The sequence below is a fragment of the Lutjanus erythropterus genome, chromosome 10 (genome assembly GCF_056507025.1).
Source record: "Lutjanus erythropterus isolate fLutEry1 chromosome 10, fLutEry1.hap2, whole genome shotgun sequence".
Classification (NCBI taxonomy): Eukaryota; Metazoa; Chordata; class Actinopteri; order Lutjaniformes; family Lutjanidae; genus Lutjanus; species Lutjanus erythropterus.
Genome location: NC_139326.1, coordinates 1750776 through 1885948, shown reverse-complemented (window position 1 = coordinate 1885948; position 135173 = coordinate 1750776). Strand labels below are relative to the sequence as shown.

At 40.0% G+C, this 135173-nt stretch overlaps 5 protein-coding genes across 12 annotated transcripts; 2 read left to right on the top strand and 3 right to left on the bottom strand.

Annotated features, from left to right (window-relative positions):
* Nucleotides 1–14607: 14607 nt before the first annotated feature.
* Nucleotides 14608–18471, bottom strand: neflb (neurofilament light chain b). The gene is made up of 4 exons (XM_084729410.1): nt 17192–18471; nt 16886–17014; nt 16099–16531; nt 14608–15223 (listed from the first exon to the last, which is right to left on the bottom strand). Exons 1-4 carry the CDS (start codon nt 18317–18319, stop codon nt 15024–15026), a joined length of 1890 nt encoding a protein of 629 aa, XP_084585536.1. The 5' UTR covers nt 18320–18471; the 3' UTR covers nt 14608–15023.
* A 5773-nt stretch (nt 18472–24244) lies between these two features.
* Nucleotides 24245–86342, top strand: LOC146319783 (calcineurin-binding protein cabin-1-like). 7 transcript variants are annotated; one of them, XM_084727829.1, is made up of 38 exons: nt 24245–24304; nt 24552–24644; nt 24738–24851; nt 25721–25855; nt 25979–26159; nt 26249–26378; nt 26469–26618; nt 27966–28273; nt 28384–28561; nt 28661–28794; nt 28887–29104; nt 30070–30142; nt 30480–30667; nt 30757–30894; nt 31856–32044; nt 32144–32386; nt 33814–33967; nt 34065–34180; nt 34378–34539; nt 35975–36181; nt 36338–36483; nt 37849–38110; nt 38338–38508; nt 40469–40558; nt 40672–40832; nt 41489–41700; nt 46515–46568; nt 46686–46751; nt 47485–47664; nt 48684–49081; nt 53535–53648; nt 68010–68173; nt 68267–68363; nt 68476–69159; nt 73849–73923; nt 82203–82464; nt 84444–84487; nt 85957–86090. In XM_084727829.1, the coding sequence occupies exons 1-37, from the start codon at nt 24272–24274 to the stop codon at nt 84455–84457; spliced, it is 6294 nt and encodes a 2097-aa protein (XP_084583955.1). In that variant the 5' UTR covers nt 24245–24271; the 3' UTR covers nt 84458–84487; nt 85957–86090. The 7 variants fall into 7 exon arrangements, with proteins under 7 accessions (XP_084583955.1, XP_084583953.1, XP_084583951.1 ...); XM_084727827.1 differs by lacking the exon at nt 84444–84487 and having other exon boundaries at nt 41489–41586; nt 85957–86342; XM_084727825.1 differs by lacking the exon at nt 84444–84487 and having other exon boundaries at nt 85957–86342.
* LOC146319782 (calcineurin-binding protein cabin-1-like) lies at nt 86204–88290 on the top strand. The gene is made up of 2 exons (XM_084727832.1): nt 86204–86430; nt 87406–88290. The coding sequence occupies exons 1-2, from the start codon at nt 86305–86307 to the stop codon at nt 87550–87552; spliced, it is 273 nt and encodes a 90-aa protein (XP_084583958.1). The 5' UTR covers nt 86204–86304; the 3' UTR covers nt 87553–88290.
* Nucleotides 88291–95442: 7152 nt separating this feature from the next.
* Nucleotides 95443–99523, bottom strand: tbx16 (T-box transcription factor 16). The gene is made up of 9 exons (XM_084727823.1): nt 99322–99523; nt 99055–99214; nt 98739–98841; nt 97956–98120; nt 97399–97545; nt 97229–97299; nt 97011–97099; nt 96709–96919; nt 95443–96284 (listed from the first exon to the last, which is right to left on the bottom strand). The coding sequence occupies exons 1-9, from the start codon at nt 99335–99337 to the stop codon at nt 95846–95848; spliced, it is 1401 nt and encodes a 466-aa protein (XP_084583949.1). The 5' UTR covers nt 99338–99523; the 3' UTR covers nt 95443–95845.
* A 9874-nt stretch (nt 99524–109397) lies between these two features.
* On the bottom strand, nt 109398–121050 carry klhl22 (kelch-like family member 22). Of its 2 annotated transcripts, none has more exons than XM_084727821.1 (8): nt 120749–121050; nt 120282–120562; nt 116567–116732; nt 116144–116467; nt 114357–114766; nt 111905–112097; nt 111548–111781; nt 109398–109857 (listed from the first exon to the last, which is right to left on the bottom strand). In XM_084727821.1, exons 2-8 carry the CDS (start codon nt 120530–120532, stop codon nt 109516–109518), a joined length of 1920 nt encoding a protein of 639 aa, XP_084583947.1. In that variant the 5' UTR covers nt 120533–120562; nt 120749–121050; the 3' UTR covers nt 109398–109515. The 2 variants fall into 2 exon arrangements, with proteins under 2 accessions (XP_084583947.1, XP_084583948.1); XM_084727822.1 differs by having other exon boundaries at nt 116156–116467.
* Nucleotides 121051–135173: the final 14123 nt, after the last annotated feature.

Genomic DNA, 135173 nt, shown 5'->3' with positions numbered 1-135173 from the left:
AGTTACTTTGGAGTTTTGGAGTAATAAAATAAAATATAAACAGGGTTACTTAAAACATGTTGTCAGTAACTTAATCCAAGTATCACAATATTAAAGTGCTGTAACTTGATCACTTATGATTATTTTTGGCCTGTCTGGTTAAACTTATCATCTGGTCTGTGTAGCTGAAGTTAGCGTTTGTTTTTTTACCTGCAACTGCTTCTTTAAATTCAACTTTGAGACGAGATCATTCTGACATTTCCACCCACTGAAAGCATTTTTTAAAGGGATGATCAGCTGGTTTCACTGAGACTCCTGACGTGTTGTAATGTGTCCATTTTAGAATTACAGTCCTGTAATCTGATTACATCTTTTATTTTATGATATTAATAATTTATAGACATAGATAGATGGATCGATAGATTTGGTAGAGAAATGTATCACTAATCATAATCCACTTTATGCTGAATATAAATCTGAAAAGGGCCAATCTGTATAATGTGTACAAGGAAATTTCATATTGTTGATTTTGGAGCCTCCTGTGGATGAAAGCAGTAGTGTTTCCAACATAATAAACACAATGTAAAATATAAATATAACAAAATACAATGTCAAAAATAAGATTATTCAATTAAAGTCTCCTCCTTTTGAACTGACTAACATACAGCTCACTGTAACTCTGATTTCAAGGAGAATCTGACCCTGTGGCAGACATTAAGAATAAATAGCCAATCTTCTCGCTGATGGTCTCATTTGTTTTTGTAGGTCATATAGAGGCAACAGTCTTAAATTGAGACCGTTTGATAACCAGTTTAAACTCCTTGTTGGTGTGTTTAAGTAAAAGATCAGAGTACTTCTTCCACCCCTGGGCTGCTGGACTGGATATTCATTAATGATATCTGCAAAGTCAAAGCTCTAATACAAGATATGTATGATTATATACTGACTATGATAAACTACTTTTGGTAATCATGTGTATGGAGCAACTGAATTATGACTAGTTGTAATTACAGTTTCAGACATCAACAATTTTTTTGATTTGTCATAATTCAAGTTTAAGATGTCTTAAATTCTCCTCAATTCAAGATTGTTCTTTTTAAATGAACCTAATCTTAAACTAACTTTTAAATTCGTTGCAAATATCTTGAACTGGAATTGACCCTTTCCACGATCTCAAATAGTGAGGTGTTACCAATGATACTATTTAAGGTCCCATTCCATTTAGTGTAGCAGAGTACAGAGCCCCAGAGTGGCCATAAAAGGAACAAACTATGGCTGCACAGTTTGGTTAAAAAAATGGAGGGGGGTTCAATTGTGCAGCCCAAACAGCCTAAAACAAACTATCTATCAAGGCTATATTTTAGTACACTGAGCACTTGAAATGCTATTGTGTGCACACCAGGTGCAATTTGTTTGCTTGTTTGCACGAGCACAAGATTTTCATCACATTTTTGGTTCGTTTGTGTGCAAGAGGTGTGTCTGTACAGAGAGCCAGCGAAACAGAAGCATGAGAACAGTGCACCTATCTGATAAGTTAAGTTGATTAATGTCAGGCAAGACAACATTGGTTATTATCCAGTTAGTTTAATACATTAATTAAATAATTAATTAGTCATTAATCATCAAAATATTAATCATTCTGGAGAGAGATAACATTAGCTAGCTTTTCTAGATACATGATTTATTAAATTGTAGATATCTATCTCATCAGAGAGATCTCAAACTGAAGATGTTTTAAACTTTTATTCTGCCTGCTCAGAATATAATTCCAGATATGCTGACCTGAGTTCTGACTGTGAGATGACATCAGTATCTGTATTGTTTATTCCAGCATCCAGATAGTCAAACTGAGCTAATAAATGTTAAAATGGCTCAAAGGAAACCTGTATGAAAAGTTAATTTGCCCTAGATATCAGTCAGTCAATCAATAACTGCAACACTTCCTCATAAATCTTCAAATGAAGTCAAATTGAATTGAGGGAGGTTGTAATGAGACTGAACTATCCAGCGTTTTGCTTCAAGGACTCCTGATGGCGTTGGCACTTCAGTTTTGGAGCTGCTGGCTGCACTGTGACAATCTAGAGGAGAATAATTAATCGACAGCAGATTTATAAATCACCTGTGTGTCATAAATAAATTATCACCAGGTTATTGTTTTTAATTTAACATGAGATTGGACTGCAAACTCTGTGCTGCTTCTCACTGTGACTGATTTAAAGGGAAAATTCACCACTTTTCACGAGGATGTCCAGTCAGTGTTGATGGTGAACGTAGTCAGCTGAAGCAATAGATTCCTCAGTGCTGATATAATAACTGAGAAAGATGAGTTCTGCTGCTGTAGAATCTGGGGTTCTTCCTGCATCCAGTGATGTCATTGGTGTTAACTACAGGTTATTCCAGCCAAGATTTCTAGTCCCCACCTCCGGGTAGCCAGAAGGTGTGCTCGATGAGTATTTTTGTCACCTGACACTATTTTTATGTTCCATTTACCTCAGAAACTGGAGCTGGTAATAAAGTCACACCACAGCTGACTGTTTCCAGTACAACAAGTTGAAAAACCAAGATGGACGCCTCCTGGAAAAACCTTTTTGTTCTTGCTCTTTGGCCCTTAGGCCTGAAAGCGTCTGACATGCATGTTTTGTTGTACACATCTGGTTTTAAAGGGCCAAACGTGCACCAAAAGCATTATGAGGTGCATCAAACTGCCTTGACGCCACTACTCTGCCCATGTTTCCATTTTGGAGCCTCAGATGAGGACCAAACCTTTTTTTTCTGCAACCACAGTTCCTGTTTAGAGAGAGCTAAAGGGAATTTTTTTAAAAAGGTGCTGAAAAGGCTTCAGAACTTCCTAGAGAAGAAGTGTGATGCAGAGATATGGACATGATATAAAAATAAAGTTTTGATCATGATCCTGATGTTACTGTACTGTTCTGTGGTTTATCAGGGAAGTATGAAACGCACTGCTGACTGGAGTCTCTGTTAACAGTGAAAAAGAGAGAGATCTGTGTTATAAACACTCTGTCACACAGTACTGTCTCTTTTCATCTGCTTGGTGTATGTTGGTACTGGCATTTACTGTCTGTTGTAGTGCAAAACATTCTCAGTAACTAAGTTATCTTGGCTGACTTAATACAAAAACCACAAATATCACACACCTCTCAGTCATTATTTAGACTGACCTGAAAAAACAGAAGGACTAAAGAGACACATAAGGGATAATATACAGTGAGTACATCATTATTGCAAAATAAAACGTGACAGGGTGATGCAGGAGGTGTATTTCACAATAATGATCTGCTCACTGTACATTATCCTGCTTATTACATGGTTACTTACAATAATTTGGAGCACGGAGTCCTGAGCAGCGACCACGGGTTTGATTCCAGCTTACACCCCTGTGCTGCGTGTCTTCCCCTCATTCTCTCTCCAATTTCCTGTCTGTTGTCAGCTGTCCTATCACATAAAAGCCCAAAAAATAATCTTAAAAAAACAAAAAAAACAAGGCTGTGTTCTAAATAGCAACCTTTTCTCAAAATACAGCTGGTTCTGTGGTGTTCATGAGGCACGTCAGTTATTGCTTTCAGTGTGTTCAGACCTTTACACAGTATTTTGCACATGCAAACACAGATCACAGGTCCATATGATAAAAGTTGTATACGACTGATTTAATAAGACCCAGAAGGTTGGGGACATTATTACAGCTTTCACATACTGCTGCTGTTTGGAGCAGCCATCTTGGATTGACCTCAGGGGACATTACAGTTGAAATTTCTAACTAGAGACTCGGAAATTCCAATTTAAATTGAATGTTCCATATATTTTAGCCAACATTTAATGGCTATAGGCCAGGGTGGTGATGCACAGCAACATGGGCGTGGATGTCAGAAGGTCGTGCACAATGCATCCTGGTACAAAGGCACTGCTGGCAGGAGAACTCAGCTTTCCTGGTCAGTATTGCAGGACTGAGGAATTTATTGCTTCAAGTGACTACATTTACCTTCAACACTGACTGGACATCCACATGAAAAGTGCAGGATTTTCCCTTTAAAGGAGTTTTTCTGAGTGAGCGCGACTGGACTGGACCTACTAAAACATAATCATATTTATAGTCTCACATGAGGCAATATTTGAATTAACTGTGCAAATTATTTCATACAAGCAACACAAATGAATCATTTAGAAAATCAGATGGAAATATGACCAAAACAATCTGTTGAGCTTCAATGAGGCCGTTCATTTAAATGTCATTTCAACATGCTCAGTATATCACAGATGACGCTCTCCACCCTCCTTCCCTCCTTCCCTGCCCTGTAAAGTCATTTACAGCTGCTGGCTGAGATCTGGTAGCCCACTTAGCCTTTTGTTTGCCCATCGTGTGTGTGTATGTGTGTGTGTGTTTTTTTTGTTTTTTTCTCTCTCTCTGCTGCCACCGGTCAGCCAAATGGTGCTGTCAATAATGTTCAGCCATCCGATGCTTTTGTTGTTCCCTTTGACAGTGTGCTGTCCATTTTTTCTCCCAACTATTGTGATGTTGCTGCTTTAAAACACAGCTTGTGGTGAATTAACACCAACACAACACACCCTGACTGAAAGCTATTGTTGAATCTTATTATTTTTGAAAGGGACAAACTATTGAACATATGGCAACTGTGAAAATAGCATTATAAGTGGCTCTTTACTGGCCAGAACTATAATCAAGAAAACAGAAATTTAAAATAATCATAGATATTAACCTCAAGTAAAACATTTTGGAATCGCTCGCTTTTTGACCAAACAATACTAAAGCAAAGTGACACAGACGCATACATAAAACACAAAACCCAGTTCCAAAAAAAGTTGGGACAGAGGCAAGTCCAGTCCAGACCTGTCTCCCATTCAAAATGTGTGGTGCATTATGAAGCACAAAATACAACAACAGAGACTGTGGACTGTTGAGCAGCTGAAGTCGTATATCAAGCAAGAATGAGAAAGAATTTCACTTTAAAACTTCATTAGTGTCCTCAGTTCACAAACACTGACTGAGAGTTAAAAGAAAAGCTGATGTATCACAGTGGGAAACATCATCCTGACACAACTTTTCTGAAACATGTTGCAGGCATCAAATTCAGACCGACTGTATAAAACAATAAAGTTTATCAGTTTGAACATCTTGCAATAACATCTAAAAGTATGTAGATGAAATGAAATGAAATGAAATTTTACTGTATGTTGAACAAATCTCACACAGCTTCAAGGATTCAAACACATTGACTGAGCTCATCCTGAAAATCAGGTACTCGAGATTTATTTTGCAGCTATATGTTGAATTTTCAAGGTTATGCCTTGAGCCGCTACACATGATTATTGTGACCTATTTCTGAGCTGAGCTGCTGTAGGTGCTGCTGAGTATTTGAATTTACTGTAAATGCAGGCTTTAAATCTGCTCCTTGAGCCCCTTTTCACCTCTGATTCTCCTGATTCCTTCAGCTAAATCTGTCACACTTCATATCAGATGTCTGAGGCTGCCACTGGGCTATCACCAAAAGTTAAAAACAATCAAATCTGCAAAAAGGAATACAATATTGCCATCACCTGCCTGCATTGTGCTATTACATACAGCAGACTGTCTCTGGTAAAACCTCCAGATTGTGTGACTGTACTGTACTCCAATTAGTATTTTATACATCTGCTTCTAACTTAAATTCAGAATGTGCTGTGCTGGTCTGTGTGTGTGTGTGTGGGGGGGGGACAGCTTGACAAGCAGAGTTGAACCCCAGAGTTCACCTGGAGTTGAACGCTCCATAAGCAGACAGGCTGAGAGTCTGCTCAGGAGATTCGTCCCTCACCTCATCTTCTCATTAAGATCAGAACGTGTTATGTCTCAGGTGGCTCTCTATTAAAGAGACAGTTCACCTTAAAATCAAAAATGCATATTCATATATATATATATATATATATATATATATATATATATATATATATATATATATATATATATATATTTCTCTTTCACGTAGTACAATTTGTCTATCTAGATAATTTTGGTGGAGTTGCAGAGTTTTGGAAATATCAGCCTTCTCTCAGCACTCAAAGAGTCAAAAATTACATTTGAAAAACTCCACAGACATGTCTCTTTCCAAAAATCACAACCCAGTTACTAAAGATAACCCACAGACCTTGTTGCAAACAGTTTCCTGTGGGAACTACTTTCCAGAGGTGTGGGCTCGAGTCACGTGACTTTGACTTGAGTCAGACTCCAGTTTTCCAGATTTGATGACTTTGGACTCAAGATGACAAAAGCAAAATTGCGACTTGGACTTTAATACCAATGACTCGTGACCCCACTTGGACTTCTGTCTTAAAAAAAGTTGATACCTTACACCAAGCCCAAACATTTAAAGAGTGTGAGTCCGCCAGTCAGAATTTCCCTTCATTTCCTGAATGAACTAACAGAAACACTGTTCAGTCTCAGCAAGTCGACACCTGATTCACCAAAAGAAGAACTGAAGTTATGTTACTGAGCTCCAGTTGGAAATTCATCGTATTTCACCCGCCTGCAGCCTGTGCAATATTAATCATAATGTTCATTTGTATGACTTGGCCTACTTGACCTGTTGATTAACTGCAGTGCATCACTACAATTAATTCATGTTACACCCCAAACACACCTATGATTAGTTAAGAGACTAAATACAACCCCTCTGTGCCTTGCAGCTTACTTTGTGCCCTGACAGCTAAGTATCATTGTAATTGATGAGGCTGGAAACTCATATATGACTTGTTATGGTTTATGACTTGTTATGGTTTAGGACCCAGAACCCAACGTTTAGGACTTGGGACTTGAGTGCGAAGACTTGAACCATACCATGATTTCAAAAACAATGATTTGGTCCCACCTTTGTTATTTTGTAACCATATATAGCTAGCTCAGTGGTGCTAACATTACAGCTCAGCTGAAGAGGACGCCATTAATGCTGGTAGGTTACGTACTCTGACTTGGGCTCCAACTTTCAACAGGAAATAATGGTGCCCTGCCTTTCAAAGTTTCTCATATTACAATTTAACAGTTACTGAAATATGTTTTTAAAAAAATTTGGTTGCAATCTTTCTCATATTAAAGGTAAACAGTCGCTAAGTTATGTTGCTAAATACACTTTGGTGGCCCCTGTGTGTTGTACTAGACAGACTCACTGAGAATGACCTGTCAATCACACGGTAGCCCCGCCCTAAAGCATACTCTGCTTTATCATCATAAACATTAACATCATTCTGGAGGAGACTTGAACCTTGCTACTAAGAACATAAATTTATATGAAAACTGTTCACTGACCTCATAAATAAAGTGAGAAGCAGGCTCATTTTCTGCTAGTCTTACATACAGTTTAACTAATTTTTGAAACCAGTGGAGTTGCCCCCTGCTGGCCATTAGAAAGAATGCAGGTTCAAAGCACTTCCAGACATCTCTACGGCTGATGTCCCCCAAATCTCTGCAACTCACATGTAGATGGATGAATAGCACTACAGGTATTTTTTTTTTTTTATTTTGGTTTAACTGTCCCCTTAAAACTCCCCATCTAGTTGCAGCATTTCAGTGATAATGATAGAAAACGTGTAGGTGTTAAATGGAACCAGGTGTACACATGGACAAAACAGCAGAACAAAAAGACTGAGTTCTCTCATTTACTGCATGAAAGTGAAGATGTGTTGTGGTGAGTGGGCTGCAGTTATTTTAGTTAAAGAAGACATGAGGCTGCTGTTGTTGTCTTGAAACAAGGGTATGCTGTCTGTTTACTTTGCCTTGGGGCCTCTCAGCGTGTTGCCAAATAGGAACACTGTGAATGAACATTTAGCATGACTGACAGTTGAAAGAATAATACATATGCTCCCTCTCTACCATCCACCTCCCTACACTCTGGAGTGTTTGATGAGTGTTTGTGTGCATGCATGCATGCATGAGTGCACGTGTCTGTGTGTGTGTTTTATTGTTATGGAGTGCACAGAGATGAAGCCCATTGAGCATCCATATGTATGAAATGCACCTTTTAAATAAAGCCTGACCTGACTTGACTCCACTGTTATTTGGCACCTGACATTACTAAACGCAGTGAACTATGATTTCTATGATGTGAGGAGCTAGAATGCTTCAGAGACTTCAGAGTGGTCGGGCTCTAAACGCCGCTTGTAGCCCCCACTGAGGTGTTCAATTCCTGAGACAAAAGCAGACAAAAGGCCTAATGGATTTATGGGTCCGCTGCCAGGACTGCATGACGCCAGAGGCAAATTGGGCCTCAGCAGCATCCACCTGGCTGTCTGGCAGCAAAATCAGGTAATAGCCCGGTCCTGCAATGCTGTAGCAGATAGGTCAATGCACTATCTGAGCACGAGGGCTCAATGACTTGGGGCAGAATTTGATTTGCAGTTGACTTTTGGTGCATCAAAACCTTTCTACTTTTACAGAATCTTTTATCAAAGATGTCTTTCTTTGCTGCATGACATCAAATCCTGCATGTGTGTCATCTTGGTCACTTTGTAATGATGCTCAGAGTCAATATTTTTATATATTAATATTGACATGAATTCCTGTGCATTTACTCTGATTGTGATATATCTTTTGATGTTAGCCTTTTCCATTCATTCCCTCCCTAACATACACCAATTTTGCCAGTTTTAAGGCAGGACGATCTTTAGGGAGAAATAGCAGGTCAGTAGTATCTACCACAAAGAAGTGGTATACATTATCTGAAAGCTGAGAACATGAAGAATAATTTGCTGTTCTGCAACGTGCATCAGATTTTTCTTGTCATAAATCTGTAATAAACGTGTTTTCTTCAGGCACCTAGTCAAACTTTAAAAGTTAAGAGCACTCTTACAAAAAAGTACACTTAAGCAAAAAATAGAAAATACCTTTGACTGAAGTTAATTCATATGTACACAACCAGTGAACGGCACATAAAAAATTGTTTTCTTTATAAATCAGAATTTTCAAATAAATAGGTGTGTGACTGTATTGGACACCATATAAGATGTAATATAAGAACAAAACAATGACAGATTTCAAAACAAATACAACAAACTGTATGAACACAGTCTTTAGGGGAGGTTGATTGTAGAATTTGTGTCATGGAAGAGCCTCTTAAAGAAGCCAATATTTGTTGTTTTGTTTGTTTGTTTTCTTTTGTTTTTTAAGTAGGTTACTCAAAAAAGTAACTACAACTACAAGACAAGTATATGCATAAGTATCCAGCACTATTTATGGACGCTAGTGTGCGAAAAAAAAAAAAAGCATGTTTTTTTCCCAAAACTGATTGGGATTAGCATAAAGTGGGCATGTCTGTACCCACTGAACCCATTTTCTTCTTGAGGTCAGAGGTCAAGGGACCCCTTTGAAAACAGCCATGCCAGTTCTTCCCTCACTTGAAAACTGATCTGTAAACAGCCCTCTGAAATGTATGTAGTACAATCGGCTGCAGACGTGGGCGTCCTGCAGAGCTGAAGAGGTCAGGGAGCTTCAGGCTGACTAGATAAACTGTGTTATTTTGCACAGAACGTCTGCATAAAGACAGTCATGACAGCAGGGAACATGTGTAGTGGGAATGTATGTGATCACAGAATCAGTCTTGGGTTAACACAGTTTATCCACAAGTCTAATGTCTCATTTTCAGGTTGTGATGCATGAGAAACAATGTGCCCTGAGGCTCTCACATTTGTCTCCATCTGACTCACTGAAGCATCCTTTGTACCCCACTGAAGAGGGTACACAAGGCCATCTGAACACTGAAGCTATGTGTGTGTACAGCAGGAGAGGCCAGGATCTATTTTTAGAGTCAGAGTGCCACATCTTTAAATGAAATAGGCCCTGTCTGCTGTCTTCTTCCAGGCCCATGTTTGAAGGCTCATTCTGCACAAGTTTTTTAATTAGGTGGTTCTCTGAGATCAGCAGAGGGAGCCACAACTCTTATCTTAGACCTCCTTTTCTTTGTGGAGACAAAGCGTGGCTGTGTGACAGACTGCAGCATGACCACCTTCACTGTCTGGACCACGGCCCGACCTGTCTGACAGGAGAGTGTATGGCGTACCCAGCTACAATTTAAATAACATAATCAAGATGACAAGTGCTTCAGGCTCTGAGTGCAAGGTGAAAATATCTTTCCAAAGATGTGGAAAATATTAATGGATTTTGATTTTAGTTCCTCTTGTATTCATTAAAACATTGAATGAAATATGTTTTTTTCTCTGCTGGAGCATTTTAGCTCAGCATCAGTTTGGTTGTGAACTGTCAAGGTTATCATGTGGGCTTGAATACAAAACCAGATAACAAGCGGTGTTTCTGATTCTCTGGTTTGCAGATTAGATTTCTGTATCATGTCTCCTCCTGAAATCTAACATGCATTTGTTGTAATGAAAGTTAAGACACAATGTGAGACAACGTGCTAATGTGGTAAATTCTAGGAAGAAATTAATCAGAATCAGCTTTATTGGCCAAGTATGAGTACATATTTTTCCATTGCTGTGTTTACACGTGGCTGTAGGCTGTTTTGTATTGTCATTACAACCATATCCAGTGAGTAGACAGTGAAATGAAACAGTCACAGCACCAACTTAGGCTACATAAACCTACACAGGACTACATTACACATGTGCAACCATTTAAAGTCTGGGTCACACATTGGGCCTATGTAGATAATAAACTGCTGCACACACATTGCAAAATTGTGCAAAATTATAATAGATGGATGAATATAAATGACTGCAGATGTGAATATAAGCTGCTGTGATGTAAAGGAACAGACTTAAGAACAAGGACAACAAAGCTGAACAAATAAAGGAAATATAGAATTATAAAATTATATGAGAAGAACCAGTGACCACCGACATTGAATGGATACACGTTGAGTGGATGATTATGTACAGTATGCTCGTGTCTATATACAGTAAATATAGTGTCAGTCCCTCCAGGATTTCGTGAGCCTTCTTTGGGATTGTTGCAGCCTAAAATGCCTGATTTCATGGCAGCTTTTCTAAAAACTTACCATGCATGTTGCAATGCTTTTAGGCATTTTAGGCATTTTTTGCAATGAAATTGTGGAACCAAGAGAAAATTGCCAAAGAAAGGTGCAATTTTATTTGTTTAATTTATCAAAAAATCAGAGTCAACTTGTTCCAGGGAGAACATAACCACACTCTGCTCTGAGTGCTCTACCAAAAAGGCTGAAGTTTACAAAAATTATTAAAAAAAAAAAAAAAAAAAAAAAAAAAAAAATCAGCTTATTTGTAAATGAAAAGGTGAACCTTAGGGGTATTCTTTCTGGAGCTCAAACTCAAAAACAGAACAAAATTATAAAATAAAAATGCACAATAACAACAACAAATGTGTTCTTTTCAGCACCTATGACAAATTGGAGGGAGCAGTTTTAGTTTCTGTTTTGTAGCAGCAGATGTCGGGGTTTTGAAGTTGATGCAGGCAGCGACCGGGAACCAGTGGAACGATCTGAACAGCGGGGTGACATGTGCTGTTTTTGGCTGGTTGAAAACCAGACATGCTGACACATTATTGTCATGTTGAGGTGTGCTGATGAAGCTGAGTGATTTAATCTTGTGAAGCTATGAAGTCTAATGAGACTACCTACTATGTGTCATTGACTTTTGAGCTGATTTAATCCTCCTGAATGCAGGAGTCAAACAGAGAAAACAGCCAGGTCTATTTTGGTGTAACTGTACCGCACTGCTACTTGTTTCTCTTACCTTTACGTAGGAAACTATCTGCTTTACGTGTCTCTTGCTGCTCCTCCACTTCTTTGTTTTTCATCAGAGGGTCGTGTGTCTGTGAGGTCTCAGAGGGCTGCAGTGACGGGCCTCCTCTCTCTGACACAACATGCCCGCAAGAGTCACAGGGACGAGAAAGATTTATACAGCGGTCTGTTCACAGCCCAAATGTGACAGATGAAACTCAATATCTGAGAGATGAAATGTGATAAAAATAATACAGTTTTGCTTTGATTTGGTACCTTTACAGGGGATCTGTGTCCCACAATGCACCAGGGCACACACACACACACACACACACACACACACACACACACACACACGGCCTGTATGAGACACGTGTGATACATATGAGCACCTGGGGGAGTAGCTATACATCCTGCTGGTGGTTTACAGCACTATTGTGAAGAGGCTCTATCACTTCATTTTTATTTATCACTGCACAAACTGGATGGTTGGTTCTACTGGGAACCTTTTTATATTTCAAGGGTTTGATCTAGAACGCCCGAGGGAGTTGTGCTGAGAACCTTTTATATGACTTTACAAAGAACCCTTGACCAAAGAGTTCTTCAAGCATTTCCACTATCCTTGAAGAACTCTTTCTACCAAAAGAGGTCTTGGGATGAAGATGGTTCTGAACTGAACTCGTAGCCTTACAAAAAAACCTTTGACGAGCTCTTTCTTCAAAAAAGCGTTCTTTAAAAGTAAATTATTCCTGGTAGAACCTCGGCCCTTCAGGAAGAACCATTTTGAAACCCTTATTTCTTAGAGTGTAGGTATGCTGATTATTGTGTACACAAATTTCACATGATCTGCCAATAAAGCCTCATTAGATTTCTGGCTGAGCCGAAGTCTAGTGTTTAAGAAACGTTTTTGCCTTTATCTTCAGTCAGCAGGTCGTCTCTGTCCTGATGTGTCTACAGTCTGTGTGTGATCAGCGAGCTGACACCGGTGTTTTTCCTGCTGCCTCGCCCTCATCCACATCACTGTCCATAAATCAGGCTGCACTGAAACCTTTATGACTCAGCTAGTCTGCTGCACCAAAGAATCTGGCCAAGTGTCAACTCACGCAGGACAGCAGCAGACTGAGGAAGAGGGAGAGCAATTTCATTATTTCACTGGGGAGAGAGAGATTATGGAGGAATCAGGGAGAGAAAGAAAGACGGAGCAGAAATATCTCAGTCCAATAAACCTTGACAGAGGACAGAGTGGTTTTTTAATCCAACAGAGAGGTTGAAAGGCCAGGAGCTTCCTTGAGGCATCTGCAGAGATGCAATCCCTATCACACAAATGAACCAAAACACACACACACACACACACACATGCAGAGTCTGTCTTCTCCTCTCACACACACATTTACACCAACACACACAGGAGTGGACGTGGCCTGAGAGCTTCTGTTTGAAGTATCTGAAGCCCACTTTGAAATATTGCATCATCTTATAATTGCACATAACTACAGTTTTTGTACATGTGGTTCATGTTCAAGTCGATCTTGAATGTGTCAGTCAGAGAGACGCACCGGTCTGTGTGCACTCTGCTTCTCCTCTCCTCTATCTTTCTCCATCCTCCTTGTCCTCACTTCACCCCGCCCTGAGCTACACTCCACCCTCCTCCGCCTCCTGCTGCCACAGTACGAGCAGCGCCGGTCCAAAGGAGCACTCAGTTTAATCATCAGAAATTCTACTTTGCAATGAATTTGGCTTCACTCACAGACACCTTTCATCATTCAGAGAGACAGCAATACTATTAATGTCTTCTTATTGATTAAAAAAAACACTAATGATATACCACTGGAAGAATTTTAAATGGGAAATTCAGATTTTTTTTTTTATTTTTTTTTTTAAGTGAGGTTGTATGAGGGACCAGTGATAACCTGGTCAGTGTGTCAGTCAACATGAACAGTTTGGAGAAGCAGCAGGAGTACCGCTGTAGGAAGCTGAGCAATGCAGACAGAGTGGACGGGGTCAGCAACAAAAAGTCATTGAGACATTGAATCAATAACATGCAGGACTTCCCTCAAAAAGAGAGAGAGAGTTTAAAGGTATATTACAAAGCATTTTCCTAAGACACATTTAAGTTGAAAGGTTTTCCTGTAAAACTGAGTTTAAAGGTAAATAAGTAAAGAGAAAGTTTAAAGGTGTACTACACAGGATGTTCCTAAAAAGGCAAAGCTGTTAAAGGTACACTACAAGAGTTGAAAGGTACACTACTCTGGATTTTTCTAAAGAATTGAGTTTAAAGGTATACTATGCAGGATTTTCCTAAAGAAACAAACAAACATAAAAAAAAACAGGTTTAAAGACTACCTATGCATAATTATCCCTAAAACAAAGACTTTAAAGCTCCAGTCCACAGGATTCTCCTAAACAATGTATAGACTGATATAAATATAAATTATGACTCCCTGGTGTGTGGTGGTGTCTGTATCTGCAGAGATGGTGAGTTTGCACCATTCAAAGTTACGTAGTCATAAAACTTTGTGATATACTGTGATTTTTTTTTTTTTTTTTTGACAGAACCTAAAGCAGCTCCAGCTTGCTGACTGTGTTACTTTGCTGCAGCCCTCCCTTCCAGGTACCTGTGGACTGATTTATCAATATGAAAAGAACTGAGGGCTCTTTGGCTGTCATCTGTACTTTTTCCATTAACCCCCATTAACATTCTGATGAGAAAAAGAACATTTTGTTTTAAACATAGGATGAAAATGGAGCCTGGGGCTAATTAGCAAGTACAGCTATCTATCCTTGCTCATCACAGTGAGTCACAGAGCTCGGACGTGGAGGATAATTTTCTGCTTATTGTGTTTATTTATGCCAAATGTTATTTGGTTTGAAAATTCATTGCAGTTGTTCCAAGTAGGAATGAAACGCCTGGGGCCAGCTCTGGGTTGACAAGGCTTCAAGGCTTTTATTTGAGGTTAACGCAGCACATCATGGACTTAAAGCACTCAGTGAAGTAAGGCATTTCAGACTGGGTATTGCACATACAGGCAGTTGTTCAGGCATGTTTCGGTGAGAGTAAAGCACACAGGTGTTTGCAAACACATCTCCACAAAGCATAATTTCTAGTTCAGACATTTGTCACATCCTGTCTTCAACATTAGCTTTTGTATTGTTTTAATATCTTTGCTGGTCGAGTTCACCTACATGCTGTGAGTCACTCAAGTTGATCATACAGAGGAATTTGTTCACTGACATGTTGTCTTCTGATTTCAAGAGATTTTCACTTGGTTTGAATGAGCACCAGAGAAGACGTCCCTCAGCTACAATGCTAGCAGGTATTTTTCAAAGCATTCAGATTTAAGCTTTTTTGTCGGTTGTTTTTCCATCTTTCTCCTCAGCCTCCTCCTCCTCTTGTTTGTCAGTTTCTTCCTCCTCTTTCTCGCCCTCTTCATCACCACCCTCATCCTCTTTCTGCTCAGTGTCATCTTCTTCCTCTGCTGGGCTCTCCTCCTTTCCTCCTTCCTCCTCGTCTTCTTTTTCTCCACCCTCTGCTTCACCTTCTTTGTTTCCAAAAGAAAAGAGGAGAGAGAAGAATTAATAAGCACAGCACACATATCAATTAAGGAGGTACTGCACACGTGAATGTGTTTTTCGAACATTTTTTAACTGAATTATATGACTTACTGGGATGAAACACATTAATTTTGGTGTTCACATCAGCCCCTCTCAGTATTTCATGGTTTGACGTGGCTCGAAATGCCACCAACTGTTTTTAAATCTTTTTTCCACTTAAATTTGAACTGCCAACATGGACTGTTCAAAAAGGACAACACCAGTATCATCACATATAAAAAGAAAAAACAAAACAAATGGCAAATATAATATTTATATAGTAAAGGGCAACATAAGTGAAAATGTTCTTAATTATTAAATTATTACTTCCACAGCATGTCTCTCTTTAACTTTTGTAAGAAATGTTTCACTTGGTAAAATCTGTGGATTTCCGTAAATTAAACTTCTTTTACCTTATTTATTTTTGTGGTAAAGATTAGGGTTTGGCTTACTAACAAAATTACTATGATAAAATGTTGTTTAAGGATCAAAAACCAAATCATCCTGAAACAAAGCCCTAATTCTGCAGTTTGCACCGTTATTAAAGGAGAAATAAAGTTTATTTAAAGGAAACTGAACTGGGTCAGAGGCAACCTTGGAGGTTGGGACTTATCTGTGTCATTATATTTGTATAAAAAGAGAAAGTCAACGCTCTCTTATCAGAGGTGGGCAGCCCACCTCATTAAACAACTCCTGCAGACATCTCCATATAACCGACTCCACCCCCTTCCTCAGCTCCACTTTTCAGCATATTTCAAAATTACGCAGTGGGTGGAGTTCAGCTCAGACCTGATGGTGCAGCTACACTAAATAAAATTACCTTCTCCTTCTGCTTCTCCCTCCTTTTCCTCTTCTTCTTTTTCCTCCTCCTTTTCCTCTGCCTCCGCCTCCTCCTCTGCCTCCTCTTCCTCCTTCACTTCCTCTCCCTCCTCCTCCTCCTTCTCTTCTCCCTGCTCCTCCTCTGCCTCCTCTTCCTCCTTCTCTTCCTCTTCCACCTTCTTTTCCTCCTCCTCCTCCTGCTCCTCCTCTTGAGGAGGGCTGGCCCCTGCCTGCTCTGCTTGGCTTGCAGATATTGTCTCCTCTGTGGCAAGCGTTGAAGTGTACAGGCGGGAGCTCAGCAGGTACGGAGCTGCAGACTGAAGGGAGAATTGAGTTCTCCCAAAGGATGGAGCAGCGTACATGGCCTGGGAGTAAACGCTGACAGACGTCGGCCCGGCCGCCACATTCAGACGGGTCTCTTCTCCTTCAAGGAGCTTCCTAACAGAATAAAACACATCACAATTAAATGAGAAGATGCTAAATCATTGGTGTTGGTGGCATTCATTTAAAGGCATATTATGCAGGATTTGGACTCAGTAATAAATACATCTTAACACAGCTGTGTGTTTTCTAACATAGATCTTAAAGAATTCAACATATCAGGATGAATTCTAGAATAACTTGATCACTTATGTGCTACTAAGGGTGTGTGGCGGTGTTCCTTAACTATTTATTATTTGTCTGTGTTTGAGACGCTTTGCAGATCACCTGTCCTGCAGTATTCTACCTTTAAATCCCACAATTACAACACAACATATACAACACTGGAAATACTGTGTGAATGAGACTCGCCTGTAGGCTGCGATTTCAATATCCAAGGCCATCTTCACATTCAAGAGATCCTGGTAATCTTTCAAGTAGCGAGCCATATCGTTCTTGTTTGCCCTCAACTCGTCCTCCAGTTGAGCGATTGTATCCTGCAAAGAAAAGATAAAGTAACATGTTAGTAGCACAAAATTGCATCTCAGCTATCCTTTGGGATATCATTGCAAGCTCAGTAACTGGAAACAGACCATCATACTCATCTCAATAATCAAAAAATGTGAAAATGCACAAATTATTGTACAGTGAGATATTTGCAGGCCTGTCCTGACCTGCAGTGCAGAGATCTCAGCGCTTTGTTTCTCCTCGACCTCCTGCAGTTGGTTCTCCAGAGCTTGATTCATCTCCCTGCAGGCATCGATCTCCAGCATCTTGGACTTGAGGAGTCGGCGGTATTCTCCAGCCTCATCTTTGGTGTTCCGTGCGGTCTCTGTGTTGCGGGCAGCTCCTACTGTCATCACATTCATCTTGGTACAGAACCATTCTTCAGCTGATTTGAGGTTTTGTTGTGCCAGCTTCTCGTATTGGACTCGGATGTCGCGCAGAGCGGCGGAGAGGTCAGGCTTGGCAACCTCCATCTCCACAGACACCTCGGTGCTGTACTGTATCTGGGCCTGCAGCTCTGCAATCTCGCTCTCACAGAGACGCTTCAGGAAGGCCAGCTCATCCAGCAGGGTCCCAACTCTCTTCTCCAGCTCAGCCCGGGCCAGAGCACCATCATCCGCTTCCTTCCTGGCATCCATCATCCGGCCCTCTGCCTCTGCTCGTCCCAGCACTTCATCCTCATAACGCTTCTGCATGTTCCTCAACACATCTTCCAGCTCATCCCGGTGGTCCTGGGCTGCCTCCTTCTCATGGCGGGCCTCATCCACAGCTGCATGCAGCTGACGGATCTCATGCTCGTACAGGGCCCGGAGGTTGGATGGCTCCGTCTGCCTCTGCCTCAGCAGGAGGAGCTCCGTCTCCAGCAGCTTGTTCTGCTGCTCCAGCTCATGGACTCTCTCGATGAAGCTGGCGAAGCGGTCGTTCAGATCCTGCAGCTCGGCCTTCTCCTGCGTCCTGATGGTTTTGAACTCAGCGCTGACCTGGGCGGCCTGGTCAAGGCGGAGCTCAGCGGCGGCCGGAGCAGAAAACACGGAGGAGTAGCTGGAGACAGCTCGGGCGTGCGTTGGATAACTTCTGCGTGAGGATACATAGGAAGTTATAGGGGCAGAGTGGCTGAAGTGGGCAGACCTGGATCCTATTCCTGCACCTGCTCCATATCCTGCATTACGCACAACCACTCTCCTCTTGTAGGTAGAAGGGAAGTAAGGGTCAAAGCCGGTGGAAGTCATGACTGCAGAGACAGGCTGCTCCACGTCAGTGAATGTAGCTGAGCCGACTGCACTGTGAATCTGCATTACCCCGGCTTTTATAGAGCCAGTAATGACTATGACGTCAGCTGTTTTTTGCAGGCATGCTGACAGAAGGAATTGATAATGGTGCCAGCCAGCCAGCTTCAGCCAAGGGAGAGACGGGATGGGGTGAGGAAGGGTGTGGAAGAGGAGGAGGAGGAGGAGGCGGGGACGAGCAACAAGGGACTGCAACAGACGGGGTCACTGAGGACAAAAACAGTATATTGTTACTCCTACAAACTGCAGAAGGTGTTACAATATGCTGCCATAAATCCTGACAGAGACATAATGTATCTGTCATGTAACTGTACAGACAACCTACTGTCTGATGGAGGAGAAGGAGAATAAAGCAACTTTTTAAAGGATGACTCTGCTTTATACTGTTTTCTATCATCTGTCTGCTGCGTTACACTCCTAGAAATAAAGGTGCAAACTAGAACCACAAGGGGTTCTTCAGCCTGTTCTCATAGGAGAACTTTATTAAAGGGTTCTACGTAGAAAAGGTTTCCCACAAAACCCCTTGAGAGGTTTTACATGGAACCTTCCTATGGTTTCACCCAGAACCCTTTCTGGGGGTTCTGTGAAGAGCCTTTGTACCTCCTGGGTGCTAACAAGAACCAGTCAGGGGGTTCTACCATGAACCTTTTACATTCCAAAGGATTTATCTAGAATGCAGACAAGGGGTTCCACCAAGAACCCACTTATGTTCAAAAGGATTTATATTATACTCACCCCAGTGGTTATACTGAGAACCATTTTTATATTATGTAAGGTTTTTTTTGTTTTATTTGTGAATGAAGACATGCACTGGGCGTATTCCACAGAGAAGCAGATTTTTTGGAGCTCAAACTGTCAGAACAGTACAAAATTATACAATAATAGTGCACAGAGTGTTGATAAATGCCAATAACTATGACAAATGCTGTGCTCTTTTCATTACCTGTGACAGAATTAAAAATATATATATTTAAATGCAAAAAATAGTGAATAAAAAAACAATACATTAAGTCATTTCATTGAAACCTATGTATGATGTGTGTGCAGGGGACTGCTGTGATTGGTGGAATTTGCAGAAGCAACAATGATTGGTCAAATTTGCAGAAAAGTTGCAGAGTTTGGACAAAATTGCAAAAGGTCATGCAGAATCATGGGACCGAACTTCAGCCGTCTGCGACCTGGATCCGGCTGTGGCAGATGAACTGGTGCTTTTGCTTATGACCTCATGGCTTGTTGTTCGGTGGACTGGTGGAGGTTTGCAGTCCGGGATTTAAAGGCAGGACACACTGCAGTTAGGTCCATTTCACAGCAGTATTCACTGTGCAGCTGCCTCACAGACCTCAAACATCACTGTGGGTGTGTGACCTGTCAGACAGAATCAAAACAAATAACCATAAGCACATATGAACACATTTCCCTGTACAGTTAACAACTGGCAGCAGGGTTGTCATTATCATACCATCATTTCTACACACAGTTTGTAGTTTTTTACAGTGTTGTACAGGAGAATATGAGGCTTGTGAGGGTAATATAATGTCAGTAACGTAATGTCAGTGATCCAGAATTGAGATGTAGGAATTAGCTCAATTTTTACATTAAAATGTTTAACTTATAACACACCTAAATATATTGATTTATTGGAAACCAATCAAAATGTGACATACTTTATGTTTAAAAAGTGAATTATTGAAGTGAATGCAGCTGTTTCAAGGTTTCAGTTTAAATCTATTAATGATAATATCCTGAGCTGAACCCAAACTTTATCATGAGTCTTTAACTGATTTGCAAACTTAAACTCCGTTTAGTGAAATAAAAACAATAGAAAAACACCTTTAAAACACACTTAGGTTGAACTGAGAGATCTTACAAAACAGAAAATCAAAATTGCAATGTAATAAAACCAGTGGATATTTGGGGGCTCAGTATCCCAAACATCCATGTTTAGTCAACAAGTTTCAGTTTTTTAAGTGAATTCAGTCAGTTTCGGATCAGTTGATGGCAGACTCAGTTAGCAGTAATTCATTTATGACTCAGTCTATTAACCTGATTGACTCTTTATTAGTTGCCAATGCAGTAAACATGAATGTACAAATATCTTTCTTTATGAGTCTTACTTTGAATCATGATGATCTGTGCATTAGATCAATGAATGTATATTAGTGGACCAATATTCCAAAGTGTTACCAATGTTTGGAAGAAACTGTGATTAAAAACACACTCAAACACACACATCAGTCTCAGAGAAATGTTTTAAACAATTACAAAATAAAAGTTTGCCCTCTGGTGGTCATCTGTTCAGCATGCAGCTTAAACGTTACAAATGCAGTGTTTAAGACACAGTACACTGTTTTATCAGTACCTTTTTTTTTTTTTTTTTAGACCTTTTTCACAGCAGCCGTTTTGACATGAAGTAATAAATTAAATGCAGGCGTCAGATTCAAGATTCAATATGTTTAGTGTTACACCAGTTATACAAGTATGATCAGATGAAAATGTTTGCCTCCTATATGCTCCATTGCTCCTATAAAAAAAATAACAGTAACAGAAACACGAGTAAGTAATAAAATACAAAACTAGAAATAGAATAATATTTTTTAAAAAGGAAAAAAATAAAATATACAATGTTAGATAGGATGTGTATTTGTTAAATAAAATATACTATACAACTAAGCCTATATTGCACTTATGTGTGGGTCTGAGTGTGCCAGTTAGGTATGTGTGCATGTGTTTGCTGAATATTGCATGCAGTTATTGATCAGATATTGCAGGGGGTTCGATTGCATTATTCTGTGTGTTGTTGGTTATGTATTTAATTATTTATTTATTTATTCATTCAAGCGTCTTATGTCTGTAGTCTGTCAGTGCAGATCCTGGGACTCCTGTAGGTCTGTGTTGTGTCTCCTTGTTATGTTACATCTATATTTATCTTCAACATCCTGAAAGGCCTTATTCTTTACTTACTTTTTCATTTATTTGTTGCATTGTATTTTATATTATTGTTTAAAACCCCTAAATTAGTTGTTATGTTAGCTATTTTGATGTAGTCTGTGTATGTATGTGTTTTCACAGACCATCTCTGAACACAAATGTCCAGCCTTGAAGCGGATGAGCTCACATCTCAAAGAGGTGAGATGTGAGCTGAACGACAGCGGGGCCACACTCACTCAAAGTAGATCTGCAGGGAGAGACCACTTAGAAATCCAAGAGGACACAGTGGCTAATTTTCTCAATGAGCTACAGGGACAGAGGTCAGACAACAAGTTTTGTGAGTCTATCCTGTTGAAGATGGAACAGGAGAGACAGGATCGAAAACAGAAGGAACTGGAGAGAGCGAGATCCCGGATAAGGGAGATCTGGATGAACAATCCAAATTCTCTTCAGCAGCCACAGATGGAAACTTCACATAATGTCAACGAAAGACGGACACTGACATGGACCAAAGTCCAAAAGGTGAAGTGTATTAAAAGGGGGGAAATGGCAAATAAATTATAATTACATGTGAGTACTCAGAATAATCAGGCCGTAACTGAACGTTGTAAAGAAACAGGAGACTGAAACTGATGTTGTTAAATTTATTTCTTCAGCTATGAGCATGATCTGCAGACTACAGGTAACCTACAGGTGATCTAACAGGATGTTCGTGTCTCCTCCTCTAGTCTCTCCTAAGTCTGTTGAAAACTGTCCGACTTGACTGCAGCTTCTTGTCTCCACCTCCTGCTGCGGCCTCCTGACCTCGTATCTAGTATGATCATCTAAAACAAGAAGTGGCTGCTGGGATGATGATGGTGTCACCTGATCTGATGTGGGCGTGACATCTGGGCAGCCTGGTAGCTGCCAGTCCTCTGGATAAAGTGTTGGTGCTCCTCTTCGACTTTTAATACAACTGTGTTACATAGCATGACTTTTTTATTTAGCCAGGATTTTATCTTTCGAAAAAAAAGTGTGAAAAAAAATCCAAATATGGTTCTCGTCGGTGCCGTATGGTATTGACCAATGAGAGACGATGTTACTACTTGGCGGGTCGCAAATGTGACGCTGTGACGCAAACGCACGCAGACACCGTTGACAACAACAAAGGCTGGGAGCTAAATGAAGTTTGAAAGTCGCTTCACGTCCTCTCATCACCGGACGGTTGATTACAGTTTAGAGGGCCTCGTTGTGATAACGGCGCCGTTACAGCGGCAGTCAAACCGGGAATGAACGGTGAGTCTCTCAGCTTTGTAACTGACGGTCACCCGTTGAAACACGAGCTAATGTTAGCTAGCTGCTCAAATAATGTGCTTGCAGCTAATATCAGCTAACTGAGACACTAATGTCAGTTGTAAGCTAGCTTAGGTAGCTCGTCGGGAAGATAACGTTATGTTCACCACCTGCTATATGGAGTCACAGTTTTGTTATTCACCAGTGAAGCTGTAAAGTTAGCCTTGCTCTGGACAAACAGCAGAGCTAACGTTAAGCTAGCAGTTAACCCGGCTAAGTTGTGAGTGACATTTTGGAAATATTAGTTAGCTCCCCTTAATTAGCAACGGTGCTAATTGATAACGTCTGACGGCACCAGGTTGACCTGCTCTTTTCTGCGTCCAATCAGGGTTTATTTATCCCGTGAAGCTCTCACATACACTCAACATTACACTAACCGAGTGAGTAACAGAGAGGCTTTTGTTGGCTGAAGATAGTCGTCTTGCATTGATGAATGACAGACTGTCTGGTGATGGGACCTAGCTTAATGTTACAACGTGTTTTCCTATATATGTTTATCATCTAATCTTTAAAGTGCGTTAGACATAAAACATCAGTGCTACCTACTGTGTGTTATGGATTGCTAATGCATGGTATATCATGTGGCTTAGACAGTAGATGCTCTCCAGAGGTAATGTTGTTGAATGATGATTCAGGGAAGAACTTCAGCCATACTCAGTGGAATCACTCTTTCATATAGATGTTAACTATGAAGCTCTCAGTTGCAAGGATGAACGGAGCAGGCCAGTGTATGCTGGAGGCTAGGAAGAGGAGGCACTCTGTGCAGCTAGAAATATGATATATAATGCTATTTATATATTTATTTACTTCTGTTTTTGTGTTTACTATGCATTGCATGGAGATGAAATCGCACGAATGAGCATGAATGTACAATGGAATTTGGGAGACCCAGGGGGGAAGGGTTAGGCTGGGGTTAACTAGTAATCAAAAATGTAGAGGTATGCTTGTAGCTGTAACTGTATGCTGAATTGTCTTAGATATATTAATAGGACTATAATGTGGTTAAGTGTAACTTGATGGATTTATGAAGATAAGGGGAGAAAGTACTTTTCTATTATATTAGTTTGTTCCTTTATTTGTTTTGTCAGACCAAGGGCTAAATGTGGTGAACAAAGTTCAGATATTCGGGTCACATCAACAGTGATGATGGCGATGTGCAGAGCCAGTGTTGTAAACTGTATGCACACTAATATGCTGGCAGGCAAATTTCATTTGTCTACAGATAATGTTAAAACAGCCCTTTTTAAACCTACTGTGCTCCACTGTATACAGCCCACCTGTGGTGAAGTTGTAGCAAAGCAAAAATGAAGAGGTTGCATTTAATGATGCATTTAGGATCTCTCAAGCTCCCAAGAAGTCCAAGTCATATGTTTGTGACTGATAATCTTCCCACCTTTCATGCTGTGTTGAGGAATTTTATGTATACATTCATAATTTAACTTGTTCACAAAACCTCATTATAATGGCCTTAACTGAGCCTACACAAATTGTTTTTGGAGAAATTGTTTTAATTGTTGTGGACTGCAATGATTGTATTTCTGTGTCACTGTCCTCATATTTTGTTGTTTTTATACTGATATAGACCTATGTGTTAACTTGAATTGAATTGTTACATTTTCTTGCTAATTTGTTGCCTTGCCTGATTTTACCTTTCTCTCTCTCTGTGTATTTCTAGGTACCATCCCAAGTTTCAAACAGTGAATGTGGAAGGTCTGCATTCAACATTTAAAAATGGTAAGGCTTTTTAATATTTACTGCACCCTAACCCTGGATAGCTCAGTTCATAGGGCTTGCACCCCATGTGCTGAGGCTGAGTCCTGTAGCAGCCGTGAGTTTGACTCCTTTATGTGTCCCTTTGCTGCAAGCCAGTCCCCGGCTTTCTCTCCCTCTTTCCCTTTCCTTTTGCCCCTCCTACTCTCCTCCTGAGTTATATACTACTTGCTGAAGGGCTTGGCCTCTTTATCTGTGTTTCTCTTTACAGATTCGCATTGCAGCACTGAATGCCGCTTCAACAGCTACAGATGAATCTCAGGACCCCCTGCGAAGCCACAAAAGTCAGACAAAAGAGGCTCAGGTACAGACTGCAGGCCTGTCAGGTGCTAATGCAGACATTTTCGACTAGATCTTAAGTAAGTTGTCTGATTTTTCTTAAAATTTCCGTCCACAGGAAGCCGAGGCATTTGCTTTATATCACAAAGCTTTAGATCTGCAGAAGCATGACAAGTTTGAAGAGTCTGCCAAGGCTTACCATGAGCTCCTCAAAACTCCACTGCTCAAAGAGGTAAAAAATCACACAGCATACAACCAGGTCAAAAATCTTTGTTATATGGCTGCACAGAACCTCCAAAATATTGTGTATCTGGGATGTAATTGAGAGCAGCGTAATACTCTTATAGAATCACTCCAACACGTTTAGTCATCAAAGATGATCACTTGTTTGGTACAGATATATTTCTGCGTGATATCCAGGCCGTGGTCGTGGTTTATGATGTGAAATAACCAAATTAATCTTCATAATAACATAATAAAATGACAGAATTGGAGCAGAAAATTCTTATGAAGAGCATCTAAAATACTGATCAGTATTCATTAAAAGATATTGTTTACATATTTCAGCCGTCCTTTGGGTTCTAAGTCCACTGAACTCATGAATTAATTTCAGAAAGTGGCGGTGAAGTAGTTTTCACATCGGTGTTTAAAAATTCAGACTTAAGTGCCAAAATTAATTTTCACTGATTAAAAAACATGTACTATTGTCTAAAGATGTGCACTTCAGATTTAGTCATATGTGGCACAAACGCTACCCACATATAGAAGAGTAATTATTATTTACTGAGTTTATTTTTTGTTGAGTTCATGCTTTGGAAAAAGTTTTACATAAATTTGGTCAGGTAAAGAAGAAAAGATTTGAAACAAAATGATATGATTGTTACATAAGTTCACTGCATGTTTTCTGTAATAACTGTTGAATAAAAGCAACCTTCTTCAGTAAGGCTTGCAGTTTTGGCTCATGTAAATAAAATAGGCATTTTTCGTTATTACATTGCAAACACATTTCATTGTTATATATCTTCTTTAGGTTTTCTCTTGGTAGAATATGCCCTTTTTAGAACTGGTTTCAAATTTGCTGTATTTTTTTTAATATTTCAGGCGATGCCGTCAGACGATCAGAGAGTGGGACTCAAGCATCCCGGACTGATGTTAAAATATTCTACTTTTAAAAACTTGGCAAGTATGGCTGCAACACGGGATGATCTGGAAACCGCTATGGAGTTTTATTTGGAGGTACCAGTTTTAATAGTTTATAATCATTCTTTGCATTGCACCGCAACTAAATGTGTCTTTTTAATGCTCAGGAGTTAGACTGCAAGTGTTCACACCGTATGTTCTGCTCTGCTCTTTCCTCAGGCAGTTATGTTGGACTCCACTGATGTGAACATGTGGTACAAAATTGGTCAGGTGGCCGTGCGACTCGTGCGCATCCCTCTGGCTCGACATGCATTTGAGGAGGGATTGAACTGTAACCCAGACCACTGGCCCTGCCTGGACAACCTCATCACTATTCTCTACACGCTCAGTGACTACACCTGTATGTCATTCATCATCATAAGCTCCATATCCTCTGTCATTACCAGTACAGGAAAGAAAAGTAACTGTCATCTGCATACGTTTGTCCAGGCTGTTTGTACTTCATCGCCAAAGCTTTAGAGAGGGATCACTGTTACACCAAAGGCCTGGTGCTGAAGGAGAGGATCTTTGAGGAGCAGCCCTGTCTGAAGAGGGACACTGCACAGATGTTCATGAAATGGTGACGCCTCATCTGTTTTTAGAATGTGCTCTAGCTGCACCTCTGTACTTTCACATCGCTGATGAACTTTGTGCTGTGGGTCCTTTGCAGTGATATGTCCATTCATTATGTGGAAGTGGAGAAAGAGGAACACGACTCCATTGTGGAAGAGGCGCTGGAGATGAGGAAGCGTAGACAGGCGCTCTCTCAGTGTGAACCAAAACCTGACCTGGTCCTGATTCAGCCCATCCGCTGCCTCTCGTGAGTGCTGCGCTGCTGTGTCTCAGTGAAATGTTGTTTTTTTCCTTATGTCTGGGTGATTCAGTTACATGCACATTGTGATATTTTTAGGCTCTTTTTGCAATGAAATTGCACGAGCAAGTGAAAATTGTGGAAGAAAGTTGCAGAAAGTTGCAAGTTATATATGATTCACTACAAACAAAACTGCACCGTTCAAAGTAACCTCACCAAAAAGGCTCACAAGTACAAAACCTTCAATAAACTATGCCTTATTTGTAGATGAAGAAGTGTACAGAGCATTGATTAATGTAAAAAACAATGATAAACCTTCTGTTCTTCTCAGGACCTGTGACAAAATGAAATCTAAATGCAAAAAAGTCATGAATAATAAATCTAAACGTGGACTGGGTTCATAGAGACGCACATGTATCATGTCAGTTTTGCAGAAAAGTTGCAGTTTGCACAAAATTGCAATGCCACGCAGAATTCACAAGGATAGCTTGAGTTTTCATGACTTGTTGCAATTGCAGCTTCCTGGAGGGACTGACATCTGCATTCAAACACACACACACTGTATATGCAAGCCTGAGCATGGGGTGGTCAGATACTCAGGAACACAGTCATTTCGGTAATATATTTATAATTTTTCATTATCGAGCACACGTTTCTCCTCAAGTTCTACTTCTTGAATCACGAGTTTCCATTTTTATTTAGTCTAACAGTTTGTTTTTCTTCCAGCCTTATGTTATTTGCTTCAGTACTGTGATTTTCAGGATTTTGAATAAATACTTGACTTCAAAACAAATTTTCCTGAATTAAAAAACAATAATAATTTGCATTACCACAGTTCCTCCAGCACTGAGAGTTTGTTTCTTTTACATTTAGAAATAATTTCTGGGGTCAAAAATATCTTGTTTATTTTCCAAGCAAATTCTCTCCAATATAAGGAATTAATGGTTTTGAATATCATTAAATATCCGTGTCCATTCTTCATGTATTATTTTTGTTCCCTTTTTATCTTCACAGTTGCAAATATTGCCTCTTCATTCGTATTGTATTTTTTTTTAAAAATTCCTTGTATTTGTTCATGACATTTGAAAAAGGGATGAATTCTTTATTGGTTTTATCTTATTTACAGGTATTTATAAAGCTGATTATTTGCTATGTGATAATGTTTAGTAATCTTTTCAAAAGAATCCATCTCATATTCAGACAGTCGGTCAGTTTTGCAAACCTTTAGTCAACCTTTATCCTCAATGGCTATAATATGTTGTTTTCTCCCATTTTGTATTTTTACATTGAATCAGTAACATCTCTTTTTCAGACATTTTGAGCTGATATTAACAAACTGTTGTTTTTGTATCTCAGATGGAAGCATGTGGGTGAAAGCCTTCTTGCAATGTACAGGCATCAGACCACATGTGAGCCCCCACGCCCAAGTCTTGGCCGCAGGATTGACTTGTCAGAGTATCGTGACCCAAAGTTCCTCCAGAACCTCCCCCAACCCAGCAGCCCCGTCAGTATGGGCCAGACCACCGTGATGAGCAGCAGCCCCAGCTCTTCCCTGCCGCCAGTCGCCCTCCCCGAGCCGTCAGCTCTGTCCCAACCTGGTGCTCAACCTCAGATCACCCCCAGCCAGACCACTGTGGAGGTCACCACCTCTGCTCCCCCTGTCGGTCAGTTGTCCATACAGAGAAATTTCTTTTTGGACGTGTGTTAATAAATAATTATTTAACTAACTAATATTGTCTGATGTTTTTTTCCTTCTCATACTGTATTTTCACAGCCACAGCGATGGAAGTGTCGCTGACAGATAAAGTAAAGAAAGCTCCGAAGAGGAAGCGTGTGGTGGAAGATAGTGGGGAGACGGCCAAGAGACGCTCGGCACGTGTCCGAAACACAAAATGCAAGAAGGAAGAGAAAATTGATTTTCAGGAACTGCTTTTTAAATACCTACCATCCAGGTCACTTACACTAAACCTGATGTAGAGCACATGAAAATATGTACTGTAGCTCGTTATATGGTACTCTTTATTAAAAACTCTTTTGCTGGTTTTTCTCAGACTAAAGAAGTTTGATCCTGATAATGATGATGAGAGTCTGAGTAATCTGGAAACACAGTGTGATGGGAAGGAGGATGTGCAGCCTCTACATGGCAGCTGCTTGCCTGTTGACACAGTTGAATACATGGAGTCTGGTAGGTACAGTAGTGTGTCGTGGATCTGTGTTTACAACTATACCTTGTTGCCATTCTTGTCATATTTACAAATTGTGCATTCCTGTCTGTAGAGCAACAAGACGTCCACACTTTCCTCCTCAATAATATGACCAACGGCGGCATTCTGGACCTGATGATGCGTTATCTGAAGGCAGTGGGTCAGAAGTTCCTGGAGGAGTGGCCTCGGGGGCTGGCTGCTGTGGTGCTGGAGGTCCATCAGACCTGGAGGAAGCACAGCAGTGGTCTTCCTAACCCTCTGCTTCGGGACTGCAGCAACCAACACATCCGGGTAAATGAAAAACAAAAAAATAAGGGTTCATTTTCTTGAACTTGAATTATAAAATATATTGTAAATGTTATGTCTCCAGTGAGACTCACTAGACAAAAAATATCAATCATCGAAATATGTTATTTATGGAAAATTCATTAGCTGTCATCATTTTAATGACAGCTAATGATAGATTTTTTGTAGTTTCCTACTTTGTTTGAAATATGTCTTTAAAAAATTTTACTGAAATTAAGACATTGATATAGAGATCTATGGAATAGTTCAAAGCTTGGTTCATGATGTGAATTCTAAATGACAATGAAATTCTAAAACTTTGTTTCCTTCAATTTCTGCACAGTTGCAGATACACTAATATTACTGGCATGATATTATTAGATTTCAAGAGTGGCTGCGTAGGATTGTTTCTGACTTGTGTGATCCAGAGATTTCCAATAACTCCAGAGTGTACAGTCCAAAAGTTAAAATGTATTTTTTTAAAAAGGATGGATGTAATCTTTTTGTCATCATGTTAAAATGTTTTTATATACAAAATATTCTGTGAGAGTTCAGCCTTTCAGAAACAACAGTCACTGTTTTCAAAAAAGCTCCTGATTGCCGCACTTAAAGCGAGACAGCACTTGTATTTATCAGGTGGTCTAACAGTACCATAAATTATATTCATGTTGACAAAACTGACAAGTTATATTAATGAAAGAAAGTTGATTTAATAGAAGAAGAATAACGTGTTTAATCTGTTGAATCTCTTTATTCAATTTGAGGATTTTGTTCAGAGTCTTCTGATCTCTATTTGTAGAATCACTCTGGATCCAATTTTGGAAATGTCTCCAGACTCCAGTGTCTAATAAAGATTTAAATTTACTAAAATAGAAAGTAGAGATGCAACTATATTTTTTTCATCAGGACTGGCTTCATATTTTGCCCCCTCAGTGACCTCTAATACATGTTTGTATCTGCTACATGTGCAGGAAATGTTGGCAGTGAGCTTAGCGTGTATGGAACTGCAGTTGGAACAATGGTCACACAATAAAGGGAAGACATGTAAGTAGCAGTGAGCTAACCTCCTTTTATCTCTGATTGTATTTTGACCAAACTTGGTTTATTGGTGCTTTACGGTGCTCTGCTGCTGTAGGTTAAAGCTACATTGTGGAGCCCAGAGTCCAGGGTCATATATCAAATCTCAAGCCCTGCTGACAAAATATTGACCAAACTTCAGTTTGATTGTCATTGTTGCATTTTAAGAAATTGCCTAAAGGAGGCACTGCAATTGCAGTTCTACACATGATGATGTACAGGATATGTTAAATATTGGAAAGTCATCTGTGGAGAACAACACATTTACACTAGGCTTATTATAATAATGTTTTTCCTTGTCTAGTGCCTCCAAGAAGAAGCAGCGCTGGTCCTGGCAGTGATGCAGCTGACTCAGAATTCCCTGGGCAGCACTTTCAAGGTGACTTATTACTCCTGGCTTTGGGTTCATCCCAGAAAGACCTGTTTGAGGAGGACTGGCTGGATGTTATGGTGCGTGTCTACTGGCTCAAGGCTCGATTCCTGGCCCTGCAGGTAAAGTCTGCACTCTTGATTATATGAGTCCTTTCTGCTCAGCTCAGCCAGGCGTGACTTGTAAGTCTGTCTATCTCGTCTTTTGTCAGGGAGACATGGACTTGGCCCTGGAGAGCTACGATGTCTGTACAGGCCTGTTGCAGAGCAAACCGAAGACCCCTGAAGGGAAATATTACACGATCAACCTGCCTAATCTGCGCATAGATGCAGCGATCTCTGTGGAGGAGGTCAGTGTGGCGGCTGATGAAACAGTTCTGTCTTTTATCAATATAACCCTCGTTGCTATAATATTCTACTTTAATTTTAAAATGACGTTTCTTTAATATGTTTATGTGTTATTAAAAATAAACTATTGATGGTTTATACAGCCGCTGCAGAGGACTGACAGCCTCCATACATGGGGCGGACGCTCTACCAACTGAGCTAAACAGCTGCCCCATGAATACTTAAGTATTTTTAAAAAGTACTCTAGTACTTTAATTCAAGTAAAATTTTGACTGAGCTGCTTTCACTTGTGGTTGAGTAATATCTGACCAGGAGTATCTGTACTTTGAGTATTTAGTCCACCACTGGCAATATGGTCTTATAAAGAAAAGTCTACCAGTGCTCCATTCTACAGTTGTGTAGGGAAAACAAACCAACTTTCTCATCCAAACTGCAATGATGTGTGGAGAAACCAATTCAGAGACAAATCATAACACATCATGGTACACTGAATCTAACATTTTCAAAGTAGATGAATTTGCATACAGAAATAAACTATCACCATCATCAATTGCTGATAAAAATGCTGCTTTAATTAATTTTCTTTCTTGCTCCAGCAGAAAAACATCATTTGTTTATACAATAGAAACCAAACTTTTTTTTGTAAGTCTATTTATAGGTTGAAACTCATTCAGTCACCTTATTATCAATCAACAGTCTGTTATAATAATAATAGCAATAATCTGAAATACACCATCAGCTGTCTTCTTGGATCTTAAGAAGCACATAATTTTGATTTTGTTGGCTTTTAGTACAAGTCTCAGTTCAGAGATAACGTTGAAAGAATGTGTGCTGTAATTATACTATACAACACAGTTATTCTATTGATTTTGAGCAGTAAATTATTTAAACTATTATTTTAGTAAGTCCCTTGAAAAGCTTCTGGGTGTATTGACTGTGGGTTTCTTCTCTCCCTGTGGACAGATTGACAAGAGGTTAAAGTCTCTGGAGCGTTGTCAGTCTTTGGAGGAGATCCAGCGTCTCTTTGAGGCTGCAGACTATGAGTCTGTTGTGCGCCTGCTGCAGCCCACTCTTAATTATGGCGGCAGGAGTAAACCTCTGGAGTTTGTGAGCTCAGCACCGGAGCGGCCTGCTCAGCTGATGCTGCTGCAGGTTGGGTATAAAACACTGCAACAATATTGATTCAATCAGTATTTATTTCAAAATGCGTGATGAGTGACTTATTCTCTGAATGTTAACTCTCTGGTTTAGAACTCTCTGTTGAAGATGGAGGACTACCAGCAATGTTTGGAGTGCAGCGAGTTGGCTCTGAATGAAGCCCTGCAGCAGCTCAGCTCTGCTCCAAACAGCTCCCCACCCAGTAAGGAGGAGTGGACCAGCACCATCGTGAAGCTGCTGGACGGCATCGAGGTCTGCTTCAACAAAAACTCACAGCTTCTCAGCAACGTCCCCCACTTTTCCAGTATGGCTCGACTGGCAAACAACCTGATCCAGGTTAGAAGGGAGCTGTTTTCCTAAAAAAAACAGATGTAGGGATAGTTCAAATTATTTGAAGTACGGTTGCATGAACTATTTACCTGTAGTCATTGTATTGTGTAGGTAGGTGTGGCAGGTATACGAATCAAATATCACTCTCTCCTTGCAGAACACGGGAGTTGCTCATCTACCTCTGCCTCGATTGTTCAGTTTGTTTGTTTTTGTGTGACTTTGGTGTTTTAAAGGCTTAATTTAGATTCACCAAAGTCACTCAACAACACAAAATAACTGACAGAGGCAGCTGTAGATGAGCAACTCTCATTTTCTGTGAGGTAGAATTGCTGCTTTTGTCAAAGAAGTCTGGTGGCTTTAAAGAAAACAAAATTCTGCTTATTTAGCAGGTGCACTTTTTGTCTTTAGCTACCTGAAACGTTTTGCTGTTGACCCTGTCCACAACATTACGTTGCTTAACTTCCTACACCTGAGCCTGTTTCAGAAAGCAGGTTTCCCAAACTCTGTGCCTGATCCTGAACTTTGAGTTTTCAGTTTCAAGTTGAGCTGAACAGAGTTAGAGAGAGTCAGAATTAGTTTGCCGACAATGATTTAATCGCATGCATGACAGCCATCATCAGTGGAGCTCTAATGCTATGATTAACCATGGCAACAGGTAAATAAAAGGCACAAACTTCATTTTAAACCAGTGGATGTAGAAATTGAATTTGTGCCAGTGCAGACCATGACATTTATCTTGGAAAAACAGGAGTGGAGAAAGGAAGTTAAGAAGTTAACACATCTTCAATTCATCATTTATCAAACTGTAATGGTCAAAATGCAGGTGGCAGCAACTCAAGATAAAACTATGGATCAAAGAGATAAGACAGTTTATTAATTGACCTCTGATTGTAAAGTCAGAGTCCAACCCACTAATAATGATTTTGCAGGTGTCGAGGTTCAAACCAATTTTATTTAAAAATCCTGCTCAACAGGATTCTGTATTTCAACGTGTGTAAATATTTCAACATGAAATGATGTTAAAAGACTTGAAGACAAATGCAGCTGATGTTCTGATGTTTCTGCTGCACCACAACCATCCTCACTCAGATATTCATATTATTTCCAACATGATATGGTAACTGACAGGCTTGTTTCATCTATGTGATCAATCACAATATGACACATGATTGTTCATTGATTAGTGTCTTATGCAGATTACTTTGATTGAAACAGTGATTACTACAGTAATCTTTGGTAAACATCTGGTTGACAGCCTGACGTGGGGCGTGCTGATGCCACCTACTGTAGGTAATACACTGACCATGGATAAGCAGCTCACACAATCCAACATAAAATAAACAAAAACTACCCCTTTAAAGTGACACCAAAGTAAGAAAGTGATGAGTCTTTGTGGAATTTGAATTTATTGTGTGATTGCTGCTGTGTTTCAGCTGATTGATCTTAGCATGAGCATTTCCGACGATCCCAAGGAGCCTTATTTCTTCTCCGTCCTGCCGTGGATCATCCTGTATCGGATTATCAAACACGAAGAAGCTGCTTTTGACTGTATGCTCCGACAGCATATGTCTGTAGGGGACGATGAAGGTTTGTTGACTCCTTGTTTTCATGCCGTCAGTGTTCCCTCTGTGTTTATGTCACGGTGGTTGTTACATTGAGTGACCCTGTCGAGTCTCACTTTCAGATGACTCAGATACTCCCATGCTGCCCTCCTCCCTGATGCTTCTCAACACAGCCCATGAGTATCTTGGCCGTCGGTCCTTGTGCTGCAACTCAGATGGTTTACTCCTCAAGTTCTATGCAAGTTTATATAAGTTTCTCTGCAAATGTTGTTTTCTAAGTGACTGTTATATATTCTGATCTGAAGAAATAGAAATATTTTGATAGAATTGGATATGTTATGCTTTATTCAACTGAAGACCTAATGTACTGCATATTTCTGTTAATATGAACCATTTGAGCCATGTGACAGAGCTTCATTCTTACGTTTGTTATAGGTTCGAGTTTTGGAAAAAGAGCTCACTGCCTCTTCCAAAAATGACACTCATCCCTACAAGGAGGAGTTGGAGATGGCCTTGGAGCAGTGCTTTTTCTGCCTGTACGCCTACCCCAGTAAGAAGAGCAAGGCTCGCTACCTCGAGGACCACTCGTCTCCACAGGTCACTTCACTCACAAGCTTTTCAAAGTTAATCAGTTTAGGTATATAGTACAGAAATCAGTCTCAGCTGACCTATGTGAAAACAACATAGGGCTGCTGTTATCAGTTATTTTAGTAATTGAATGTCTACTGATTATTACATTGATTAATTGAATAATTAGATAAGAAATATTGTCGCTTTCTTATAGAGCAATAGTAAATATACAAACGAGAAAATAAGACTGATCCCTTACAATGATTAAAAGCAGATTTTTTTTATTGCTTAATTATGTGCAATAATGTTATCTGTCAAAATCACACCAACCCCTAATGGAATGCAGCCTTTTCCAGAAATGTTCCTGCATTTTTACTGGAGGGGGTTGTGTATGAATGAAAGCCAGAATCAAGTTTCTGGAAAATCTGCACTGGAAATTTTCCAGCCACCAGTCAAATGCTGGCAAAATATGCAAGTGGCTGATAGATTTGCGCCACTTACCATTTCGTAATTTGTGCCATCAAATCATGTAATAATCGTGATTTTTAGCGAACAACTTATTCAAGTTTCTCGAGGAATTGTTTCTTAAACCAAAATGTTATGTAACTGAAAAGGTAAAACCAAAAACTCCAAATGAGGCTGGGCTGGTGTGCAGTAAATAGCTAAATGGTGTTGAAGAGGCAGTGAAACAGTGAAGAGGTGGTGAAAATGCCTCAAGGCTTTGACTAATTGGTATAATTTCTCACCTGTTTTGGCAAACTTACATAAATAGAGTGTTTGAATGGGAGCAGGCTGCCAGTGACGTAAATATGCGCCCTCATTGACCCTCACAACACACAGGAAATCTGCTTTATCCATTAATGTTGTTTTGTCGGCTCGCAGGGTGCACACGTCTGCTGTCATTGAAATAAATTGAGGCTGTGAAATTGGATTAATGGCATAATAGCATTAATTGACTGAGTGAGAAATGAGAAAATGTTTAGCGCAATCGCAAACAACATACTTGCACTATCAGATCTGCTGCACTTCACTCACTGTTGTTTAGCTGTTTCTGCCCTCCTCTGTGTCCACATTCTGAAATCATGAAACAAAATTTATTTGTTGTCTTTTTGGAGCTTCTTCACAGCAAGGATTCTTTGTGAATAACTAGATTTGATCTGAGTTTAAAAAATGAGACTCAGACAATATTCTACCTCCTTCAGGTGTGACTCATGGCACTGGGAAACTTTGTGGTCTCTTGTATTTTTGTAATACACATGTCCAGCCACCAGGTGGGGGTGTTTCCCCCAGCTGTGTATCATTTTGATTGTCTGCCATTCTGAGTGTAATTAACACCACAGTGCAGGACAAGAGTCCCCAAGAGATGTGGACACCACTAATTTGCTGCGGCACTGTGTGTGACGCTCTGACACGATGGTCTGTGACACTAATGTTTCCTGTGGAACAAATCTGTGTTCTGCAGGTCGAGCTGCTCTGGTCTGACGCCCTCTTCATGTTCCAGTATTTCAAACCAAAGTCTCTGCCTGAGTTTGACAGCTACAAGACGAGCACAGTGTCCGCAGAGTTAGCCAATCTGCTGAGGAGGTTTGCTGGCATCGCCCCCCAGAGTGACACCCCCACCCTCACCATGGAGGAAGTGGGAGCGTACATCGAGAGCATGACGGAAAAGGTCAGTCGGTGGGCCCACACTGGTTGTGAGCAACACCAGGGAGTTACACATGCTGAACAGTTTGAAGTTTGAATTCTTCCTCTACCTTTAAGTCACTCTCTAAACTTCATGTGCATGTTTGTCGCTGAGAATCCAGATTATTTTTGTCTCTTTCAGGCCCCATGCCTTCCTGAGGGCAGCACTCCTCCACCTCCAATCATTGATGAGATCTACTATCTGCAGGCTGATTACCATTTCAAGAACAAGGAGCAGTCCAAAGCCATCAAGTTCTACATGCAGGACATCTGTGTGTGTCCCAACAGGTAAATGAATACACTACTGTCAGTGCTACTGCACATTAGGGCTGTACTGAATAGTTTGAGGCTTTTACATTGACATTCAAATTCTATTAATTCTGTTTAAACCTGATACTTCTGCACAGTGGCAGATAAAGATTAGGCTATTTTATATGTCAGATGGGAACATGACAGAGACAGAATCGAGACAAATGAAAAGAAAAAAACTATTGTAGAATTCTGAGCTCATTTTATCGTTGTGTTAGTGTGTTTGACTGAGGGCGGGGCTCAGCTCCTACACACACACACACAGTGGACAACAGAGCAGAGGCAGAGAAAGTGAAGGTAATGTTTTACTCAAGCTGATGGCAACTCAAGGAAAAAAGGACAGACAGAAAAACTATGTCTGCTGGAGTTGGATGTTAAAATCTTCCACCTGGACACCATCAGCCAGTGAATGCTGGTATATTTATGCAGGTGTCCACACGTCCTCACAAGTGTTAACTGGGAGATGTGAGTACACAGTGAGTTTGCTATGTTACATATTCTACGTCCAATAAAAAACACACAATAAACTCACAAACGCTCAAGAAAGTTTAAATTAAACATTTAAACCAAAAAATACAGCCATGAATCTTTTGAATTCACATCTTATTTCACCAGTCTTCCCACTGTTCCATCAATCATCAACCTTGTTTTGATCAAAATAAATAACAGAGTTAGATGTGAGAATTGTTTGACTTTACAGGCTGTTTCACTCCAGCTCATTGTGTGTGTGTGTGTGTGTGTGTGTGTGTGTGTGTGTGTGTGTGTGTGTGTGTGTGTGTGTGTGTGTGTGTGTGTGTGTGTGTGCCTGTATTTCCACCTGTTTTTCCAACAGTTGTTTTTGTTTTATACAACCACGACATGCTTGTAAAGCTAATAATGAAATGTTAGAAATCGTCAGAATATTGTCTTAAAAATAAAACCTACATGCAGTTTTTTTTCCCACTGCACAAAAGCTTCAAGCCAGCTTTCCCCAGCCCTTTTCTGCCACAGAAAAATGTTATGGACACAAACCTTTTACTCAATTAATCTAGTGACTCACTTTATTAAATTTGAGGATTTTGTTCAAGGATTTTTTTTTCCTAGGGTGATGGTCATTATGAAAAATGATGACAGCCATTGGAAGCTCATAAACCTCAGCAGAAGCTTTGAATGTTAAAAAGTGACTTTTGATACAGCCCAAGTGCACAGTGCAAAACATAATTTAATTTGTTTTTGAATGTTTTAAATGTGTGTTTGTTATGAATATTAGCAAATAAATGTGAAAGTGTAGGGCTCATTTTGTTGTATTTAACAATAATCCATCAGTTGCAGTGACTTTAAGAAAAAACGTGAATCTTTCCACAGGTTTGACTCGTGGGCAGGTATGGCTTTAGCTCGGGCGAGCCGTATCCAGGAGAAGCTCAACTCCAACGAGCTGAAAAGTGATGTTCCTATATGGAAACACTCCCAAGCAGTGCTGAACTGCTTTAAGAGGGCGCTGGAGATCGACAGCTCCAACCTGTCTCTGTGGATCGAGTACGGCACAATCTCATACGCGCTGCATTCGTTTGCTTCACGGCAGCTGAAGCAGTGGCGCAGCGAGCTCCCCCCAGAGGTGGTCAAACAGGTGAGGAGCGTGTTAACATGAGCAGAGTTATCTTGTTGCTCGTCTGCATTCGTTGTCAGTTTCTGTTAGTCCACTTTTACATCAGGTTCTCCATGTGTGAACTAACCAGATGTCACATTCTGTCACTTGTGCTTTCATATGTGAATTCATTGCTGAGTAAATTGATCTGTCACCTTGAGCTAAATTACTCATGAAGACTGACAGACTGTGTCTGTGTGTTGTTTCAGATGGAAGAAAGGAGAGACTCCATGTTGGAGACAGCCTTCCAATGTTTCCAGGGTGCTTCACGATGTGAGTGTGACAGTGATGAAGAAGAGTGGCTCATTCACTACATGCTGGGGAAGATCGCAGAGAAACGCAAACAGGCTCCAGTGGAATATCTGCAGCTTTACAAGAAGGTGAACAGCTTCAGGCAATAAATTCTTTTATGTTTAATAAGGAATTTTGTTGTTGAGGTGTTCATTTATGCTGGCGTCTGATAACATTTGTTAAAAAAAAACAAAAAAACTTAAAGTTGGTAAATGTTGGTTAGAGCTCCAATGATTAGTTGATTGAAAGAAAATTAAATATTTTTTATTATTTTTCAAGTAAAATATCAAACAATGTGAGGATATATATGTGACGAGTCTTTGGTATTGCCAACTACCCAAACTTTTTGTCACAATTTTGCTCGATACTGATTCTTATACTGAGAAGTTTTTAAAATGTGTATCTAATTTTTTTACAATAATGATTGGTTTTTAGGAAAAAGAAATATATATAAAAATCAGCTAGTACATACTGGCAATTAATAACAAATTATACAAAAGCAAATATGAGTGCAATCAAATTAAAATGTTTACACTATTAAGTGTGAGAAGTAGTCTGTTTTACAGAAATCCTAAATAATAATAATACAATTTTGAGGGTGTGCTGTTTTTAAATGTTTGAATAGGTTACTTGTGTCGCTGCTGTGTGGCAAAGGGCTGTACAATTAATTGAAGTATTATTGCAGTCTCAATATGCATATAAGTTAAACATCCAAATCGCAGGAGCTGCAATTCTTTTGATAAGAGAAAAATGTGTGATAAAACAGCATTATAATGAAGCACTGTAGTGCTGCAGAGATGTCCTGGTCTATAAATCCTGTTCTCCAGATGTAAGAAAACATGTTTCTTTGGTACAGACTGCAAGAAAATGTCACATCATCAGTTGTGATGCAATAACGATCACTCTGATTAATTTTGAGTCATATCACAAGTGCAATATCTTTCAAAATAATGATCATGTTTTTTAAGGCTTTTACAGTCATGTGGCAGGGGATAGCTTAATATGTCAGGGCTGTTTATCGGCCCAAAAATGTAATGAAAAGTTTTGACTAACATTATTATCAGTAGCTTTTAAAAGGAATCTATATCAAATGAGTAGCTTGTGAGAATCGATGTATCGAGCATGCAGAACTGATCTGCCCATTCCTAGTTTTGGAGGGGTGGTTGGGAAAAGAAGCGATTTGAAGACATCATTTTTTTAGGATCAGGGAAATTATGATGAGCATTTTTCACAATTTTTTTTACATGTCATATGCTAAAATGATTAATTAAATAAATGTAAAAATAATCCTGAGATAAGCCCTGTTTCCACCATCCTAATGATTGATTTTAGTTTAGAATTATAGTAGAAATACTGCGCTCCCTCACAGGGTTCAGGCTTTAAAGGTGAATTATTATAACACATCCTCTAACAGAATAATAGACACTGCAGCATGACCTGTGAAAAGTGTCTGTGACCTTCAAATTAGTAACTAATTTCATGTTGCAGTCTTGATTAAACAACACCAGGATTTTTTATGATCTATCTTTTTTCCCCCTCATAAAAAAAACAAATACATCTGAGTACTTCAGTACAAAGGACAGACATCTATAGAAGTCACTGAAGTAAGCAGGGAAATTTTCGTTATAATTGATTATGATTAAAACCTTAGTTGAAAGTAATTGGAATAATCCTTCAGTATTAAGTTGATTGCAGACATTTTTCTTGCTCTCCCTGGACTTGTTTCATAATCTGCCTACGGAAACAAACATCGCTGCCCTTCCACCCTCGCAAGCTGTTTTTTTTTTTCCATGAGAAAACAATGTATGGAGTTAGTCATAGCTCTGTTGTTCTGATTAGATCAGTGGAGTCAGATGAAGCTGTATGAAACACGGAGTCACAGAGGTCAGCAGACAATGAGGGGGGCAGCGTGAACACACCGAACCCTCATGTTGGCACACACGGCTATCTTCTCCTCCTTATTACTCTTCTTCCCTCCATTTTACTTTTTCATTTATCCTGCCAGATGACTGTGTCGCGTTGCTTACTCTCTCCTCTTTATATTTATAGGCAGCACACTATCTGCATGAAGAAGCTGCCAGGTACCCCCGGAAGATCCATTACCATAATCCTCCTGACCTGGCCATGGAGGCCCTGGAGGTAAATAACCTGTGGCTGGCAGCTCAAGTACTTTCATGTTGTGTTACATAAGAGAATGCTTTGACATTGTCCACATACTTGTGGACCATTAAACGCCTTATTCTTTCTTCTAGTTGCATTTCCGTCTTAGTGCCACCATCCTCAAACTACTGGAAGCCAATGAGCCTGATCTGGATCACGAGTTCTTGTTCAGTCTGCTGGTTGAAGCTGCAACTGGGCCATTTGCCAGAGGGGAAGAGAAGAGTATGCCAAGCATGCCGAGGTCCCATGAAAAGTAAGATACAGGTGTAGCGTCACTTTCAAAAAATTAATTTGATCTTCCAAACCCCAGTTCCAAAAACATTTGGATGCTGTATAAAGAGGCTGTATCCCACAGGACTGCGAAGTGAGCTAACTTGCAGGTACAGTGGGCTGGTCCATGTTGCAACAATCCCCTGGGCCAAATGGAGAGCTGAAGTTCTCAAATAGAGTTTGGGGTGTTTTTCTTTGCCATGGCTACAAATAAACAAGAACATGGTCGACCAAGGTTCTTGGCACTGACTAATGGTTAAGTTGACTATTAGAAGGCAGCCATAGTAGATGGTGTAATCCCTTAATATGTGTAGTTTTGTGTTGAGAAATGCTCTAAAACTGTTGGACTATTCATCCATGCAGTTTTTCACAGAGTTGTGAACCTCACCCCATCCATGCTTGTAAATGACTGAGCCTTTCGAGGACGCCCCTTTAATATCCAATCATGATACTGTCACCTGTTACCAATTAACCCGTTTACCTGTGGAGTACATTTGAACATTTAATATCTTTTTATTGCATTGTGTTCAATTGAATGCATTCTGGTTTTGTATAGTTTTACACAGCATCCCAACTTTTTTGGTATTGGGGTTTGTATGACTGAACATTCAATCTCATGTTGTTCTTGGTTCATTGCAGGGAGAAACCACCCTCCATGATGGATGAAGACTTTAACTGTTCATCAGTGTGCATAGGCAACGCCCTCAGCTCCTCCCTCCCATCAGCTGCCACCCCAGGTCTCTCATCACCTCCTTATGTGGCCACGCCGTTTGACCACGATTACGCCAAACGCAAAACTCTCCGACGGCAGCAGTGGCAGCAGCAGCGGCATGAGGAGCAGCAGGCTGATGGTACAGTCCCAGTCCTAGACACTGTCTCTGGGGTTGGGCTCTCTGCCCTTTCTGCACTGGGACAGGAGGCCCACTGGGGAGTGCTCAGATTGCTAATCACCATGCTTTGGTTTCAGTTACAGTGATCCCCGTGCACTGGGTGATTGGGATGTGGTGAAATGGGCAATATGGCTGCTGATTATTTGACTAATTTGCTATGCCTGGCAAAGCAGCAGTGTTGGAACAAATAGATCTGAAGATTGAGTTCTGCAAAGAGCATTAAGGCTTGTCTGTGTGAGTGTGTGTGCTGAAATAACATCCATTTCTAGCAGCTGCTTTCTTGCTGGATGTATTTCTTTTCTCATAAGTCATCTTGCCTCTCCTAATATTTTACAACTGTGGCTTTGTTGTAACTTCTTAAAGCTTACAACATCATTGCTTGGTTGGTGGTTGGTTCTTTTGTCTCAATCAGATGCTGTTAGGGTCCAAAATTATTATTATTTTTTTCATTTGTCATTGGCAGATAAAGCAAAAAGTTAACTGTTCAAAATATTTTTCAGCCGAACTTACAACTGCGTAAAATACGTCATTAAAACTCTCCTCACCCTCTTATTCGTGAAGCACCACTTTTCTTCAGCTGTGCTTTTCATTTTAGGCTGATCTACTTTGGCAGTGCAGCACCACGCACGTGCAGACTCTCTTTTTAGTTAGTGCAAAGTAATCCTCAGTGGTACCCGGTAGTGTTGTCACAATTCTGAATTTCTAACTTTAATACAATACCTTGAAAAATATTGATACTCACTACCTTTTTTGATATTCACTTAATAGAGTGGACATAAAAATTTTAATTTTTATAGAAAGACAACTGTAATAAGACTACAACATGACAATGGATATTCCACTGGGGGCGAGGCTAGGTGGGCACTGCAGCAGCGTGTGTCGGCTCGCTGTTGGAGAGAAGAAAGAGCGACAAAGTGTAGCTGGTACGGAAGTATTGATACTGTGGAAAATGAGAATTCAAAGTTTCAAATATGTGGTAACAATATCACTAGTATCCAGTAGAGATGTCCCGATCCGATCACGTGATCGGAAATCCGGGCCGGTCACGTAATTTTCAAATGATCGGAATCGGGTGGAAATTATCGGATTTAACCTTACAAAAAAACAAGCATGGCCATGTTCACGTTTTAAATTCATCAAAATTCATCAAAATTAATTTGCCAGAATTTCACCAATTTTGGTGTGCATGCTCTGGGTGCAAGTATTAACCAAAAAGTGTTCTATTGGTTGGTTTTAAGTGGGTGTGGCCTATCACATACTTGGTCATAACTCATAATGCCTTTGTGCAGTGCATTAAATTCAGTGGAGACATCCTGTGCTATCTCCTGAACACCCTTTTTATTTTTACTGTTAATACAATCTACAGTTGCCCTTAAAAAGTATGTACTGTTTCATGCAGTATGCATGCAATCTGGGACACAATACTTCCTTAAAAGATGTTGCCCTGAACTTTGCCCCTCTAAATCATACGCCTTTCTCAAAGGGTTGTGGGTCAGAATAGCCAGAAAAGCATGCAGGCTTGCATACTGTAAAATGGGACTGGATGCAGTAGGACATCCTGCTACTCTTGGCATTCTGCATTTTCAATACTATGTATTGGGACATAGTATTTTTTTCTGGCATGCTAAATAGTATGGTAGTATGAATATTGGAATGCACATAAAGTTTTGTTCAAATACAGTAAAGGGAGGACAAATGGGGTAACTGAGTGTGCAGCACTGCAGGCTTTGTGAAGATGAAACAAGCGTGTGATTGGTTCATGCCTTCTTTAAACAGAACTAACTGAAGTGACACTGTTCATTGTGAAACCTGAAAGTGGCTCTTTGCTTTGCAGATTGAACTGCTTCCTTCTGTTGAATGCAGAAGGGTTTGAACCCACCAAATTGTTGTGTGTGGCTGTATGTATTTATTAAATTTAATATCTCTTTGCAAGAACCCCCCCCCCCCAAGTACAGCAGATGAAATTAGAACAGAGAGAAGAGACTACACACAAGCACATACTAATGGGAGGTTGTCTTCCTAAGTTCAGCACTTATAGGTTTGGCCCAAAGTGGCAAAATTCTAACAATGTGGGGATTTTATTATGTGTGTGTGTGTGTGTGTGTGTGTGTGTGTGTGTGTGTGTGTGTGTGTGTGTGTGTGTGTGTGTTCTAATAAACAGGGATTCCAGGGATTTCAGTTATTTCTGTTATAAGTCCCACATATAGAAATGTGTATTTTTCTCATGAAGCTGGACACAAAAACAGGAAATTAGTGTTTTTGAAGAGCAGACTTGAATTGTGTGCAATAATGTGTTAGATGAACATCACTGCTTTAGATGATGTACATCTAGTACAGTTCCATGTACAGTGAATATTATTCATGACCTTTTTGATTCATGCACATTAACCATCTTTTATGTAAGCTCTTGTTCTTGCAGTTTTGCAATCATGATTGTCTTTGTTTGAATTTCAGAGATGACTCTTTGTGTGTGTGTGTGTGTGTGTGTGTGTGTGTGTGTGTGTGTCTGTGTGTCTGTGTCTGTGTCTGTCTGAAAGTGTTTTTTATTGTGTAACTGAGATGTCAGAATTAAGAGAAAACAGCCACATACTTACAGACTGAGTATATGGCACAGTTAAAGCAGCCTGGAGTTCATTTCAGGAATTGGCAGGATATTCTGAAATAGATGCCAAAATGCTGTTTGGAGAAAATAGTCCTGGTCATTCTTTCCATGTGACAAAAATCAGTGACATCTGTCCACCCACCCCATGTGTCATGTTTAGCTTGAATGTGCAAATAACGCAGCCATATTGCCCATGTTGCCAGTTTTGTCACCCTGTCCAGATTCCTTCCTACCTACCTGCCTGCTACCTCTTTGCCTGCTTGCTTTTTACCACCTGCTTTGCCATTTATATGCATGTAGTTCTAATGGGGTGAATGTCTTCACGACTGGACAAAGTCACAATCCACTAAGATGTCTGGTGTATCATGTGGTCACATTTGATTTGGGTTTGGTGTGGGCTTAATTTGACAGAGAGTCAAACTCCCTGGGGAGAATTTAAAACCTCACGTGAATCATGTGTTTGCTATTTTCCACTGATTGGATATAATTTCTAATTATGGCCAATTAGTTTGAAAATGGCAAGTCAGGAAGAATGTGGCCTGTTATTGCCACACAACTCTGAGACTGAAGTCAGAAAATACCCCACCATGCACATGTTTTCTTGTAGGTGTTCAGTGTTTCTGGCTTGAGTCCTGCTTTAATCACATCAAGGTGACTGTAGGACCTGATTCAGACTTGCCTTTATCTAATCATTATCTAGGAAAAATGCTCCTTTTATGATCTCCTGTTCTATGATGGCTTATTAGAGCTGTTGTAGGGAAAAAGTAAAAACAAAACTAATCTGGCCAGGGGCTCATATTCAGAGAAAATTTCCGTGATTAAAGTTCTAAGTTTATGAGAAAGAAACTCAGATATTCTCTCAGGATTTATTGGCAGAAATGGAATATGATATTTATAAGTATGTTTTCATTAGTGTACAATCACCTGAAAATAAGAATATCTTTAATACAGAATATCTCTCTGTCTTTTTTACCTTGTTATCTTCAGAGGGTGCAGGTCCTCTTCCATGAAGGCTGCCATGCTGCACCACCATATTTCTACAGTAGCCCAGAACGGACAAACCAGACACTGACTGTAGATACAGTGTTTTGCACAAGTTTTGTGGCCATGTAGGTTCTCTTACATGTTTACAAGTGGAGAATGAGAAGGTGGTGTTCACAATCTGTAAGTTCACAACTAGATGCTGCTACGCAATCTTTTGAAGGTTGTTTGTCGTAAATTTGCAACTTCAGTTTTATACAATTTTAAAACTTTACAATCTCAGAGAAGACTTGGCCTTCTTGTAAATGTGTGCGGATGTTTTCTCACTCATTTACCCAGAGATGTTGTGTTAAATGTACAGGAGCGCACCCAGGACACGTGCATGCATCCACGGGCATGTTCCTACTGTGGCAAGTTCACATACACTAGTCAATTATAACTGACCACACAACCAAATGTGAGACTGACTTAATCATTAGTTTCTTCATGTTGAGAAAATTATGAGACAAGCCATCCGCATGAGCGCGCTCTGTCTCTTTCTCTCACTCGTCCAACTGCGAGTCTGCATCACACCTTTTTCATCAAAACTTGTGGAAAAAAGAAGCTTCTCACTGCAAAAACTGTACTCCGCCTGATTGGTGCTGTACACTTTAGTGATAAAAGGATCTTTAATCATTTTAAAAAATAGATTATATGAACTGTGGATATTTTTCCAAAGAAAAAGAAAAAGTGGCAGAGCTTCATTCTGGTGTGCTCCTGCAGTACTAAACCTAATCTCAGAAAATATCCAAATATCTGATTTTTTTTTTTTTTTTTTTTTTATCCCCTTGTGTGTTCAAGAGGTTCTAATTTTTTTTTTTTTATTCTCCGTCTCCCCCAGCTCTGGTATTTGTTTTGTTTTTTTCTTTTTCATTTACAGTGGCCCTAATGGACTGTCATCTGTTTTCAGCTTCTATAACTGGGAAGTGTTCTTTCTGTATTTTAATTATGTGTTTTATTTATGTTGCTGCACTGTTGACAGTAAATGAGGAGATCAGTTATGTGTCTTAACTGCATTGCTGAAGGAGCAGCTCTAGATCATATCAGAGGCCTCATTTTATTAAGTTTAGGAGGGAAATATTGATCTTCAGAAATACAGGAAATTTGTAAGACCATTGAAATAATACCAAAGCACTTTCTGTGTCTGAATCAGGTTCTACGTTTTCAAGGGGAGTGGCATTAAATCTGTTCTCAGTTGTCAAGACAGGTAAATGAGTTTTGAGAAAAAATGCTGTTTTTTCTATATATATATATATATATACATATTCATAGATACAATTTTTCTTGATCATATTTTAAAACCAGCTCCCCGTATCTTCAACAGCCTCACCAGGGTTTGACCATGATTACTGCCTGCCCAGGTCTGCAATGTGGCTGGCTTCCCTGAATGGTACTGCTCCTCAAACCCTCCAAATTCTCTTAAGAGACTCTGTTTTTAATCCAAACTGAAGTCAGTTTACACAAATCTTACAGTACCATAGTAACTTTGCTGTTAACTCATGACTGTGAATCTTTTTGAAAAGTCCCTTGTGTGCATTATTCACTGAAACAGCCAAAGCTTGTTGCCCCTGTGACTCTGTTATTTACAGTTCCCTGCCAAGGCTTGTTTTTTGCTGAGGCTGCACAACACAGCAATTAAGAGGAATGCTGGCATTTAGGTTTTGGACCACTTACAAAAACAAACCTTCTCTCCTTTAGAACAGTGTGTCATTAGGGATGCACTAATAAGGATTTGTGGCTCATGACCTATTTTTGTTTCATAATTCTATTTATTCCCCCTCCACATTACAACAGGGAATGTTTGACATTTAAAAACAAATCACTAATGAACAGCTTGAAAAAAGCCTACACAGCACATGCAATTACACATTTTTGATAATTGGTTTAAATTCATGCAACAGTCTCAATTTATTGACCAACAAAAGATTGTCACAAATTACAGTGCATTTTATCTTTTAAAAGAAGTACGTAAACCCCACTTTTGAAAAAAAACAAAAAAACAAAAACATTTCTATGTGTATTTATCCACAATATCTCCACAGGCTGAAGTCATTTGTCTTGATCTGGGTCCATGCAACTGGCGGCATGACCCATGATGGGTTTTTTTTTGTTTGTTTTGGCAGAGCGCAGTCAGGACAGTGAAGTGGTGATGCTCTCTGACTCCAACTCCACCCAGGATGCCTTCACAGACCCAACCAGCTCACAGGACAGCAGCCACAAACCTGCTTCTGGGAAAGCCAGTTCGTCGTCATCAGAGAGCACGACCCCTGTGAAGGACGGGCAGTCTGCGTCCGAGGACACAGGTACATCTGGTTTGACAGGACGGGTTTTTCTGACTGCATTTACATTGTTTTAGCTGAATTCTGCTCAATTCTATGAAAGCCCTGAGAGGCAAGTGAGGAAAATTCAGGGGATCCATTTTCTAAGTCTGGTCTAAATTGTTCTATCCTGTGTTTATGCCATAAAAAGAAATTTTCAACTGTTCTTAAGTGTTTGTTGTTGTAATACTCATTTCAGCCACATGAGTTTGAAGTGTGTCACTGCCTCAAGCCTTGGACAAATGCAGCAGAAGCATTAGGAACTTTTAGGAACTCTGTTCAGTTAACTGTCAGCTGTAATGCACATGAATAAAACATGCACAATACAAGGGCAAAATTTAATGTATAATATTTATAACTTAATCTTATAATAATATTTTATCTGGCCAAAACTGGCAAAAAATTTACCTGCCTAAACATTTGTTTTCTTCAAAGTAACTTGAACGCAGAATATCTGAGTTCTGCCACTAGTGGTCTCTCGCATTAAAGCAATAACAAAACACCTTGTTCATAAAGTCATGAACTACCATAGAATCATGGGAGTTGTTGTCATACAGGAAAGAAAACTGTTTAGATCAGACTTAGAAAATGGATTGCCATTAGCACAGCAGGTTGGTTTTTTCCTCATTTGCCTCAAAGCTTCTGTTCAAGTCGTATGACAATTTACAAAAAAATTACTTAAAGCGTAAGCTACAGGTTGGATCCCATAATTCAATGAAATGACGTAGAAACTCAGTGGGAAAAAAGTATTTTTAATAGCCTTGCCCAAACAGGATAACATTTCTTCTGATTTTTTTTTTTCTTTTTTTTTGTCCTTATGGTCAAATAATCTGAAATGAACTTTTAAAATTGTCATTTTACACAAGATTACATATACATCTCATTAAGAAATTTTACCTGTAAGTTACACTTAAAATGTGTATAAAAACTATAGTCAGATGTGCAATCTGAAAAACTGATCTAACATGCACTAACAAAACTCTTTGATTAAAATCCTCCTTCAGTATCACATGGAGAACATTCTGGCATCCAGACGGAAGAAAAAATAATCCAAGAAGTCGTAGAATCTGTGGTGGTGACGACACTTCCCGAGGCCCCAACCCCCAAAGTCTCTGTGGACCCCTGTCCTCATCCTCTGCCTATCCCGGCCACCCCTCCAAAGCCAACCCCCTCTCAACACTCCGCTCCTCAGACCCCAGCCAGCGAGGGGAAGAGGAAGCCTGAGCCCCCTGCCGAGGTGATCGAGGTGCCCAAAGCGCTGCCTGCAGAACATGCCGACCAGAGACGGATGCTGGTGGAGATGTGCGTCCGTGCTCTCTTCCTCTGCCTCAGCCGCTTCCCTCAGCACTACAAGAGTCTGTACCGTCTGGCCTTCTTCTACACCAACAGCAAGACCCATCAGGTCAGTCCGCCCCTGTTAACTGATGGCACAGCTCCATTCTCATTGCATTTCAAAGGCCAAGTCATCCATTAAACCTACACCATACACCTATAATCAGTCTCCCCTGTCATTAATGGTGACATTTACAGAAAATGGGGCTTGCTAAGAGTTCCTACAATTTCCTCAAAAGGCACATGGACCTTTTGCATCGATTGTTTTAATGACAATTGGGGTTGCAAAGTTTGTGCATTTTCTTAAACTGATAGTTCAATGTTCAATCAATGATAGATTAATAATTAACAACATGCAAAATGCACATCTTGTTCTCAGTCTGAAGTCCACCTCGAGTCATGTTTTAAACAATATCCAATGCTCTGCAGGAAGTAATAAATTCTGTCTATTGCAAAATAAGTTCAAATACCTTATTTAAATGGCTTACGTAGCTCTACACCATGCCTTTATTTAGTATTCAAGGATTCATGAATATGCAAATAGCCCCGCCCTCCTTAAACGCTTTAATTTTACTGTTGTGTTCTCAAGTTTTGAAAAGTGTTTGCATTTTGGATAAAGTGCCTGAAACTGTGTCAACTTGCAGTTGACTGTTCGCTTAGCCCCACCTCCAAACAGTAACTGTCCAATAATAGGTTAGCAACTGCAACGAGCTGTCAAGCTTTCCGTTTCTCTTCATGTTGAAGGTGTGCAGAAGGCTCTGAGGAGAGTGATTGTCTGTATTTCATGAGTCTGGATGGTGACGTCTTTTCTGTAGTCTCTCAAAAACGTGAAACACAAGCACACGCGTGTGTTGAATGGATTAATCTCTGTCTTCACCTGCTCTAAACATAAGCTACAAACTTTAGCATGTCTGGCTAACTAACGCAAGCGTACTAGCTGCAGTAACTTTACCTCCAGCCAAACTTGTCAGATTCCCACTGCATCTGCATTTGTTCTGTGGGGGTTTGAGGAGGAGGATGTGGGCTGATGAAGAATCACAGTGAGCCAGTGAAGATGCATCTCACTCTGGCTCGCGGTCTCAGGTCTAATCCGGGTTATCTTAGCTCTTATCCCGGCTCTCTTCAGCGATTGTGGTCCAGCTGGTCCAGCAGGGTGACCTGTCCCAAGGTCCACTGCACTAATCAAATCCTCTGTGTCCCCTGAGTGTATTTCTGTCATCTATCATGTAGATATCTTAATGGTCAGATGGTGAAATACTGCAGGTCATCTATCATGGTTTGCTGAGACGTAAGCTAGCTTTAGCCTCAGTCTTTTAGCATGTTCTTTAGCAGTAATGTTATATCATATGCACAGCTGTTAGCTAACTTTACCTAAACACTTTCACGGCGTTCTTTTCTTAAAATGTGTCAAATGGAAACATCAGCTGGAGACGGACTTCTCGATCAACTCGAAGAGTTAGCAGTAGCTGTGCTTGAATTCTACTTGGGAAAAGGTACAGGAAGCCTCAATAATGAATCAGCGTGGCTCTCGTTCCAAACAGCTGTCTGTCTTTATTCAACAAATGCCTTCACTAAACAAAACAAAATAAAATGAGGCAGAATTCTAGACCAACAAGTCAGACCAAACGAAGCTGTGAGAAAACCTGTGAGCTCCACAGAAATGGTGCACAAAACATACATTATTGACTAATACATTTTAATTGGTTAAATTCTTAACAGTGACTAATGATTAATCATTAACACCCCAAGCGATGATGATATCAGAGCTGCGATGATGATTTCGTTGTTTTGTTTTTTGGGATTTTCTGTCGTGGGTCTGTGAGATCAGCAGTGATACATGGGTTGCTGAAGCAGCCTGTGTTGGCTGTGAGGCTCTGTGGGCAGAGGTGTGCGTGGGTGGGAGCACAGTGCTCTCTCAGCCAGTTTGGCACAGGGAGTTTTGCGTTGAGCTCTACTGTGGTGGCATCCTTATGTCAGCCCTCCGTTTGTCCAGCCTTTTTTAATACAGCCTTTGTCCTGACTCAAAAAGGGTGAATTAGGCATGGAAAGGTCTTATTGTAATTTGCTCATTGGACTTCAGAGCAGTGTTTCTGCAGTATCATGGGTTTTATGGCTCCCAGTGGTCTTCCTAATTTGCCAACAAGACTGAGGAAATTTTTAAGTTTTTGTCCTTGTTTTATTTTTTATATGTCTCTGGAAATTTAGCTTGAAAGAAACAGTAAAAATGCATATATGATATCAAAGCTGAGTGTCTCATTAAGCATCCATAAATGTTCATAACTGTTTGAAAACTGAGATTAAAAAACTACTAATATTGCTGTTTAGATAAGACGTTTTCAAAGTGGGAGGTGGACCTCCCAAGGGGGGCTCCAGCAGTTTGAGGGGAAACTCAATGGAAGTGGAAAAAATATTAGTGGCATTAAATCATTAGTTATTACATTAGTTATGAAAAGGAAATCACACAGAAAAGCATAAATGTGTGTGATTTGGTTAAAGAGATTTGGGAAACCTTACTGTTTTTCCCACTTTCTCAGTCAGGATGTGTTTTTTTTTATGTATTTGGTTTAGTCTGAAGTTATGTCAAACAGCAATATTGGACTATATTGGTTGAATTGTTGAGTGCCAAAGGGATCAAATAACCTGATCATTATCTAATATCATCATCAGAATTGAATGAAACCAAACAAGTAAACTAAGAAGGGTGCCTTTTTCCAAGCTTTGTCTGAGGGGAGCCTTCAGCCTCAGACTTTGAAAACCTTTGCATTCAAACATTTATCAAGACTGTGTTGGCGTGGCAGGTCACGTTTTGATTGGCATATCTCTCAGGAGAACTGGCATGGAGGCTGAGGCTGGACAGCGTCAGCACTGAAATGTATTTTAGCTACTTAAAAAAAGGAACATCAGTTTAAGTGTATTCTGTATTTAGAATATTTTACCGCTTTACCTCGCTGTGAGACAGCCTTTTCTGTTGAGGAACAAAAACAGTTATTTGTACTCTTCAAAGCCATCAGACTCGTTTAACAAAAACAGTTATCTGACCTCACAGAAAACTGAGGTTGATTGACTACCACTGCCTCTATCAGTTAGTTTCTTTATGTTGTTGTGACCTGTGTTTAAACATGCAGATTCTGTTTTCTTGCTGCAGATCGAGGCAGCAGCAGACCAGCAACCCCCGTGTTCTGCAAAAATGCTTTGGTCAAACACGTCTTGATTAGGGCCCCACTATTGACCAAAATAATTACCAAATCACAACATAATCAAGTGCAACATCCAAATCACAGAAGCTGCATTTTTTTGATTAAGGAAGAAAATGTGAATAGACAGCGGCATAATGAAGTGCTGTCGTGCTGCAGAGATTTTCTTATCTAGGAATCTTTTCTCTAAATGTAAGAAAACATGATTGATGCTACAGACCCCAACAAATGTCACACCATTGTTTTTTTTAATTGAAAATGAACATTGTGATACAAAAATTATAATTCATGCTAATTGTGAGTCATATCACAATCACAGTATCTGTCAGAATATTTTTTATTTTTGTTACCATATCATGCAGCCCAAGTCTGGAGCCATAAAAACACCTTCACTTCCCCATTATTAAGTTGCAAGTCAGACTCAACGAGGCAGAACAGCCAGGTTCACAACATAATTTGCATAATTTTGTAATAAATGTCAGAGCATAATGATGCTTAATTCAAATCCAGTACCAGGAAATATTTCAATTTGGATTAAAACTAATTTCTAATACTTTTTAGATGCTAGTTAGTTAGTTACAAGGCTAATATGTGTATATATATATATATATATATATATATATATATATATACATATATATAAATAAACTCATTTCCTTGAGGCTCAGTTAGTGTAGAAAAACTTTTGATCAAGGCTCACACAGGTGGTCAGGTTCCCCTCGGTTCTTGCCTCCAGTGGAGTTCTCAGCAGCGTGGATGAAAGCAAATGCACCCCAGCTGGCACTGACTTGATGACACAGTCGGATGATGTTATGCTGTTGACACAGGTTGCTTAGCTGCCCTCACGACCCGACACATCCAGTGTTAAAAGCCTCTGTGGCCCTTTTGTTCTTAGGAAAACCTCTCCGCTCACATTGACTGGCTGGCTTTATCCTCCCTCCAAAGATGGAAGGAGAGGAAGCCTGTAATTTCATGCTATAGGCTACTGGGTTTGTTGGAGATAACATGAAGTGGTGTTAGCGTGCTATCTTTTCAAACAGTGCTGGTGGAGACACTGATTTGTGAGTCATCACGCTGTGAAAAGCGGTCTGCATTTTCCTGATTGCAAATGGGCATATTTTTCTTCTTTTTAGCAGATATTAAATACCGAAAGCTTGGATTCATCTGTTTATCACTTTTGTCAATCTGTTCTGATGAAGGGGGGGCTATCCTCGCTTCATTTTGCTCATTAAGAATTCTGCTTTTTTGTGTGTCTGTGTGTGTATATACAAATGCACACATACATGTATGTGAATTTTTTTCCATTTATTTATTTATTTCTCACCACAGAACCTACAGTGGGCCCGAGATGTGTTGCTAGGAAGCAGTGTCCCATGGCAACAGCTGAAGCACATGCCAGCACAAGGACTTTTCTGTGAAAGAAACAAGACAAACCTGTTCAATGTAAGTCAGTTCACTGTACCTTCATGTTCATTATGTCACTACATGTTATGTAATACAGTTTGAGACACCTGTCGTCACTAGATTTATCGGTATTCCTTGATAGTAACACCAAAGTTATTAATATCTCATTAACATTTAGGCCTATTACGTAACACAGAAGAGAAAACACATTACATTTGACTGACCTGTCACACAAACAGAGTTCTCAAAGTAACTTTTAAGGGCGGTATTACTTGACAGAGTGACAGAGTAATTTAACCAGAAACCTCAGCTAAGCAGACAGTTGACCGAGTAGTTAAGGTTGAAATCTTTACTTCTGGAAACGTAATGTCATAATGCAGACCAGGAAATATTATTCAACTTCAGCAGGTTTCGACACGATCATGCAGTTGCAGTGTTATGTGCATGTGACACTTGTAGTTAACGGTGGTAACAACATGAGTGGTTTAATACTACAGATCACAGAACTCTGGGGGCAACAAAACAAACTTTTGTGGTTTTAATAAAGAAGTCAGGCAATATTTGAACTTTTTCCATCTGTGACTAACCGTGATCAGATGTTCTGCTGCACACGGCTGTGAACAGCGAAAGTGAAAGGAGTGAAACTTGGAGGTGTGCTGACTGTCATTTGCAGCTCGTAAGGCTTCTCCGTCTTTTTCCATTTCTCTCTGCGATATTTCAAACTGATTCGCTTTCAACAAACACCGAAATGACTTGTTTTGTTTTGTAGACACAATTTTGATGAACGACAATGTTAATTGCTAAGCTCACTAGCAAACACATTACATTTCCTGTGTCTGCTTCTGCTTCATCTAGTTCAGTGTCAACTCATGTTTCTCCAGTTAAATGCTGTTAATGTGCAGCTGTTCGGTTTGCATTAGCAATAGTCTGACACACTGGATGCACACTGCTGGTAGAAGTCCTGCCATTGTCTTCGGTATTGCAGCGTTCACTATCTGTGTTTTCAAAGTCCCTGGGAAACAAGAACAACCTCAAAGCTGCAACCTACACGCAGAGATCAGCAAATCAGTGGCTGGGACACAAATGGTATGAACGTAAACAAGGTAACAGCAGTTGCCTTTTCTTTTGCAGTGATGTAGTACCAGGGCGCACCTCCTAACATGCAAATGTTCCACCAAAATAAGTTCCCCCGACACTATTTAGCAGCAGCACCATCGCTGCATCTTGGGCTTAGTGCCACCCAAGAAGTTTGTGATTGGTTTAAAGAAATGCAAGCAGGCTGTTTTTTCTCCTATAGCAAAATGTGTATGTATGGTGCCAGACCTTTCTCCAGTGCTGAGCGCTGTGGAGGGATGTCTGGCTTGGTTCTACATGGCAGCCTCTCTGGCAGAGGGCTCATTTTAAGGTAACAAAAACACAATAATTATTTTCAGTAGAGATGCACCGATCAACTGGCCAGAGTGTGGAACCGGCCTGTTTTCTGTGTGACTGGCCCTGGCCGGTAACGGGCTGGTCAGTATCATGTCCCTCTTCTGTGCCGATCATATTCGCACACCTGCTCTGCACGATGGGCGTGTCATGCATTGCAGCAGGCAGTGACTCCAATGTCACACCCACAGCAGCGCTGATCACAGCACTGCACGCTCAGACACATGCTTGCATGAAGTCGCTGTTAGCAATAGATTACAAGAACATGATAAAGAGAAGACAGTCAGTCTACAACAAGACAGAGCAGCTGTCGGTGTCGTCAAACAGCCGTAAACTTTCTAGCTCTTCAAGCTAATGTTAGCCAGCAACTGGCTGAAGAATAAACAACCTGTGATGATGCGTCTCCTCAAACATTTTCTCATCCAGACTCCTTTAACATCTGCTTCAGTTTGTCTCACTGCAAAGTTTTACTACAGTAAACTGTTGCAGAGACTGTCGTAGCCTCTGGTTTGTTTACGTCTGCGTCCACACGAGATGAAATTTTTTTTTCTCCTGTGGATTTTGACACATACAACCAGTTTGTAATACAGCAAATATAGAAATATTGCACTTTGCACTTTCATCAGTTGCCGTTGTGCGGGCCAGATGTGGCCCACACGACACCAGTTGTCAGTTCCTCCCTCCCTATTATTTAGTTAAACCCAGAAGAACGTTATGGTTATTATACATTAGTCTGTCCTGTGCAATGATGTCAGCTTAGTTACCTGAGTTAGGGAGTTACTTCTATAGCAAACATACCAATAGACTTGGGAGGGTTACTTTAAAAATGTATTCTTATACAGTTACTAATTACCTGTTACCTGTTTGAAAATGTAGTCAGTAATGTATTTCAAGTATCACAATATTAAAGTAATGTAATTTGATTACTTTCAGTTACTTCCACATTACCTCAATATAAAACATAGTGATTTTTTTTTTAGTGTTCATAGGGCTGCGACTAACAATTTTCATTATCAATTAATCTCTTGATTATTTATAAATGTTGACCAAAGTCCAAGATGGTGTCCTCACATGTCTTGTTTTGTCCAAAGATATTCAGTTTACTGTCAGAGAGGAGTAAAGAAACCAGAAAATATTTGCATTTAAGAAGCTAAAATCAGAGAATTTGGACTTCTCTTAATTAAAAGTGACTCAGAACAGTTAACCGATTAATTAATCCTGTCACAGTCTTGTCAAATGTAAAAAAAAAGATCCAAAAATTTTCAAGTATTTCCTGTATTGTTTTTACAATCAATTTATCTGTCAACTGTTTTCTTCATTAATCAGTTAGTTGTTTGGGAGCCACTAATCAACGGATCTCACCATTTTGGGGTGCCACTGTAGCTCAGTTGGTAGAACACACACCCCGCAGACTGAGGCTATTCGTCCTCTGCAGCAGCTGCTGGTTCGACCCATTTGCTGCGTCTCATCCCCTCTTCTTCTTCTTCAGTGCCGTCTATCAGAAATAAAGGCAGAAATTTTTACTAAATGTATCTCTAATCTGATTATGTCTTGTATGTGTTTGACTATAACACATACATGTCTTCTCACTTCTTAAAGTTTAGTTTTAACACATAGCTGCAGAATAGAAGCTAATGGAGACTCCAGAGGAAGACCCTGTGAAGCGCTGAAGTGTGTCTTCACGTTTGTGACTAATGAGCTGTCTGTGTGTGCGCTGTGAGCCAGTGATTGGCGTACTACAGTTAGGTTTACCCTTTTCACACATATTATTTACATAATTCACTTGGATGCACAAAAATCGGCCCTCAATATGGATCAGCAGATAGAAGCGCTGCTATAAATGGAGCCACACAGTGGGGGATTGTTAAATTATCTGCCTTTCAGAATTACAAGGCCTCTGTTGGGTTCCAGTGGGGGAGATTACAGTCTGAATCTGTCATCTGTTCTGCATGTCAGTTTATTTACCTCTTTTCTCCTCAAGCAGATATTATGTCTTTTCAGTGTGAGCAGAAATTGGCTTACTTTTTGATTTGCCCCTTGTGTGATTTGTCAAAGCCTAAATGCTCCCACTTTTGTCATGGAGCAGATAATGCGAGCGGAGTGTCACATCATGTCAGCACCTCGTATCAGTCTGCTGTCAGGGCATGTTTCTGCGGTGCACGTTGTTTTGGACAGAGTTGATTGTGTTGGTTTCAGAGTCAAACGCTGACTCCAGAAGGCTTCTGGGAACAGACTGTAGGAGTGGTGTGGGCCAGGTCTGAGCTGGAGGAGAGCTCTGCAACACTCTGGCTCCCACTGGGTTCTCACAGAGCCCCTTCTGGAGGCAAACCTGCCACCCTGGCATACCAACTGTTGGAGCTTTACTGTTCCCTTCAAATGAAGCCCTCCCTCTCTCTACCGTAGCACAATGCAAACATTTCTAAGTATTAATCAAACATGTCTGTTGTCACTGAGTCTACGAATTCTGGGCAGTTAGAACATTATTAAAAAGTTGCTGAACACATTAAATAGTCGGTATTTCCCTCTAAATTTTGTTAGTTTATTGAGAGCAACAGTGGAGAAGAACGGGCTCGTATGAGTCTCCTAACTTAAGATAATTGTGTAAATCTGGGGTGTCAAACATGCGGCCTGTGAGCCAGATTTGGCCCACCAGAGTGTCCGGTCCGGCCCCACTGGATGACTCTGCAAGCAGTGAAAATTGTGGAGAAGTCATTAATTCAAAATTTTCAATAAAATGCACAACTAGTTCTGATTTCTATTGCTGAAACTGTACTTTCATCAGGCTGCTCATCATGTGTTCTGCACACCCTATAAATGTTTTCAGGACGTTTTACTTCTTCACGCTAAAAAAAAGGGAAATATTTGGAGCTGGTGTTCAGACCTGCAACCGTTTGTCAATCAGTCAATTATTTGTCAACTATTACATTAATCAGCAACTATTTTGATAAGCAATAAATCATTTTGAGTAATTATTAAATATTGTCTGATTTCAGCTTTTCAAATGTGAATATTTTCTGTTTTCTTTATTCCTGTCAGAGAGTAAACTGAATATCTTTGGGCTGAGGACAAAACAGGTTATTGATTAATAAAGAAAATAAGTGTGGACCTCTCGTTTCAAAGCCAAACTATGAGAAAAATTGAATGCATCAAGTTCTCTTAAATCACTTGTACAAACTATGTAAGAGTGAATGTGTTTGTGTTAGTGTTGGTCAGCGCACAGTTTTTCTCAGGTGGAAGTGGATTTTGAACCAGAACCTTTCAAACCAGCTTTTGTAACAAGCTGTAACTGTAGGCCAGTTGATCTCAGCTGACAGCCGCCACTTTGAGCCCAAACACCAACAGTGTTTGATAAATATATCATATGTGTTTGAGTCGTCTCTCCAGTGACAGAACGACCAGCCTGAGAGCCACAAAGTGACAATGAGTGTCGATCCTGTCAAACATATGGCACGATGCGTGGCACCTTGATGTCAAGGAGACTTGACTCCCAGCTGAGGACGCACCTCAATGAGCCTGTTGGTGAATGCTGAGTTCCCTAATGTAGGTCATGATGCCCTACTTTTCCTGCTTGCTTTGGCTTGGTGTCATTAACTGGGGCCTGCATAAAGTAACCTATATACTGCTGTTTAGAAATGATCCAGTTGAGTTTGTGTTGCATAATTTATTGGTGTGGTTGTCAGCAGGAGTGCAGGAGGAGGGCCAGCTCACTTTGAAACCAATAATAAACTAATAATAGTTATGTAGATGTTATGAATTTTAATATTTCCAGAGTCAAAGACATTCCTTTTGTAATATAACATGCTATGGTAGTGTTCATTTTGTTGATAGTATTTTTACTTAGACTTAGTCCCGTCTGTTTAATGTCCGTGTGAGTTTTTATAAAATTTAGTCAACGTCATGTTGACATTATATTTTGTGTTTATTATAGTGGAAGCATTACAGATTTTGTCCACAGGGGGCTCCAAAATCAACAAAGTATGAAAGTTCCTTGTAGTAGCTTACTAGTCTAAGAATTAGGTGCCAGTGGCAACCTGGCAACTCTTACTGTTGAGCCCTGCATCAGATCACACTGAACACTTAAATAAATCTAGTCTAAACAAAACAAGTCTGTCAAAGTCTTTTCAGTCAAAGTTTAACAATACTTTATGGTTTCTTTACTCCTTTTAACAGTAAACTGAATATCTTCAAGTCATGGGAAAAACGTGACATTTGATGACATCATCTTTGGTTCTGGGAAACACCAATCAACATTTTTTACAGTGTTCTGACATTTTGCAGACCAAACAACTAAGTTATTAATCGTGAAATAACCAACAAAGAAAACAATCTTTAGTTGCAGGCCTTCATTATTGATACCCTGACATTTGTGTTGTGACACTGAGACAGAATTGTCCATTCTGCATGTTAAGAAGGCTCAGGCTCTCACTGCTTGTATCTGTAAAGCAGTGAATAATTCTGCTTTTTGAGGAAGCACTCAGCTGTTACAGGCGAATATCTTCCTCTTTACTATCACAGAAATTGTGATGTAACACACCTCACTATTTAAAATTGCAAAATCACCTTGTGTTCTAATAATATTATCATTATGGTCAAATGGTTGTAATGTAATATTGTAATATGATTATTCTGGGCTCTTGTAACAGAATATAAAAGCTGAATGTAATGATATAGGTTATAATGTGGCTAATGTCAGGCCCTCCAGCTGCTCGGGACTGCTGTGATCGTGAGGAGTCCCTGTGTGTTCACTCAGGCACGCCGTCACCTCCTCCCTCCCTGCTCGCCCCCAGCCCGACACAGCACACACACACACACACACACACACACACACACACACACACACACACACACACACACACTCTTGCTTACATATTCTTCCACCCACTCACACGTTCACTCTCTACGAAGCAGCTCCAGAGAAAATGGATGTCCTTGTTGCTCCATTTCAAAAAACGTAAATCCATCCTGGTCTTGTAACTTCTCAGAGAACACGTTTTGATTTCATGCTCTTTTCATAACGAGCGTTCATGTTTGATTTGACTGCTCGAACGTAACTTTGCTTATAGGTGAGCCTCAGTGTCTCGTTGTATTAGGTTAGGACTGGGAGCAGTTACACTCACATTACTTGCCACGGTTTGATCTATGACTCAAACATTTGTGTGTTCAGCTGTGCTGTAGGTGGAGCTCCACTCAGGAGAACCTTGTTTTTTTTTTTCTCTCTCTTAGGGGAGGAGTGTTGGCCCAATGAATACATTTTGTAGAAGTTGATATTTTGATTTGCATGTTGGAGGATTAAGTCTTGCTGCCAGCATGTTTTCAGTCTTCTGCTCTGTCTTCAATTGACATTTTTCAGCAGGTTTTTCTTCCTCACTCACACAACAGGAAGCAGGAAAAACAAGGTGTGTTTGTTTAGTATGTTTATGGTGGCCAGCTGGAGAGGCACGACCAGAGCTGAAAGAGAGGAAAGGAGGAAGGTGAGGGCTGCATACTGAGGAAATGCTGTGTGTGATTATCTGTTCAGTCTACTGTTTTACAACCTGAGGTTTCTGTGGTTAATCGGGGGCTTTACTTCCACAAACTTGTCCTTTTTCACTCAGTTTTTTGCTCCTGTTTCACTATCGGTGTGTCACCCTCCTGCTGCCTCCCACTACATTGATGTGGTAGCAGTGAGTTCATTTTTCAGTCAGTTTGGTGTGTTCTCTCTCTTGTTCTTTTCCTGTTGCTCCGTCTTCAGGGTGATCACGCTCTACCCCTCCCCCTGGCTCTTATTCGCTCTACTCATCTCCTCTCTCTGTTGCACTCGTTCTGTTTCCTCATTACTCTCCCTCTCTCACTCCTCTGTTTGTGTGTGCATTGTGTGGGTGTGCGCTAATGGGCGGGAGTTTCTCCGCTCACCTCCAATTGGCTGGCAGAGGCCACGAGGATTGGCTGTACGCTGTGTATAGTGCGAGAGAAAGGAAGGGGAGGGGGGGAGAGGACTCCAGCAGGCTAGGGTCAGGGGAGAGCGGAGATAGAGTGCGTGGGTGTTTTTGTTTTGAGATGGCAGGGTTTGAAACCAGGAGAGGAACGACACAGCTTCTCTGTCAGTGGCACACTGAGCTCACAGGCCCTGACTCCAGCCCCGTTTCTGCTCCTGCCATCCTCCTCTTCTCCCGCTCTTGTTCTGCTGTGTGCAGCCGTGCTTCACTCCTCTCCTTTCCTGCAGCTCTCGCTGCCCTAGCACCCAAATGCAGCCCACCCCTTGCTCTCTGAGCGTGAGCCTCTTTCAGGGTGGAGGCGCTGCCAGGGCTGCTGGTGCTGCTGCCGCCAGCAGGAAACTGTCCAAAAGAATACTAACACAGGCGCCGTGGAGTAGCTTTCTTTGGTGATGGTGAGTTGCTTTCTCTCTTTTCCTCTGACTTTTATTAAATCGAGCTTGAGTTTGTGTTAATTCTTGTGTGACCAGTGTTCCTGTGTCATTTTGTCAGAGTTTGTATTGTACTTGTCTGGTGTTGTGTCTTTAAATCAGTGGCACTCTTATAGAATAGCACAGAACTCCAAAAGAACATACATGTACTCCTCCTGAGAGTTTTAATTGTTCTTATTTCTGCATGTCAGATGCATCAACGTAGAGAGGACTGTTGTAAATTACACCACCCACCTGCTAAATGCTGCTAGCATTAGCAGGTAACCAGCCTTCTTGGATTTTTAACAAAATCTTAAAAATCTAAAGTTGTCGGTGACAAAATGGTAAAATAGTGAAGCTGCTGTTACCAGTAAGCTGCACTTGTGACTGCTGATTTAGAACATTAAGACTCAGTTTGTGCAACTTCCCTGCAGTTAATAACTTTCACTATGGATGATACTTTAGGCCTGTGCCCTTCATGCCACTGATGGCATGTTAAGACATGAAAAGATGAAATACATAAGACAACAGGTTGAGGGTTTTCCTCCAGATGTTGTGCAGCAGACAGCCAACATTGTGTTTTGGCTTTCACACTAGGAAGTAAGGGGATTGTCACCTCCTGGTTTCTGTTCGTCACCCTCTTTTTTGCTCTTTTGTTTTGTCATCCTCCAATATAGGACCATTGTCAGCATTATCATAGTTTTGTTAAAATGTGCTGAAAAATTATTAAGAAGAACTGATAAATGCACCTAATCATTTCACCAAGTTTTATTTTGAAAACCTCTCAACAATTTTGAATAATATCATGTCCTTTGTGATGTGTGGTTATTGACTCAGAACAAACCCAGGTTGTTGCTACACCTGTGGCTGGGAGAGGGGGATGTTGCCAACTTTGATTGATGCCAAACTGTGTCGAGATTTTCAAAATGCTGTAATCAAACATGGTTTTAATGGTAATTAAAATTTGAAATTATAATACTAATTGTTAGGAATTTTATTTTGGTTTATTGTGAAATCGTTTCATCCCTGATATCATATTAAGAGAGTAGATATCATTTTAGATTTTGGATATTGTTATTTTTGGCATAAGTCAGGTTTTCAGAGTCTAAGACTACTGGACTCCCCTCCCAAAGCTTGGAAAAAGACGCCCAAATTGCTTAATTTTGCTCAGTTCCAGGATGTCTGTAATAATGATAATAACTTTATTTTTTATAGCACCTTTAAAAAACTATTTTACAAAGTGCTTTGATGGACAAAGCAGGACCCAGGAGGCAATATAATAGAAAGCCAAAACTGTGAGGCCAAATAACAGCAAGACAAAGTTAAAAGTTAAAATGAAAAAAACATAGTAGAAATGATACAGAATGATTAAAGAGAAAAGAACAATAAAAACAGAAAAAGAAATCACGTAATATAAATATAAATAAATAGAATTAAAAAGATTAAAAAGACAACATCATGTGAAAGCAAATCTAAAAATGGGTTTCATAAAGTTATTTAAAAGATTTGGCTGATTCTGTGAGCCTTATCTCCACAGACATGTTATTTGATCCCAGACACTCAACAATTAAGCCAAGATCGCATAATATTGCTGTTCGACATAACTTAAAACTACACCAGATTCATAAAAAAAAAAAAAAAAAAAAACATCTGTCCAAAGGCATTTATTAGTTTGTTTTGGGAAAGTTGGAAAAATTATATTCCCCAATACAACAGTGTATCTCTCTCTTTAAGAAAATAAAACACATTTAGACTATTGTATTTAATTTAATTTTGATACCTAAAGTAGTATCTTTTCCGAACTGTTTAGAGCCCCCCTGGGGAGGCCCACCTCCCACACTGAAAAACTGTTGTCATATACGAATAAGTGACCGATCAAGATGTGGCACGTCTGCTGTCTATTTTTTTCTCCTGATTCTCTACAACCAAACAAAGAAACTTGTGTTTCTCAAATGATCTAAAGAAGAAGACTCCACTTGTACCAAATGATTCTTTTGTCATGCAGTTATCCTTTGGTCATCCCTTGTTTGCTATGCATCTTAATCTCTGTCTCTGATTTTTTTTTTTTTTTTTCTGTGTGATGTATTGGTCACATCTGTGCCAAAGCTGTCGCTGCAGATATCAAGCAGTGGTCATATTTTTCTCTCACAAAAAAAGGGAAAAAAAGATGCTTAAAATCATTGCAGTTAAAGTCTTACAAATCTGCTTTAGTTGTTGTGCTACAGCATAATCTGTGCAAAGCCATGGCTCTGCTTTCCCTAAACAGATTTGCTGTGGTTGGATGGTTGTCTGATGAAGAACAACTCTCCTCCATTAGAGATGTTTTTCTAAGTGAGCGGAGCCCACCCCCTCATCATACTTGTCCCGCTCCTGTTGGAGGCTTTTGATAATCTGTGCATTGAAAGGTTGAAGCTTTCCAAAGCCCTGCCTGACTGCATCACACACTATAATAATAACAATAATATTTCTCTCACTTTCACACATACGTATGTTGTTCACCAGATCTGAATTGGGACCATTTCACTAGTTTGAATTCGATCCTGTGACATCATTCAGGGTTTGTACAAAGAATTAAAAGTTTGGAAAATGCTTAATTTCATCTAATTTCAGTTTTCAGGATAGGAATATTCTGAATTTCATAATACTCCTTGAAAAATGCTTGATTTTCAACACAATTTGGTGTTTCATCTAAACAATCATGCCTCTAAACCAAAAATCTTTACATATTTGAAATGAAACAATGCAATGATCATAGTTGTTTGTTTCCTGGTGTCAAAATTAACAAATATTAAAGGAGAAATCTGATATATTTTCTCTAACATATCTACTCAGACATTAACACTACAGCCATAGTGTCACCTTTTGAAATGTCTATTCTGGCACAGAATAACTTTTTTTTTGGTTTGGTTTTTGAATCTCCAATGTTCACCAAATGTTAAAGGAGAAATCTGATATATTTTCTCTAACATATCTACTCAGACATTAACACTACAGCCATAGTGTCACCTTTTGAAATGTCTATTCTGGCACAGAATAACTTTTTTTTTGGTTTGGTTTTTGAATCTCCAATGTTCACCAAATGAGTTAGTTTCTGTTTAAAAGTAGTAAGAAATTATTACTAATCTTTTAGTAGGAGCAGATGTTTAGAATGGTGCAACTGAGCAATGTGTTAATGGAGTCTGGCAGGCAGCCACTGAACTCAAAGTCCACAGTTTGTATTTTCAGATCAATGGGCTTTTGTTTTCAGGGTAACAGGCTGAACTTTGCATTTCATAAACAGGTGATCAACTTACAGTGGAGGACTAGTTGACGCTTGTTATTGTCAGTTTATGATGTGCATGTCCTGCACTCCTGCAGAGCTCCTGCAGCCTGTAGAGCTTCCCTGAGTCTGAGGAGGAGGTTGCAGCAGGAAACAAGTAGCTTCAACCACAGGTTGTATATTAAATAGGATTTCAACCTATGAAATATACTTTCTATCTTGCTCACCAAATGTCTATTCTGGCACAGAATAACTTTTTTTTTGGTTTGGTTTTTGAATCTCCAATGTTCACCAAATGAGTTAGTTTCTGTTTAAAAGTAGTAAGAAATTATTACTAATCTTTTAGTAGGAGCAGATGTTTAGAATGGTGCAACTGAGCAATGTGTTAATGGAGTCTGGCAGGCAGCCACTGAACTCAAAGTCCACAGTTTGTATTTTCAGATCAATGGGCTTTTGTTTTCAGGGTAACAGGCTGAACTTTGCATTTCATAAACAGGTGATCAACTTACAGTGGAGGACTAGTTGACGCTTGTTATTGTCAGTTTATGATGTGCATGTCCTGCACTCCTGCAGAGCTCCTGCAGCCTGTAGAGCTTCCCTGAGTCTGAGGAGGAGGTTGCAGCAGGAAACAAGTAGCTTCAACCACAGGTTGTATATTAAATAGGATTTCAACCTATGAAATATACTTTCTATCTTGCTTTTTGGACTGTACTACTCATTTGTACATGTGTAAATGCTACAAATTGTTCCTTTTAAATATCATCAAATCAAAATATACAATCAAAGTTAATAAGACCAACTGATCAAATAAAGTGATAATATGTGTTGTTTGCTGTGAATATAAAGGAATTCTGTAAATGTTTTCACAATTTGTTCTAACAGTTAGGGATGTCACAATACTAGAAATTTAGCAGTTGATACCAACACCAGTTTATGGCCCGTAGGCAAGGCAATCTATACTGCCCCCATCAGGTCCAGAAGAATTGCATCCCTGGTACCTACAGTCCTGTTGCAAAAACGAGCAGTTACATTGTTAAAATGTTGGCATCAATTTGGGATCAAAGTATTGGTTCTTGTGACATGCCCTAATAAAAATTTAGATGTGATGATTAAGGCTTTGAAAGTCAAGTAATTTTTGGTTTAGGTACGGTGAAAGTCCTTGTATTTTACTCTTTAAAAAGCTGTAAGAACCCTGAAATAATGAGCAGTCTGAGCAGAAGAGGTTTCCTGAACAGATGTCTATAAACAAAAACTCAGCAGCCCCCATGAGCTAAAAATGAAAGCACATCCTTGATTAAGGATTTTTTTTTTTTTTTTGAAGAAATGTTTGGATTAAACATAGAAGCATTGGTTTCCTGGGATGAGATTGTGTATTACATTTTAGATACTTTCTCAGTGAGCAGGCAGTCCTCAGGAATGTGATTTGTGTTGATAGGTTTATTTTACTTCTCTTTCCTGTTCGTTCCTCTCCAGTGGCTTTGAAAATGTCATCTGACAGTCTGGAGCTGTGTGAGAGGAGGAGCGCCATGCTCCCCGGTGCCTTCAGCAGCTGATAGAGCCATTTCATTTGTTTTGTTCCATCCTGATATGGTCATCTTTGTTTAGTCTCACACACGTTCTCTGAGGCCAGAAGCTGTACTCTGTGCCATGTGCTTCATGACTGTACGCAGCCTAGGCCACCATCTGCACTCGCATCCGTAGCTTCAGAACCTCGCCTCGCTTCACCTGCTGAGAGGACATGTGCTCACTGAAAAGGTGGACTCAACCATCAGAAAAAAAGCCTATCACGCTTTCTGCAAAGGAGGACTGTGTTTGTTGGCAGCCGGTCTGCTGCTCTGTTGCGTTGCTTGGACCGAGCTGAGCACTAATGAGGCTGCCTATCATGTGTGCCCAGAGAGAAAGCCACCCCCCATCCCTCCCTTCCCACCTCCTACATGGCCAGCCAGTCCACAAGATCTCTCCTGCCGCCTTTCCATCCCCTCATTAGGGCTTTCTTCTTTGAATGCCATGTTTTTAACTCCCATTAATTCCTCAAGCTTTCAACTTTCTTTCCTTTTAGTTTTTCCATCTCTCCCTGTTGTTTCCATGTGCTTAAAAAAACCTGGAGTAGCAGTAGAGAGCCGCAGTCATAAAAACAGTTTCACCAATTTCACAAATAAGCTCACTAGCTTGTTGTCCAGTCAAATGTGAAACCAGTTACATGAAGGCAGCTCCTCCTGAGCCCCTTTTCCACAGACATGTGCCGGCTTGACTTGGTGTGACTCAGCGCGTCAGTCCAGCACAGCAGGATTTGCATCTTCATTACAACAGGGCTACTTACTTGAAGGTGTGTCTTTTGACAGGGGGTGTTACAATGCCAATATTAATTCAAAATAGAGTAAAAGGAGTCAAAGGATCATCCTGGCTTACCTGCACACATATGACATGTGTCCAAAGGAGAAGAAAAATCTTATTGTTAGCCTGCAGCTACACTTTCACTGCCTGAGATGTGTCCAGTTCTATGATTGACCCTTGCTGTCCACCGTCACTACAGTCATCAAACAGCTGGTTTAGGGTTTCCGCTGGTAACATTTATATTTGTTAAGAAGCATTTCACAGAGCACAGCCTTTCAGTAACTATTATTGTCTACTCATCTAGCCGTGTTACAGCAGACTACAGTAACTTAACTACCACTTATCGCCTGAAGCACTTTTCTGTGGCTGCAGTAACATGCTGACACAGGGAATTTTAAAATGTAAATGACAGTTTTAAGGGCTTAAAAACCAACAATCTGTTGGTCTTTCCAAATTAAATTTTCATTAGGGCTGCATGTGTTGGCACACTTTAGGTATAATCTCTGAACCATGTTTTTAAAATAAAATAAAGAAAAAAAACACATGCGAAGATGTGTCCACACTTCAATCAATCTGGTAAACTATGTTTCTTTCTAGGGAAGCGTTTCTTTAGTTCAGCGTCTTCCTGTGTGAAGTGAAGTTATTGGTGGTTTGGAAAGCTATGCAGCATTTTTTTTTTTATAGCTTTGGTACTTTTGATACTATATTTAACAGATAATGCATCATTTTGAAAAAGTAGTAGAGTATTGACGTCAGTGCTTTTGAAAACCTTAAGGGCGGTTGTCACTGGTTACCTGTGGTCAGTTGTGTTAATGGAAAAACAAATTAACGCAGCATGGTCTGATTCGGCATGGCCAAAAGTGCCAATGGAAAAGCCTTACGAGACAACATCTGGCCTCCGTGTCCAATTAAGTTATGCCAGAAAGTGTCTGTGCCATGTTCCATCAGCAGTTTGTTGAAAACATATTTCTGTTTTTTTTTATTCTTTCTCCTCCAGGGCATCTGGCGTATTCCAGTAGATGAGATTGATCGCCCAGGAAGTTTTGCATCTCATATGAACCGATCCATTGTCCTGTTGCTGGAGGTGCTGTCACAGCTTAAGGATCACGACACTCTGCTGAAAGTCTCTTTCATGCTGCAGAGAACCCCTGACCAGGGAAAGTAAGGACCATCTTTGTATGAATCTGCTGCTTCTGTTATGTGTTTGTTCCATGACTCCCTAACCCTCGTCTCGTTTCTCTCTCTTCCATGAAGGAAGTATTTACGGGATGTTGATCGCCAGGTTTTGGCCAAGAGAGCATTTTTCCTAACTGTAAAAGTCCTGGAGGACAATCTGAACACTCTCACAGGGGTGAGGAAACACAAATCACTGCACGCATGCGCTAAGAGCTGAGAGCCGCTCAGTGTTTGAGACGTCTGGCATGCACCCACTTCGTGTTTTGACAGGTTCTGTTCTCTCTCAGGTCTCTGAGCCGCTTCACAAAGCGCCGGCGCCCTCCATGGGGGAGATGACCACGACGGACGCATCCAACAGGCCCAGTTCAGAGGACAGCAAACATGCGCTGCCTAAGAAGCCTGGGCTCACAGAGGGGGCCGGGGCCACGGATCCAGGGCCTAGAGAAGCCTCCCAGGCGCAGCTCACCCCACCGCTGCCACCCATAGACAAAGGTATTAAGGTTCAGGAGATCTTCCCTGGGAAGGTGGAGACTTCTGGAAGTGAGTGGCGCAAAACGGGGCCAGAGGAGCCCATGGAGCTGGACACTGGCAACTGGAGGAGGCCCTCTACGACCACAGATTCTCAGGGCAACCAAACAGAGGCTGAGACCTCCCTGAGTGGTGTGGAGGCGCAGCAGAAAGTGACTGACAGCAGCCGAACACCAGAGCTGTCTCTAGAGGAGCTGAGTATCAGTTCCAGGCAGCAGCAGCTCCAAGCCTCAGTGCCCAAGGTCGCTGTGGCAGCAGGTGGACCTGATCAGGGGTTGCTACGGAGGCCGAACAGGAAGAGGAAGCTTCTCGAAGATGTGGAGTCGGGAAAAACGTTACTGCTCGATGCCTACAGGGTTTGGCAACAAGGCCAGAAAGTCATGACCTACGACCTTGGACGCATTGAGAAGATCATGTCAGAGACTTATATGCTCATAAAACAGGTAAAGTTAACACCAGTTTCCTCTGCTGACAACGTTATTGTTGTGAGTACACACGCTGATATTTTGTTTTGCTGTTATTTTGCAAAGTCATTTCACATTTTACATACAACCTCTTAAAATAACCCTGGGAACCCCCTCTTCTAACTGAATTAGTATCAGGACGCCCACTGGAGAAAAGGGACTTCCCCACTTTTAGGTTTCAATTGCTGCAACAAATCATCTCAACAAGTGCGGTTGAGCTTTTACTTTTAGTTCGCCCGAATTCTGACTGCTGTTAGTCATGGAACAGGTTGCTGGTTCTAAAAGTCCTGCAAGGCATTTTTAAGATGAAGTGGGATTTTATTTGAATGCATGATGCCACAAATTGGTGGGGAGCTGCAGTGAATCAGTCATTGTTGATTTTGCTTTTTTAATTATTATTATTTATTATTTTTATTTATTTATTTATTTTTTATTTTTTTATTTTTTTCAATTAAACTTGTAGGGCTGTACCGAATAGTTTGAAATATTCAAATGCTGCAACACTTTTTTTTGTTGCACGTCTCTTCATTCTGTTTAAAGCTGGTGTATCTGCCCAGTTGGAGATGGTGATTAGTCTGCACTAATACTGTTGTCTGTTTGGGAAAGAGTGTATAAATACCGTTACATTACTGAAATATTACTCAACTACAAGTATAAATAAAATGCTCAGAAAAACTGTTCAGGTAAAAAAAATATAAGTGGTTTTCATAGTGCTTGGATAATCTACAAATTTTAGAAGTTTTGGATATTATTTCTAACTGTTGGCCTACTGAATAGTGAATTTTTAAAAGGAAGTAGACTATATATTGTTATGCCTACTTAAGTATGAGTAAAATGACACTTAGAAAAAATAGTCAAAGTAAAAGTGTGCAAAAACTGACTTAAAGTAATTTGAGTATTTCAATTCATTACTTCAAGCCATGATCATGAGTATTATACTGTTTGTAGAGCTGGATTCCAGTGGTGGCAGCATAGGATTGTTTCAGACTCATGTGGTCCAAATATTTCCAATAATTGTAGAGTGTTGAGACCAAAAGTCAACATTTATTTAAGAAAAGATTGATAAAAGCATGTTATGAATTTTGGAAATGATTACATCTAACAAAATATTCTGCTTCAGTCCATAACAACTTTTTTACTGCGGTCTGAAAACAGTGTAACAGGACCAAAAATTACTCTTAAATTGCCAAAACTAACAAATTATATTCATTTATGTTCTGGGAAACAAAGATACGGTGACTGGGATGGTTCTGGGACAGTATAGAAACCCATCATTACAAATGAAATCAAGTTTATATGTCAGAATATTTCATTTTTAGTTGTTAAAAGTCAAAAACCCAACACACTTGCTTACTTTCTGTCGTTGTATGTACTTTAACATCGTATCTTAAGTGATATACATCGCCGTATATCAGTCAGAAACAGGTTTGCATTTGCACGGCAGCCTGCAGGGATACAAACTGTTAGAAATACACAAGAGACAGTAACTCAAACAATTACTAAAATAATAATGAAACTCACTGTGGCCAAACCCCCAGGGTGAGTTCAGGTTTTTTTATTCAGAAGTAAGAGCAGAGAATGACTAGCAGAACTTACATGCCAGAATGAGTCAGCGAACCAAAAGTTATTAAACTGTAAAATGAAAAATAATTTCAAATGGGGACAATGGTTGTTAAGTCTGGGAGAGCTGCGGGATATTGAGGAAAAAAGTTCATGTTAGTCCTGGTTATATTCATAAAAGAAAGTTCATTTAATTTAAAAACACTAACTCATCAAATCTCATGAAACACTTTTTTTCAAATTGGGGATTTTTTTTTAATTTGAAAACCTCAATGGACATTTTGAAATGGAAAAAAAAGACATTCAGTATATTCCTGTACTACTGTATATAATAAACTCATCAGTTTGATGCATCTCATCTTTACATTCCCAAAATCTATAAATTGTAGTATTTGACTATTGGTTGCATTTTGTGTTTAATCATTTTCTGCTGTCTACGTCAGCCAGACAAAGACTATTGAGTGGTTGTGGACTTTAGAACTGGTTCCAGAGAGTAAAAATGTGTAGTGGCAAAAGATTACTGCAAAAATGTAGGACTTTTGCAATATTTAACATTAAAGGTAGCATATGCAGGATTTGTCGGTTGCTGTTTGATGGCAGTGTTTCTGCCGGTACAGACATTGCCACATACTTCTATTTATTTGTTTATTGTGTGTGTTTATTTGATAGAGATACAGTATACATAGACAAACTGAAAACAGCTATCCAGTGCAAGTGTCATAGTGTTCGTAGCGGATGCTAATTTGCATACACGTCCCTAGAATAGCTTTTATGAAAATGAGAGATTGGAACAATGATGTAAAAAGATGGACTGAATACAACAGGATATCATAAAGCAAAATAAAAACTGAGGACAGCAAGATACAATAAAGCAGAGGTTGGGAACCAATGCAATAAAAGATGTTACATGTGAGTACAGGTTTGTTAACCAGGATTCAGTCACTCTCTTAAACGTGATGAAGTTGACGGCAATTTCCATGTGATCAGAGTTTAAAAGTCTTAAGTGACTGATTTTTTTTGTGTGAGTCTATGAATTGTTTCTTAGGAAATTCCTGCATAGTGTGCCTTTAAAAATGTATAGCAATTTATGAGTAATTTATTTAAATTCATAGTAAAACCAGTGGAATTGCTGCCCTCTGTATTACTATGCTCTGTTATGTTAAATTTGTAAATCATTACATCAACCTCCTCCTCCACAGAAACAGTCAAAGAAGCAAGTATTTTCTTTGCCTCTTCTTAGAGCAAACATTCCCAAGTTGTTGAAAGTTAGTCCAACTTCAGAGCTCTGTGTGGCATTGATGAAATAGCTGCAGAACAGCCCACAACAACTTATACAGCCATATTGAGCTGAAGATCAATGCTGGCCTTTAAGAAGTTGCCGTGTCATTGGCGGTGTACTGCAGGAGAGCTGTAGCTGGAGTGGGAGGGCAGTAGGCGAGGGACAGCTGAAGAGGAGAAGAAATCAGAGGAGATAGGCCAGTTCAGCAGCTTTTGTTTTTGTTTTGCTTGTGATGCAGCTAAGAGTTTTTTCCTGTGCTCTTTAAGAGACAGCTAAGACAATATTTTCTCAGACGCACCCAGACGAGAGAGTAGCTGGAACCAGCCACGACATGTTTCTCTTCACCAAATGAGTTATGCAATTAATGTGCCTGGACATTTGCCAGAAGCATCTTCTGATTGTGCACCTACTTGCACAAACTGCAGACGCTTTGTGGTTTTATGGGGTGCTGCAACACACAGCTGCATATAGTTTCAGTTTACATCCGAACCTTTTGCATTCTTGTTTATCATTTTGTTATTACTTCCACATACTTCAGTCAGATATTTTCTTTATTTCATTTCAGTTCTTGCTTTAAGGTGTAGTTTGGATTTTTTTTTAAAGTGTGATTATATGAAGTACTTATCCACAGTCAGTATATGACCTACAGTAGATTGTGGTCAGCACACCTCCAGTTTGGAGAAACAGCAGGAAGTGTACAAGTGTACACCATATTTAGAATATTTTCATCACTTTACTTTGCCATTAGACATCCTTTTCTGATGAGAAACAGCTGTTAGAATAGCTAAACATCGCTCTGTGCATAGGACTTTTTTTTCTCCTTTTGTCAACCTTACTGCTGAGGTTGTTGTGCTGAAGTATTAATACTTATATACATTTTTGATGTTTAAAATGATACAATATATCTGTTAATTATAGTACTGAAAGTGGTGATGCCTTTAAAGAAAGAGAAGACTGCCTATGACTTTTTTCTTATTGAGGTATTGAGGATTGTTTTCTTCCATGTACAACCTCACTTAAAAAAATCCAAACAATCCCTTTTTTAAGTGGTAAATTTCCAAGAGCCACTGAATCATGCATTCTAGGCATCCAGAGCATCTCCTGCCATCAGGATAAAATATGTCCTGTCAAATTAAGAGGATGGTTTTTGTTGATGTGATGTTGTAATTTGCACAGTCTAATAATAATCATTATGTGATATTGATAAGTCATCATCACTGTGGTTTGACAGGGAAGGTTTGCAGTGAGCCAGACATGAATTAGAGGCAGGCTGTTGTCCTTTGTGATGCACTGGAGCTAAAGTCTGTCCATTTAGTAATTGGCATCGTTGGAGAAGTAGAATGAAGCTGCTGTAGAAAAATCCCCCCTTCTGGGCGTCCCTCAACCTGCTGCATACAACAGGCTGCTGCAGGGAACAGAACAGCTGTGTGAACAAGATTACTGCTAAGTGTACGATGCTGGGCTGCAGCTAAGCTTGCCAACTCCCACACATCCACCAACTGTACTGGGCTTTAATATGAGCATTTCTTTACTGGTGCTCTGATCAGTGGCAGAAGCTTCGAAGAAATCCTGCTGGCTCTCGCACAGAATCACAAGACCGTGTTGTTGGTTTGGCATTAGAGTGGAGACGCAGTGAGTAATTGACTTGTACGCAGGACAAGTCAGCTCAGAAATACACGATGGATTTGCAATAGTACTCTCATTTCACCAGTGCTGCACGAGGTGGAGATGTGTGATAAGACTTGACACTGTGGAATATAACCATATGAAGTATATGAAGATGTGTTGCTCTGCCCTGACATCCTTGTTCTGCCTGTCTCCCGTCTCAGGTCGATGAGGATGTAGCTCTGGACCAAGCTGTGAAGTTCTGCCAGATACAGTTGGCCACTTCTGCCCAAAGACAGGTAAAGCTCAGCAGTCTCATCATGTGTCATCTTTCTGCTGCCTCTGCAGTTTCTCTCCCTTGTGCATCACAACTCATACTGTACTTTTTTACAGACAGCTAAATGTAGACTCCAAGTTGATGCCAAAAAAACGTTTACCCAAGCAGATAATTTCTGATAAGCTGTGCTGAACTGACATACTCAGCGTTAATTAAAGTGACTGTAGACTCTTTATTTGTCATTTCAGTACATGGTGAAACAAAACAACATTCTTCCAAAGCTATGGTGCTACATAAAACTACATAAGAGCTGCACAGAACTAAGATTACACAAACCTAACAAAACTATGTAAGATATACAGTACATGGACTGTATAAAGAGCATTTAGTGTGAGCCTGAAGGTGTACAGACAGAACAAGATTATGCAAAATTTACCAGATAGTGCAAAAAACTTGCCAAGAACTTGAAAATAGTTAAGATAATGTAAGCATAAACATTCACTTCTGTATAAATGTTGTGAAAACTGCAAACTTGCAAGAGGCAGAATAATGTAATGTAATAATGTAAGTTATAAACTGCTGTAGATGGAAACACACTGCTGTAAATGTAGATATAACTGTTGTAAATGTCGCCCTAACGGCTATAAAACCTGGTCTCGAGCAAACTTATCCTTTACTAGCTAAGCTGAAATGTTCTATTTGAGTTGTCCTGATGTTGACCATTCCTCATCTTCTTATACAAGTAGGTTAAAGAGCCGTCCACACCAAGAACTTTTAGCTATAACTCTAAAAAATATAGTTATAAAATCATTCTGACTGAAGTGGATGTAGGAGTCCAGACCACAGCTTTGTAGTTGTGGTGTGGGCGACCCTTAAAGCAACATTATGTAAGATTTGGTATGTTTTGCAATTTGTCTGCCCAAATTTCAAAGTGCAATTCACTCTCACACCACTGTCATGAATATGGACAGCTGTACACGCGCATTTGATTACATTACCTATAATAAAAAAATAGGAAGTCAGCAACTTTGCTAACACAGCTAAACATCGAGCAAGTATGACAACATAAGACATAACAAGCCAGCTAACATTACAGACTCATCCAACAGCAGAAAGGCCAGCTTGCTGTCTCTCAGCATTTTGATTTTACAAACCTCTCGCCAGCAACAAAAGACACATTTCCACTCCATGATATTGCTCAACTCAATGTTTTTGGCTTTCCATTTTGGATAGTGTCTGCTTCTTTATTTGGTTTCACCTCCATCAAGGTTCAAAGCAAACTGAGCAGATAGATAAATCGCTATGAAGTCCACTGAGTGGTCGGTACCATCAAATGTGACCATAGTTTTTTTTATTCACTCAAAACTGTTGTGGTCCATGGACAAAGTGCAAATGCATCAAGAACACCGTCCCGTCATGTCCTCTGTTATAAGAGCAGCGTAGCAAGTGAAGGTAAAGAGCTCAGCAGAGCAAATGACAAGATGAACAGTGAAGTTGTGAATTTAGCAGTAAGTGTATGGTGTAGGTCACAGTTTGTCAGTGATTTAAGGCTGCAGCTGGATGCTCCCATAGCTCAGTTGGCAGAGCGTTCGTCACATGTACTGAGGCTGTTGGTCCTCTGCAGCGGTCGCTGGTTCGAATCCCGCCTGTGACCCATTTGCTGCGTGTCATTCCCCCTCTCTCTTCGCCCTTTCCTGTCATATCTTCAGCTGTCCCTCTCCAATTAAAGGCAAAAGCCCAAAAAGAACACAAATGAAGGCTGCAGCCTCTTAAGACCAAAAAACCTGCGTATGTTCCCCTACTGCTGGAACAGTGTTACCATGAGCTCCACCTAGGTTGAGGAATTACTATCGGTCGTGCACAAATGAAGTAGAATTACCAAAAGCAAGTACAGTCTAGCCATATTGTGTTAAAAGCCAGTCCAAGATCTACTCTTGACCTTGAGCGTTTTGCTCGTTCACTCTCTTTTCTCTTCTTCTCTTCCTCTGTCAGCGTCCTGTTCCGTGTCTTTGTGTCTGTAGAGGCTGCTGAGCCTAATTTAGTTGCCTTCTCACCTGGCTCCAGTGACCGTTCCTCTTCCAGTGCCTCTCGCTAACATTCCCAGCTGGGTCACCACCGCCCTGTACCTGCCCAGCTCATACAGAGTCTGCCAACTTAATGGCTAACTGAGCTAAGTAGCTGATGGCAGCTATAGTTTGCAGTTACTTTAGCAATAACTTAAGCTATGTGTCCATCAGGAAAACCAGAAAACATTTTCTCCATAACATATGATCCAGTTTCCCAAATATTAGTCACGTATGTAGTTGGTGGTGACTTTAGTCCAGTAAAACATTATGTCCCAAACATACGTGGCGCCATTCACCCAATTCTAAGTTAGTGTAGCATCAAAATGATTTTGAAGCTGCTGTTTTAGGTAGAATAGTTAGATAATGTTGCTCTAAGTGTTGATTTTACTTGTCTGCTGTGTAGCTTACAAAAGGATGGATGTTTTATCTTGTTATCTGTGGGGAAATAACATGCAGCAGTAGTAAAATGGTAGTAAAATGTTCTAAACTGATAAATAACTTGGTAATTCCCCGACTTTCTCGAGTCTATCCTGCTCCAGCCTGCCAGTTCTAAAAATAGCCCAAAGCGTGGTGTGAATGCTCCCTGTTGTCCCCTCCGCCTCACACAGACGTTTCCAAACTTGTCATCGGTTTCAGCTGAGCGTTGGTATGCACGTTGCTTATTTGCACAGGCCGTGTGCATATGATTTACAAGGCAAAATGACAGATAGAGATATCTGAATACATTAAATAAGTGTGTGTGTAACTGTAGCAAATCTAATGGTTTCAGCTAAACCAACTATTAACTCTGCTTTGTCTTCGGGACTCATATTCCTCATCGAATCATTAGCTGCTCTGCCTCATCCTGTGTCGGTTACTCCCCCTTCCTAACATCCCTCCTCCTGCCCACACAGTCAACAAGGGTCTCTCTGCCCACATCCTGTTGTCACGGTGATGTTCCCCGAACCTCAGGCTCATGAGAAGTAGCTGTGGGCAAAATAAGTCTCTTTTCCTAGTTCACTGATCCTATCGTCTTATTTTCTGCTTGAGTCTTTGTGTTATCTGTGTTGGTTCTGTCTCCGCTTTTGTTTGTCAAATTTTCACACATAAACACACAACACTGAGATGATGATGCAGATGAGGCACAGTGTGACAAGCAGCATCTCTTAAATGTGTTAAAACCTGGTTGGACCTACAATCGTACATTATATATTTACTGAAACGGCTGTGTGGGCACTTTTGATTTTGTTTAATTTGCTTGTATTTATATCTCCAGTATGTTGCTTCACTTCATGTCTGCACCAGATGTTTTAAAATTGGTATCTTTTTTTATTTCAACTTCAATTCTAAGTCATCTGATGACAAATATATGGTCAAAATTGTGAAATGCAAGTCTCCTTCAAAAACAATCTCAGGCAGACTGTGGGGTTTGTGCAAAACTAAAATGCCTTTATTTGTGACATGGTAATGTGTATTTAAGAAACCAACATGTTGTGACAGACACATGTCTTCATCAGAGTCGTCAGCAGTACTTTACACACCTCTACTGTGTTACACTAATGAGCTGAGTGGGAGGATGGTTCTCTATGAGAACAAGCCTATTGGTCAAAAAGGAGGAAGTGATAGGTTGCATCATTAATAGAAGGAAGGAGGGAAGAGGAGTGGAAGGAAAAGGTGTAATCCTAAATCTTAAAAAGTATGTACACATGATAAATCTGCATTTTTCTGTTCATGATTATAAGCACATATTGACTACAAAATCATTAAACATCAATAGTTCATTTTATTAAAACAAACTTTTCATTATTCCTGAAGTAATATTTCATGTTTGTCTTATCAGGTCCTCGTCAATAACTTGTGGAATTAGAAAAATTATGTTTTATGCATTTATGCTGACGTTTTAATTTTACCATCTCACACTTTTTAAAACAAGAACCCTGTGAAAGTATTTGTGTAAAGTTAGCTAACAGCTGCGTACATGATATAACACGATGCTAAACAAGGCTAAAACTAGCTTACATCTGAGCAAACATTGGTGAGGTGGTGAAGTACGGCAGGTATATCTACATGATAGACGGCAGAAATACACTCATTAATCAGGCAATCGATCAGTGGATCAGTGGAGACGGATCACCCTGCCAGACCAGCCAACCCTGATCTCGGAAGATAGCTGGGATAGGAGCTAAGCTCACCTGGTTTAGACCTGAGACAGCGATATGAGATTGTGAAATGTTGGTTGTTGTTGCGTTTTATTCATCATGTCATGGAGAAGTACTATAATACCCACAATCCTACAGTGTAACAGCACTATCTCTGATTGGCAGAGCTTGCTGTTCCCATTGAAATGTTTGTGAACGGGTAGTTCTGGTAGCAGGCTGGCTAGTAATGTGGCTAACGTGAAGCATACGAATAACATAATCCCTGAGTGAATATATACACACACAACACAAACATATTACAACACTGTTATTGACAAAATAAACATGACAAATTTAAGAAGAAACGGTATCATTCGCAATGGTTTATGGGAAGAGTAGTTCCTTTAAAAAAGTCTTTATATAAGGATTCTCTGAGTGGAGTGAGTGAACAGGAAATTTGCTTTATGAAAGCAGAGCTGCTGAATTGAGCAGTCACAGTTTAAGTTCTAGTCTTGTTTTTTATTTTACTATGTGTATGTGTAGTTTAATTGGTGACTAATGTTTTATGTGGAGTCCAGTCCTGTGACAACTGTCTGGTAAACATGATATAACGTTACGTATATACAGTGTACAGTATGTCGCTCCCCAGCCTCTTGGGATGCACAAACCAGTCCATTCCTGTTTACTGGTCCAAAGACTGGATACATGAGGAGGGTTGCGTCAGGAAAAGCATCCAGAAAATGAAAAGCCTGTGCCAAAACAAATGCGCGGATCATAAAATCAGTTCTGTGCTGGGTTTGGGCGTGGGCCACGGTTTTGCATGTAGTGCTTTGTGTTGATGATAATAAGATAGGGTGCCTCTGCAAAACGAGTGTGTTCTGCAGCCTAATGTAACTGCTCTTTATGTGTAATTATGATGCCACCAGCTCATGTCGTGGTTTGCCTTTGGTTGTGTTTGTATGTGGTGGGAAAAATGAGTAGGCACCTTGGAGCTCTCAGCTCGAGGACATGAAAAATTCTTGCTCGCTTTTTACAGATTCACACATTCCTTCAAGCCCCCACAAGTGCAGAGCAAGATCCGCCCGTGTGTTGCTGAGCTGTAAATCAGCTGTGTGGTGCTGTGTATTGTTTGCTCCCCCATTTTGATGCCATATCACGAGGAAAGAATGTCCATGTTAAATGCTACTGTCAACGAATGTCTCTTTTTGGTTTTTACTCTCCTCTGCTTGATGCTGAAGCTCTTTGAGAGCATTCATACTTTGTATTATATTGTCACACTTCAGGCAGATGTTGAGGCTTTCCTCATCAAAGAATGTGGACGTTTGCTTGTCAAAGGAGCTCCAGCTACAGTCCCATTTGGGCAGGCCATTTAATTAAAATGTTCGCTTGGCCGGGTCTCTCTGGCCCAATTGTGTTGGAAAGACGACCAAACCTGTACGCGACATCTACAGCTGCTCTAATCTGATTTAAAGCCCAATCTCGATAATTGCACAGAACCATATTTCATTTCAAACTGTGGGACCTCAGTTTGGCTGCCAGCAGCCCACTCTCACCACACAGGAAACACTCGAGGAGCCTCCACGCCGGCTGCATGATATGTGCTGCAATTTTCTCAGGTACAGTGCTTTTCTAATGCACACAGTCCAGCTGACTTGTTGGTGTCTTTGTTGGCGATGTTTAATTCATGAGATATGAATCATCAGAGCTGGCTGTGGAGCCGCTGGTGCATGCTTGAAGCTGCTGTGCCGCTCACTCTCTCTCTGTGTCGGCGAGCTGAAGGATCTGTTGCTGTCTAAGCTTCTGGAAGGCTACTTTGTTTGATTTGCCTGTGAATCCCGTAGGGAGCTTCATCACACACGGCTCTGATTCAGAACACAATTTGACTTCAACTCCCAGCAGACAGGTCGAGAAAAATGGTACAAGAGGAGAGCTCTGTCGTTGCCAAATTATCTTGTGCTAACATAATGTATCTGTCAAACGCTGCTCTTTGTGACAGGTGTTTATTGTGGCCTCTGGGCCTTTGAAATGTTGACAAAACTGTTAAACATATTAATCAAATGTTCCTCTGATGTACAAGCTCTCTGTGGAAAATATAATAATATGAAGCCATACTTACTTTTTAACATGCTTGGCAACACTTAAAAACAATTAAAAATATATTAATCATTAATCATTAATTAGCCTAGAAATGGCAGTAATCATGTGGCATTTTACATTATTTTGTCTGGTGGAGGCATTTGATAAATAACTAAACTTTAAAACTTAAAATCAGAAAAAAATGAAAGAAGAAACAACAAAAAATTAAATTGCATATAAAAAGAAAAAACAAAATATGCATTTTGTTTCTTATTTATTATTAATGATTAATTGATTTATGGATTGTTAGCATTTTCAAATATCCGTTAAGGAAAATACGCAAAATTTACAACCCTCGTCATAACCATGTCATGAACATGAAAGAGTCTATATGACTGTTATTAACTCTCATTCTGTCAATTGTGTCATTTTTAATGCAAAGTTGACATTGTTTGGGTGAGATGTCTTTGTTATGACAGCTTGACTTTTTTAAACTTAAAGAAGGTGCTTAGCTTTATGTTTTAACACAACATTAAAACTTGACCTCAAGTAATGTGGTGCGCTTTGGACTTGTCATAAAGATGTCATTAAGTTTTATTACTCTGTCAAATTATTTTGTAACAGTGTCATCAATAAGTTAGACTTGTCATAAAGATGTCATTGAATGTTATAAGGCCAGTTTGACAAGTACAGTACCAAAGTGATGTAGGTCACAGAGTTACCTGACGGACAGATAGCAGTTAGCTACTTTGCTTGTTGCTAAAGTAGGCTAGCCACTGTCTGCTGTTATCTGTTGCTGGCGTTAGCTAGTTAGCTCAGGTAGCTGTGTAGCTAGCCACCGCACTAGCTGCCTCAGTCCCGGGGTACCAGGAGCCAAACCCATCAAGAAAATCACCTCAGTACTGCATTACCTGTTGTCAAACTGGCCAGGAAATCATTCATGACACTGTTATGAATGCATTTGACAGTGTGATAAAACATCTTTACAACAATTCCAAAATGAGGTGTAGGAAATATTCATTACAGTTATAATAGTCTCATGACAGCCAGTGTCAAAACCAACCACGTATGACAGTTTGATGTCACGTTAAAACATTAAAGCTAAACAGTTTGACAGTGTCAGGTTGTCATAACAAACATGATATTTTGTCTTGGTTGATATCAAGTTGTCATAACAAAGACATTTGCTTTAGTTAATGTTGTCATAAGAAAGATGTTATTGTCTTGGTTTATGTCAAGTTGTTACAAAGACATTTTTGACTCAGTTTATGTCATGTCATTATAACAAAGACATCTCAAACAATGTCAACTTTGCATTAAAAATGACAGAACTGACTCTCAATGGCAATGGCAAACATTCATAAAGACTCTTTCATGTTCATGACAGGTGCTATGACATGGTTATGACACTCTAATAAGTCTCATGTACACCCCTTCAAATAAAGTGTAACTATTAATTTTCATACATATTAGCCTAAAGAGCTGCATTTACAGGCGTATTCAGGCAAGTTTTCATCTAACTTTTCATCCATTGCTCATAGAAAACTAGAGAAGGTGAATTCACTTCTTTTACCGGTGCTCCTCCGTGTTGCCATGACAGCGGCTGTGGGAGCAGGGCGGCTGTTGTCACAGGTTGTTTGTGCAGCTCTTGTGTTTATAAGTGGTCCTCAAAAGGACACACGGAAAAGTGGCTCAGAGGGATGTGGTGCGGTGTAGAGCCGTGCTCCTCGCCAGCACCCAACACAGAGTCCAGCACAGGAGTCAGCCCGTGAACCCCGGGGGACGACATCACTGCAGCTCTGTAAAGGATTTCATTACTTCTTATGTGAAAGAGCCGAGACTAATGTTGCTGATGTGTGTTGTTTGAAAAGTGCAGCGGGATCGACTCTTTCTTTTTTTTTTCCCCTCTGGCACTGAGTCTGTGACCAGGAGAGGATGTTCATTTCTGAACAGAGGAGGGTTAACGCTGCTGCAGATGGACGCCCAAGGTCAGTCACAGCTCCTCACAACCACTGCTCTTCTTCTTCTTCTGTCTCCAACAGTCTGCAGGCGATGCTCCGGCCACACCCAAGTACACTAAGGAGCACCGAGACATCTTCTTCCCCGCCTCCCTGCCGACCCCCGTCCTGCTTAGCCACACCGCCTGCCACCCGCTGTCCACGACACAGGACGGCCAAACCAAAGTGGTGTACGAGCCCCTGAGCAAGCTGCCCAGACCTCCAGCCTCGGGCTTCCACGAGCAGCCGCAGCACAGGAGAGCAGCAGGCCACCCAGCTGCAGCCATGGCCTTCTTACCATACACAGGTACAGTGGCCTCCACGCAGCACAGCGCATCAATATACTGCATGGCTGTTAAAGGGATAGTTCAGATTATTGCAAGTGTCGATGTATGAGGTGCTTACTCATAGTCGGTGTATTACCTACAGTAGATGGTCAACACACCTCAAGTTTGGAGAAGCAGCAGAGGTACCAATGTACTGCTGTGGACAGAGTCAGAAACAGAACGTATTTAAGGAACTTAAAAAAGGTCCACCTAAAAACAAAAAAATCAATATCAGTGTATCAGACAAGCTTTTCTGACAGGAAACGGGAAACAGTACCAGTTAAAGCTTTGGACACACGTCTCTTTCAGTGTTTTTTCTTTAGTTTACTAAGAAATGGTTCAGATACCAACAGTATGCAAAGCTGTCATCAAAGCAAAAAGTGGCAACTTTGAAGAATCTAAAATATCAAAGAGTAAAAAACTTTGGCACACTTATAGGTGTGTAGGAGAAGACCATGGATCTACATTAAAAACCAAAGAGACTCTCACACACTGTCCTCTGCATTTACAAACAAAGATTAAATAACCACAGTCTTATTAAATCTTTGACTGCAAATGCAAAAGACAATGTGCAAGTCTTTTTGCTTTTTAGGACTAATACATAAAACATGTTTTGCCTTGTTTTCACATTTTTTGCTTGCTACATAATTCCATATTTCATAGTGTTGATGTCTCCAGTATTAATGTACGATGTAGAAAATTAAAATAAAAATAAAAACGCATTGAATTAGAAGATGTTTCCAAATTTTAAACTGGTGCTGTGTAAACCAAATATCATAGGTGTAAACCATAGGTGAGATCAGTCATTTTACTTTGCAAGACCACAGGAGTCGCTGGTCTACCGCTGCCTTGAGCGGTTAGTATGTTTGTATTGTTATGTAACTCAAGTTAAAAGAATAGTTTAGATTCACCAAAGTCACACAGTAACACAAACAAACTAACCAATCAAGGCAGCGGTAGTTTGACTTATGTAACTGCAGTTTCACCTTAGAAAAAGTTGTGTTTCAGTGGTAAAAATATTCTAAATATAGCATACACTTAAACTGATGTTGATTATTGTGAAATGTTTTTGTTGCTGACCCTGTCCACAGCAGGTCTTTGCTCAGCTTCAATGCATGTGTCCTCTGCTTCTCCAAACTGGCGAGATGCCGACTGGCATCTACTGTAGGTAAAACACTGACTATCAATAATCTGAACTATCCCTTTAAGTGTTTTAAAATGTTTTTGCACAGATATCTTAAACAGTTATTGAGCTCACTGATGCTTTGTTGAAATATTGCTGATGTAGTCGAGGCGATGCTTTGCAGTTGTCAGTTCAGTTTGTAATGATTCTAGAGTGCATGTTATTGCATGTGACCAGCAGGGGGCGCCTGTGGACTTCCTGAGCTCTGTTACATAACAGCAGACTCTCTGGCCTGGTTATATTTTTTGCCTTTTGGGTTTTTGTCAGTCCCCCAACAAGAGTTTTAGAAATCAGTGTCCTCCAGATTGTGACTCTCTTTCTGCCTACATGAGCTTCTGGAGGGGTTTTTGCATAATCATTAACGCTGAGCCTCATCATGAATATTCTGCTGGATAAATTTTCTGTTTATCTCATATTTAACATCGAAAGATGTCATCCCTACACCCGGTGTCTGCAGCCTAAATTCTCCTGATGGTCTAAACTCAACCAGTGAGTTTGAATCTCCAATATGTAGTTTATTTATTAGTCTCATCTTCTTAATATTTAAATCCCTTCTTTTTAGTTAGTAGATTTGATTGTTTAAAAATAATAATCTGATTTTTGTATGAAGCCAGTGGAGCCCTTAGAGGGCAGTAAACAGCATTTGGGGACACTGAGGACAGTCATGTTGTTGTTTTTGTTTATTTTCTGGCAGATAGCGCTCAGTAAGTGGAGCTGCTGCATTTGTATCTCATCCAGACGGTTCCTCTGTTTTTGCCCATTTTCATTTTACTGCAGTCTGTGAAACCTGAGCTCAAGTTCACCTCTTTCATATCTTACAGGTAACAAACTTAACACAGTTGTTGCTTTAGAGATGTATGAATCTAAAACTGTGGAGTTTTGTTTTTAGGGTGCTTCAGTCAAGATTTCTGGGGCACAAAATCACAAATCAGTGGACACTCTATCAGCTGATACGATCACCAGTCACATCTATTTGAAGCCCTCTGTTCTTCATGTAGCAGTATTTATTAATCCATTATTCTTAAAATCATTAATATTGAGTATAAGTATAAAACAATTTGAAAATCATACATCAAGATTTTCAAATCTGCTCTGTAGAAGTGAATGGATTAATGTTATTATTTTACTTTCTAATTATTAAAATTCTGTTGTGAAAGGACAGGACAGTAATGACATTTAAGCCCACAAATTTCAAAAACAAAAATAAGGAAAAAAAAAAAAAAAAAAGAAAGAAACTTGAGAACAGATTCCTGAGTTCACGCGGTGCACCTGAATGCACCATGAGGTACCTGTGTTCCTCTGTGGTAGAGACTCTCTGCATAGTTTTTCATTACATGACAATATTGCAACCATTTACCTGCCAGTGTAGCAGATATCCTTCCAAAATTTACGCACCAAACTATAAATCTACCTGCTTTTGGAACTTGGCGGGGGAGTTCTGCAACATGGCTGTATTCATTCTTTTTTTTTTTTCCATAATTGTGAACCCACAATACTGCCTCACAGCAAACTTGACAGAATTCATCTTATCATTTATTACAGCTGCACTCAGTGGTAAACCAGGCTAGTCTCATTGAAGGTCATGTGACCTGTCAGCCTTATGTCATCAGAAAGAGGACGGACTGCACCGGACTGAAACTATGATCATATATTTCATCTGTGGACATTGATTACATCATGTGTCTGTAACCAGGATCAGTTTGTGTTTATCTCTTCAAATTTCCTAAAGTTATTTAAGTTTGAATACCTCTGAAGGTGTAGCAGATTCATCTAAAAGTGTCGTTGCATACACACATACAGTATTTGCATGCACACACACTCATGCACAGGTTAGTATCAAGCATCACTGCAGCACTGTGTATTATGTAATGGTTTCCAAGGCAACATTAGTGGAGAAGCCTGAAAGAGTATTAGATCATTTTTGTTTTCATTTGTGTCTGTCTGAGCTGCAGGGGGGAGTTTCACTTAGTTCACATGTGCTCAGTTCAGACAGCTCTCTGATGATGACAACTAAAGTCCCATCAAACACAGAATTCTGAGTAAATGTACAGACACAATGTCTTCACAGAGATCTTCATGCCAAGTTTTCTTGGTGTTTTTCCGTGACTAATAACACAAAAACATTGTCATGTTGTCAGTTTATTTCCTGTAAAAAACTAAATAACATAAAGTTGTGGTAAAGGGTCTGATTTAGATAATTAATTATGTGTTTTTGCCCAATATTCAGCGCTGATGGTGTTATTTTAACTTTTTATTGTATTTTGTTGGCATGTTGTTTTTTTGTCCACAGAGGAGCGGGAGGAGCCCTCAGAGGGACTCTCGTACCGACAGCAGGAGTCCCACCTTTGTCAACAGATGAAACTCGCCACTGTATCCCAGGGGCAGGAATCATCAGCAGGCTGGTTCCAGGAGGAAACTGCCACATGTAGCACCGCACAACCCTGCCCAGGTCAGAACCCTTGAGTCAGAGGTGTGACAGAAAAGATCACGGCAGGATACTTAGATTGAATTAATGATGCCTTAAGAATGGTCTAATATTTATTCTTTTTCTCTCTCAGACCAGCAGCAGCCGTATGCCAGCAATGAGCCATCAAAGCTTCCAGACCCTAACCGAATCCGCTCCCGTGTCCCGCCCAACATGCCAAAGCTTTTCATCCCTTCCACCGTCACCAAGTTCCCGCCAGAAATCACAGTAACGCCTCCGACACCCACGCTCCTCTCTCCAAAAGGCAGCATCTCAGAGGAAACCAAACAAAGACTCAAGGTATGCAGTTTGCCTCAAAATATTCTAACTATTCATGGAATAAGATCGTAGCCCTGATTTTTTTTTTTTTTTTTTTTTTAATTCACTCAGCAACAGTTTTCTCCCGATCAAAAGCAAATCAGCACTCACTTGGCACTCAGTCTCTCTGTATGAACTGTTCAGAAGTGATCTCAAGAAAAGATCAAATCTTTTTAAATCTATTCTTCCTCGCTCAGACTAGTCCAGTAAGACGAAACGAGACGTACTTTGTATAAAATTAGACAAATTTAGAAATAATATTCTTCAATACTGCGGTTCAGTGAAGGGTTGATGCAGTGATTATTAACTGAATTAATCTGCATCACAGCTACTTCTGAATTTAAGATCCAGTATTTTTCTGATCAGGCATCTGACATGGAGTTTATTAAATAGAGTGGAAATCAGACTTCAAAATATGCCACTATTATCATTATTCTAATGTGCTTTACTGTATGTGTCCATTTTTTAGGATTATAAGTGAATACATTATTGAAATATTAATGAGACATGTTTTTGATATTTATTATAGATACATTTAAAAGAATAAAAATAAAATAATAGATTAATTGATAAATGTTCATTTTGTTTGTATTTTTTACAGTTCCTCTTTTTTTTTGCTCTTCACTTTGCTGCTGTAACACTGTAAATCCCCCCATCGTTGGACTAATGAAGGAATATTTTATCTTTTATCTTAATTGTTGGATTAATTTGAAACATAAGCATTAGATTAATCTTTTTAAAAAATCACTGTTGGGTGCAGACCTAAAAAGATCTTGTAATGTGTGACCCACTGTCGCCACAACGACTTTCAGATTCCTGATAACGAGATAGACAGTTGTGTAGTGTGAACAGTACAGAGACGTGACAACTGTGACAGCTATGTAGTGTGACGGAGGCATAAACTGCAGTCTGGTCTCTAACACTCAACAGCGCCCCCTGCTGTCTCGTCCTGTACAGAACGTCATCCTGTCGTCTCAGTCTGCAGCCACGGTGAAAAAAGACACTCTGAGCCAGCCGGCGCTGGAGGTGCAGGAGACGTCCAGCCAGGAGTCGTCTCTGGAGAGCGAGTCGGACGAGGAGGAGGACGATTACATGGACATCTGAGCCTCTGAAGGCTGAAACTGAACAAGGCCGAGCGTTTTGTCACAGCTTGGTCTCACTCTGCCAAACTCCCGGACCCCCCTGTCTTAAAAAAGGAATGGTACACGTCACTGCAGCCATCTTTGTTGATGCTATTGTTCCCTCATGTGCATTATGAAAAAAAAAAAAAAAAAAAAAACTCCCATACTGAGTAAATGCAGTATTCTCATCGCCTGTCATGTCACTGTGTGACAGACGATGATGGCTTCAGTCTCACAGCTTGTCTGTAATGTGCCATTTATGCAGATCACACATCAGCTTATGAAGCTCTCCTGCAACCAGCTGCACACTGGACCTGGAAAGAAAGACTTTTACCCTTTAAAGGGATAGTTCACATTGTTAAAAGTGTGGTTCCATGAGGTACTTCTCCACAGTCAGTGTATTACCTGCAGTAGATGAAGTTCAACACCTCCTCAGTTTGGAGAAGCAGCAGGAGTACCGGTGGAGGAAGCGAAGTGTGTTTAAGTGTAAACTATATTCAGAATACATCAGACTGGCACATATGGATACACAAAATATCTTGGCTGTGTTCCCTTTAAGGGGAGAGAAAAACTAAAATTATATAGATATCAGTGCAGCTTGAGGTGTGTTTGGATTCACTGCGTGATAAACAAACCTTTGTTTTATAGACATGTCTGATAATTCATCTGAACTTGAACCTGAGCGTGCTCAGTATCTTAATCATTAAAGGTTGATCGCTGAGCTGTCGTGCTCATTTTAGCCTTTTTTGGGGATTCAAAGCTTCAGCATCAAATTTTTTTTTTTTCGAAGCTTTGACAGAGGTGTGGACGTGTCTCCTTCTCCTCCCAAACGGCTGACTGCCTCAGTGTCGTTCACCGCTGGTGTCTTCTCCCTCTGCGTCCAGCTGTACCGTTCTGTCAGAGAGGCGCTGATCCGAGAGACGACGAGGTTTCAGTTGTATTCAGTAGTCGTACTTTTTACCACACAGTCTGAAAGTCTTGGTTATTAAAACCGTTGTTTCTAGCTTCTAATCCAACATCAGTTACAGAAGGTAATTCATGTTTATTGTCATCAAAAGGAATTTATACATCTGCCAAAATAAAGAAGAGGCTCATACATTCTCTCTATTTGGAAACCCTCCCTTTTCAGGAGGGATGGGGAACCAGAGATTGTGAGAGATTTGTATGTTTATTTAACAACCTGCTGCACAGCAGCTTTTTAAGCATTTTCGTGTTAATTTCAGGATGTGAAAGTGAGCTTTTTCTCCCGAGAGGGTTTGTGGCCTCGGCAACTGGGGCTTGATGACATATTACCAGTCTGATGTATAGAAATACACACTTTAATGAAAGTGGGCTAATAATGTAAAACGCCAAAGTCTCACAATAACACAAAACTAACTAACAGATGGAGGCAGACGAGCACTCCTGTGTTGTGTGAGATAAAATTACAGGGGTCAGTTGTTTTGGAGAGAATTATATTTGGCCATCAAGAAAGTCTGTCTGACAGAAAGGAAATATTCTAAATATAACATAAACTCAAACTGATGATGATAGTATTTAGTTGTGTAAATGTTTTGCTGCTGACTCTGTCCACAGCAGGACATTATTTAACTTCCTACACCAGTTCTCCTGCTGCTTCTCTAAACTGACGGCGTGTCGACCTTCATCTACTGAAGCTAACACTAGAGCTGCAATGATTGATTGATTACTTGTCAACTAATACATTTTTGATAATCGATAAATCATTAATATTTTCTGTTTTCTTTGGTTTTCTGTGACAGTAAACTGAATGTCTTTGGGTTGTGGACAAAACAAGACATTTTAGGACATCATCTTTGGCTTTAGGAAACGGTGCTTAACGTTTTTCTCTATTTTCTGACATTTTCTGGACGAAAAAACTTGGTACTAAAATAATGATTAGTTGCAGCCTTAGTTAATACATTGACTATTGACAAGGACCTCATACAGCCTCACTTAAAATAATCCCTGCACTGTCTCTTTAAGGCCAACCAGTCCCGTGTTTATGCATCTTTTTTTATGTTGTGTGCTAACTGTACCTCCGAGCTGCAGCTAACGCCTCGTCTGAGGTGCCTGCGTCTGGACTGACGCTCAGCGGCATGAACCTGCTGTCCTCAACTCTGATCTTTTACTTTGGCATGCCACTTCCATCCTGCATCGGTACATGAGATATTTCAACGGACACAAAGGTGACGTTAGGACAATCGGCTGCAACCGAGGCTCATCTGTGGAGCCTCACAACCTGTAGCAGATTGGAAATGTTTACACTTAACATTTGGGATGTCTTTCAGTTAGCACTTAACTTTGTGCTATTTTTGTACTCACTGTATTTCTTGTAATATTTTGTCCTATATCTATTTTTCTTTTCTTCGGTGTGCATTTGTAGCGAAAAGGAACAGTTCTTACCAGGAAGACGTCCTGTCACCAGCACTGATCTGAATGATGTGGGGACAAAGGGGTTTCAGTTGTTATAAATTAGCTTTTGTACATATCATAATGTCATAATCCAAGTATCTTTCCAATGTGTTTGGCTTTAAAGGAGTGAGTATTAAGCTGGAGAAGAAGTGTGTGTGTTTGTGTGTGAGTGTAAACGTGGTGAGGGCTCAGTGGGATTGAAATGTATGAAAGAGCATTTCTGCCAGTGTGAATCTGCAAGTCAATTTAATGAGGAACTTTCTCAAACTTAAGAGTCAGAGTCTCAAAGTAATGAGAAACTAAGTCCTTATTTTGTGAAAGTTTCTCATTATAGTGACTGAACAGGCTCTTCATTGTGGAAATGTTCTTCCATAGAGACGCGTGTTGACGAAGAAGACTTTGTTTCCAATACTGATGCCTTTCCATTGAAACCATTTTGGTAAATCTGTCACAATTCTAGCTTAACTCAGAGGAAGACAACCGAATGTTTTTTACAGATTGTTTTCTATAAAAAGAAAGATATTTACTGACTGTGTTTCTTGAAAGCTGTCTAAAATAATTTTTAAAAAGGACACAGATGAATAATTGTAAACTATCACCCTTGATATATAAAAGAAACTGTTTTGTATTTTGTTTGATTTTTTTGTTTTTTTGTGTGTGTGTATGTGTAAAATAGTTTTTCTATTGTTCTGCTGAGCTTCTGGGAATGTACCACAGCTGAAGAGGTTCCGGCCCAGCCGGAGGAGAACTGTTCTCTATGTCTGGACTGAATGCATTATAGATGTCAAACCAAAAATATATTTGAGAAACACATTATTTGTTCTGTGTGCTGCTTAAATACCTTCCAGATCTGCATGAGAAGTTCTCCACAGGGTTCCTTACATCAGACAGTACGGAGGTTTCATTCATAGTCTCAGCAGAGAGCTCGGACGTCCTCAGAGCTCGGACGTCCTGAGCTTTGAGAGACAAACAGTCAGGTACCTGAAGGGGCCACTTGAGGATCACCTTCTGTGATTGCAGGTTTATTATTAGACTTATGGATACTAGAGGGTGAAACGGGAATGTATTTTCACTCCCAGTAAAATGCTCCTGTCCCCATGAAAAAAGAAAATTCCTGTCCTGTCCGATATGAAAATGTCTTTTCGTGATCACGATTTATTATCTGCATGATCACAACATTGTTAAAATGTGTCGATGTTCAAAAAGCACTGAAACATAAATAATTTCTCCAAGTTTTACTTTGAAAACCTCTCGATGATTCCAACTGACATCATGTCCTTTGTGATTTCAGTGCTTTCATTGATGCAAAACAAACCCACGTTGCATGCTGGGAGGCTGCAGCTCACTTTGGTCGATGCAGGATAATATTTAAGGTGTCTTTCATCATGACAAAGAAAATTTGAAACAGTAATACTCATTGTCAGGAATTAGAGCTGCAACAATTAATTTATTATTAAATCAATTGCCAGCTATTTTGATGATTGATTCATCATTTTTTTTAGGAAAAAAAAACATCAACATTCCCTGATTCCAGCTTCGTAAATGTGAATATTTTCTGGTTTCTTTAGTCCAGTATGACAGAATCAGGTTTATTGTTTGGTGTTTTTTTTACATACAAGGAATTTGTTTTGGTATTTGGTTCATAGCGCTCACAATAAACATAAGACAAATCAGTGCTGCATGTTAAGAATCTAAATATAAAATATTTAAAATCTATCTGTTTAAAAATGCAAAGAACTGTGTGAATGTTCTGGTTTGAGCTGCGGCCTCATGTCCTTTTTATTCCACCCAGTCTCCACCAGTTCCTCTCCATTTGGCCTCCAGTCCATCAGCTTTATGAAGGCTGACTGCTGCTGTTTCATCTACATCTGTCCCCTGTCCTCCCCTCCCCTCCCCTCCTCCTCTTTGTTTCACACTGTAGTGCCGGCCCCCTCCGTGCCGTCTGATCTGCTGACTCGGCTCTGGACATCAGGATCAACAACCTGCTGCTGCTGCTGCTGTTTATGCTTCAGTCTTTTCATTGTACAACTCCAGCACCGCCGAGGGGACACTTAAGACACATGTCACACACTTTACTTCACCACGTCGGGGCCTTTACAGGCGTCTGAGTGCAGGTCGATCTGCTGCACCATTATCAGAGCAGTTAACAGGCCCAAATTACCCATTGATGTAGAGCTATGCAGATTAAACCCAGAGGAGCTGTGCACGAGTGTGTCGAGGGAATTTCACTAAGTGCTCACTTTCATTCTCTTCTGATGAAGAAGAGGAGGTCATCAACTCGTGTTTGAGTCAATACAGAACAAAGAAAATCACCTGTGGATGCAGAAAGGCTGCTGTTCACTGTGTGATGGACAATAATCCTTCTGGACACGTGCAGATGCTGTGACATACACACAGTTTCTTCACCGCCACTGTTACACACACCAAAAAAGTGTGTTTTACACATTTTAGTTTATACGTGAAATATGTAGAAAAAAAAAAAAAAGAGCCTGTTTCTGCCATTAATGGGTGACACATGCAAAACTGGCATGAGGAAGATTTCTATACTGTCTGGCCAAAAAAAAAGTCTCCACCTGGATTTAAATAATCAAACAGGTCAGATCCTTCCATTGGATAATTACTGCAGTGATTAATATGTTTCAGCTGGTAACAAGTTATTGAACTCTAACTGATGCAGTGAGCAGCTTCTCATTTCTTCAACAACCATGTCAGAAGACAAATCCTGTGATCGAGGAAAAGATGTTCCTCTGTTTCAGAAGAGTCAAATTATTGACCTGCATCAAGCAAAGAAAACAACTGAGACTGATGAAAAAACTAAAACTGGGTTAAGAACTGTCCAACACATTATTAATCCTGGAAGGATCGTGGTGAACCATCATCTTCAAGGAAGAAATGTGGTCAGAAAATGATCACTGCATAAAAAACACTTATCAGAGAGGATAATCAGAAAAAAAGGCTTCAGTTTGATAGAGAACATAAAGATTGGACTCTTGGAGTCCAGACCTGAACCCCACTGAGAATCTTCAGGATGTGTGGGAGAAGATTTTAAACAGTGGTCCGACTCTCCCATCATCAATACAAGATCTTTGAGAAAAACTTTTGTACTTATTATGGTATAAACATGGCCCTCTATAAATATTCATAATACATAAATATACAAATATTTTTGTAATTCCTGACGATATGATTCCATCTTCACTGAGTTTAATGAAAATTCTGCCTTCGTGGAGATCTGATGTCGTAAGATTGAACTTCATCACTTTGACCTTCTCACCCTGCAGCACACAAACTTGCACAGTTCTCTCTTCTGCTCATTAAAATGAGTAAATGAACCACGTGCATCATACAGCTGAGAAGATAATGAATCTCACTGAATCAAATCCACACCAGAATAGTTCCTGAAGCATGGCCTCCCCTCCCCCTCCTCCCCCTCCTCCTCCTCCTCCTCCTTGGCCTTTACAACAGTCATTAGTGGCTCATATCCACCCAGGGTGGAGGCGATGGGCCCGGCCTGTGTTTTTCAGCGGTGAAAGGGAGCCAACAGCCCCATTTTCATGCTTTTTAAGGCTCATTGAGATGGAGAACGAGGGTCGTGTGATGCTTTATGATGCCGGTGGGTAAACCTCAGCAGGTGAGCCGCACTCGCAGTAATACGAAGTCTTTAATGCATGCTGGGCCTGTCGAAGGTGCAGAGTGCTGCTCGTTACAGGAACAAAGAGCAAATACAAACAAACTGCAGAAGAGGATGTGCTGCTGCTGCTGCTCATCACAGCTGCAGATGGGAAAGACACTCATCTGTTCAATAAACTTGTATATGGATAAAAAACAAAGCTTCGTGGCCAAAACAACAGCTGAAGATACAAAGACCTGCTTAGATATTCATTTTATTGGAATGGAGCCGTGATCTGACTGTCATACAATAACTGTGCGATAATTCACATGTGCAAAACTGACTTAAATTTATAATAACTACACAAAGCTGATTGTAGCTTGATGCACATTTTTGTACATAATTTAATCATTTCTATTCATCTTATATTTTCTACATGTTGCAGTTTCATATCTCTATATTGCTGTTATATTTTGTAGACAAGGCAAAGGCATCTTCACACACTTTGTATTTGTTATTGTTATATTATCTCTTTCATATATTGCAGTAGAATGTATATATTTTTTACATACTTCTTATAAACTGTTCTTATAATTCTGTATGCTTGTATATATGTCTGTTCAAGAACAGGAGCATTTCTGACTCTGATTCTGATGATGAGTTATAGAGTGAAATATTTTCCAAATATTATTTACACTGCTGGTTTCCAACCTTTGGTTTACCATCACTGAGTTAAGTGACGACCCCTGATTAAATGACATATTAATGCATAATAATAACGACACACAACAACTGATTAGCTGCACAATTAAGCTAAGTAGTGAACATGTGGATGAATTTGGAGCAAATTATTTTCTCTCACTAGAGATAAATATTTCAGATACTTTAGAACTTTTTTTATCCAATTCTCTGTCAAGAATGTTTTTTATTTTTAACAATCACACATTATTATTTAATTATGGTTTATTTGATGAGGACAGATGCAGGCAGGCTGACAACAGCAATCTGATTCAAATACAATAGTATTTTTGCGAAAGCTAATTTGTAGACAGACTTTTCATGAAAATTAGAGATTTGAACTGTGAGGTAAAAATGTGGCAAACTGAATACTGCAAAACATGATAAAAATAAGTGAAAGCTTACAGACTAAACAGGCTTTTATTTCAGCAAATTCAGTATTTTCTTCTTATTGTTCTCTGAACTCTTTGGCTGTTTTAACTGGGGTTCTGAGAGTGCAGCTTCTTCATCCTGTGAGATTTTATAAAAGTTCATATCTTAAGAATTAATTTAAACTTTAAAAGTAACAATTTCATTTAGTTTTCTTCACAGAAAGGAAATAAATGCTGAGAAAAAAATAAGTTTAATAGTATAGTATAATAAGTAAAAAAAAAAAAGAAAGAAAAAAATAGTTTGTGAAGCATCACTGACCGCTGACCAGTGATGTTTCTGATCCTGTGTTAAACTACATACTGTTATCACAGTAGAATGAGCCAAATGTTATATGTAAACTAGGCGTCTACTGAAAGAATCTTTTCATATTTTCAACATTTGTTAAAGACGAAATATGCAACACAACAGAAAGTAGTATAAACAGAACTAACAGGAGACTGTGGCGTCTGTTTGGGAGCAAAATTCAGCTCTGACCCTTCATGAGCACAAACTGTGTGACCAAAACGAGAACAGACGTCACGGACTGGGAGGGAAAACTCTGTCTCTGTCTGCAGCGCTGATGACATATCATGGTCATTTTATGAGTTAGTGCAGTAAATATATTACACATTTCTCCTATAAGTAACAGAAAAGACTAAAAAAAAAAAAAACAAATCTAAACACATTTTCACAAACATGACATCAAATTACTTTTATGTTTTTATTTTCAGGTCACATCACAGTTTAAAGACAGACATACAGTAAATTGCACACTTATCTTTTATTCTTTCTCTCTTTTTTTTTACAAAAATAATATTTTCACTTGCAGGTGAGATGAAATACAAAATAAATAGACAATTCCACAATAAAACAACGAGCAGCAGCACACAGTGGTTCCAGTCTGAGTCCTGTGGGTCTGAGCGGCAGCGACTGGCGGCTCCTTCAGTTGTTTGGTTGAGGTCACAGCAGGACTCTGTTGGGGCCTCATCTTGGCTCCTGGCCCCTGGTCTTTAGCCCCTGGTCTAAGTCCAGTCATGCATTCTCAGCTGTGATCTGTGGATCAGCTGGAAAGTCTCTTCAGTCAGTTCATATCAGAGCTCACAGTTCACCAGCAGGAGTAAGAGAACAGCGGGTACTGGCTCCACTCTGCCATGTTGCCGTGGTGATAGCCGTGGTGCACGGCCGGCGTGGTGTAGTCGGCGGTCAGGTGGTGAGGAGGGGGGTACTGTGCGGGACCGGCGCCACTCCACTGGCCCAGCGGCTGCTCGGCGCCATACGGGCTGTAGATGTGGTGGCCGATCATCCCGGGCTTTCCGGCCTGGGCCATGGTCATGTTGAGGACCCCGGTGTAGTCCTGGGGGCCCGGGAGGTGCTGGGGGCCGCAGGGCGAGGGACCGATGTCATGTGTACGTGGCTTTGAAGAGTCATGATCGGGGACCGTTGCGACGTCAGGGACTCTGGACTCGAAGCTGCTGCGTCCTGAACCACTGGTGCTGCTGCCGATGCTGGAGGACGGAGAGGGAGACTTCCCGTACTCGTGGAACCTGAGGAGGAAAAAGAAGATGGTCAGAGTTTTGTTGTCATGACAACATGATGTAAGGGACCACTCTTGACTGGTTTAAGTCCTACTTGAATGACAAATATCACATGTGGAGTTTCTCAGGACTGTTTACGGTTCAGGTGGGACAAAATTTGGGACAAATCTTTGATTTTGATTTAAACATTTTTGCAACATCATGAGATCTCAGTGTTATAAAATGGATTTTAATTAGACTTTAGTTTAACTCCTTATAAATTTATGTGCGATTTTTATTCATTGTCTTTACTTTGGAATAAATTAAAATGTAAAATGAACATTCTTAATTGCACTATGTTTTTTCAGTCTGTCTGTGAATCACTTTACCTGTTTTTTAAAAAAATGCTTCATAAATAAAGTTATTGCTATAATATGTTATAAGTAGTATGAACCTGTTTGGCTGGTAGGAAGGCGGAGCAGGAACCAGCTGCTCTGTGTTGTACATGTCTCTGGGGTCCGGCCCAGTAGGAGACTCCGTCCTCACGCTGTGCTCCCTCTCAGCTCCCCACGGGGATCGCTCCTCTTTCACAACATCACCTTCTTTTCTTTTGGGCAGGTCTCCATCGTCTCCGTCGTAACCCTCGTATGAAGAGCGGCAGAAATCTAAGAACACACAAATCACCTGATTAACTCAGGAGGACGAGACAAGACAGTCAAAACATCAAGAGGAGGAGGAGAGTCTTAAAGACTGTACCTGGTGGACTGTCCTCCTCAGAGTCACCCCTCAGAATGTCTGACATCCTGGCACGTTTCTCAAAGTACACCGGGTTCTTGTTGGCACGTCTGCAGAGGAGCATCAGGTTCATTAAGAAAATACTACACACATTACTTGAGGAAATCTGTAGATGAGACTCTGTCTTTCAAATAAAGTAAACTAACTGAGTACTTGTATGTGAGTAATGAGATACACACCTCTTTTTATTTGTGCCTTCATCACGGAAACCTTTTGCAAACGGGTTGTGATCGATCTTCAGCTTTGTGATCTGTAGGAAGGGAAATCAAATCAGTTAAAAACTTAGTAATTTGGGATATAATGACATAAGAATGCGTGCTAGCAGCAGTTTTCAGTGATAGATACGGACTTTGGTGTTCTGGTAGGCTGTGACGGCTGTGAAAGACGTCTCGGGGAACGTGAAGGTCTGGAAAACACTCCAGCGGACGCTGAAGAGGTCGTCGGCCTGGACGATGTGGAAGCGCGGGTGGTAACGATGCATGGAGTGCAAAATGATCTGCAGAGAGAAAGACGAAGATAGGGATCAAATCAGAGCACTTTAGTGGCCACTTCTGTAACTTTAATTATCCAACATCCTTTGAAGATACAGTGTATCAGAGCTGCAGTCAACTGGAAGAAAATTAGCTGATTATTTTTGATCAGTTCAGCCGTTTTTCAAGCAAACATTTGCAGGTTCCAGCTTCTTAAAAGTGAGGATTTGCTGCTTTTCTTTGTCAGTGATGACAGTAAATAACAAGTCTTTCCGTTTTGTACTTCTAGTTGGACAAAAGAAGAATTTTTCACAACTCTTTTGACATTTTGAGACTAAATGATTATTCGTGCAAATAATATTTGGATTAATCAATAATGGAAAAAAGTTGCTGCCTAAGTGGAACATCTGGAAACACATAATTGTTGTTAACTTACATGTCCGTGCTGGTCGAGCGTGTTGTTGGTGAGCTTGAGCTTGAGGAAGGAGACCGACTGCTTCATCCAGTGGCTCCCCGGGGCCGGAGAGTCGGGGTGGAGGTAGGTCCTGCAGGGAGGTTGGGGCTCCGCTTTTCCTGCCACCTCCCATTTCTCTTTATTCCACTGTAGGAAGGAGACAGTCAGTCAGTCAGTCAGTCAATCTGAGGAAGGTGATTTACAGATTCACCTTCTTCCCTTCCCACAGTGTGAGAGCAGAGTGCAGAGTGACTGCTGCTGGCCTGCACCACCCACAGAGACAGGGGGTAGTACAGTGGGCTCCCAGCAGGGGATAGAAAAACAGGAAGAGATAACACCCTTTGATGTACAATGTCAGGAGGGGGGGTGGGGGGGTGGGGGGTGATAAACAGGGGGTGTCTTGTCTGGAGATACTGGAAACCAGTGAACCAAAGCCATGGCTATGCTGAGTCAAGGCTAACTTTTATTTTAAGGTTCATGATGATGAACACCTTTAGTTTTTTCAGGTGTGTAGGAGGACACACCCACAGAGAGGAGACCTCCTGCAGGCTCTTTGACTTCACCTTCAACAGGTTAAAGCTTTGCATCATGAAGGTCTGAGGACCAAAATGTTCCATCTCTAATAAACTTTATTGTAAGTAAAAGGACAGTGTGCAGGAGTCCTGTCTTCTCCTGCATGTGTTAGAGAGTAAAAAGAACATTTTCTCAGGCTGATATCACGATGAAACTCAGTTAATTAGTGAGGAAAACTAATTGCAGTCTTACCTTATACCTGAATCCATCCTCAGGGACCATGTCAACCAGTAAGATGTACTTTGCACATGGAATAAGGCCAGAAAGATTCACTTTACAGTGTGGAAACATCCTCCTGGAACAGAGAAGGAAAGAAAAATGAGCGAAAACAGCAACAGAGGACATGATTATTTTAAATTTTTTTGTTCCTTTTTGTCTTCTTACATATATTTTATTATTGTCTTCTGTATTTATTACTTAATGTATTGTTCTGTTGTGATGAAACTTCACGAGTCAAAATATTTCACGATTAGTGACACTGATAAACACCTTACATCTTGAGTCTTACCTGCCAGGTTTGGTGATGATCATCTCTGTTCCGATCTCATGGAAGGTCTTCCAGAGTTCAGGGTCCTCCAGCGTCATCCTGATGTTGCTGCCCTGCAGGTAGGCGTCAGGGCCGGCAGCCATGGAGGAGGGAGGAGGGCCGCTGAAGTTATGCTTCAAGTCTGGAAGGAAAAAAGGTTCATTACAGCCGTGATTCTCTGAGGAAATTATGATCAAGAAAGGCAGAGACAAAACCAGCAGCGAAGGCCCAGAGTCAGTCAACACTCACCTCTGATGGACTGCATGCTTCAGGTTCAACGACAGCTCAGAAAAGATTCATGCACCGAGGGCCAGTAAGAAATCCAAGTATCTGTGATATCCAAGTGTCTCCTCAGCCGAGGTCTCCTGCCTCATGTGTAACAACAAAGAAGAAATCCAGCAGCTCACAGAGTCAACAGGTCAGTCAGTGTTGATGCAGCACAGCTCTTGAGTCCTGCAGAAAGGGGTGACCATGACTTTTAAGGGGAGCGGCGGGGTGGGTGGGGTCAGGAGAGCCATTCCCAGGCTTTGAAGTGGCACAATGATGAGTCAGTGCCCTGCTGTGATTGGAGGCTGCTTGAAATCAAAGAGACTTAACAGAGCCTTGATACCGTCCCCACAGGAAGGGGGACGGAGGAAATGCATCTTTATGAACTGCTAAGAGACTTTAAAACAAATATGGACGCACTTCCACGCTGCAGCTCAGAGCTCGCAGCAGCAGCAGATTCTGTGTACATATCATTCACACACACACAAACACGCAAGAAAACAGCATTTAGTGTGTTTGTGCAACGTGATAAATACCCAGATCAATACATTTGACACAACTGATGGAAATACAGTGAAGGGAACATTTAAATGAAATAATCCTGTGAGTTTTCTCAAAGTAGAAACATTATTATAAAACTTATTATAGCACATCTGGAATTACATAAAAATAAAATAATATATTTAGTTAACTATTTCTATGAAGGTCATGTTAATATTGCACTATTAGCACATTTGTTAGACATCAAAACATATTTATAAGGCTTTATAGAACTCTTTATAAGTGTTTATAATCATGCATTACAACTTACAACAAGGTGTTTAACATATTGTAATAGTGTATTGTTCAGCATTCATAATGCTCTATAACTTGATGCCAAAGTGACAACAGTGTTTGAAAGAAGAATCTGAGATCTGGATTACATAGCATGTTATAACTACCATGACTTTAGTTAGTTATGACAACACATAGAGAACTGCTATAATGAATGATTGACTTATAATACATTATGGGCTGCACTTATAGTACTTTATAAACCTTGTAATAAGTTGTAATGCATGATTATAGACATTTGTAAAAACCAAAAAAAAATTACATATTCATTATAATGTCTTATGAATGTGCTTATAATGTATTATAGACATGACCTTCACAGAAACTGTTACCTCAGTGCTGTCACTTTATTTAAAGCTCATAAAGTCATGCTGTAATGTATTATTGACTAATAAGACATAATTACATTACACAAACTTATAATTTATAATCTGTTATGATACATTTGAGCAGTTCTCTGTGTGACTTCATAACTGACTACAGTCATGGTAGTTATGATGTGCTGTGTCACCCATCACTGTTAATATTATTCTGTTTTAAAAGTTATAAAGCATTATGAATGCTGAACTTAAAATACATTATGTCCAATACTTTATCAACCTTAGTGTAATGATTTTAAACATTTATAAAGAGTTTTATTAAGCCTAATAATGGATTATAATGTCTTGTGAAAGTGCTTATAGTGCAATATAAACATGACCCTAAAAACATGTTTTTCATCCACTTTATGTTTTATTTTGAAGACATCGACTCCTCACTTATGATACATTTTAAATCTTGTTTTGAGTCGTCATGCATGAGTCTAAAGATTTATAAACTGTTTTGTTTATAAAGCCCTATAAATGTCTTGTGGATGTGATTATAATGCATTATGGACATTCACCTTCATAGAAAGTGTTACAGATAACTGAAATGTTCTGACATCAAATATACGATCACCTTTACACTTTCTCCATCAGAGAAATGATGCAGGGTGGGAAACTCTGTGTAAACCCATAATGGTGTAATGACAACACACACTCTTTCTGCAGGTAACTCTTACCTGGGGGCGTCCTCTGCTGCCTGCAGGCAGTGGTGGGGGGTTGGTTGTGTATTGGGGTGTCTAGACAGGCCCACGCTCTGATAGATAATCTCATTAGGCTAGTTTCCCTTGAAGAGGCTGGTTTCTGCATGTGGAGAAAGGCCTGTGTAAAAGCAGGCAATTAACAGCCAGTTAGCACCACAAGCCCAAGTCAGGCCTGAATGGGACAGGAGGGGTCTGAAAATAAAGACCTGCCACAACAACCCGGCCGTCCTCCCACCATCCACATCCAGCCAGAGTCCACCACAAGTCTCATTCATGGGCCCGTCTCTGTACCAAAACAAATGCTAAATGCTGCAGCCATTAGCATAGAGGAACAAAATTAGACCGCGGTCCCTCTCTTGTTTCCATGAAAATTTGAATTGAGGTGATTTTCACCTCTCATTCAAACTCTTTTCTAGCATAAACACACCACTTCCACTTCCATGTCTCATTGTATTCTCATGCTGCATACAGTGTCCTCTGTAAGCTCAGCTCTCTGCAGACACAAAGGGTTTCTTTTTGCTTTTGTGTAACTGTATGCCCCAAACATTTACTAAATGTGAATTTATCTTTTATCTGAAACCTGTAAGGCAGTCAAATCAGGCACAAGATCCTCAGTTAAACTTATTCGTATAATACTGTAAATTCACACAATATCCAAGTGTAATATCAGACTTGTATGATTTGGGCAGCCATTAGTGAAACTGAAATCTCGCCAGTATTGTCCTCATGTGAGATGTCACATATAGGAGAGATGCAAACAGGTCACAAACATTAGCACCAGCCAAATGTTGGTAAAATGCTTCTCACCATTAAACCACAGACATGAGACCCCGGTAGCTCACCTGGTAGACTGCAGCAGCTCTGGGTTCAGTTCCAGCCAGGGTCCTCTGCTGTATGTCTCTCCTGTCTTTTCCAGATGTCAGTATCATCATAAAAACAACATGAAATTTACTGATAAACAACACACACTGACACTACAAAACTGCTGCTGATTACTCATCCTGAGGATCAGACTTGCAAATCTGCATTTACACTATTTATTCTATTTGAACCATAAATCAGTCAGAAGGATCTACAACTGAATCTCATTTTACGACCTTATTATTAAATGCTTAATAAATAACCTCATCATGTTATCATTATCGTTCTGTTTTTTTTTATCTGTGTCTTGTTATTTCCAGCTGAGCCCTGGGCTTAACTTGTAAATATTTAGTACTTTTCTAGTGCTTTTTAAAAACTTTTTCTATCTTTATTATTATTATTATTATTATTTACTTTATTTATTTATTTATTTTTTGCAATATGCAGTATGATTAGCTCATTTTTGCATTACATTTTTCTTTTTTCTTGACAAAAATGGATATTGTCGCCGTATTGTGATTTTGATAATATTGTGATTAATTGTGCAGCCCTACATATTATTTAAAATCATGCTGAATGGAAAAAATGCAAAACTGACAACTTTTAAGAGTAAATCTAGACACATGAGTATTATAGGACACATATAAAACATGAGTTTTCTTTATTTCTTTTGCATGTCGGGGAGTAACAGGTTGGATATTAAATTCATGTTACTGTGTCTGATCATTTTAAAAGCAGCAGCACAGAAATGCTCCCTCAGTTTTAAAGGCAGCACTCAGTAGAATCAGCAGTTTGGTGTTCATAAAGAGATGTTCAAGTCTTCCCTGTGAAAATATTGACTTGGCTCTTTAAGGCCTCTGAGCAGGTCAATGCAGACTAAAAAGGATAATAACATTCAGCCTGTAATGATGCACTTTAACAGATCTCTATACGATCATTGACTGGTTTTTAAAGGGCCTGATGCAGGACTCTCCCAGCAGCTCCCCCCTCTGTGTGGCTCAACATTGGCTTTGAAGAAGTGTGATGTGTCTCTATCCTCCTTATGTGAAACCAGTTGTTGTGGAGGAGTTATTAGTGACAGGTTCAGTGTGGCTCTCCTCACATAGCTCTCAGCCTGCGGATCCTCGGGGCTGCACAGCCAGGATCCCCTCAAACTGTCTGACGGGGCGGCGGAGAGGTCCTGCAGGAGGAAGATGCTGAGAGAAATAAAGAAGAGTTTGATGGTAAATCCTCTGCAGGTTGTTTCAGCAGCAGCAGCAGCAGCAGCAGAGCGTGTGAGTGTCAGAGCGCTGAGGTGTATGTTTCAGCAGCGGCAGTGTCAATCCCATTACGCACCGGGTCTGGAGGTGACAGGTGTGACTGGTAAAGGCCTCAGTACACAGCCTGAGGACAGAAGCCAGGGACAGAGAGCTCTTATGTAACGGCAGCCTGAGGGCGATCTGGACTGGTGACACATCAGGGAGTTCATCTGGAGGAGACTGATGGGAACTACTGGTCAAAAACATGGTGGACTTAGTTAAAGGCCTCATACATACTGATGGATGTAGCTAATTAATCCTCATCCAAAGACATATTTAACATATACAGATTACTGACCAACTGGACAGCCCAAAAATAAACTACTGAAACAAACAATCATCATAACAAAGAAGTAACTTACTTCTTTTCTAAACATTATTAAGAATGTAATTCATAAGCTTGTGCATCTCTCCTTTATAAGACTATGATTCAGCAGCAATATGTGTTGATACGGAATAATTTAAATGATTTGCAATGCAGTGCAATCTGCTACAGGTCTTAACATTTGATCAAAGTAGACATTTGTTTTACATCATAAGTTAAAAGACGCTAATTCTGTAAAAGTGGCATTTCTTAGCCTCAAAGAGATGCATATATTTCATAAAATACCAGGAAATCCCAAGTTTTTTGTTACTTTACAGCACAGGGGGAAAATGGAAAGCAACTATATCATCTGATAATTAAATGTTTTTGTGTTTATTACTTTTCAAACTTTTCAAAGCTCAGTTAGACAAGAAAAAAGGCTGACTATATGAACAAACATTGGTCCAATTTTCTGTTTTTTTCATAAAATCCAAATGTCTTCCAGACTTTAGATTTTAGGGTGCACTGTAAATCATGTCGGCGTTGTCATACGTGTTGTTCTTGTTTTTACATTGCAAGAAATGCTGAGCTATAAAATTAATCTCGAAAACCTTTTATAGGAGTGGAGATGCTGCAGAATTAGAAGCAAAGCTTCAGTTGAGTGATCATAAAATCGGTTAATTGTATATTTAGACTGATGCATGGCTCCGTGTCTCAAACCTGGTTTGTGATTCATGTCAGTGAATCATTACATTACATTCCATATAACTTATATAATCTTATAACTAAGATAACTTTGTTGGCTGAACAGATGCGGATACAGATGATGACAACCTCTGCTTTAACTTAGGAGCCCTGATAAACATGAACTAATAAATGATTCCATCTATGATACACTTTTAGATTATTGGCCATAAACAACACAGCATCTCATAGCAGATAAAGTCCAATCATAATGGACGTGTTGTCAGGGGAAGACATGTCTGCAGCCATGTGAGGCTGCTGGGCCTCCTGTGACATCATGTTGTTTCCAGCCGCAGGGCTGCTATCTCTACAAACCCCTCAAAGTGGCCAATTAAGCATCAAAAGGGCATGCTGCATGGCTAATGTGAGCGAAAGGTGTGAGATTTCTCGTCAGTCCACTCCGGGGGCTCTTTATTGGGCTGCTGCAGAGCCGTCTGATCCCCGGGCCCGGGCTGTATATTGGCAGCTGTTAACTGTGGAGCACAAGGGGATCTGTGCAGTTAAAGCAAATGGCCAAAGACTGACACCTGGGAAGAGGAACATCACTGAGGAGGAGACGCAGGGAGGAATCAGCTGTTTAACACAACTGAACAGATTCTTCCTCTCATCCTTCATTTTTCACTGATGGAAATGTTGCTTAATCCTCCAGATTGATGCAGAGCCCAGAGGGTTAACTGCTCTTGGAAAGTCTCTATTTTATTCTATTCTTATAATTATTTATTTTGTAAGTTTCTCCATTTATCTGTTCTTATTTCTGTCTTTGTGCCGCTGTAACACCTGAATTTCCCTTCTGAGGATCAATAAATGATCAATTATCTTATCTTATGTTGCCTTGTTGTGTTTCTTTCAACAAGAAAATAAACCTAACGAGTCAGATTCGCCAAATCATTATTTTCTTTGAGGTCATAGTGTTTTTCCATATTTTGGAGGCATGGAGCAACATGTATCAGACAAATACTTAACATGTGTTATGTGTTACAGAAAAAAGAGCAAGAAAACTGCAGGAGAACAAACCAACAGACTGTTGAAATTTAGAGCTGCAACGATTAATCTGATAATCCAAACTAATCGCCAACCATTTTGATAATAAATAATTGTCTTTCTGGCTCCTGAAATGTTAATATTTTCCGGTTTCTTTCTGGTTTCTGAGGACTGACTGACACTTTTCACCATTTTCTGACATTTTATAAACAAAACAACTAATCAGTTAATTTTAAAAAAGGACTGACAGATTGATAATGAAAATAAATGTTACAGGAAAGACTTGAAAAATAAGTCTAAACATGTGGAGCATGATGAGACTGTGACAGGATTAATTACTTAACAAATTGAGAAAATAATAAACACTGAAATCTTTAGTTTTGTAAAATTGTTATAGAACAATACACACTGAAATGAGTGAAATAAACTAAAAACAACCCTCTTTGCTGTAGAAAAAATGTCAGATTAATCTGTGACAGTGACTGTGGTCTCACGTGGGACCAGGACCAGGGGCCGATCAGGGGCCGGCCGGCCGGCTGAGCTCACATTTGGTCGCCCACATAAGAAAACAAACCTGGGATCGAGCTTTCCTGGCAAAGGGGGCAAATGACAACTTCACAGCACTTCATAAGAAACTCCTGGAAGTTGCTAATGAAGACTAATGACTTCCCTCGTGTCGGAGACTTCACACCTCAGTGTACAAGCCACAAAGACCACAAAGTCACTGTGGTCAGCGGGGTGGTCCAAGGCTCCACTGCAGGGGTGGAAGACTCTATTTATGATATCTGTCCTATTTTGCATTAAAATGTTGGGGGATGTTTTCCCTGATCAGAAATGGTCTGCAGACAGAAGAGTCGTATGCTGTTAGATAAACTTGACTTTTCTATCCTGTTAAACTTTTTTTTAAATTACTTTATTGCAATGATTAAGAGTTCGTCATTCCAGACAACTGTTTCTTTTAAGCACCTTGCAAAGTTTTAGATTTTTTTTTAATTCAATTGATAAATAAAAAGACAGATTTTAAATGACAAACTCAAAAAGAGTAAGGATATTAAAAATGCTGAAAGTTAATCAAGTTTAATCATTACCAAAAAATAAGCAGTTTGATACTTAAAAATAAGACTGCACTATAAATAAGATAAGATATTATACTTTATTAGTCCCACAACAGGAACATTTGTTGAATTAGTGTTACAGCAGTGAAGAGGACGGTAAATTAGAAAGAACAGCGATAAAAAAACAATTAATAATGAGCATGTAAACACAGAAGAATGAATGAAACAGAATGAAATACTAATAGAGGGAACATAAACAATATGCATTCAAATATAAACAATAAACAGAGTCAACAGTTGAGTGTACACCAGTGCACATATGAGGATTTCTTAATGGTTTATAATTATACTACTAATTAGGTTAAACACTTTTTAAATCATTAATAATCAGATATAAAGCAGTGTAAAGTGTTAAAACTTTAGTGTATGAATCTGTTCATTTGATGCCAAATGAAACTTTTTGACCATGAAGATCTGCTGACGTGGTTTAATGCAGACAACTTATTAAATATGAGATGAAGCTGACAGGTAGAAACGCTGCTGATGGATCTTATCGTATCTTATCTTAGCTATTTGGCATTCATCAGGTCATTGTTGTATTTTTTATCTAATGTGTTTTAAGACCTTATTAATATTAATTAAAGTGTTTACAGCATAATTAAGAAGCGTTTTATAAATATTCTATAATGGTAGTTTTGGCATCAGTAGTTTTATGTCTTTTATTAGCAGTCAGTAAGAAATGAATGATGAAATTTACAAAATGTGTTTTCACACAAACACACACACACACACACACACACACACACACACACACACACACACACACACACACACACGGTGAAAATAAACTTGACTGTCAGAAACTAGCTGTCACCATCACTGTTAAAATGTTGTGTGGCCTCGGCTGGTGACAAAAATGACTGCTGTGTGTTTTACTGAGTCACCGTCACCTTCATCACCTTCCTCTTTACAGATGGACGTCCTCTGACTGGTCCCAGTCCTGCAGACACATGGACGTCCCAGCTGCTTTTCACCTGATGACTAATGAGAAATAAAACAGCAAACGAGATGAATGTTAAAAAAAAAACAATGGTGAGTAAATAATTTAAAATTCTCCTTTTTGACACTAAAATGAAGTTTATGCACTTTGACCTGAGCCTCTGTGTCCCGGCCTAGGAGACAAATGAGTTGCATAGTCTTCCCTCATGCGTTGCTAGAACGGCCTTCAGTGATCCTTTTCCTCAGAAAATTTTTAAGGGACCAAAAGTGAAACAGTCTTTGAAACATTAGACAATGGCTGAATTTCAGGTGATTGAAGGGGATGAGGAGAGACCAAGAAGATGCATGTTTCATAATGAGAGATGTGCAACTTGTTAGAATATAGATCAAATGTTACTGACATTAACTATAATGTTTTTTCAGTCTGATCTAAACTGGTTTCATCTCAGTGTTTAGACCTTTCTGTCGTCTGTAAAAACAGGAAGGGAAAAGTTTTGGCAGGTGAAATTAAAACTTGTATGGGAGACAACATAAATGCTTTTAGTCCCATTTAGAACAGGGGGTAGTGGCGCACTTCAGCCTCTTGTGGCCAAAATTAGTATTACAACAACATACACTTGGAAAAAATAATCCTGACCAAAAAAACAATCTGATAATTACATAAAAAAATACAAGAATCAGCTTAAATAATACACACCACGTGTAGGACAATATACTCCCACCTGTGGTGCTAAAAACCCCAAATTACCAGAAAACTACAGAGGCCATGATCTCGGTGTCGTCAGCAGGAGCTGCAGCTCTGATACTAGTGTGCACACATAACCAAAACAATATATTACTGTTTTTTATTAAATTTCAAAATTGATCACATTAATAGGATATTAAATTTGCATATCTTGTGCGACAGTGTGTTCTACTACAGTGCAGTTTTTCTTAAGACATAACTCTCATCATATGAAAAAGGAAAGTACATTTTAAACCAGACTTCTTGTTTGTGGAGCTTATCAACGACAGAGAAATAACAGATACGCAGCAGAGAGGGAACCTTCTTTCCAGTGTTTCTATTAAACAGCGTAACGGTGAACTGAGGCAACAAGCAGAAGCATGAAGCAAAGCTCGACTTCACAGAAACTAAACTACTCCTCATTGTGCTCTTTGGATTGAGTCTTCATGGAAAAACCAGTATAGCATCAAAGAAATTTAAAAACAACAACACAGTTTGGTTTTCATCACACAAATATCAAGACTTGATGTTCAGACATCATTTTTACAGACATGGCAACGTATCGTGAGCTGATGTCTACAACCTGTAGCACCAGTGCCTCAAACTGAGATCAGTTCGACAAAGTTTCTTCAGACACACTGTGATATCAGAGGCACAGAACCTAAAGGCTCATCTCCGTCTGCAGAACGAACCGAAACTTAAAAATACACAAGTTTACGATGTTACCACAGAAACAAGGCACAATGTTAAACTTCATGATTCCTCAGTAGTTTGGATGTGAAGATAATTCATAAGTTATAAACTAAAATAGAATTAAAAACCGCAACAATAGTCTTTAATTCTCAGAAATTAACATTTTAACTAATTAACTAAGAGCCGAGCTGCAGCCTCTCAATTCCACAAGATGTTATGTCAAAAATTCTTAGAAGAAGAAACCAGGGCAGATGAGAGTCCTCCATGGTACCATGTTAATGGATAACCAGTCCTCACCTCTGTATGATAAACAGTGACAGGAAATGATGCGGGATCAGCAAACGTTAGCTTAGCAAGGAGTCATGGACGGAGTATGATTATCTAAGAAGATATTTGAGAAGAAAGTCCGTCCTGAATGACACTTTGGTTCAGAGGCACTCAAAGTGATCGACGTGCAAGAAGGACATGATGCTGCTGCCATCACCATCACCGCCACCGCCACCGCCACCGCCACCGCCACCGCCACGAAAAAAGGTACCCAAAATTTAACATGCTGTGTATGAAAAGTTCTCGACAGTCTCCAGTGCTCAGACATTCAGCTCCGTGAGGCTGCTGCGTCAGTCCTCACTAGAGTCCTCTGTGTTGTCCATGTCCACGTCCTCCCATGAGGCCTTGGTGCGCTGCTCCCAGTTTCGGGCCTCGGCGATCACAGCGGTGGGCATTAGGACCACGCACGCCGCCAAGCCGGAGACGCGCTCCTTGAACTCCGTCTCGTTCTCCCACTCGTCTGTGTCGGTGTTGTACACGTGGACGTACTTCATTCTGTTGCCTTTGTCGTGAGAGCGTCCTCCCAGGATGTAGATGCGACTGTCCAGCACGGCCACGCCGGGTTCTCCGTGTCCAGCGGGGAGGGGGGTCATTAAAGACCAAGAGTTGGCCTCAGGGTCAAAGCACGCCACCTTAAAAAAAACAAAAAACATGGGAGATGAATTACTCTCTGCTTCATGTAAGAGCTGCTGTTCAAATCAGTGAACCAAAACTCCCAAGGCTTCAGTCAGAAAAATATCTTTAGGTTTGAACTTGAACTCAGTCTTGAGATCATTTCTGACAGTGTGCTTCTGTTTGATTTATAAAAGATGCTGAACAGTAAAAATCTTGTTTTAGCTTATATTAAACATTAAGAATTAAGTGAAAACATTTGCCTCAAAATTATGAGTTTTCTAAACTTTCTTTTTCTTTTTCTTTTACGGTGAATAAAAGAGAGAAGTGAACTTTCTGTAACATGAGATCACAGCGATGGTATTTGAGACTGAAGCCAAACAAAACATGACACTCAGTGGAGCCGACAAACACAAACATGTCCTCACACCTTTAACTGATAATTCTTATCACTCTGTTCATGAAGCTGAAGCAAAGTTCACCACAGGCTGCAGTACCTCCACATTATCAGCAGAGAAATCACTGAAGACAAGTCCAGACTTAAACTAGGCTTAGAGACTAGATCATTTCTATGTCAAACTAAGGTTTCATAAATAACTACATATACTTGGTTTTCTATTTATCTCAAACCGATTTCCAAAAAGTCCATTTTATAAAGGAGGCCTCAGACTTTCCAGCTCACAAATACCTTCTTTAGTAAAATAAGGTTGGACTTAAACTATTAAATATTTTCTCATTTTAAATAGGGATGTACGATATTGGACTTTTGCTGATATCTGATATGCCAACATCTTCCAGCTCATTTGGTCGATTTGGCCGAAATATGCACAGATTATTTTCGATCTAATTGCAGAGAACACGAAGCCTCTCCTACAGAGGAATTAACATATTATTATGCCTACTCTTGTCATGATGGCCCACTGGCAGTGAACACATCCACCGTCCAAAATAAGAAAACCTCTCCTACTGCTACTAATGCCTGTCATTATTTTCCACCTGTTGTGATTAATGACCAGCCTGCTGATGCAGTAGAGGAGTTTAAATATTTAGGAGCCTTTTTTGATTGCACTTTACAGCCAACACAGAATACATTTTTAAAAAAGCAATGCAGCAATCATATCTACTCAGGAAACTGGATTATAAGCAAGAAAATTCAGAGATGTTTTACAGAAGCCTCCGTAAAAGCGTTTTAACCTTTTACATGTGTACGTGGTGTGGGCACCAGAATCACAAGAGAGAAACAACTGAGACGTTTATATAAAACCAGGAGGGAAACAAAAAGAAAGTGTCTGATTCTGTTCATCTAACTGCTCTCAGGCAGACGTGACGGAGCTGCTGCAAAAGATAATTCTGCCTCTACCGTGGACACACACACATTTTGTGTGCATCATTAAAGCGTCATCTTAATGACCTGTAATATCAGCAGAAATGTTCCATTTCTGTCCAGTACTGATGTGTCATTTTAAGATAACATGCTGATATTATCTTGCATCCCTAAATTAAAATTTGTTTAATAGAGAGTGTGTGTGTGTTGAGACACACAAAAAACAAAACAAATGGAACATCTGCATGAACATCTGTGTAAAAAGACTGGAAAAAATGAAAGGAGTCGATCTGTGTGACAGCCTGTGAGACGGCTGCAGCTTCACAGTGTAAACACTGCCTTCACCCTGCAACAGGAAACACCACTGATCACTTGTGACATCGTACCTTCAGGACGTCACGCCGGTAACTGCACTCATCGTTGCTTCCACCGATGACATAAACACGTCCGTTGAGAGCCGCCATGCCATGCCACGCCCGCTCCACCGGCCCCTCAGCGCACGCTGTCCAGCTATTGGCTGCGGGGTCATAACAGTAGGTCTCTCTGAGGTACGCCATCCCTCTGCGCCCACATGTGATGTACATTTTCCCATCCAGCACTGCTCCAGCGTGAGCGTACACCTGCAGGGAAGGTTAGACCGCGGTTAAAGGGGAACACCTGGTGTATGACAGGAACCCCCCCCAACACACAGGTGAGTGTGTAGCGCCATCGTGTGGATGGCAGCAGTATTACAGGTCTCATACCTCTCTCTTCAGGGGGGACACAAACTCCCACGTGTTGGTGTGTGGGTCGTAGCGCTCCACTGAGTCCAGCTCGTTGCTGTAGTCCCGCCCTCCGATGGCATAAATAAAACCGGCCAGCACACAGACACAGTGGTCAGCGTGCTGCTGCTTCAGAGGCTGGATGGCGCACCAGCTGTTGTGACGAGGGTCGTATCTGGGGAAAAATGGACACGGGTCAAAAAGGTGAAGAAAAAATAACTTTTAATAATTCAATCAGCAGGAAGAAAATCTGTGAACTCTAAATTCACAACACATCTGTCAGTTATTAATACGGCAGGTTTGTTTTACACACAAAGGCAACAATTAGTCGAACCGGCACTGAAATAATTAGTGGATGAATCAGTTCGTTGTCAGAAATTGAATCCACACCACAGTTTTGATTAGAGCTCGATCGATATATTGATAGACCAATATTATCAGCCCAGTATTGGCCAATCACAGCTATAACGTCTATATTGGTACTGGTCTGTACTTTGTCAGAAATGTGCCAATATGAGAATTTTTTTTTTGAAAGAATATAATGCAGATTGGTTTTATTTGTTGGCTTTATAGGCAGCCAATTATGTATATTTGATGCTTTTCATTAATTTACATTTAATATGTCCATATATATTGTTTTATCTGTTTTTTTATATAGTTATTTATAATTATTTAAAATACCAGTGAAAGTTTACTGTTTCAGATCCCTGATATCATTTTGGTTCATTAAGTTCTTTGTCACAAGTGTCAGAACCATTTTTGAGGGATTATTGCAACAAAATGCATCTTTATGTATTTATTTGTCAATATATCAATGTTTTTTTATTTCCTAATGTCTGTGTCAGCATCAGCCCCCACAATCCAATATCAGTCAGACCCTAGTTTTGATAATCGATTAAATTAAACTAAAACGCCACACATTCACTGGTTTCTGCCTCTCAGCTGTAAGGATTTTCTACTTTTCTCTCTGTTATATCTGTGTAAACTGAATTTATTTGCAGTTTGAACAGTTGGTCACACACAAGGCTTTTTTCTTGTCTTTCATCTTTCAGTTTGAGAGCGTGACTCATCGATTTCACATTGAGATGCTGCCCTGCCCTCGCACTCAGATACCCCCTGCTTGCCCATAGATTTGCTCTGCTTCTGCTCGAATGCTTGAGCTCAGATATACTGTTGCTGGCACAGATCTCCTGCGCTCCTGCGCTCCAGCTTCAGCACTTCTCCTTGTTGCAATAACGCTGTCAACATTCCTCATACAGCAGAGGGCAGGGTTTAGGGTGAAAGCGTCACAGAAACTGAATGTGAAATCAATGAGTCATGCTCTCATATTCAAAGACCAAACTCCTGAATAAAGACAGGAAAGAGGCAAAGCAAACAATCTGAGAACATGTTGACATTTGAAACCGTTGTCCGATCAATAACTCAGGAGGTGGGCTTATATATCAGCCAATATTAGCTTATTGCAAATACATCCGCATCAGCAAAAAAAAAAAGAGAAAAACAAGAGGTTGCAGTACAGAAAGGCCAAAGAAATGTTTGTTTCTTTCCAGACTCTTGAAACTTTTATCATCACATCTAAATTGTTACTATAAATGCAACTGTCAAAAATAAAGTTCCCAGGATCCTTTAACACCCACGGCAATCATTGTATATTGTCAGTGTATTTTACCAGCTGTTCATATTAACTCTGACTGCATTTTTTGAACAGGATTATTTAATGCTCACTACTTTACAGACTAAGGGATCAACAGAAGACTAATCTAGTGACGGGATCATTTTATTTCAAATATTAAAAGGCCTTTGGTCAACAATGGTCTACAGTGGTTGTGTAGATGAAACACCAGGGTTGTGGACTTGTGCCTTATTAAGTTTCTTCTCACTTTTCAAAGTGTCTCAGCAATTTTCCAAATTGCACAATTTTAAAAAGGAGTCTGGGGATGTTTATTAGTTCAGTGCGAAAGTTAAAATCAATCCATCTGCCTATCTACTTTATCAGAACAACCATTTATGTCAATATTTCTCTTCTCTCTCTTCTTATTGGTTATCAAACTGAGCTGGCTGAACAGGTCTGGTAATTTTCTTACCTCAAAATGCCTTTAGAGTGCTCACATCTTCCATAACTTGCCCCAAAATTAGAAATGCTTAGCTATTAGCAGTTAGTGCGTAGTCAAGACTAGACTTAAGTCTGGTTGGTGCAACTGAGTCCATTCTACTGATATTTTGGGAAGCATATTCCCAATCTTGAAAACATTTCAGTTAAAAATAAGCATTTTCCAAACTTTCAAGACTTTGGACCAGCCTGAAAAATAACCAACAGATTCATCAATAAAGAAAATAGGTGTAGGATTCCGTCCTAAAGAGAACACATTGTAAAAATAGTTCAACAGTTCAAGTCTGTCCTCTTATCAACAGAATAAATGAGATGGGATCTCACCTCCAGCAGCGAGTCTCGGCACGAAACCCGTTGGTGTTCTTGTCTCCTCCGATTAGATAAACAAAGTTGTTGAGCACGGCGATGCCCTGGTTTGACATCCGAGGGGCGTGAGCTGCAGTGAGCGTCCTCCACTCCCCCCAGCTCGGGTGGAACACCTGAAACAAATGCTCGCTCTCTGTGAGGGAGCTGGAGCTGAACATCCCCCCAAAGCCCAGTATACAGTGCAAGGTGGAGCGAGGCTGGGTGAGAGGACTCTGCATGATGGGCTGCCAGATCTCCTGCTCGTGGTACCGCAGGGCGGCGGACACAGAATCCTTCAGGGGACACTGGTCCAGTCTGCTGTGCAGCCTCTGCAACACTTGTTTCTCCATCAGACAGAAACGCACAGCATCGAGCATCTTCAGATTGTCCTTTGGGTCATAAAGACTCAAAAATGAGTTGACAGGCAGATGAAGGTTCGACAAAGTGTGAGTAAAACTAAAGCACAGTAAAACTGAGCAGGTACATCGGGATGCCCCAATCACATTTTTTTGCCACCAATATTGGTTGCTGATCGTCTGTGAGCCACATTGGCCGATACTGAGTGTGTCTGTGTTTTGTTAGAGCAGTTAGAGCGGAGTTGCCAGTGAGCTGATGAGCAGATCAAAATGTCACACTTACATTACGTTGCTTGTGTACTGACATGCTGTAGCTGGCGAGCTACCTCGCTAATATAGCAAACACGGTTGTTGGGAACAGAGTTATCTCAAAGTCGTGCTGAAAACAGAAAATGACGCAGTGATTGTTCATTAACTTTCCAAAACCATTAACTAGTTAGCAACTTAGCATGAAGACACTGCTTGACTCCACCCCCACACACCTCATCACATCAGCCGCATGCAAGAGTGTGTAGTACTACTTTGCCTTCAATGCCTGCCTGAATAAATGACTGAATTGATTTCATTAGCAGGGTTTTTTTGGGAGTACTGAGCACAGGACTAGATAAATGAGACCTGGATTATACTACACAAGTTGTGTTAAAATGGATGTTTCAATATAGTTTTGCCATTTTAAAATCAGGCAGCTTCAACAAGTCTGGATAGCGTGTTTTGGATTTACTGTTTACATGGAAGCTTCGGCATGCTTGGCCTTGCTACTGCAGACTCCTTCAGTTTTCTGTACTCTTCTTCTTTAATCTGTTATTTTTTTTAGTTTTACTGCTGAAACATGCATCACCCGCTGTTTCCCATACATTTATTTATTTGTGGTCGTCTTTGAAGCTGCACACATCTTGACTTGCAAAACTTTGACAAGATTTGAAAATGATCACTCTCTTGTGATCTCCGGTGTGTCTGGAGTTCCCTTGCAGACACGACTGCCTGTCTTCGTCTCTCATTCATAACTCAACGGACGTGTCTGTGTGACCAGCATGATGTTAAATGTTCTGCAGACTTATTTGGCCCGGCGCTCAACTACATTTTTTGATTCTTTTTTTTTTTTAATCAGTCTGAGATCCCACTGATTAATGCTCTCTCCCTGCCTTTATGTTAGTTAGCATGCAACAGTGACACTACCTCAGCTGAGAACTGCTCAAATTTTGTGTCATCTATTTGTTTTTACAAATGGCAGCTAGAAAGCATTCATCTCAATCTCCTAGTTGCATATTTTTCCTGAATAAAGGTTGATAACGATGAGTGGCTAATCGATTTGGGCATCCCCATAGGATCAATAACGGTGATCCCTTTTTTGCTCACTATATAGTGTGTATCTGATGGAGCTGTAGAGACGAGTACAAAATGCAGACACACCTTGGGACTGACCTGCAAGTACACCTGGTCAGTCTCCACCTGCTCGGGGCTGTAGTGGTAGTGAAGCGCCGCCTCGTACGCCTCGTTCTCACTGTTCACCTGCAGCTCGTTGCTGCTCAGCGCTCTGAAGACTTCATCGGGGGGCAGCTGTCGGTACACGTCTGTTCGAGACAAAGTCTGGATGTTCTTGAGGATGTAGGAGTGGACCCTCGCATTAAGTTGCTGCAGACCGTAGACGTCGGCGAGATGATGCACCTCTATGATGTTGCTCTCGTCCAGCCAGGAAAAAAGGAAATCACAGCAGAAGCTGATGACAACCTCAAGCTTTAACACACAAACAGATATAAATCAGCTGAAAGAAAACAGAACAACAATCATCATGTTGTTAAAAAATAAATAAAAAAAGAACAACAACGATCTTACCTGTACCAGTGTGGCAGCTATCAGGACTTCCTGAACACAGTCCAGGTCTAACTCGATCTCTGAAGTGTAGATGTAGTCAAGTATTTTCTTCATGGCCATGTAGGACACTCCATGAATCGGGATCTCCTTCTGCTGCGTCTCCCGAAGTCCTCCAGCAAACATTCCCCTGGTGGAGAACAGTGAAATGCTCTTAAATGGTTTACGGTGGAGTAACCTGGTGGCCCAGTGATGACAACATGTAGTCACAATGACCCCCGTTCGAATTCTGACGGGTACTTTTGCTGCAGAACATGTATGTCTCATGTCTGCTGTCGTTTTCTACAATGAACTGTCCAATAAAGACAAAATGCTAAATGAAACTGCTGTAACACTTTATTTGAAGGGGTGTGTTTAAGACTGTTATGCTGACAAAATATTATGTTAAAAAAGTTAAGTAACTTGTACTCACCACAATATTTTATGGATTTGATTTGCTGTCAGTGTTTCTGTTTTTCCCAACCATATCATTTGTCTGTCATTGTTGTTACAGTCGTTGTGTGAACTCACTGTGCACAGCTATTTAGCTTTATATCAGTAGCGATGTCAGATATATATTTTTTACAGAACATGCAGATTGTTGTTATTTTTCTCTTGTTTTATAGGCAATATTTTATGTATTTTTGTCCCTTTTCAAATTCTATTTGTGTTTATTAGTTTAGTGAATTATAATCTTAAAAAGTACCTGTGAAGGTTTACTGTTTCAGTTCCCTGATGTCATTTTGCATTTTATATATAAAAATAAAGAATATTAGCTGATATGTCGATATCAGAATTTTTTCTGTCCTTAATATCAGTATTAACCCTCAAAATCCAGTATCAGTCAGACTCCCTTTATTATGTTGTGTTATTGTTGCAGTTGTTGTTTTTGGTGTGAACAGCCCTTTAGGTTCCCAAACAATGTCAACTTCGTATTAAAAATGACATAAACACTGATAAAGATTCCTTCATGTTCATGACAGGTGAAATGACATGGTTATGTCGGTGTTACGACAGCATCATGTTAGTCTAATGCACATCCCTTCAAATAAAGTGATTTGAAGTCATTTTATCATCTCGGGATTAGTTTCACGATTGACCAATTTAGTCGTTTAGTCGAAAAATGTCAATAAGATGTGAAAAATGCTCATCACAATTTCCAGGAGCCCAAAGGAATGTCTTCAAATTGCTTCCAACAACAGTCCAAAACCCAAAGACTCCTCATTTACGATCATAAATGACAAAGGAAAGCAGCAAATCCTCACATTTAAGAACCTGAAATCAGCAAATGTTTGATATTTTTGCTTGAAAAATAGTCGGCAAATAAATTTATTTCAATCAGCAAGTTGATTAATCAACTAATTACTGCAGCTCTACTTTCAACTAAACCTTTGTTGAATATATTCAGTAATTATTCCGTTCAACTGTTGGTACAAAGTACATCCAACAACATTCAGTAAAAGCTTTCTGTAACAGGATGTTTATGTCTTTTATTTACCTGACAAGGCTATCTATGAGAAGCATCTTCCTCCACCCCTGAAGAATAATCTATAAACCAATATAAAGTACAAAATACAAAGTGATATACGGCCTTTTTGAGTTTTACTGTTTGACATTCAATACACCTCTCTATATCGCTGCTCTGTCTTAAGTAAACTGCTGGCTGACCTCTCTGTGACCAAAACCAGGAAAGCTTATGTCATGATGGAACCAGACAACTAAACACAAAGACAGCACAAGTAAACACAAACTACTGCTGATCCCAGGACAGTGTCAATAAGCTGCATGGGGTGGTGCACAAAAGGGGAAAATTTGTTTAACCTGGACTCAAGCAACAAGTCTCTGCTGTGTCTTGTCACACACCGTCTCGACAGACACCTGCACACACTGATCAGAATGTGCCATTGTGCACATGGAATGAAACACAACAGGTTCTGTGAAAAGCGTAACTGGGGAGAGGCCTATATTTAGTCCTGGAGGCCTCTGGCCATTTTGTCACAGTAAATGGTATCCATATGACTCCTGCCTGTGCACCGAGTACTGCTCAGTCTGCAGATTTAAAGGGACAAACCAACACTTTTTATGTGGATATCCAGTCAGCGTTGATGGTAAATGTAGTCAACTCAAGCAATAAATTCCTCTGACAGCTGAGCTCTCCTGCTCAGAGAGCTGAGCTGGCAGAGTAGCTCACACCCATCTTGCAGTGTCACCACCCTAGACTATAGCTAGGGCTGCACAGTATAGCAAAAAAGGTACATTTTGAGATTTTTTTGATTGTAATTACAATATGTGATATAATGGTTACTTGTGTTTGTGTTGTGAAATGTGCTGTAACAACTTTATAGTTTCCATTTCCATTCAGTTGATTTGTGCTTGACAGAAGTGAGCATGCTGTAGCCTACCATTCCAGTCTCTTTTGATGTGTGCCAGCCTGTTAACCAGCCACTGTGGATGCCTGTTAAGTGCCATACAAACATCAATTTGCTGCAGCCGTCTATGTTTTCCTGTGCAGATGCACTGGAACATATTTAGAGTGGATGCCGGGAATACCGACTCGGAAGTGTCATCTTCTGACACTGGACTGCAGCAGCAGAAATCCAAGCTGAAACAGATGAGAGCAGCCCATCCAGGTACTGTGCCCCAGCGTCATGCCTCTGCCCCTTTTTGGATAAAAACAACCACTCTAATTTACTTTTGAGCCATTAGGAGCCCAAATCCTACGATGAACAATTATGTGATGTCTTTGGTGTGAGTGTGCCATATCAGACTGTTCACAACATATCCTTCTAATTTTTTCCATAATATAATAATAATAATCATATTGTGATATAATGTGAAATGGAAATAGCTTTTTTTGACAGAATGATGTCACAAAGGTACACACAAACATGGCTGAAAGTGAAAGTAACATTGCTACCAACTCCGCAGTGGAGGACTAAGTTCAAAAAAGGGGAGTGATTTCCGTAGTGTGGAAGTGGTTTGGTTACAAAACGGTAAGAAGTGCAAGGAGACTGTAACAGCAAAAGGGACAACACAACAAACTAAATTCACCATCTCAACAAAGTTGAGTACGAGGAGAGCTATTCTGAGTTCTAAAGCAAAAATATTTTTCAGTATTTTGTCATTGTCAAGAATAATATTATTGCAGAAATACCCTAAAATATTGTGATATCATTTCAAGGCCATATCACCCACCCCTAGTGATCAATACAAAAAGGGGGGCATGGTCGTCCCGATGAAATGGGAGTGATGTATGGCTGCTATGACCATGTGTGTAAACTGGCAAAAACCTCGAATTTGTATTGACCGTCGGTCAAATTAGAGGGATTGTTTTCATCAAAAAAAGGGGGCATGAGGCAGGAGCAAAGTAACCAGATGGGTTGCTGTCATTTATAGATCCTTCATACCAGTGACATCACTGTGATATCACTGGTTGCTGGAAGGACAACAGATTTCACAGCAGGACACATGGTGGACTTTATTGCTTCAAATGACTACATTTACCATCAACACTGACTGGACAGCTGCACGAAAAGTGGTGAATTTTCCCTTTAGGTTAGTCTTGACTATCTGCATGGGTGGAAACACAATGAGGGCTGCATTTTGCTGAAGCTGTGAGACAAAAAAGCAGCAGCAGAAACATGGAAAAACTGAAAGTAAAGTAGGAACAAGGAGACCTACTCTGTATGTGTTTTATTACCTAAAATAATCACATGAGGCAGCCAGCAGTATGCGGTGGGCCTGGATGGGTCGACCCTCCACCAGCAGCACCACATCGAACAGGATGCCGTCCAGTCTGAGAGCCATCAGGCCGTCCAGCAGGCTGCGGTGATGGGCTGAGCTCCTGTAGGTCTGTCGGCCCAGGCGGCCTGGGGAGCCCGGAGCGCGTCTTCCCATCGGACTCAGCTGTCCGTCCTCAGTCATGGCAGGGTACTGGTGTTCAGGCTTCATCACTTCTATCTGTCTGATACCGACATCACTCTGAAGATTCACATATCTCACATTAATGAAAGCCACCGGCACACAGAGAGCTGGGCAGCTAGCGGCTAAGAAGGGCGGGTACGGCTATTTAAATGCCACAGATATATTTATCAACTTATACACACAATTTACCTTATATAGTAATCTACTGAGAAAGCAGACAGACTTGAATATATATATACTCACATAAAAACGTCCTACTACTGGCTGTCACGCCGCTGCTAAGCCGTTAGCTAATGTTAACTTAGGTTAAATGGTCAAGAATCAGCTAGCATGCTAACAGCTGATTAGCCTGCTTCTAGCTGATGCAGCGCACTATAAAAACTGCTCTGAAACCGAAACAAACTAATTACATCGAAATGTCTTCGTGTTCGTCAAAAACAAAGCGTTTTGAACAGTGTTTTGTCATTAAATCCTTTGTATAATGGCTACCCTCAGCCCGCAGGGACGTCTGATTTACTGACAGATCAAAACAAGTCTGTTTACTTTTTGGTATCAGGCAGTGAGCTCAAACGCTATTGGTCGCTGCTGTCGCATGAACCGCCCAGTATCTGAGAAAGAGCCAATCAGAAACGTTTGTAACAAACGCTTGCAAAACATGTGAGATCCAGTTTGTCCAACTATTGTTGTTATTAGGAGAAACAAAGAAAGAAGGAGTTTTGAGTTTTAGTCAGTCAGTTTATTCAGATAAAAATATTCCTCATTCACCCAAAATTGCACCAAGTAATCACAAAACACCATACAAAACAAAATGAAGTAAATTAGATTAAAGCAGCACATCTTTAAGAGTGATTTCCAAACCCTTTAAGGAAAAAACAGTTTGAGCTCATAATCCCACACCTTTTGAAAAGAATCCAAATCTTCCATTTTAACATAACTTTTATTTTACTAACATATGTGTCCTAACTAGACTCAACAAACAATCAATGTCCTCTCTTTTAGCTTTACTTTCCTACTCAAACGAATGGCCAACTTTGCTTGGCCAAACAGGAGATTCAGCTGTTGACCCTCCTTCATCTTCTTCTTCTGCTTCTTATTCTTCTTCTTCTTCTTTTGATTCTTCTTCTTTCTCTACTGTAGGGAAACTCAAATTAACATCTGTTCAGTAAAGTGCTCTCTGACAGAAGTCAGTGAAGTTCTGAGCGGTCTGTGTATCATCGGTTCATTCAATTAATCAATTCAGTCTGGCAAACTAAAAAACAAAATACGAGTGAAAATTTTGTTCATGTGTTTTTCTGTATTAACCAAATGTTGAAAAAAGGACTTTTGTTTTCAATACAGGGACCCTGAGCCTAAACTAAGTAACTAGGAAAGAAAGACAGAAAGAAAGAAATAGTTAAGAAAAAGTCATTCATTTTCAATATAATCTGTTGTCATTCCTTAAGATATATCTAATGAATTTAAATAGTCTCTCTGTTGGATTTAGCATGGTTCTATATTAATGCTTTTCTGGATTTCAACTGGTTCAGTTGGTTTGTAGTCTGTCCATCTCTTCTTACGAACATGGAATTTTAACAACAATAAATAAAATGTAATAATAAAAATAACTACACAAACAAAATATTATATTAATCCCTCTCGTTACCTTCAAAATACTGAATATCCACCCACAATATTCTTCAACTTCACAGCAAAGGGAAATTCATATCAAATTAAATATAAATCAAATCTCTAATGTTTTTTTTTCCATGCTGAATATATTGGATACTAAAGGAAAAGGAAAAAATGTCCCTAACAAGCCACATTTCCTGACAGTTAATTTCTCTATAAAGCCAAATCCCAGAAGGATTTTCCAGAGGGCAGAGTTACATCTTGTGTCTAACGTTTATTCTCGGTTGCAATAATAAGTGTGTAGTGTCGGCCATTAAATTCTTTTTAAGCCTATTTTAATTTCTGATTAAATGTGTGACTCTGTCTCTTAAACACTAGAGGATGCTGTTTCATGCTAAAATATCTGAAGGCCATTTATGAAGGGGATCTGTACGTCTGCCGTCAAACACAGTGTATTTATTCTGCACTGTAGGATATTTGAATTTTTCTTTAACTTCTTCTAATTTACGCTTCAAAGTTATGCTGAATTTTGGCGAGGGAAAAACTGGCATGGCCATTTTCAAAGGGGTCCTTTGACGTCTCACCTCAAGATATCTGAATAAAAATGTGTTCTGTGGATATTCAAGAGTTTCCTTTTTACAGACACGCCCACTGTGCTATTCTCATGCAGCTGTGGACAAAAACCATGCAGTTATTTGTATGCAGTATAAATCTGTTATCGATGCTTATTCTATTTGAATATTTCTGCGTACCGGCATCTATAAACAGTATTTGAATATAATAATTTAGGTCTGACTGGAAAGCTGAGACTGTTGTGGATTCAGTGTGTGATGATGTTCGTGCTTGCAGCTGTTTCATTGTAGTGAGAGATTTTTTTTGAAACTTGACCTCTCTGTATGAGATGACCTATAGTGACCTCTAGGGTAACCACAGCCTCATGAAACTTCACAACCACAAACTAGAGACCTGCAGCCTTCAGAGGATGGATGCCTTTCACACGCAATTTAACAACAAGGGGGTCCCAGACTGAAAGTGCTCACCATCCAATCACAGGAAGGAACAATTCTTACTAACATCTCCATATGTCAAAAGACTTTCATCCCTAATCAGAGTGTGTATTTTCCCCTGGTGTTCCCCACTGTCTTGGTGTCTTAATGTGGTATTTTGGGGGGATTTTTATCAATTCTTCAGTAGTCAAAAATGGTTAAATTTTGCACCAAAACTGTGTGGTAAATGGTGCAACAGTGTATGAGACATGATAGAGCATCATGGGAATGACCATCATATACTTCCATCACAATGTTCTACGCCTTTATATGCTCCAAACTTTCAAATTTTGAATTAGCACCTTAAGAAAACACAATGTTTATTACAAAATTATGACTATAAAAACCACCTTAAATTAATCTTCATGTTCTCAGCTGTCAGGTGACGTATACCACTTCTGTGTGATACATACTGTTGACCTGAAAACCCCATAAATGAATTAATAAATAAATACATAAATACATTTTAAAAAAATCTTTCCCTGCGTTTTTGTTTTTCCCACTCATGTGATAGAATTCCCATCCATAAGCCGAGCTACATGCATCATGTCCTGGTACTTAAGTTTACGAAAGAACTGGGAAAGAAAAGTAAATTTGCTCAAGTCACAGAAGTTTTGACAAACAAAACTAAGACAAAAAAATGGCAATGATCTAAAGATGTTCCAATACCATTCAATATTGATATGATTCCAATACTGATATACACTTATCCCAAAAGAAAGGCCAGGAAATATTTACATCACAAAACACTATCCTTTAAAACATTAATAAAAGTGACACTAATCAACTAATCAATTAATTGTTGCAGCTCCACTTAAAGTCAAAACCAATTGATGGACAGTATTTGTGTACTTTTACTTGTCTTATTCACAGGACTTTTACTTGTGATGGAGTACAATATGGTTTTTCTCCTCCACTTCCTGGCAAACTTCACCTTTTCCAAAACACAAAATGGAAGTAAAAGCATTATAATCAAAAGTTTATTTAAAGAAGAAATATACAATTTATCTTTGTCTTTAGATAATTCATTTAAATCAAATAATATTAAGATAATAAGAGGAACAGCTTTGATCTGCCAAGACTAAAATATTTTTCTTTAATCATTCTTGCCAACTGTTTGTTGTATTTATCATTTTGCCTTCACAATATTTGGTCTCCGTCTGATCAAAAGCTTTCCAGATTGATTTTCCACTGTTTGATAACTGCATGAGCTGCCAGATAGATTTCCTAAGGCAGCCAGTCATGATGCTTCCATATTGCTTAGGTTTTTACAATCTCATTCATCTTCTGCCGAGGTTTCAATTTGCATAGATCATTTCCTGACACGAAGAGTAGAGATTTTTCCACTCGCAGAAACACTGTTGGAATAATCCATCACTTGATTTATTTTCCAGTCTCATATACATTGCAGCGGGGGGCACAGGGGGGATTGAAAGCTCCCCTGGCTTTCTCTCCTGGGTGCAGAAATGCCCTTTTCAAATAGCAATACGTTTTTTTTCCCCCCCGACATGTCGGCTGTATCTGTCATGTGGCTGAAGAAATGTCCTGCTGCAGTTCCTGCCTGTTTCACACCGTGACTCCACCACAGTTAGACACTGGATCGAGTCTTGGAAACAATAAATTGATTGTCAGGAAAATAATCTGCAAGTAGTTTGATGATTGATTAATTGTTGAAGTGAAAATGATTTGAATTTTCTTTTTCTTTGCCATAGCGAGCTGAATATCTTTAGGTTTTGGAGAGTTGGTTGGACAAAAAATAAGCAATTCAGTGACATCACCTCTGTGATGGTCAGTTTTCACTATTTTATGACATTTTATTGACATTTAAATTGTGGGTAAAATGATGCCAGTGGGTAAAAAAAAAAAAAGAAAAAAGTTTTGCAATTTTTTTTCTCATACAAGACAATAATATATGTTGTCATCTCAAGTTGCAACTATGTGCAGAAAGATAAAGGATACCGTAAGGTAACAAAAAATTAAAATAAATAAATAAATAAAACTCACAGCAACCAAAATGAAAAAACACAAATGAGCAAACAAAAACTGTTTCGTTAACACCTTTGCATTTGATTGACAGCACAAGATTTCTATAAATTAAAAAAAAAATCCACTGCACCTCATGCTCTCCATGCACACCGCCACTGGCAGCGCCTGTAGGCATCCCATCCTATCAGACGTGATCTTTGCTTCACAGCACTGACTCGTCTTGTTCTCTCCTGACTAGATCATCGCTGTGTCATATCTCTCAGCTCTCAGATGTTCATTGCTAAAAGCACCTGATAAATGAAATTGTAAATTGTGTCTGTCTGTCTGTGACACAGCCTTCAGTGCTGACTGGCTATTAATTGTGACTTCTAGACGATCATAAAGTGCTGTGAAATCAATAAGTGAATGTGCCAGAATTTTCTACAACTAAGCACAGAAAAAGCTGATATAGTTGTTTTTGGTCCCAAAGAACAAGGATTAAAAGTCAGTGCTCACCTTGAATCCATGACACTAAAACCTACAAATCAAGCCAGAAATCTTGGTGTCATTCTGGACTCAGATCTAAATTTCAACAGACAATTACTAAATCAGCTTACTATCACCTTAAAACACATAGAGAATTAAAGGATTTGTGTCTAAAGAAGATACAGAAAAACTTATTCATGCTTTTGTTTTCAGCAGGCTGGACTCACAGGTCTGAGTAAAAAGTTAGACGGCTGCAGCTCGTTTCAGAACACTAGTTTTCAGTTTTTAGTTCCTCTCTCCACCTGAGCAACAAACTTCCTGAACACCTGAACCTGTCAGTTCATTTAAATCAGGGCTTTAAATGTCACTGTTTACTGCAGCTTTCCAGTGAAGTAGATACAGAACTTCTTGTTAAGATAATCTGTCGCTTTTGTTTTTATATATGTTTGCTTTCGTTTTTGTTTTTATATTCTTTTAAATGTGATTTCTGTTATGTTTTAACTATTTATTGGCTTGCTTTTAGCTTTTGTTTTTATGATCTCAAATGCAATTTTAATGTTCTTTTAATGTTTTACTTTAATGTATTTCTATGCTCCTGTAAAGCACTTTGACTTGAATGGTGCTGTATAAATAAACTTGCCTCGTGGGCAGGACACTGAGGCTGACTGCAGACTGTTGTAGTGTCTTACTGTACAGTGTATAATTACCTATTATATGTTCTATAGTATAGTATAATACAGTATAGTATTTCAAAGTTTACTAAAGTTTGTTGTTGTTATTGTTATTATATTTACCACTACATCACTATAGTGATGACTACAGGCAGAGAGAGAGATCAAAGTGCATTTTTAAAATAATTTAACCCCAATCCCACCTTCTCTCTTTTTCGCTGATCCAAAATATGATCTGATCCGTGACCCAGAACTGTGATATGATCCGAACTGGGAGTTTTGTGATGTACTGCAACCACGTTACCACATTTTGTCCACTAGAAGGGTTCCCAAGAGGGCACTTTTTCATAGTTCTTTAGAACATGGAGGCACCATCGCCCCCCCTTGTGTTCACCAGTCCCCCAGGTCCCCAGTGTCATGGAGTAAAACACCCCCTTACAGGTTTTTACATTTAGTTTTCTAATAATAAAGCTGTAGTCTGTCATGACTTAATTACCATGGCTTTTAATGTGTCTGATTGTGTGCATGTTATATTGATGTTCAAATTTTATGTTTTAAAAGGAAATAGACTTTGTTCTTAGAGGGGGTGTCTTACTCCACCTTATCACAGGCACACAATAAGTAATAAAGTTTACAGGATCGTTCTCTTGTTGTTGAGATGTCAGTCACTGTCAGAGGCTCAAAGCATGTTTTTTTTTGTTTTTGTTGGACGTACACACAGCCAGCTGGTTTGGCCATTACTGAGATGGAGCGTTCCACTACATTATCAGCTGACCGTCCCCTCTCATCAGGAGAAGACTGTGCAGCAGGCGAGCTCCAGGCTGGACGAAGAACTGACAAAGAAATGAAAACAAAGTGGGCTGCATTTACAGAATTAACTGTCAGTCTGTACTACAAACAGACTTTAAAAAGCAGCGTTGGCTACAGCAGTTAGCAAGACATGAAAGAGTCTCTGACCTTGTGTGTGTTTGAGCATCCCTGTTCCACAAATCACTTAACCTTCATTCACATAATTACTGAAGGAGACCATCTTACACTGCCATTACTGGCTCTGTTATGATGAGAAGAGTTGGTGAATAGGAAGGAGGGGTGTGAGTGTGTGTGTGTGTGTGTGTGTGTGTGTGTGTGTGTGTGCGCTGTGGCCACAATAGGCTCTAACAAGGAACAGTGCAGTGCAGCAGGTTACTGGAAAAAACGAATGCAGCAGCCATCGCCACTGGCAGACCAGAGGACAATACAACTGATTAGTTTGGGACAGCGGAGCTCCAGTGGTGCCATTCATTGTGCCTGCACCCCCATCTACAGTGGTTTCCATGCCAACAACCTGCCATCTTCAGTGTGATGCTGGAGATATGACTGGCAAAGTATGGCACGGCAAAAAAAACTGCACCATGAATGTTACGTCCACACTTTAAGCAAGACTGTGGTTGACATATGAAAGCTGGCATCTAATTAGTCTCTCTTTTTTATTACTATTTTTATTGCAACACCAACAAATTATGGACAATACATGAGGCTGCAGATTACATTTTGAGTATTCATATTCTCTACCCCTCACAAGGCTTCCAGGTCCACATTTTTCTCAGAGGAATTGAGTGATTTTTTCTGTCCGATGGTTAGGTGGACCTATTTTGCATGCAAATTACATTCATAATATCTATAAGGACACATCCATATTTGAAATAAAACCATTTATCAATACTGGTAAACTGACTCCAGATCAGTACGTACACACCAGTGACCTGGCACAAGTCACACGCACGCCCACATAAACACACACAAATACGACGTGCTTATGTTCTCCACCTGCCAGCATCGGTTTTACTGGCTGTTGAACTGGTTTTGTCACACAGACCTGGCAAGAGTCAGCTGCACATTTTGGATCTACTTTAGTGTATTAAATTGTGTAAAGTGTGAGGGGGCAGTTAATTCAATACTAACCTTCAGCGTGGTCTGCAGTTTTTCCATTATTGTAAAAACAAACATCCATGACTCATCGTAAAGTGTATCAGAGACACACAGCAAGCGCTCATCATAAAGGTTTGTGAAGACACATGTCAAGAATTATTGCCAAAGACAATTCATGCTGTTTGCCACATACACGGCAGCTATTTTTATTTTATTTTATTCCGGAAGGGAAGCAGAAATACTTAAAAAGAAAAAAACAACTTTGAAACAAACAAAAAAGACAAAATCCTATGCCACAAGTAGCCCTACCTATTACATGATAACCAATTTATAAACGCACACAAAGAACACATAAGTTAAGAAAAAGAAAAAGAAGGAGGAAAAAAGTTATAAAAATAAAATTAAAGGGGGGAGGAGGGTATATCTACCCATTTGAAATGTCTGACCTGTCCATCTTTTCCACCTGATTCAGAACTGGTTCCCAAATGTGCGTAGAAGTTGAGGACACAGCCTCTTGCAGCACGATGGATTATGCATAAGATCTCTAATCAGAGTCGGCTGCAGAACAAATTTAATCGGGGGGCATAAGGTAACCATGTGGAGGCACAAACTGCCATTCAAGAACTCAATCTTCCACTCAGCTGCGCCTCTCAAACACCAGCTGAACCACCCATCTTTCTTTTGCACAAATGTGTCCAGAAATACATTTCTGTGGGTGGGGAATGAGCTCTTATATGTTACTGTGGAGGCTCCAAATGTTTGTTTCACGTTTAATATAATAAATATGAATTAATGAATAAAATACAAAGACTGGTGACAAAGGCTTGCCCTTGTTGTGGCTGCAGGGCCCACAACTCATCTGGCCTGTGAATGACACCGACCCCGTCTCTAATCCATAAAAAGGTGAAACAAATCTTTCTTTCTCTCCTAGCCAGGAGCGTAGCAGAGACTATCCTACGGCTAACAGACGAGAAATCTCATTTTAACTTTCACGATGGTCTCTGGAAAGCAGCACACAGGTCCTCTGTCAATCTTGACATCATCTTGGATGCTGAATTAACTCTCAAGAGCCACATAAACTGTGTAGATTTTCCTAATTTCAGGAATATTTCAGGAGTGTTTTATCCCAGGATGAGACTGAAAAACTCAACCATGTTTATATTTCCAGTTAACTACTCCAGAAACTAGAATGCACTAGAAAAAGGAATTCTTAACATTTATTTTATTTAATTTATTGTCTTTTGGTTTCACTCTTATTTCTTTTACCCAACTTGTTTTTATATTCTTATTAATCAACTGTTGGTTTAAATTATTTTATTCTAGCTTAATATATTTTATATTTTCTTCTTTTTAAATGATTTTAATTCTCATGTCTTATTATTTTACTGGTCGATTGCTGGTCCCAACTTTATTTTATTTCGTAACTCAAGTATTTTATCTGTTCTTGTGGCTCACTCTCTGTGCAACATATTGCGTGTCCACCTGGGATATATATAAATAAAGTTTTGCTTGCTTGATTGCTGTCATGGTTTTGGCGTATGTTGAGATGAAGATCCCACGGTACCGTGCCAAATATTGCTATTATGGATATTCTTAGCATGTTGAAAACCAATGCAATCTCTGAACAAACTGAAGATGAGTTGATTCTATCTAATATACATTGACACTATGTCCTCAGAAAGTTCTCTATCTAATTCCTCTTCCTATTATCTTGGTATCATGTTTTTATCGTACCATGAGTTTTGGTATCATTATGCTCCTAATCTGGAGTAAAGCAGAGTGTAAAGAGTTCATGTTTTAATTCAGATTTGGACAGTTTATAGAAGCAGAAGTGAACCATGTCTCCTGTTTTTCACACACTTCCTGTTCTGCGATTCACAAGTTGAGCGGATGGTTGTAAAGTGACTGAGGTGCAGCCCTGGCAGCTGCAATTTTGCTGAGGCTGCTCGGTGATTGTGAGGCGAGCAATCAATTTTCCTCTGGACCGAAATCCTGTAACACAACAACTTCCAGCAGCACTGCTGTTTGATGAAGCCTGCCAACGATTCTCCTCAGATGATAAACAGCGGGGGGTCATTTGGACAGACCTGCCTCTCTGTATTCTGACATGATTATGATTCGTTTTGTGAGAAACTGCGATGGCAAGCCACAGTGGAGAAAAAATGCACTTTTAGCCTGTGTCCAATAAGGGATCAGGGTAATTAAAGGTACATGGGAAAATATTGACATTTATTGTTTGACCATAATGGAAATTCCCACATCGGCTCAAGTGGTGTCTCATTCATTCTTGGGTTTGTCTCTGACCGAGGTCAGAGTCCTTGGTTTTGGAGAACGCTGGGAGATTTTTCTGCCTCACTAGAGACTGGGAAATCAACGTCGCTGAAATATTTAACCGCCCCAAAACTATGTGCTGCTCTACAGGATGCAAGGATTGTTAAGAAGAAGAGCAAACTTTATTTGTCTCCCTTGGGGGAAATTAATTTTTTTCACTCCAGTGTTAATTATTTTACACCCACATAGGCCTGTGTACACACATGCATGTGCAATTTTGTGGAAGAGGTGGTGGAGTGATGGAGGCTGCCCAGAAACAGGTGCCCCGAGCAGTTGGGGGCTCGGTGCCTTGCTCAAGGGCAGCTCGACAGTGGCCAGCAGGTGGACTGACACCTCTCCAGGTCCCTGAGGTCCATGTGTATCAATAAATACGTGAGTGGTGGAGGGAATTCACAATCCACCTGCTACCAACACACTGTCCACTTGAGGGTTTGAATCTGTGACTTTATGTTTAATGGACATGTCTTTAGACCACTAGACCAGGAGGACAAAGAAAAAAACAAGACAGGTAAGGTTCATATTCATTCTATTTTCGACCAGGAAAAATACAGGAAACACACATGATTTACCAAAAAAAAGAAGAATTTATACAAACGTGTCAATTGTGATTCAAAAACATGTAAATTTACATTGTTGTCTATGGAATCCCCTGGTTTTCCACCCACCCAAAAGTGGGCGTGGACTGACACTGTGACTGTACAGTATAATGCAAAACACCATGAGTGTATTTAGCATTTACAGCATTTAAATATATATGCATAACATAAGGCATAAAGGTGTATATAGTGTGTGTAGTCTGTGTGTATAGTTTGTTAAATATGTTCTATTTTCTCAATTTATCACTCCTTTTTCTACCTGCACTCTATTATGAGCTGCTGTAACGTGTGAATTTCCCCAATGTGTGATCAATAAAGTTCATCTTATCTCATAAAAAAAGAAACGCCATTACCATATTAAAAGTCTTCAGGGAGGCCCTTCATTTTTGATGGTGACATGCAGAAATTATGTGCTTTCTACAGAGGAGAATTGGGTGAGGATTGAAAAAAGTAAGTTTATAAGTGTTGTTGGACTGAAGGCAAACTGATCATGATGGTGACTCACTATCGCCACTCATTAGCTGGTTAGCATGCTAACTTCAGCAGATATCTAAATAAGACGATACATAATCGTCTGATATAACAGATAAACTGAAATTCTTTGGCTGGAAAACAGCTTGAAGAGGAAGACAGGCTGGGTCATAACTTCTCTTTCTGCCATTGTCACCATGTGGATTGAAGCTGGCTTCTCCCAGTGGAAAGTATTATACAAGACAGCAAGCAGAGACTTGATAGCAGCAGATTTCTGTGCAGGACTGAGCTTTGACAGCTGCTCTCTGAGGAGGGGTTTGCTCTGCGTCATGTACAGTTTGCCCACACTGCTAATGGAATATCAGAGGCGATAGATGGAAATAGCTTTATGTCTCTGGTTTTTACACGGACATCAAATGATTAATTCACATTATGCTTGTGAAAAGCGTGATCAGTATGCATTTTCTGTGTGGTTTCATAAGTGCGTTTCAGGGACATAACCATGTACAGTAACCCTGGTAACTGCCATCCTCTCCAACACTTGCAATGAGGCCAAGTGGAATGGCACTGATGGTGGATCAAATTTTAATTGGGACAAAGCTAAATGGTGGCCAAGAACCTGAGTGGGTAGTCAGTCATTTCTGCCATGTGTCAGTGGACCTGGACTCATGTTGAACGCAGCTTCTGTGGATCAATAGCACCGTGCTGCCCTCCCTCCATCACACTGAAGCTGCCTCTGAATTCAGTTTTCACCTCTCGCTGTTGGGACGAGGGCTATTTTGGGGTGTGACATCCACCGTCTGATTCGCTGTGACACCATTTGTGTAAATTCTGAATCATTTGCCGACACAGAGGAGCACAGAAGTAAGAGGGAAGCGGTGAGACAGAATCGTGCTGCTGCACAGACAGATGTGACTGCAGCTGAGCAGAATACTTATGTGGACGGACACGCAGAACATTTATATGAATTTAAGCAGGAGGGTCAGCAGGTCTAATGCACACTGGATTGATTCTACCTTTTGGTCAGCTAATGTGATTATGTTTTAATAAACCCCCAATCTCAGCCTCCACTCAGGTCTGTTTCTCTCTCGCCTCTCTGCTCTCTGTTGCTCTTCTCTCTCTGCCCTCCTTCAGTTTATACTTAATCTAATTTTTGAAGTGGCACATACCAAAATTGAAATCAGTTTATTTTTAGTTTTGTTTCATTTCATACTTGGCAGAGCTCATGGTCCATGACTGGAAAACCATTTTTGGTAGTGGAAAAATATGCCTTTTAGGAAGGAATGTGGATTTATAGGAACAGTTTTGGTAAATATAAGTTTGTTTTATTGCAGAGAGTTAGAAGAGAAGATTAATACCACTAATATTTGTAGCTAACACACTGTTTGCTTAGCTTAGCATAAAGACTGGAAACGGGGAAACAGCTAGCCTTGCTCTGACCAAAGGTAATAAAATCCAGTTACCAGCACCAGTAACTGGTTGATTCCACTGGGCACAGCACGTCTGTGTCACGTTTTGATCCCTCCTCCTCATGACTACAGGTTCCAGTTTTTAAGATACGTTTCAGCAGCGGAGCGTTTCGCTCACATGATTATGTTTACTTGCTCAGATTTTGTTGATTTGGTCTTCCTTCCTTGCTCTTTGTGCTTGATCTGCTCTGTGCAAATTGACACAGCATCTGTTACAAACAGACTGCACGTATCTGAAGCGAAGTGGAGAGCCGCTTCTGGGAAGCACGAGGCACTGCTCAGTTCCTGCTGACGTGGTGAAGCTGCCAAGTGATGCAACTGTGCCTGGTGGAATCAAGCTGTAAAGCTGAAAAACTCTTACATTATATAAACACATTTCTTTGATCCCTACAACAACGGTCTGGTTGACAGATATTGTTAGCCTACCTTTGTCCTTTTTGTCTTTACGCTAAGCTTAGCTCACCATCTCCTGTCATATGTCATGTGTAAAGTAAAGCATAAATCATGTATTGGTTGGCTGGTATTTTTTGCTCAAAATCTCACATGCAACCACCAATCAGCTGAATGTTTTGTGCACAGTCATGAGTGTATGCTGAAGAACCTCTGTGATTCAGAATTCCTGAAAAACCTTTTTTATGGCTCCACAACAGCAACATTAAGGTGATATCTCAAGATCTCAAGAGAGCCTTCAAACTTTGCACAAATGTTCATTTGGACTCAAAGATTAACTGATAACTGGTTTGGGTGATCAAATGTCAAAGTTTTTTAATTAAACGCATGACATTTTATATCCAAAAGGTCAAAGGTCAACTTCACTGTCACATCCTAATGTTCAGCTCTCCATCAGTCCATCACTGGAATCACACATGTAGAGTGGGAACTTCCATTTTGCAAAAAAGAAAAATTAAATTCCTTCAGAGTTACAGGTCAGTATAGTGGAAAGTTCCACATTAAATTCCTTTGAAGTCTTCACTACAGACATTACATGAGTCTGATCAGATATGAAGATAAACTGTAACCTGACTTATAATTCTTTTGTTGACTGCTGTGTTTTATACAATCATTGACAGCCGTCTTCTCACTCAGGTCGTGTTAATGTTGGCTGAACTTTACAAATCTCTGCTGGTTGCATCTGGCAGTTGTGGTGGCATTGCAGTAGGTGCTTCACCATCTGTTGTCTGGCGGGGTTCTGCACTCTCCTGAGTGACCTCTTCTAATTTGGAGTTGTGTTTACCACCTGCTGAATGTAAGTCCAATATTAACTCTCCTTTTAGCTGCATTGTTGGTCTAATTCCTGAGGGAAATATCTGGCTCTTCAGCGAAAATATGCTCGACTCCACTAGCTGCTAGCTTTATCAGGTAGCAACTAGTCTGCACAATAGTTGTTGCAGTGAGACTGAACCAAAACAGGTGTCTGTGGTCCAGGAATTAAAAAACAATGAACTGAAAGAAGGAAGAAGAAGAAGAAGTAAGAAATTGGTGATAAATCTCTGTGGGTTTGTCAGTCAGTACATGAATCATGTTTTTTCTTTTAGAGTCACCAGTATGTTCTGCTCCCAAAAGTCACATTTAAAGAGAAGAGCACCGGGGTGAGCCTCTGTGTCAGATGTGATCTGTGTGAACTGATGGGGGTTGTTTGTCATCCACCATGAGTACCTGAGGCTCTGTGGCATTTGTTCTTGGCCGGGGTTATTTAAAGCCTCGGGGGATTTATAGGTCTGTGTTTTGCAGTGATGGTGTCAAGGATCACTTCAGCCTGGTTTTTGTGAGGAACCGTTCTACTGCAGGGGAGCGTGTCCTTCGCTCGATGAGTAGCGCCCTGCTCACAATGCATATGGATTTAAGGCTGCAGTGACTGAGGAGGTAAAGGAAAAACAAGCCACATGATCAATATGGTTTCCATGTTTGGTTTTGGATGATGAATTAGACTTCAGATGCATTCAGATTTGGTTTTATGAGCTGTTACTGTTAGCTTTTCTCACCATAAAAATCCTGGAGTAAATGTGCTTAGCTACACGAGGGGGTGGGTGAACAGTGGACAGAGTTTAATTAAACAAAGAAACGTGATAACGTTTTCATGTGGGGTTTTTTTTTTTTTAATTTTTCTTCTCTGCTTT

Coding starts and splice junctions, on each gene's coding strand:
- neflb (XM_084729410.1), bottom strand. CDS start 18,319: ATGCAGATTCACAGTGCAGTCGGCTCAGCTACATTCACTGACGTGGAG. Junction 17,015..17,191: donor CTGAGATCTCTGCACTGCAG/GTCAGGACAGGC, acceptor TTTTCTTTGCAG/GATACAATCGCTCAACTGGA. Junction 15,224..16,098: donor GGGAGAAGCAGAAGGAGAAG/GTAATTTTATTT, acceptor GAAACAAAGAAG/GTGAAGCAGAGGGTGGAGAA.
- LOC146319783 (XM_084727825.1), top strand. CDS start 24,272: ATGTGGAAGGTCTGCATTCAACATTTAAAAATG. Junction 30,668..30,756: donor CTCGATTCCTGGCCCTGCAG/GTAAAGTCTGCA, acceptor GTCTTTTGTCAG/GGAGACATGGACTTGGCCCT. Junction 68,174..68,266: donor AGAACCCCTGACCAGGGAAA/GTAAGGACCATC, acceptor TCTTCCATGAAG/GAAGTATTTACGGGATGTTG.
- LOC146319782 (XM_084727832.1), top strand. CDS start 86,305: ATGCCAAAGCTTTTCATCCCTTCCACCGTCACCAAGTTCCCGCCAGAA. Junction 86,431..87,405: donor AAACCAAACAAAGACTCAAG/GTATGCAGTTTG, acceptor CGTCCTGTACAG/AACGTCATCCTGTCGTCTCA.
- tbx16 (XM_084727823.1), bottom strand. Junction 97,546..97,955: donor CGCTCGACCAGCACGGACAT/GTAAGTTAACAA, acceptor TTCTCTCTGCAG/ATCATTTTGCACTCCATGCA. Junction 96,920..97,010: donor TGAGGAGGACAGTCCACCAG/GTACAGTCTTTA, acceptor GTGTGTTCTTAG/ATTTCTGCCGCTCTTCATAC.
- klhl22 (XM_084727821.1), bottom strand. CDS start 120,532: ATGAAGCCTGAACACCAGTACCCTGCCATGACTGAGGACGGACAGCTG. Junction 116,468..116,566: donor TAGCTGCCACACTGGTACAG/GTAAGATCGTTG, acceptor TGTGTGTTAAAG/CTTGAGGTTGTCATCAGCTT. Junction 112,098..114,356: donor GCCGAGACTCGCTGCTGGAG/GTGAGATCCCAT, acceptor ATTTTTCCCCAG/ATACGACCCTCGTCACAACA.